The sequence below is a fragment of the Cervus elaphus genome, chromosome 11 (assembly GCF_910594005.1).
Source record: "Cervus elaphus chromosome 11, mCerEla1.1, whole genome shotgun sequence".
Taxonomy (NCBI): Eukaryota; Metazoa; Chordata; class Mammalia; order Artiodactyla; family Cervidae; genus Cervus; species Cervus elaphus.
This window is the reverse complement of record NC_057825.1, coordinates 55135903-55276070: the sequence shown is the minus strand read 5'-3', so window position 1 is coordinate 55276070 and position 140168 is coordinate 55135903. Positions and strand designations below refer to the sequence as shown.

Sequence of the window (140168 nt, the reverse complement as noted above, 5' to 3'; positions counted from 1 at the left end):
GCCCCTGGAATGCTTTCTCTGATGCTCTGGATTTCTATTCTGTTTAAGGAACAACTCAAAAACAACAAACAAATAAACAAAACCCAGAAAAAAAAAAACAAAACAAGAGAAAAAAAAAATTAAGAGGCAGTTCAATTTTCATCTTCTCTAGGAATCTTCCCTGTCTCTCTAGATAGAGTTCATTGCAACCTTATTTCTCATCCCACAGAGCTTTACAAATGTTCACATCAAAATTTTTACGTTGTAGCATGTCCAACTCTTTGAGACCCCATGGATTATACAATCGATGGGTTTCTCCAGGCCAGAATACTGAAGTGGGTAGCCTTTCCCTTCTCCAGGGGATCTTCCCAACCCAGGGATCAAACCCAGGTCTCCCACATTGTAGATGGATTCTTTACCAACTGAGCCACAAGGGAAGCCTAAGAATACTGGAGTGAGTAGCCTATCCCTTCTCCAGGAGATCTTCCCAACCCAGTAATCAAACCGGGATCTCCTGCATTGTAGACGGATTCTTTACCAAATGAGCTATCAGGGAAACCCTATATAATATTCAGTTCAGTTCAGTTCAGTCGCTCAGTCGTGTCCAACTCTTTGCAACCCCGTGAATTGCAGCACGCCAGGCCTCCCTGTCCATCACCAACTCCCGGAGTTTATTCAAACTCATGTCCATCGAGTCGGTGATGCCATCCAGCCATCTCATCCTCTGTCGTTCCCTTCTCCTCCTGCTCCCAATCCCTCCCAGCATCAGGGTCTTTTCCAATGAGTCAACTCTTCGCATGAGGTGGCCAAAGTAGGCCTTCCTAAAATCTTGTGAGTTCCTTAAGAGCAGGGACTGTATCATCTTCATCTTTGTAGTTCTTGGGCCCAGAAGCACCTGACACATAGTGAGTATTTGCAGCAGAAATTGCTAGGTGCCTACCTCATTATTCCTTCAACATCTCAATTGGGGTAGCAGCGTACCCAGCTAAAACACTTTCCTATGTTCCTTTGTAGCTGGGTGTGTTCATGTCATTACATTCAGCACATTAATTTTGTAAAAATAATTTTATTTATTTACTTTTGATTGTGCTGGGTCTTCATTGCTGTGCATGGGCTTTCTCTAGTTGTGGCGAGTGGGGGCTACTCTTCATTGTGGTGCTTGGGGTTCTCACTGCAGTGGCTTCTCTTGTTGTGGAGCACAAGTTCAAGGCATGCGGTCTTCAGTGGTTGTGGCCCAAGCGCTTAGTTGCTCTGAGGCATGTGGAATCTTCCCAGATTAGGAATCAAACCTGTGTTGTCCCCTGCATGAGCAATAGGATTCCTATCTACTGCACCACCAGGGAAGTTCCAGCACATTAAAATTTAAGTGGAAGTATTCCTTATGGCATCCTGGAAGTTTCCTTAAACACAGAAGGGAAATACCCTTCTCACCCTTTGTTATTACTTCTACCTGGAATATCGTATCTGTAGCTTCAACAGACATAATGAACAACAGGGATCTTGGGTCTCTGATGACCAGAAAGTTGCCCTATTAGCCCTGATTTCCCGACTTCAGACTTCTTATACCCTCAAAAGAAACATATTGTTTGTTATTAGCTTTTTTTTTCTTCCAAAAGTAGCCAAATATAATGAAGAATGATTCAATTAGTCAGTGAGTACTTTTTGAATACGGAGCATCTGCAAAATTATGTGATTTCTGTTTTGTCCCACCTATCAACAAACTTGGAACAAAAGTTAGCACTTCCTTATATCAACTAATCATCACAGGTTCCTTAAAACAGTCATTTCTTTGACTTTTTTACTTGAGTTCTGGTCTGTAGTTTTTAATTGAATTTTTTGTCTATAGTTTTTAATTGTGTTTAGTTAATTGCACAATTAATACGTTATTAATTCTGTAAAGTTGATTCCAATTTGTCTAAGATGTAGGTGAGATAAAACTTATAAATAAATCAACTCGCAATTTGAAGAGTGGGCAATCCAAAGAGAAAGTCCAAGATGGGGGAACAGTAGAATCGCACCTAAACCCAAGAAACTCAGACTTCCACCCCCTCCCCCAGGGATTGCCTGAGCGGGTTCCCTCCATTCAGGGTTTCCCAACATCTTTCACTGTGACGCAACACAGACTAGGACACCCCACCCCCCTCCCTGCGCAAAGGAAGTTAGGTTTTGGTTCATGGGTGTGGCAAGGCTAAGTAGGAAAGAGAGGAGGTGAAGAAAGTGACTTTTGAAAAACGTATAGAATCAGGACTTCCCTGGTGGTACAGTGGATAGGAATCCTCCTGCCAAGGCAGGAGACACAGGTTCTATCCCTGGTGCAGAAGACTGCATGCTGAGGCACAACTAAGCCTGTGTGCCACAGTTACTGCAGTCTGGAATCCAGGAGCTGCAACTACTGAAGCTCATGTGCCTAGAGCCGGTGCTGCAGTGAGAAGCCTGTGCACCACAGCTAGAGAGTAGCCCCCGCTTGCTACAATTAGAGAAAGCCCTCGCAGCAACGAAGACCCAGTGCAACCAAAAAATAAATAAATAATTTTTAAAACAGTAAAAATAAAAAAATTTTTTTAAAGTGTGTAGAATCAAAGAAGTGGGACTTGTTACAGGGTTGGGGAGCTTGAGGACCAATGATGGGAAGTAGCTCACCAGAGATCATGTGGCTATTAGCTATGATTTTTTCAGTTTCAAGCAACAGAAGACAACTCGGACGATCTTAAGCGAGTATAGAGAATTCATTAGAAATCAAGTGATGTTGCACTTGGAACCCATGAAAGAGTTCTAGGCTCCATATATTGACCCCTCACTATGGAGGGTGAAAACTGACTGCCACTCCTTTCTCCCTAACCTCAGTCGAGGCATGGAAATAGTTTCCTTTTATGGTACAATTCTATCATCCCCAGAGTTACTAAATATCTTCTTTTTTGTTTGCTTGGTTTTCAATGTTTTTGTTGTTGGTTGTTTAGTTGCTAAGTTGTGTCTGACTCTTCGTGGGACTCTACGGACTGTGGCCCACCAGGCTCCACTGTCCATGGGATTTCTCAGGCAAGAATACTGGAGTGGATTGCCATTTCTTTCTCCAGGGGATCAAACCTGACCCAGGGATCAAACTGAGTTTTCAGTGTAGTTATTGCTAATTCATTCCCAAACTCCCGACTCCTATCAGAGTGGTATTGAATCTCCCAGTGTGTTCAAACACATGGTGTTCTATCAGTTTCATCTCCTGGAAGAAATCTCTCCCAGTGCCTTTGATCTGATCTTGTCTGGTGGGCTACTCTTTAGGTCTGCTGTATAGGGTGGCCTTGGGGCCAGGATCTTGGACTGAACGCATGCCCTCTGCAGTGGAAGTTCAGAGTCTTAACCACTGAACCACCAGGGGATTACCTAGTTGTTTTAAATTTATGTAGAGAAATACATTTGATTCTTTCAAACCTGGTCCAGAAACCCTGGGGAAAGGGCTTCTCTGGTGGTCCAGTGTTTAAGACTGTGCACTTCCACTGCTGTGGGCGTCGGTTCTGTCCCTGATCATGGAGCTAAGCCAGCATGCCCTGTAGTGTGGTCAAAAAAAAAAAAACAAAACCTAGGGAAGTGAGCATTAGTCAGGTGTTCCCCCACCTCAGGCTTCCCAGGTGGTGCTGGTGGTAATGAACCCACCTGCCAATGCAGGAGAAGCAAGAGACATGGGTTCGATTACGGGGTTGGGAAGATCCCCTGGAGAAGTAAATGGCAACCCACTCCAGTATTCTTGCCTGGAAAATTCCATGGACAGAGGAGTCTGGCAGGCTACAGTCCTTGGGAGTTACAAAGAGTCAGACACGACTAAAAGATTGAGCACACACCTCTTAGACCGATTGATTTTGCCCAGGAGAGTAAAGCACCACAAGTGGCTTGGGAGTAGACTCTTTTCCCAGTCAGGACCAATAGTGTGGCAGGAGGTGGAGTCGTATTTTACTAACATGGCAACTCCTATAGTCCCAGAGATGGGCAGGAGCAGTTCCTAGGAAAGGGGCTCTAAAGGGATAGTTCCTTAGGATCCATTATAGATAGACAATGGACTTCCTAGGTGACACTGGTGGTAAAGAACCCTCCTGTCAATGCAGGAGACAGAAGTGGGTTCTATCCCTGGGTTGGGAAGACCTCCTGGAGGAGGGCAGGGCAACCCACTCTAGTATTCTTGCCTGGGGAATCCCATGGACCGAGGAGCCTAGTGGGCTACAGTCCACGGGGTTGCAAAGAGTCAGATACGACTGAAGTGACTGAGCACACACACAGAGATAGAGAATAGAAGGTTGGAATCTGGGAGTTTTTTATTTTTCCCATCTTGTTGGTCAGTCATAATGAAGGCAGAAACCAAGGGATAGGACAGGAAGGAAAAGGCCCTTCACCATTCCTGGGGTAGGAGCTGAGTGCCCATAGGAAACCTGTGATTCTCTGCTGCTACTGGGTTAGAGGAGGGAGAAGACAGTTTATGCACACAAGCTGGAGCAGGCAGAAAGACACTGTGGGGTCTCCAAAGAGAGACTCGAGTAAGAAGGCTGAGATACATTCTTTGTCTCCCGGCCCCGATGCCCAAGCCTGATTCTCTCTTATACACTAGCTGTGCAACACCAGTTCCTGCAAAGTGCTCATGCAGAATTTCTGGGAGTCTTTTGAGGTGGCTCAAAGAATACATGGGGGCCTCTCTGGTATTAGGACTGTCCTGAGGCCCCCACCAGGCATCTTCTGGGATCAGCAGCTTCTGGAAAATGCTGGCACTTTGTTAAGCTAACAAAGCAAAATGCTCTATTGTAGAAAGAGGAAAGGCTTGGTTCATCCCTATTATATTACATTCGTTGGAGGGGCCCTAAAGCTACTTCTGGCCACACCAAAATTTGAAAAATAAAGATGTTTTTCTACTTGTGTATTTCTAGTCTGAAATGCACTGTGCCCATCTCCTCCCATGACCAGAGTTTTTTTTTCCTCTACTGGGCCAAGATGGTCATGAATTAGTAACTCATTGATATTTTGGGATGAGAGTTTTCCCAGAAGTCTGTTCAGTCACTCAGGCAAAAAAGCTGCCAGAGACACTCATGCATATCTGAGTCCCAGTTTTTGCTCCAAATTACGTTATCCCAGTCTCAATATGTTCAATGTGTTTTCTAGTGTGTGTTGACTAACATCAGCGAAAACTAACTAAGGGGGAATTCAGTTCTGCATCTCTGACTCCCCTGGGATTGCAAATGAATGAGGACAATCATATGTGTTTAAGGACAATCCTTTATAACTAGCATTATTACTGCTTTTAGTTGCAATAACAGAATACCCAACTAATGGAGCTTAACCCAGGGGTGAGCAAACTATGCCCTGCAGGCAAAGTCTGGATTTACCTGTTTTTGTAGAGTGCAAGAGCTAAAAATAGCTTTTAAATGTTTAAATTATTGAACAAAAGTTAAAAGAAGATTAAGACTTTGTCACATGTTAAGATTGTATGAGAGCTCAGCTCAGTGCTCTGTGATGACTTTCAAGGATGGAATGGGCTGAGGGGTGGAAGGGAGGCTCTAAAGGGACGGAATATTGGTATACCTATAGCTGATTCACTTTCTTGTACAGCAGAAACTGTCATAACATTTTAAAGCAATTATACTCCAATAAAGAAAGATTATATGAAATCCAAATTTCAGTGTCCATAATAAAGTCTTATTGAAACATAGTCATGTTTATTCCTTTCCATGTTGTCTATGGCTGTGTTCATGCATGTGTTCAATAGTCAAGTTGAATTGGTGTGAGAGACACTGTGTGGTCTGCTTAAATATTTATTACCTGGCCCTGAAAGAGTATGCTAATCCCTCACTTGACCGCCCCCCCCCCCCAAAATGCGCTATTTACTTAAGAATCTGAACACAGCCATTTCCAAGATTTAGTTCTGCAGTTCCACAAAGTCCAGGTGCTGAACTGGTATCTCTAAAATTGACACAGTCTTTCCCTCATAGTCACAAGTATCTCTAAGTATCTCTTAGTATCTAAGTAGCTCTAAGTATCACGTACAATATCACATCCAAAGGCAGGAAACAAGGAAACAATAGGGAGGCAGTGAAGGGCCTCATTAGCAAGCTTCGTTAAATTTATCAGAGAGTTTTCCCCAAATTCCACTGAAAATTCCACTCAATCTCACTGGCCAGCATTAAGTCACTAAGTCACATGACCCTCGCTGCAGTGGAAACGGCTAAAGCCACTGTATACCTTTGAATGACTGCCGCATACATGAGCTATAGGCTATGGCAAGGTGATGGATTAGTAGCAGCAGTGTGACAGCCAGTTGTGCCTATCTCTTTCCTACTCTGCATTTTGAAGTTTGTTGAAACTGATCACAGGGGCAATATTTACACCACAAAAATCAACAAACACTATAGATTAAGCAGTTTTATTTGCAGATCACTGACTAGGGATGTTTTTTTGTTTTGCATATGTTTTTCTAAGTTTTCCACAATGAACATGAAGTTTATAATTGAGAAAAACAGTGTGCTTTTTAAACAAAAGAGTCTGTGCCTTTGCCATATTTTAAAAATTAACTGAAAATGGATAAAAGACCCAAATTTAAAAGCTAACTTTAAAAGAAAACATAGTTTAAAAGCTTCATGATGTAGGATTTGACAATGATTCCTTAGATATAACACGAAATGCACAGACAACAAAAGTAAGATATATAGAGACTACACCAAAATTAAAAACATCTGTGCATCAAAGGACACAATCAACAGAGTGAAAAGGCAACCTATGGAATGGGAGAAGCTATTTACGAATCAGATACCTGATAAGCTGTTAATATCCAGTATATAAAGAACTAAAATTTGACAACAAAAAACAGAACAAACAATTCCATTTAAAAATGGACTGGGGTATATCTATGACTGATTCATGTTGATATATGGCAGAAACAAACACAATATTTTAAAGCAATTACCCTCCAATTAAAAATAAATAAATTTTAAAAAATGAACCCTGGACTTAAGTAAACACTTCTTCAAAGAGCATATACAAATGGCCAGTAAGCACATGAAAAGATGCTCATGGAATTCCCTGGTTGTCCAGTGGTTAGGACTCCACACTTCCACTGCTGAGGGCACAGGTTCAATATCTGGTTGGGGAACTAAGATGCCACAAGCCATGCGAAGCAGAAAATAAATAAATAAATAAATAAAAGATGGTCAATATCACTAGGAATATGATTGGGGAAATGCAAATCAAAACCACAATGATATACCACATCATACCCATTAGGATAGCAACTATAAATAAGATAAAGTGTTAATGAAGATGTGGAGAAACTGGAATCCTCATACACTGTTGGTGGGAATATAAAATAGTACATCCACTATGGAAAATAGTATGTGCTTCCTCAAACTATTAAAAATAGAATTAGCGTGTGATACAGCAATTCCAATATGCCAAAGAATTGAAAGCAAAGTCTTGAGGAGATGTTTGAGTATCCATGTACACAGCAGAATTGTTCACAATAGTCAAAAGGTGGAAGCCATTCAAGTGTGCATTGGTGGATGAATGAATAAACAAAATACAGTGAATATATGCTTGCAATGGACTATTACTCAGCCTTCGAATGAAAGGATAGAGGCTACAATATGGATGAATCCTGAAGACATTATGTTAAGTGAAATAAACCAGTCACAAAAAGGCGATGTATGATGTCATTTATATGAGGTTCCTGGAGTGGTCAACTTCACAGGGACAGACTAGAAGGGTGGTTGCCAGGGGCTGGGGGAGGGGCCAGGGAGCTATTGTTTAATGGGTATGGAATTTTAGTCTTGCAAGATGAAGAGTATCCTGGAAATTGGTTGCACAACAATATGAATGCACTTTACAGAACTGTACACTTTAAAAATGGTTAAGAGGGTAAATTTTATATTACGTGTATTATTTTATCACAACGAAAAATATTTTGGGAGGGAAATTCCCTGGTCGTCCACCGGTTAGGACTTGGTGCTTTCCCTGTAGGGAAAATGAAAGTGTTAGTTGATCATTCGTGTCCCCCACGGACTGTCGGCAGCCAGGCTCCTCTGTCCATGGACTTCTCCAAGCAAGAATACTGGAGTGAAAAAAAAAATTATAAATGTTTATAATTTTTATTTAAATTAAAAAACAAATTTTTAAATAAAAATTATAAAAATTTTAATTTAAATTAAAAAAAAAAAAAAAAGGAATACTGGAGTGGGTAGCCATTCCCTTCTCCAGGGTATTTTCCTGACCCAGGAATCGAACCCAGATATCCCACATTGCAGGCAGATTCTTTACTGTCTGAGCCACCAAGGGGCCTAGGTTCAATCCCTGGCCATGGAACTAAGGTCCCATAAGCTGCATAGCATGGCCTGTATATAAATGTACATATACTTATATATGTATATATGTATGTAATTTTTTCCTCTGGGTGCATGATCTGGAGGCACTCAAACCATGGGTCTGAATTTGACATATGATATATCAAAGCATTTGATATGTCTAGCATTTGACATATCATCATAGGCTATCCTACCCAACTACTCCCCCAGTAATAGAATCGTTTACCTTTACACCAAGAAGGTTAAGAAAGTACTAGAATCTGCACATGGCGTGTGCTCAGGCCGACTTCGAGAAGTTTGTGCTGTGAGATCTAAAGTTCTTATGAGATTGTCTGAAATGAAGAAAGTGTGGCCGCAGGGCTTCCAATGGTTCCACGACTGCTAAATGTATCTGTGACAGGATCAAGTATGCTTTCCTTATTTATTTATTTTTAAAAAATGTTCCCATCCTCCAAAGTGCGTTTCCCTAGTAAACACAGCAAACAGATGAGAGTCTTATTTTTTATTTTTTGGTCACACCACTAAAATTGCATGTGGGATCTTAGTTCCCTGACCAGGGATTGAACTTGTGTCCCCTGAAGTGGAAGCATGGGGTCCTAACCACTGGACCTCCAGGGAACTTCCTCCTGAGAATTATTTTTGCTTCACGTTTCCTAAAGTCTAGTCCTTAGTCTTCTGCTCTTTTCTCTCTGCACAGATTCAGCCGTTACATCCATGTAGGTGCCTTTGAAACCCCAATCCCCCCTAACCTTTCCGGTGACTGTAGACCCACACATCCATCTGCCTGAGATAAAGTTCCACTTTGCTGTCGGGCCAATGCTGGCCCCAGAGTTCAGTACTCCAAACTGACCTTGTCGTTCTTCCAGGCTTGAAACCTAGAACTGTTTTCCACTCCTGCCTCTCCCTTGGCACAGTTAGTCACCATGGCGGAGTCACCCCCTACTGCTAATGGCTTTCACACTCATCATTGTAAAGCTGTGGGTGTGCAACCTTTCACACAGACTGGGCAGAATGGGTCCCCACCTGGGATAGGCTGGAGTCACTATAGATGTCTGTTACAGACATCAGAAGTGGTGTGTGACAGAGGCAAGGGCAGGGGAGATGAGGACCGGGGCAGTGGGAGGAGAAGGAGGAATGTGGTCAAGGTCAATGCCAGATCCCTAGGGTAAGAGGGGTCGACAATCAGGGCAAGCATAAAAACTGAGGTCAAGACAGACTTCCCTGGTGGTTCGGTGGGTAAGAATCCACCATCCAATGCAAGGGACATGGGTTCCAACTCTGGTCGGGGAACTAAGATGCCACATGCCTCAGGGCAGCTAAGCCCAGATGCTGCAACTACTGAGCCCGCAAGCTCTAGAGCCAGGGCTCCATGACAAAAGAAGCCTGCATACCGCAAGTAGGAAAAGCCTGCACACCAAAACAAAGACCCAGTGCAGCCAAAAAAAAAAAAAGTCATGAGCCAAAAGCAGACCCAGGAGCTGAGTTGGTGGGGCTTGTAGGACTGAACATAGGAGCTTTCACTGGCTTCTAGGGACAGAGTTTGCTTTGGGGGCCGAGGGTGGGTTCCCCTGGGGGAGGTCCAGGTCTGCAGTTTCTCAGCTTTGTTGTGTGCACCTGTCAATTCCCTCCTTTCCATCCTCCTGCCCCAAACCCAGCTCAGAGCAATCCGTTTGTTGTTGTTTGTTGTTCAGTTGCTAAGTTGAGTCCAAGTCTTTGAGACCCCCATGGATTATAGCACACCAGGCTTCCCTGTCCTTCAGTATCTCCTGGAGTTTGCCCAAGGTTATGTCCATTGAGTCAGTGATGCTATCCAACCATCTCATCTTCTGCTGCCCTCTTCTTTTGCTCTCAATCTTTCCCCGCATCAGGATCTTTTCCAATGAGTCAGCTGTTCGCAGCAGGTGGAGCTTCAGCTTCAGCACCACTTGCCTGAAATTTGGGAACAGTTTCTCTGCTTGGCATCAGATCATTATGCTTTGTAGCCTCTGGAGAAAGAGCACAACATCTACCACATACCTGCCAAGGCCTTCGTGTATTTTATCATATTCATCCTGGCAGCCATACATGATGGCAATGCCTGACATTTGTTCAATGCCTCTGGTTTTTGTTTTATTTTCACAAATACTAACATTTGATGCCGTGGTAACCTAGTGACGTTGTCAGAGCTCTATTTGGTGGATGAGAAAACTGGGACCAGAGGGATTAAACTGATGACCCAAAGGCACCCAGGTCCTTGTGACTCCAAGTCTAGCCCATCTGTATCATCTGCGGGCTTGTTAGAAACACAAAATCTTGGACCCACCTTGTTGTTGTTGTTCAGTCGCCCAGTCGTGTCCGACTCTTTGCAACTCCATGGACTGCACACCAGGCCTCCCTATCCTTTACCATCTCCCAGAGTTTGCCCAAGTTCATGTCCATTGTATCAATAATGCCGTCCAGACATCTCATCCTCTGATACTGTCTTCTCCTTCTGCCCTCAATCTTTCCCAGCATCAAGGACTTTTTCAATGAGCCTGCTGTTCAAATCAGGTGACCAAAATACTGGAGTTTCAGCTTCAGCATCAGTCCTTCCAGTGAATATTCAGGGTTAATTTCCTTTAAGATTGACTGGTTTGATCTCCTTGCTGTCCAGGGGACTCTTGGGAATCTTTCCAGCAGCACAGTTCGAAGGCATCAACTCTTTGACACTCTGCCTTCTTTACAGTCCAGCTCTCACAACTGTCTGTGACCACTACGAAGACCATAGCCTCGACTATATGGACCTTTGTTGACAGGGCCCACCTAGGCCACCCAATAGGAATCTGCATTTTAAGAAAATCTCTCCTCCCCAACCCAGGGATTCTCTAGTCTGGGTGGTTGTTGGAGGAATTTGTACTGGAAATAGCCTTGCATGGCTAAGTCGGCCCCAGTTAGCAGTGTTTGACACAAACAGGACAAAGTTACATGCAACTCTCTGGGTCAAGCTCTGCCATTGGCTGGGAATTAAACTGAACAGGTCGGGGATTGGATGCTGAAAGAAGAGGGGAAAGAGGAAGTCAAGCTGAGGGGCATTTGTGGAGGTTCTGCTGGGTACCCATGACTGTGGCTCCAGACACACGTAGCAAGGAGGCCCTGGAGCTGAGTGTGACTGGGGAGCAAGACGTGGGAACCCATCAGAGAATATTTCAGCCCAACACCTGGGTTCAGTGGTGTGACTGGACAGTTAGTGCTGGAGAAAGTGCCAGTCCACTGGGAGTGGATCATCCTGAGCAGAGGCAGAAGGAAGATGGAGGGTAGGCAACTAGGCCTGGGGTAGGGAAGGCCCTTCAGACCAGGCAGGGGAGTGCAGGACCAGTCTGCCAGGCAGCGTCTGGAGGGTCTTGGCCGGAGAATGTCCTGCTCATTTCTCTATCCTTTGTCGCTCTCACCAGTCTCCCCTTCTCAAGGAAACTTCTATGTTTACTTCTCTCTTAGGACTTTGCAGCTGGATGAGATGGTGGGATGGCATCACTGATTCAATGGACATGAGTTTGAGCAAACTCCAGGAGATGGTGAAGGACAGGGAAGCCTAGCATGCTGCAGTCCACGGGATCAAAGAGTCAGACATGACTGAGCGACTGAACAAGAACTGCTCCTTGCCAGTTCTCAGCATCTAGATTTGCATCCATCAGACCTCCCTCCTCTGTCTGAGTCTTGATAAAACCACTGCCCTTTTTAATTTTACTTTTTAAATTTGATTTGTTTATTTTGGTTGTGCTGGGTCTTTTTTGTTGCATGTGGGCTTTCTCTGTGGTGTGCCAGCTTCTCATTGCAGTGGCTTCTCTTGTTGCGGAACACAGGCTCTAGGCGCTCAGGCTTCAGTAGTTGCAGCACAGGGGCTCATCAGTTGTGGCTCGAGGGCCCCATAGGATGCAGGCTTTGGTCAGTGCAGCACCGGACTCAACAGCTGTGGCTCCCAGGCTCTAGAACACAGGCTCTATTGTTGTGGCAGATGGGCTTAGTTATTCCGCAGCATAGGGAATCTTCCATGGATTGAATTTATGTCTCCTGCATCAGCAGATGGATTCTTATCCAGTGCTACCAAGGAAGTCCAAAACCACCACCTTTTACCCAGTCACTCAGCCACTCACCTAGGGAGTGATCCCTGACTCCTCCCTTTCTTATGACCTCTACATTTAGCTCAATTACCTCTGCTCTGAATTATCTCTAAGAACACTCTATCTGAAAATGGTTTCCTTACCTTCAGTATCCTTGCCTCCTACACAGGAGTCTTAGAGGTTTCCTTTGATGACTCCAGATACCACAACCTAGCTGTGGCTAGTAGCCCTCCACACATTCCTCCACCTGACTCTACGTCTCACTTGTCCCAGTGTCCCTGTTGAGTTGGCCACCCCTTCCCCTCTCTCCCCTCCCTCAGATCCTTCTTGTCCATTTCTGCTGGCGTGCCTCTACCCAGGGAGACTTCCTGTCTTTGTGTCTTCTATCCAAAGCCTGCCTCTCTTTTTCAGTTTAGTTCAGTTCAGTCACTCAGTCGTGTCCAACTCTTTGCGACCCCATGGACTGCAGCATGCCAGGCCTCCCTGTCCATCACCAACTTCCGGAGTTTACTCAAACTCATGTCCATTGAGTTGGTGATGCCATCCAACCATCTCACCCTCTGTCATCCTCTTCTCCTACCACCTTCAATCTTTCCCAGCATCAGGGTCTTTTCAAATGAGTCAGTTCTTGGCATCAGGTGGCCAAAGTATTGGAGTTTCAGCTTCAGCATCAGTCCTTCCAATGAATATTCAGGACTGATCTCCTTTAGGATGGACTGGTTGGATCTCCTTGCTATCCAAGGGACTCTCAAGAGTCTTCTCCAGCACCACGGTTCCAAAGCATCAATTCTTCAGTGCTCAGCTTTCTTTATGGTCCAACTCTCACATCCATACATGACAACAGGAAAAACCATAGCTTTGACTAGATAGACCCTTGTTGGGAAAGCAATGTCTCTGCTTTTTAATATGCTGTCTAGGTTGGTCATAACTTTTCTTCCAAGGAGCAAGTGTCTTTTAATTTCATGGCTGCAGTCACCATCTGCAGTGATTTTGGAGCCCAAGAAAATAGTCTATCACTGTTTCCATTGCTTCCCATCTATTTGCCATGAAGTGATAGGACCAAATGCTATGATCTTAGCTTTCTGAATGTTGAGTTTTAAGTCAACTTTTTCACTCTCCTCTTTCACTTTGATCAAGAGTCTCTTTAGTTCTTCGCTTTCTGCCATAAGGATGGTATCATCTGCATATCTGAGGTTATTGATATTTCTCCTGGCAATCTTGATTCCAGCTTGTGCTTCATCCAGTCCAGCATTTCTCATAACGTACTCTGCATATATGTTAAATAAGCAGGGAAACAATATATAAGCTTGACGTACTCCTTTCCCTATTTGGAAATAGTCAGTTGTTCCATGTCCAGTTCTAACTGTTTCTTCCTGACCTGCATACAGATTTCTCAGGAGACAGGTCAGGTGGTCTGGTATCCCCATCTCTTGAAAAATCTTCCACAATTTGTTGTGATCCACAGAGTCAAAGGCTTTGGAATAGTCAATAAAGCAGAAGTAGATGTTTTTCTGGAACTCTCTTGCTTTTTTGATTGATCCTATGGATGTTGGCAATTTGATCTCTGGTTCCTCTGCCTTTTCTAAATCCAGTTTGAACATCTGGAAGTTCACGGTTCATGTACTATTGAAGCCTGGCTTGGAGAATTTTGAGCATTACTTTGCTAGCTTGTGAAATGAGTGCAATTGTGTTGTAGTTTGAGCATTCTTTGGCATTGCCTTTCTTTGGGATTGGAATGAAAACTGACCTCTCTTTTTAGGCCCATTATATGCCTTCACTTTTTTTTTTTCTTTCACTTCTTTTATGTTGAATGTGGACTCGGGGATTTGTGACTAGTGGCCCCAGTGTTAATGATGATCACTGTTATGCAAAAACATCATAGAAAAGACTGGAATAAAATAGCAACATAGCAACCATGGTGGTCTCTGGATTCTGGACAACTGGTACATTTGTTTTTTTTCCTTTTTTCCTTTAAAAAAAGAGTTTCCTATTTTCTAGGCTGGTCATGTATTATGTATTATGATTATACAAAGAGTATAAACTTTATTATGTTTTCTACAGAATAGACTGAAGTCAGGGAGAGGCGGAAGGGCAGGAGATTGTTCTGGGAGGCGGTGGTTGGACAATCTGGATGATTGCCCTTGGGAGGATGGAGAGGTAGAAGGACAGTGTTAGACGCTGTGGTTAATTTAGAGGAGTCCTAACCTTGCTCCCACCCTTCCACTCTGTGACCCAGGGCAAATGAGTTAACCTTCTGAATCTCTACATTCACTAGTTGTGTGGTCTTGGGCAGCAAATTTACCTTCTCTAAGCCTGATTTATTCAACAGCTTTAATAACTGTGGAACTCTGTTCCAGGCACAGTTCTAGATGCTGGAGTCTGGCAGGACACAGTTCAAATTCTCCTCTTTCATGGAGTTTTATATTCTAGAGGAGATACCTAGGTAATAAACAACTAGAAATAAGTAATATTTTTATATGTGTACACACACACATGGGTTTCCTCATTGGCTCAGTTTTAAAGAATCCGCCTGCAATGCAGGAGATGCAGGTTAGATCCCTGGGTCAGAAGATCCCCTGGAGGAGGGCATGGCACCCCACTCCAGTATTCTTGCCTGGAGATTCCTATGGATAGAGGAGCCTGGTGGGCTACAGTCCATGGAGTTGCAAGAGTCAGACATGACTTATCGACTAAACCACCAGCCACCAAAGTGTAGAGGGTGGGAGACTTGGCTATCTTTTTTTGTGTGTTTTATTTTTGTTTTTTGACTGAATGGCATGCAAAATGTGGGATGAGGGATCTTAGTTCCCTGACCAGGGATTGAACCCATGCCACCTACTAAAGTGTAAGCATGGAATCTTAACCACTGGACCATCAGGGAAGTCCCAAGAGCTGGCTATCTTAAATCAAATGGTCTGGGGAGGTCTCACTGAAGAGGTGCCATCTGAGCAGAGACCAGAAGGAAATGAGAGAGCCAGCTTGAGTTAATGCTCAGGGAGAGAATTCCAGACGTGCAAAGGCATCAAGGCAGGAGTGGGCTGGGGTGTCTGAGGAGCAGGGAGGGGGCAGGGCAAGGAGGTGAAACCGGGGCAGTGAGCCATATGACATGGAGCCTGGTAGGTCATGGTTAAGAGATCAGTAATAGACTTCCCTGGCGGTCCAGTGGTTAAAAATCTGCTCGCCAAAGCGGGGGACTCAGGTTTGATCCCTGGTCCTGGAAGATCCTGCATGCTGCAGGGCAACTAAGCTCAACTACCATAGCTACTGAGCCTGCACTCTAGAGCCCATGCTCCACAACAAGAGAAGCCACCACAATAAACCCACCCACCATAACTAGAGAGTAGCCCCGGCTCACTGCAAATAGAGAAGGCCCTTGAGCAGCAACAAAGACCCAGAGCAGCCAGAAATAAATAAATATGTAAAAGTTCATTAAAATATATTTTAAGAAGACATCAGTGGGTAGGGATGTGGCAGCAGGGGTAGTGGTGGATATATTTCAAACACAGAGCCAAGAGGATTTACTGATATATCAGCTGTGGAGTGTGAGTAAAAGAAACACATCAAGGAAGAGTCTTTACAAAAAAAAAAAAATTATTTATTTGAGTGCACTGGTTCTTAGTTGCGGCATGTAAGATCTAGTTCCATGACCAGGGATCGAACCTAGGCCCCCCTATATTGGAAGGGCAGAGTCTTAGCCACTGGACCACCAGGAAAGTCTCGAGGAAGAATCTTAAGCTGGTTGTGGCCTGACCACTGGAAGAATGAAGGTGCCATGTAGCCATTTACTGATCTGGAGAAGGCTGTGGAACGAGCAGGTTTGGGGGGCGGGGGGTGTGAAATGAAGTTTTGGTTTCAGGGAGTATGTTGGCCTTGTCTATCATGGCCATGTCTATGACATCTTGGTCAAGGCCTAGAGTAGGCAGTCGGGTATTCAAACCTGGAGTTCAAGGGACAGCCAAGACTAAAGATATAAATTTAGGAGCTGTCAGCATAGAGAGATGAACCTTAAATCTGTGAACCTGAATGAGGTCATCTGGGTGTGAATAAGGACAGAAAAGGGTAGAAGGACTGAATCCGGGGCCCTCCAGTGTTTAGATGTCAGGAAGGTGAACAGGAACCAGAAAAATATACAGAGAAGGAACGGCCAGTGATGCAAATGGGAAATCACGAAAGAGTAAAGACCCAGAGGCCAAATGAGGGTGTGCTCACTGGCCGTGAACCCTTGTGTTGCTGTTACTCATACGTTTTGTTTTGTTTTTGGTCACACCATATGACTTCCGGGACCTCAGTTCCCTGACCAGGGATTAGACCCGGGTCACGGCAATGAAAGCCCAGAATCCTAACCACTAGGCCAGCAGGGAACTCCTGCTATTGCTCATATCATTGACAAAGGCCCACTATCAATATATATATATTTTTTGGCCCACTATCAATACATACATGGGTCAAGTCATGGCGCAACTAAGCCCCAGCACCGCAACTACTGAGCCTGTGCTCTAGAGCCCTGAGCTACTGAAGCCTGTGTGCCCTACAGCCCATTCAGTTCAGTCGCTCAGTCATGTCTGACTCTTTGCGACCCCATGGACTGCAGCATGCCAGGCTTTCCTGTCCATCACCAACTCCCAGACTTTACTCAAACTCATGTCCATTGAGTTGGTGATGCCATCCAACCATCTCATCCTCTGTCATCCCCTTCTCCTGCCTTCAATGTTTCCCAGCATCAGGGTCTTTTCAAATGAGTCAGTTCTTGGCATCAGATGGCCAAAGTATTGGAGTTTCAGCTTCAGCATCAGTCCTTCCAATAAATATTCAAGACTGATTTCCTTTAGGATGGACTGGTTGGATCTCCTTGCTATCCAAGGGACTCTCAAGAGTCTTCTCCAGCACCACAGTTCCAAAGCATCAATTCTTTGGCGCTCAGGTTTCTTTACAGTCCAACTCTCACATCCATACATGACAACAGGAGAAACCATAGCTTTGACTAGATGGACCTTTGTTGGCAAAGTAATATCTCTGCTTTTTAATATGCTGTCTAGGTTGGTCATAACTTTTATTCCAAGTGCTCCATGACAAAAGAAGCCATCGCAGTAAGCCCCCAAACTGCAACTAGAGAGTAGCCCCTGTGCAGCACCAAGGACCCAGCACAGACAAAATAAATACATAAATACACATGGGTGATTCTACTAGCATCTTGTCCACAGTGTCTAAGAGGAGTGGTGTCATGATGGCTACATGAAAGAAAGGCCACCATTTTTAATGATCAATTTTTGAACAAACCAGTTCCATTTAATTTAATGTTAAACTCAACCATTTATTTTAATTAGCCATGCTCTAATCCCAGTCAGGTTCCCCTGACCTCCCACAGCCACAGTGATGGAAATCTAGAGGGAAGAAGCACTGGAGGGTGGAGGGGAGCAGGTTTGGTGGGGGAGACCATGGTTGGAATTCCAGGAAGGCAGCTGGGGCCTGAGATCCCATGATAGAGCTTTGGTCTCCTCGGAGCCTGGTGAGACTCAGACGAGATATGAGCCCAGACAGAGTGCCCTGGCCCCTCAGGATAGTGGTGCCTTGAGCTAGAACGAGGAAGCAGGAAGGGAAGCCAGGTCTCAGAGCAGAGAAGTCCTTTGATTTTTAGTGTTAGTCACGTCACTCAGTCACATCTGACTCTTTGCAACCCCATGGACTGTAGCCCACCAGGCTCTTCTGTCCATGGAATTCTCCAGGCAAGAATACTGGAGTGGATTGCCATTACCTTCTCCAGGGGGTCCTCCCGACCCAGGGATCGAACCTAAGTCTCCTGAATTGCAGGCAGATTCTTTACCATCTGAGCCACCAAGAGTCCCTTTCTGTGACCCCTGACCTGGCAGACCTTGGAGTCACCATTTCTTCACCTATCTCCCCAAGCAGGATTCCCTCTCTGATTCCCATTCTAACCTGCCCCACCTCCATCTGTTTTTCTCCCTCTGGCAACAAGGCCTTCCAGTGCTCTCAAATCAGCAGGCCCTCTGGTCCCTGGGCCTCTCTGCCACCACCCCATCCCCAGAGTCCCTCACCCCACAGACATCCTCACACCCACCCTAGAGCTGAGCCTGAGTTCATACAATAGCCACAGCAGATACTGTCTGTTCTCTAAAATAAATAATGTCTCCCCTTATTCCTGCTGTGTCCAACTCATACCTTCTAAAGCCACTGGCCCTTCTTATTATCCTGCTTTCTAAGCACAGGATCCCTCTGGGCACTCTGTGACCTTTATTTCTTTATGTAAAAAAAATTTTTTTTTTTTTTGCTATGCCATGAGGCATGTGGGATCTTAGTTCCCCAACCAGGGATAAAACCCTCACCCCTTGCATTGGAAGCGTGGAGTATAAACCACTGGGCCACCAGGGGAGTCCCTTTGTGACTTGTCGAGAGAGAGAGAGAGACCTGCTTTACCTAAGTGAACTTTTACGTAAAAGGTTGGAAGATGGACCTGGGCTAATCCCAGAGAAAGCCTGAGGATCACAGGGGTGGGGTGGGGAGGAAAGGGGAGAGATGATGACGGAGGAAGTCACCTGTCTCCAGCCAGAGAACAGTGCACCCCGTTTCATGGAAGAACAGTATCTTTTTGTCTCGCAGTTGTAATTTGCAGCACTCTCTACAGTTCACGGTACACAGCATTCCTTCTCGGGATGATTCCATCCCTGGGGAGCCAATCCACGGCCTTGCTTTCTGAGCAGTGGCATTAACCTAGACAACTGGGTAAGAAGAAAACTCGTGAGGCACGGGGCCTGTGGGTCAGGGCGTGTGGTGGGTAGGGATGTGGGTGTGTCCAGGTGCAGCCTGCAGGGCCTTGGAGTGACCCTGCAAGAACAGCACGCCTGCTGCCTCTCTCACTTGCTTCAGGCAATGTCATCAGCTGCTGCAGAGGGGCCTCACAGGGTCCAGCTCAGAGTTCAACTTAGAAGGGGCAGAAGAAGAGTCCTTGCCCCTGCCCTGGAGACGTCCATAGTCTAGTTGTGCCAATGAGATAGGAACTCAAGGTTGTTTGGAAGACAAAGGGAAGATATTAAGGAGGTGGGGTGATGACAGAGGAACACTGGGGTGCCCCAGCTTTACAGGACTATCTTGAGTCTTAGCCTCCAGGCTCCTCAGCTTTCCTCTCTAAGAAATGAGGTCAAGGCTGTCTGCCCTTCCTCACCTCAGCCTTGAGCGTCCACATAGCACATGTGGAGGTTGGGGAAGGGGAGACACAGTTGGAACCTGGGTTCTTATGGGAGTTTCTCTCTGGTCACCTGCTGCCTGTTCTCAGGACTGTTCAAAGCTGGGGAGTTGACAGTTCTCTGTATTGATCTATATGGGAATAAAATCTAAAAAAATGTTTAAAAAATGGATATAATATATGTGGGCTTCCCTGGTAGTTCTAATGGTAAAGAACCCATCTGCCAATGCAGGAGACAGGGTTTGATCCCTGGGTTGGGAAAATCCCCTGGAATAGGCAATGGCAAGCCACTCCAGTATTCTTGCCTGGAAAATCCCATGGATAGACAAGGAGCCTGGAAGGCTATAGTCCATGGGGTCACAGAGAGTCGGACAAGACTGAAGCAACTTAGCATGTATGCACATATGTATATGTATCACATTCATTTTGCTTTACACCTGAAACTAAAAAATTATGTCAACTACACTCCATAAAAATTAATAATAATTTTTTTAAAAAGCAGGGCAGTTGATCCTTCCTCCTCCCAAGCAGAAAAGTTCATCAGGATGTGACCTTGTTAGGTGAGCCCCAATAATCAAAACTCCAATGGGTGATGTAGCCTATCTCTGGAAAGATACACAAGGAACTGGTAGCACTGCCTTCCTCTGGGGAGAACAAGGCAGCAGAATGAAAGAGGTGGGGGAGGGAGGCTTGTTTTTCTCTGGATTATATCCTTTTATGCTGTTTTCATGTAATACCATGTGATTGTAATATCTAATAAAAAATAAATATACTTCAAACTTGAAAGCGATTTTAGTGGTTCCAGGAACTGGTTCAAGGTTGGGCAGAGCCAGGAACTGGCTTTCCTGGGGTTTTCTCCTTTAGATCCCCCTTCTCTGACCACAAGGGGTAGGTGAAGGAATAGGAGGGTAGATGAAGGGTTTGGAGGGTCCTGCAGGCCAGGCCTCAGGTGGCCCCTGGAGCTGGGTGTCTCATCACTGAGGGCTGCCAATGAGAAGGGCACACCTGCCTCCCTTTTCCCCTCCGGGTCCATCACAGACCTTCCCGCCAGGCCCGAGGGCCAGGACAGGGGCGGGGGCGGGGGGCAGTTGGCACAGGCTGTGCCTTCCCACACAGGGCACTGTGTGCTCACCACCCACCAGCCCGAGCAGCCTGAGTGCACCGGCCTCAGAAGTTACGTCAGTGACGAGAGCCACTGGGAAGGTGGGGAGGGCTACCCAGGGAGGTCAGCCAAGGTAGAATGGGGCAGATGATGCAGACAGCTTCATTCAACCCTGGCATCAATGGGGAAGCTGGAGGTGGCCGCTGCCACTGCTCCTGGGCCAAACCTGGAGGGCTCATTCCATCAGCCCCAGCCCAGCAGGTGCCAGCCCCTGGTCAGCATGGCCAGTGAGCCTCGGTCTGAATGAGCAGCTGAGGTACAGGAGCTGCAACCTCTGTGCTCCCTTCCCCCAGATCTTAGGGCTCCCCAGGAGGTCTCTAGGTCTTCCCACTGTGCCTCTACCCCAGATCCCCCAAGTCCTGTTCTCCCTGCTTCTTCCACCTGCTCCTCCTTCTCCTGAAACAAGTCCCTCCCTTTGTCTAAAGTGGGCCTCCAGGGACTTCCCTGATGGTCCAGTAGCTAAGACTCAGCGTTCCCAATGCAGGGGGAGCCAAGGTTCAATCTCTGGTCAGGGAACTAAGATCCCGGATCTCACAACTAAGAGTTTGCATGTTGCAACTAGTGCAGACCTGGTGCAGTCAAATAAATAAATTTTTTAATAAGAGTTCACATGCTGCAACTAAAGATTCTGCTGGCCACAACTAAGACCCGGCATAGCCAAGTAAATAAATAAAATACTAAAAAAATAAACTGGGTCTCCAGTAAGCCTGCTTCCTGTTCGGGTGTATACCTGGGAGGCAGGATAAAGGCAGCAGGAGGATATGGCGACACCCTGTGGGAGGGAATCCTGGTTCTGCCACATAACTTTCTAGGCCTCAGGTTTTTCATCAAGGGCCTCCCTACGTCACAGCATTGTCACCAGGATCCCTTGAGGAACTAATTCATCCTGAAAGCACTTTGTAAAATAAGGCATACGTGTAATCTGTGTTATGTTATTGCATATTAGGTTACTGTTACTGGCTCATAGGGATGCCTGTCGTAAATGGATGCTTGTCCTAAACCGATGCTTAATGAATCTTCATCTTGAGCTGATGATGCCTTGAGGGTGCCTAACAGGGCGGGTGGGCCCCCTCCCCCGCCCCAGCATTCTTCCCATGGGCCTAGGCTCTGAAATTGAGAGGTGAGGGCAAGTAGAGGAAAATCCACCCTTCTAAAGGAATAGGAAGAGCTGGAGACTTCTTCCTAAAGAAGTGGACTGCTGGCAGGGACAGAACCTGAGGGCCCAGGGGTGCCCAGGCCCTGCCTTCCCACTGGGCAGGTCCAGGTCCCAGCCTCGTTCACAGGCCACCCATGGAGAGGAGCAAGATTGAGTCAGAAATGCTACCCTAGCCCCAGGTAGGGTCTGCTCCCAGATCCTCAGGGGGCCCTACTCTGCTTGTGGAGAAAAGGAGCTGGAGACCTAGGAAGGCAGAGCACAGGGAAGTGGATGGGTGTGTTTTCCAGGGCGGGTGGGGCACAGGAAGCTGTGTGTGCCAGGGACAGGCTGAGTTCACCCACCCCTCCCCTTGCGTCAGCAGCCGAGCTGGCTGCCAGGCCCTGGGAATTAGGCAGGAGGCTCCCAGGAGATTCCTGGCCTTGCCTCCCGCTCTCGGGGAGAGGGTGGCAAGGAGGAGCTGGCAGCCTGGGTCTCCTCCACTTCCCGGTCACCCAGCTGCCCCAGCTCCTAGCTTCCCAGGCCGTGAATGGCCCATGTGATCAAGAACAGTACATGCAACTCTGGTGGCAGATGCTCACCCTGCCTGCCCAAGGTCTCCTTACTGGAAGACTTCCTAGAGTTGGTGGCATCTCCCAAATAGATTTGGGGACTTTGGAGCTGGTTTCTCTCTGACCGCCAACATCCATGCTTTAAAAATGACCGTTTACCTACAGCACAGTTGCTACAAAGTGGGCAGGATGTATATTTCAACATGGCCTTCCACCTTGCCCTTGTTCTATTAATGATTCATCTCAAGTTAATTATGACAGGAGATTCACAGAGGGACTCCTGACTGGTGTTTTTCCCAGGACCCAGCTCCACTGTTTGGGATTTAGTGCATTGGTGAGAGCTGCATGAGGGCTTCCCAGGTGGCACTCATAGCAAAGAACCCGCCTGCCAATGCAGCAGATGTAAGAGATGCAGTTTCGATCCCTGTGTCGGGAAGATCCCCGGAAGGAAAGCATGCCAACCCACTCCAGTGTTCTTGCCTAGAGAATCCCGTGGACAGAGGAGCTTGGCAGGCTACAGTCCACGGGGTCGCAAAGAGTCGGACACGACTGAAGTGACTTCGCACTCATGCATGTGAAAGCTGCTGCCACTTCTTCTTGTCCCTGGATCCTTTTGGGGTGCAAAAGTGTACTGCCTGGGCAGCAAGAGTCTGGATTTTTTTTTTTTTTTTCTGTTTTTGGTTGTGCCATGATGCTTGTGGGATCTAAGTTCCCTCACCAGGGATAACTCTGTGCCCTCAACAGTGGAAGTGCAGATTCCTGACCACTGAATTGCCAGGGAAGTCGCAGGAGTCGGTTCTATGTGTAAGCACCACAACAGTCCCCCTTCACCTCCCCAATTCCAAGAGTTTCTCAACAAGAGTAGGTGGAGTTTAGGGGTCCTCTAGAGGGCACTGATCAGTCCTCCTCACTCTCTGGCTATCTTACCAGCCTCCTGTGACCAGCCCGTCTGGGGCCCACTTCTGGGTTGTCCAGAGAGCTAAGCTGAGGGCTATGGACAAAAGAAAGGTGACCCAAGCAGGCACCAGAGCAGAGACACAGGCGGGAGCAAGAACATAAGAGCTCGTGGGGGGCCTGGATCAGCCCTAACTTAGTGCTCCTTGTCTCTTCTGGACCTGGTTTCCAAGTCTCTCTTTCTCAATTCCTTTCTCTCTCCAGGCCTTATCTCCCGCTGACGTGGTGCTAGAGTGAAAAACAAACATGCCTCCTCCTGCCCCCTGCCATCCATCCTCCTCACCTCCCATCCCCCCAATCACAGACCTCTCTGCCCTCCTGGGGTCTTAATCTCCTCATCTACACAATGAGGACACAGGACAAGGTGGGCTACAGCTCCCAGTTCAGGTGTCTAGGACGTCATCCTCCAGCCAGAACTTGTTTCTTATGATGTTCTTCCCTTCTCAGCCCACTTCTCAGGCCTTGTTCTTGGTTTTTCTGCTCCTCGTCTTCTGTCCTTCTAATTTGATTCCCTCATTATCTCGGGGTGGACATGAGGCTCTTCAAAACTCACATTTGCCTGTAACAAACTCTGTCTCCTGGGTTATCATGTCATCCACAGACTGCACTGAAGATGGGGCGCTTCTCCCCTAGGAGCACAAGGAAAGCTCAGCAGGAGGTCAAACCCGGTGGGGCTGAGCAGGGTGGGCTGGTGAGGAGATAGAGGGGGCGGGGGAGGCAGGCCAGGCGGTGACAGAGACACAATCCCAGGCAGTGTGTACTTGGCCCCAGGCCTGGGGAAGCTGGGACTATCTAAGTTGGAAAAGCCCTTGGAAGTTATCTAGGCCAACCTCCCTGCTCCTCCCACCCCATTTTAAAGATAATAATATATAATGCGTTAATCACTCAGTCATGTCCGACTCTTTGTATCCCCATGGATTGTAGCCCACCAGACTCCTCTGTCCATGGAATTTTCCAGGCAAGAATATTGGAGTGGGTTGTCATTTCCTACTCTAAAAATCAAGTGACTGGAAAGAAAGTATAATTTAATACCAAACAAAGAAAGAGAAGCTTGATTTTTCTTAAAAGGTGGTCCATTAAATTGTTCTGCTTCATTGAATATGTGGATACAACGAACTGTGGAAAATTCTTAAAGAGACGGAGATACCAGACCACCTTACCTGCCTCCTGAGAAATCTGTATGCAGGTCAAAAAACAACAGTTAGAACCAGACATGGAACAACAGACTGGTTCCAAATTGGGAAAGGAGTAGACAAGGCTGTATATTGTCACCCTGCTTATTCAACTTATATGCAGAGTACATCATGCAAAATGCCGGGCTGGATGAAGCACAAGCTGGAATCAAGATTGCCGGGAGAAATATCAACAACCTCAGATATGCAGATGATACCACCCTTATGGCAGAAAGTGAAGAGGAACTAAGGAGCCTCTTTATGAAAGTGAAAGAGGAGAGTGAAAAAACTGGCTTAAAACTCAACATTCAAAAAACTAAGATCGTGGCCCCTGGTCCCATCACTTCATGGCAAATAGATGGGGAAACAATGGAAACAGTGACAAACTTTATTTTCTTGGACTCCAAAATATCTGCAGATGGTGACTGCAGCCATGAAATTAAAAGACGTTTGCTCCTTAGAAGGAAAGCAATGATCAACCTAGATAGCATATTAAAAAGCAGAGACATCACTTTGCCAACAAAGGTCCATCTAGTCAAGGCTATGGTTTTTCCAGTAGTCAAATACAGATGTGAGAGTTGGACCATAAAGAAGGCTGAGTGCCAAAGAATTGATGCTTTGGAACTGTAGTGCTGGAGAAGACTCTTGAGAGTCACCTGGACAGCAAAGAGATCAAATCAGTCAATCCTAAAGGAAATCAACCCTGAATATTGATGCTGAAGCTGAAGCTCCAATACTTTGGCCACCTGACTTGATGAGCCAACTCATTGGAAAAGACCCTGATGCTGGGAAAGATTAAAGGCAAAGCAGAAGTGGGCAGCAGAGGATGAAATGGTTAGACAGCATCACCAACTCAATCAATGGCCATGAATTTGAGCAATCTCTGGGAGATAGTGGAGGACAGAGGAGGCTGGCAGATTGCAGTCCTTGGGGTCACAAAGAGTCGGACATGACTTAGCCACTCAACAAAGACAACAACAATTAAATGGAATCATTTTGCTTCAGGAAGAACTCACTTCTCAGGTGGTGTTTTTCTCCTTTTTTGTCACCCACTTGTGACATCCTCATCATGGTCCGTGGGTGTCTGAAAACCAGACTTTCCTGAAATCCTTCTGTTCCCAACGCCCCTCTCTCTACTCCATTAGATTTGCACAGTAGAGAAAGGAAACATCTGAGAAAACTTAAAAACACTTCCAAAATGATTTCAGCAGGAATTCCCTGGGTGTCCAATGGTTAGGACTCCGTGCTTTCACTGCGGCGGGTCTGGGTTCAATCCCTGGTCAGGGAACTAAGACCCTGCCAGCTGTGAAGCCAAAACAAAATAAATAAGAAATAGATAAATAAGGAGGTTTTTTTTTTTTTTTTTTTTTTTAATGAGCTCAATATCTGCATGAAAGTGTTAGTTGCTCAGTTGTGTCTGACTCTTTGTGACCCCATGGACTATGGCCTCTGTCCATGGAATTCTCCAGACAAGAATACTGGAGTGGGTAGCCAGTATTACCAAGAGGAGGGGGATAGGAAACCTAGGTGGGCAGAGAGAACATTATAATACCAATGATGCCTAAAGGTCACATGTGTATGTATGTGTGTGTTGAGGAAACAAGTCAGGGAGCCCCTGAAAATGGAGCATGCAGTTAGGAATGCAACCAGGCTTGACCTATATTCACAGTTGAAAGTGAAGTAAAAGTGTTAGTTGCTCAGTTTCCAACTTTTTGTGATCTCATGGACATTAGCCCGCCAGACTCCTCTGCCCATGGAATTCTCCAGGCACGAATACTGGAGTAAGTTGCTATTCCCTTCTCCAGAAGATCTTCCAAACCCAGGGATTGAACCCAGGTCTCCTGCATTTCAGGCAGATTCTTTACCATCTGAGCCACCGGGGAAGCCCATATTCACTGTTGGGACTGTTATTAGGTACCAATCATTTGACTCTAGTACACGTCAGGGTGTGTTAGGCTAAGTATACGTTAGATAGATAGATAGATAAAATTTCTTACTCTCACAACTCTAAAAAGTAGGTATTAATTGCCCCATTTTAGAAGTAAAGAGACCAAGGTTAAGGTCACACAGACATAAAGCAACTGAACCTGATTCAAAGTCAGGTCCTTTAGCCCCCAGATCCCATGTTTTTTCCCAGGGATCAGACTGCCTCTTTATTTATTTATTTATGACCGTGCTGCATGTCTTGAGGGATCTTAGTTCCCCAGGGACTGAACCCAGGCCCTCAGCAGTGAAAGCAGCAAGTCCTAACCACTGGACCACCAGGGAATTCCCAGAGTGCCTCTTTAGAAACCAAAGTGAAAAAGCATGCTGGCGGGTTGCACAGAACACATTCTGAGCCCCACAGTGTGGTCTTGTGTGGGAGCAGCCACACTTTCAGGCCCTCCCCAGCTGCAAGCCTGCATGCCATAACCCTGTGCCCTATTGGCCCTTCCAGGCCACTAAAGACAGCAAAGCACTCTGGGTAATCCACAAACTTCTTCACCAAATGGCATTTCTCCAAGACTTGATCCCCCAGTTGGTGACCATGCTTAGAATTTTCTAGAGTCTAGTTCACTGGATGAGGGGAAGTGGAATGGGGGTGTTTGGAGGGTGACTGCCATGGTGAAAAACAAGGGGTGTCACCTCTCATCCGGATCACAGAAATATGTGCAGCCACAAACTGTTCTCTCTGCATCTGTGCTGCCCTCAAACCCACTCAGCACTTCACAGCTGAAGCGATCCTCCCAAAATACCATCCCTCCAGCACCCTCATCCCCCAGCTCAGAGCCTCAGTGGCTCCCCTTTGCTCACACTCATTACGGAGGACCCAGCTGCGACCACTTTCTCCAGATTTCTCTCTCACCACTGCCCCTCACACTTGGGAAGTTAAGAGACATAGAACAATTGCATAGCCATGAACTATATGTGGCTATCTGAATTTAAATTAATTAAACATTAATTACATTATAGGGAATTCCTTGGCAGTCCAGTGATTAGGACTCTGTGCTGTCACTGCCATGGCCTAGGTTCAATCCCTGGTTGGGGAACTAAGATCCCACAAGCCACATGGCACAGCCAACACCCCCCCCCCCCCGGCCAAAAAAAAAAAAAATTGAGAAAAAGTTAATTACACTATTGTTAAAAATTCAGCTCCTCGGTCACTGGCACATTTCAAGTGCTATGGTGGCTAATGGCTTCTGTAGTGGACAATGCAACTATAGAATATTCATATCATCACAGAATGTTCTATTGGAAAACACTAGGTTAGATTTTCCTCTTACAAAGGAAGCCCTGACAAGGAACATTATGAGCTTCAGAGAGATCCAGAGTAGACTTGACCTATTCAGTGACTCTCTCAAGAAATATTTGGCACCTGCTGTATCCCAGGTCCTGGATACACAATAGTGGGCAGTTGTGGCAGTTGGTCCTTTCCTGGGAGCGAAAAGGCACTTGCTTGTGATGTATTAGGTGCCCAAGCCCGGGCTGGGGCAGCCAGGAAGGCTTCCTGGAGAAGGGGACATTTAAGCACAATCTGCAGTCTGAGGAGGCACCAGTGAGGCTGAGCTGCTCTCCAGATAGTGTTCTTTTAGGCCCTCTGGATCTTTTGTCACAGATTGTCCCCACTGCCTGGACTGCTCCCTCCTCTTTTTCCCCAGGGAGGGAAGGAGTGAAATTAGTTCCCTCAGCTGGGACCAAGTAGAGTCTCTTTGAGCCACTAACTGCTAAGCTCTTTTCTGTGGCCTCTACTCTCCTCCTACAGGCCAAGTGGCTTCAGAGCTAGGTAAATTCAGGACTTGGTGAAAAACAACAACAACAACAACAACAACAAACCAGGCACTAGGGTGGAGGACTCCTCCTGAGAAGTCAAACCTGCATATCTGGTGAGGGATGCACGAGTCTGTATGTGTTGCCGAACTCAGGTTCAGCTGCTCACCACTCAGAAGCCAATAATTTGAGAGGCAAGTGTCAGTGAAAGGAAAGGTGCTTTAATCAGAGAAGCCGGCAATCTGGAGAGAAGGTGGACTTGTGTACTGACACCAGCTGTGAAGATTCTGCTCAGCCATACCAGTTTTGTTTTTGTTTTGTTTTTTTTCCATACCAGTTTTTAAAAGGAAAAATTGGTGGGAAGAATCTCAGTGAATCATCTAGACATGAGGTTGGGTTCTCCATCATTCTCCATTGTGTACAGACTGGCTGACTTTGTCTTCAGATGCTATCTTGCCTGCATGATATGATCTGCCTGCAGGATTACTAAGTGGGTTATCAGGGGTAGACAGCGACTCATTTTGTTTTTTAATTTATTTGGCTGCAATGGGTCTTAGTTGCAGCATGCAAGATGTAGTTCCCTGACCAGGAATGGAACCCTCACCCCTTGCATTGCCAGCGAGGAATCTTAACCATGGACCACCATGGAGGTCCCCACAGAACTACTCATTTTTTAACTGCTTAATTTTTCATTCTTACTTATTTTCATTTATGAAAAGAATCAACAGTTTAGACAAGGCTTGGGCTTCCCAGGTAGTGTGGTAGTGGTAAAGAACCCACCTGCCAATGCAGTAGACTTAAGAGACACAGATTCGGTGCATGGAGGAAGAAATGAAAACTCACTCCAACATTCTTGCCTGGGAAATCCCATGGACAGAGAAGCCTGGCAGGACACGACTGAAGTGACTTGGCAAGTATGGAGTGCATTCAGGAGAGCTAAGTCAGGAGTAAGTTTCTTTTTTTTTTTTTTTCTGTATCCCGCCCCTCCCTCCCCCAGCTGAGCCCACCAGGAGTAAGTTTCAATTGCTTAGTGATCTCATTCTTATAATTGGGTTCTGTTAGAGAGGAACAGAAGTGGGCCAACAGGAAAGGGGTGAAAGAGCTTTCAATTCCCCACTGCCAAACATCATTTCATATCTTAGGGACTAGAGGGCAAAGATCCATCTTCTGTAACTTCTTTATGCTGATAATGGGCACAGTATTTATTCTCAGAGTGGAAAATGTTAACATGGGTCTGTAGCCTGTCTTTGTTGGCAATTTTAGTTGCCTGCTGACATATATGGGCAGAGTAAACTACAGTCAGTTTGATGCCCACAAAGATATAGGTTATTTTGAGAGATGTATGTTAATCCCATTCTCGTGAGGCCAGTTCTTAAACCTGTGCTAGCCATGGATTCAGTACTGCTCAAGACGGAGCAGCTTATGTCATGGCTACAGTCTGTTCATTATGCAGTTAGGGTTTTTTCCCTCTGTTGGCAGTTATAATATCTGTAAAACAACTCAGGAACGTGCATCAGACACTGAGTCTGTGACTCTATTGTCCTCATCAGTAACTGCTTGGTTTGGTCCAGGGAGAGGGGTGAGGGAAGGGTGGGGCCACTGCAGGGTTCTAATAGATTCCATTAGTATCCTGAGGCCCACCCTAAGGTGGGTCCCCACCCTGTCCAGCCCTGAGTTCCTGCCTGAGTCAGCCTGGGTAAAGTGTAGGGAGCGGCCACTCCCATCCACAGTCTGGAGGGAGCCAGGGCTAGCTAACGGAGCAGAGGGAGGCTCACTTGGAGATCCTATTGTAACAGGAGGGAGAGGGGCAGGGCACAGTTTTTGAAAGAGTGACAGCCCAAGAACACAACGTAAACCAATTAGAATCAAATGGGACCAAGATGGCAGACAAGACTAGACCTTAACCCTCAATCAGCAAGTGAAATGACACACCCAGAGGTGCCATGACAGTTTCAACGCACTGTCAGGACTAAGGAGTGGGCGGTGGCCCAAATCGTGGAAATCTCTGCCCCTTCCCAAATATAGTTGGAATAATCCTCCCACTCATTAACATATGAAATGAAGACCGCTTATAAAAACTAACCACGCCCCATTTGGCTGCTGCACCCCCCCCCCCCTTTGCCATGGCCTACACTCTGTGGAGTGTGCCTCTCTCTGTAACTGAATAAATTCATTTCTCACCTATCACTTTGTCTCTCGCTGAATTCCTTCTGCCATGCGACATGAAGAACCGGAGCTTCATTAGGTCCTAAAACCAGGTACTGTGGGTTTTGGCTGGGTTAGAGTCCCAGCCATATGGGTTCAAGTCCCAAGCAGCGTTTTGTCTGGGTTCAAGTCCCAAGCAAGGTTTTGACTGGGTTTGAGTCCCAGCCACGTGAGTTCAAGTCCCAATCTGTGGCAAAAGGTTTCACTATTATTCCCCTGCTCTACTAGAGCCCAGCTGCTAGTCCCCTCCCCACATGGATGCGCAGCAGCACCCACCCCTACCTCAGCCTGCGCCCTCTGCCCATCCTGCTCCTCCTCCTGGTGCCCTGGGCGGAAATTACATCCGTGCCTAGTGAACACTGAAAGTGGCAGTTCACTGACCCGAATTCACACGCGTGTTTTTGAGGGGAAAGAAGGGTCAGAGTGCAGCCCATTAAGCCCTGCACGGTCCTCATCTTCCACATGGTCCACCTCACTCAAACCTCCCAACCATGGGGTAACTGGTAGGGAGGATTATCTTCACTTCCGTTACAGGAATTAAGGGTGGGAGGGGAAATTTGCCAGAGCCAGCTGTGGTGAAGGCAACAACGCTTTCCTGGACGCCTAGCCTGGGCCCCCGGAGCGGCCACCCAGCCTCGCGTGTTTGCATTTCACCCGCGTGCCCTCCTTCACCAGCTCCCCCTGGCTCCCGCCCCGGAGCCCCAGCCTTGGGGGGGGCGGGGACGGGCGGGAGAGCTGGGATCAGGGGGTCCCCGCCCCGCCCGGGTGCGCAGGGTCAGTGGGCGCAGAGCTCGGGCTATGGCTAGGAGCAGGGGTCCGAGCCCTCCGTGCCAACCCGAGCGCCGCTGGAGACCGCTGAGCCGCCTTTTGTTTCGCGGCTTCTGCGGAGTCACGGTCACATGCACTTCCGGCACGGGGTGTTCCGGGCGCAGCGCCAGGCCCCGGGGACTTGCCCGCCCCTCGGCCCAGCCCGCGCGAGGCTGCCCTTCTTCGCTCTCCGGCCCGCCCGCGGGCCGCCGGCTTATCTCAGAGCCTGCATCCCTGGAGCCTCCCTCCCGGGGGCGTGCCTGTGGGCAGCTCAGCTCCGATGGCCTCTTGTCTTCTCCGAACAACACGTGGATCCTTCCATGGCGGCCTGGCGCGGTCCATACCCAGATGTTTCCTGGGGTCCGCCCGTCTGCCCCACCCCAGACAACACCGAGCGCGCAAAATCCGGCGCATCCCTCCCCGATGGAACGCTAGGCGGTAAATGAGTGGTGGACAAGTACTGAGCTCTGTTCTCGTCATTTAATGGGGGTGGCCGAGCAGCACCGAGCCTTTCTCTTGCCACAACCCTGACTCCCGCAAACGAAAAGAAACAAAACTCAGCCCACCCAGGGCGGCCGCCACAGACCATCTAAGGGCCAAAACCCCAGCCAGGGGGCAGAAAAGGGGCTGGCCCTTCTGGCCTGGCCACTACTGCTCTAGCACTCCCAGGCCCAGGCTGTGCCCTGGGACACTTGAGAACCGTGGCGCCTCACGGAAGAGGCCGTCTCTGCTTCGCTCAACAGAATTCAAGAATTCATTCAACAAATATTTATTGAAAGCAAAACTATGTGCAGTGCCATCAAGTCTCTCCCAGAGGCCAACTCCCTGTTAAACCTCTTATAAAATGCCGGTGGATTCTCCTTGTGTTCAAGCAGGACTGCCCAGACTCTCCCGTGAGGTTCAGCTTCCCCCAGAAGGGCTTCATTCAGAGCAGCTTGGGAGGCCATGCCTGGGGGCTGCAAACCGGGGCCCTGCCTGTCCCCTGCTTCCCAATGGAGGGGGGAGCAGAGTAGCAGTTCCAGGCTTTGGGTGAGGATGGAGTGGGGACTTGGGGACACTTTCTGTCTCTGGGCCATCCTTCCCAGGGGCCTGGAGGGACTGGGACAAAGGATAGGGAGTCTGGAGGGGGGGGTATGGAAAACTGGAAGAGGCGAGGGAGACAGCCCAAGGGGCAAACTATGGGGCCAGAGGTGAGGCCGCACATGTGCTGTGGCGTCCGGGCTTGGTGGGGAAGAGCAGGCAGGTGAGCTGCCGGCTGCCGCTCTGTCTGTCCAGGAGCGGTAAGGGATGCTGCGTGTAGTGCTGGACCATGGCGGCCACGGAGGAGAAGAGCTGGACAGGGAGAGGAGGGCATCAGTGAGGCTCCTGAGCCCTGTGCCAGGAGAAACTTCCTGAGGGAGCTGGGGGGCTCTGGCAAGGGCGCTTTTGGACATTTTTCTACATATTTTCCTTCCTGTTTGCCCCATGAAGCTCCACTGCATCCTGCTGCCCCATTCCAGGCCTTCCCTGTGATGGCACCAGTGAGCATTTCCCCAAACAACTCTGGGGCCTCTGCCCGGGACCTCAGGCATGGGGACCTGAGGAGTGACTGTCTCTGGTTTGCAGCCTAGCAAATGCTGGGTGCAAAGTTGAGTTCTTGGTACAGACAAGAATCTGGACTACCTGGTCCCTGCCCTCTTCCCAGCTGGGTTCATACAGGTACAAATTCCCTGACCTGAGAGCCATGGGCAGGCTGGGCCTTGCAGGAGGGGGCATCTCCTCCAGAGTAGAGTGGGCCTCTTCTCAAAGTGCAGGCTTTTGGGAAAGAGTTCAGACTTATGGCCAAGGATATTGATCACCCTTGGAGAGGATGAGATGGTTGGATGGCATCACCGACTCAATGGACATGAGTTTGAGCAAGCTCAGGGAGTTGGTGATAGACAGGAAAGCCGGGCGTGCTGCAGCCCATAGGGTTGCAAAGAGTCAGACACAACTGAGCGACTGAACTGAACTGATTGATCACCCACTCCAGAAAAAGACAAAATGTGAGGTTTTCCCCAGGGAAATGCTCCTGGCTGGGCCCAGGGGATGCTCTGCTGAGCTTCACCACTTCAGCACCCACCTCTTCATGGTTCCTGCCCTCCCGGCCCAGGGCATAGTGGCGCCCGTCAGCCAGCCGCCTGATGGGAATGTTGAAGACTCGGCCATGGAGAAGTACTGCCAGGGTGAAGGGCTGGGTGCCACGAGGGCCTGAGCTGGGGCGCACGGTGTAGGCTCCATCCTGGGGAGGAGCGCCCACCCATCAGCCTCACCTTTCCAGCTGCAGCCCCGACTCCAATCCCTGCCCAGCTGCTCCCACCTGCCAGCCACAGCCCCTGAGCAGGAGTTTCTGAGAAGGCCCCGGGGGTCTGCAGTGGGTGGCCCACCTTCTGGCATCGGAGCAGGGCGCTCTCAGCAGCATGGCGGTCACAGTTCCCTGAGTACCAAGGCTGACCCAGCAGATTGCCTTCCTGTACACACACCCAGCAGATCAGTGATATGCCAGGGCACCAGATTGGGGATGCGGAGCAGAGAACACCCTGGCGGCGTGCAATTATTTGTGTTCCTGTCGGTCTTCCCCAGGCTGAGTCCACGAAAACTCAACAAAATATGTCCTGTCTAGAGCCGCACACACACATCCAGCCCAAGAGGGCTGCTGGGTGTGGACCTGCTCCTGAGGGCCTCCCCTCTGCCCCCCAGCTCACTCGCAGCCCCTCCTCACCTGGGCAGCTGAGGTGTTCTGGGCAGCGGCTATAGAAGAAAGAGAGGTTCTCCTTTCTGCCGGAAGAAGCAGATTATAGCCCTGGGGCTGGCCAGGGATTAGACCAGGGAGGCTTTGGGCCCAGCTGCGAGGGTGGGGGAGGTTCCAGGAGGTGCGCAAAGGCTTGAAGGCCAAAGTGGGACAGCCAATGCTTCACCCCTTCCCTCCTAGGGCTCCCAGTAGGACCCACCGGCTGGGCCACGCGTGACCTCCAAGTGAGGAGTGATGTTAAGATACGGGCTGGGAGCTTCCTGATTTGGTACAGACCCTGGAAAATGCCCAGGGGGGTCCTCTCAGACCTGCTCTCAGCTGGAGTCAGAGCTGCAGGGACCCCCTCAACCAAGCAGGGTGCAGGGGGGCTGGGAGGCAGTCTGTGGCCTGCAGGGCTGTGGCTAGGGAGGGCCCCACCTGAGTGCCTGGGTCCATGCTGGCAATGCCCATACTCACCTTCAGAGGTGGCCTTTGATGCTCCCTAGAACACAGAACGTTGAGTCAGGACAGCTCCTTTGGGCAGGAAGTTCCACTCTGAGCCTCCCTCTCCCCCTCACTCCCAGCTGACCTCTGCCCCCCGCCCCAACTCCACCCCAACCCCAGCCTCTTACATTCTGAGCTTCTTGGGGGGTTATGGTGGGCCTGTGGGGAGCAAATGGGAAACAAGGGCTCAGGGCCTTTACCTCCTTCAAAAGAAAATGTTCAGTGACCCCAGAGATCTCAGGGTCAAGGCTGGGGAAGCCTGGGTTGGCCATTCCACCCCCACCCCCCACACACACAAACTTGGGGCACTCACCTGGACCCCACGGATATCCTTGGTAGGGGGACTGGGGCTGTCAGGACTGGGGAGCTCAGAGTCTGAGTAAAGGCCGGGGCTAAAACAGCAGGGCTGAGCATCAAGCAGGGAACTCCGGGAGGCTGGGCGGGGCTGGGGGGCAGCTGCAGAGTCTTCTCTGCTTCTCTGCAGCCTGAGCTTTGGGGAGTCTGTCCAACCAGGCAGCGCGCTGTCCTGGCCACACAATTGGGAAGCCCCCACAGCCCCTGCTCTAAGGGGGTCCCCTCCTTGGCAGACACGGTGTAGGTCATTCTAGACCAGAGGCATCTGAGTGTGTGTGTGTTTGAAGGCAGATAACGTGTGGCTGGGGTTACTGAGAGAGGATGGGGCAGACAATGGAGCTGGAAGACTGTGCTGTGCTGCTGGCGGGCAGCCGAGGGCCTCAGGGCAGGGCGGGCCAGGGTGGAGGGAGGGCTTCACCTGGACTGCGCTCACACTCCACATAGATGTCCTCATCGGGCTCCTTCGCAGGGCCTGGCACCTAAGATAGGGAGGGAGTATGGTACCCAGGGTTTGAGCAGTGAGTGGGAAGGAGGACGAAGCCATCACTTGGGGGAGCTATTGGTGCCTCAACCCCTCCATCCCCCATCCTAAGTGGAACCGGAATGACTAAAAGTGCTCCTTTGCCCGGAAGAGGGCACCCATGAGCACCTCCTTCCCATCCTGGGCTCAGAGAGCCTGAGAGTCCAGGATGAGCTCTGGGCAGACACCTCCCCAGGACACTGGCTGATGCCCTGCCAGAGCCTCTGGCCCAAGGGGAAGGGTCCTGCTCCAGGCCTTTTCCCCTGGTTTTAGGGATGTTTCCTGGCCCTCCCACCCCACTCCACGACCACCAACAACTTCCTAGCCACAAGTCCTAGAGTGAGGGGCCACTCACCGCTCGGGCCGGTTCACTCAGCTCTGGTAGGAAAAGGAGAGACCCACCAGTCAGGAGCAGCAAGGAGAAAAGAATTCAGTGAAACTTAGGCTGGAAGAGCAGAGCTTCCTTGGAGCTTCTCTGAGGGGATCCTCAGAGGCAGCTTTGAAGTCCCAGGAGAAAGCCCTCCTCACCCCTAATCGCCTTACTTCATACCCCAGGGTGCACCTCACCTGACCCAGAGACCTCAGAAGGTGCCCAAGGGGCCGAGGGAGTCAGGGACTCTGAGTGAGGGCCTCAGCCTCCTCCCAAACTGCCTGCCCTAGGGGGATCAGCAGGTAAAAGTGACGCGAACAACTGGGGGGATGCAGCGACTGGGCAAAGCGTGAGACCAGCGTGAGGCCAGCTCCACTCTTCCCCGTAACCTCAGGGAAGCCAGGATTCCCCTTCTCAGGGCAGGGAATGGGTGGGCCTTGGAACAAGACTGGCCATCTCTATTACCTCGCCTTCCAAAGGGCCAGCTCTGCTTCAGGGCCTCCAGTGGGCTCAGCGCTGCCTTGGGCTGTGGGCATAATGCGGTGGCGTAAGGGAGAACAGGGGTCAGGGAGCAGCAGCATCAGGAGGGCAAGACTAGCAGGGTGGGATGCAGAAGGACTGTGTATATCTGTGCAGCTTAAAAAAAAAATACCCGACTCTTCTGACCCCGTGGACTGGCCCACCAGGCTTCTCTGTCCATAGAATTCTCCAGGCAAAAATACTGGAGTGGGTTGCCATGCCCTCCTTCAGGGGATCTTCCCAACCCAGGAACTGAAGCCAGGCCTCCTGCATTGACAGGCAGATTCTTTACCTATGGAGCTACCAGGAAAGCTCCTGCCCCAAAAAACTACAACACAAGTGTTAATGTGCAAAGGAGGCGGCTCTCCTCTTTGCCTCTGTTCTGTGGCTTTCTTTGTTGTGAACCTCTTTTTATTCCCATACAATATAGGATGAAAGTGGCAGCTCTCAAAGCCCACACCCGGGATCATGGAGGGATGACAGCTGGCAGTGATTGGCAGCTGAGCGAAGGCTTTCTTCACTCCACAGGCGGGGGTGGGGGTGGGGGGGTCCTGAGGAGCCCTCAGCTTCTAGAGGTAGCAGAGCTTCAGCGCACTCACCCACCACTACTCCCCACTCCCGGCCCAGGCGAGAAGGCTGTCTTAGGTGATGCTGATGGGGAGGGTGCAAGGACCAGACCAGGCAGGTGGGAGGAGCCACTCTCAACAGGGCTCTGGCTTCCAATGCAGCTAATTTTTCAGGGGCCTCTTGAATGCAGATGTAGGGGAATCTTGCATATGGGATGCCTCTTAGATTTACTCACTGGAAAATGGTATGCTGGGGTGGGGCGGGCAGGGAGGCTTTGTACCATCTCCGGCTGGGGCTGTGGTGGTGGCAGTGGTGATGTGGGAGGGCCCAGGGGAGCCGAGTGATCTGGAAAACACTCCAACATTGTGACTCCGTGGGCTCCTCCCACGTAGGTTCCTGTTTTCCTCTGGCCCCCTCACCCAGTCTCTATTCCCTCCTCCCTTCCTCCCTCCCTTCCCTTGCTCTCTGGCTTCCCGACTGCCCCGTCGCCATGGCAACTGGAGGTGGCCAGCTTCCCTGCCCCCACCCGACCGAGCTGGGAGCTGTGGGGGTGGGATGCCAGCAGCGACTGGGACTCTCCTGGCATCCCTACCCTCGCTCCAAGTTGTACTGGGATCTCGGAGGGGGGTCGTCAGGCCCCAGGGACCCTGGCAGGCCTCCTGCTTTCCCGCTGTTGCCGTGGTTACACTGCCCCTCCAGGCTTGTCACCCCTTCCCACTCATCCTTCCTCTCCCCTCCTCCCTCCCTTCCTCCATCCCTCTCTGCCCAGCCAAGAGGCCTCAGTGACTGCCAGCTGAGACCTCCCCTCACTGCCCCAGGCCAAACAGAAGGGGACGAAGCAAAACCTGGGCCTTCTCCCCTTGTGGGGACCCTCCCGTTCTGCCTGATCCCCACCTCTCTGCCTCAACTTCCCAGCCCTCACCCAAGTACAAAGAGTCCTCCTCAATGCCAGAAAGTTGGGCAGGGGCGAGGTGGCGGAGCAGAGCCTCACAGGGGGGCAGCTCATATTTATCCTCCTCCTCTTCCTCCTCCTCTGGGGCTTCCGGGAGGGGATGCTGAGGACAGGAAGGATAGAAGGGATACAGGAGCAGTGGCAGCAGCCGCTGCCTCCTCCCACCCACCAGCTCCGGCTCAGCAGCTGGACTTACCCTGTGTCTCCAGGTCCTTGGGACAGACAGAGGAGATGGGCAGGGTTCATCTTTTCTCCAAGCTTGGGAGTCTGAACAGGAGACTGGTGAGACTGGCCTCATCTCCTCCCCACCCAGCCCCTCTCTAGTATAAAGACTTGCTCTCTCTCCCAGATATAATAAACTGTCTGCAGTTTTCCAGAGGCCTCAAAGGAACCATTCATGATGGGCTTTTCCAACACTGCAGTAAGACCAGTGAGGCATTTTGGAGATAAGGGGCTCTAACGGCCTGTTCCACTGATGCCTGTCCTCCACCCCATGTGTGCGTGCGTGCCAAGTCACTTCAGTTGTCTGACTCCTTGTGACCCCCAAGGATTGTAGCCCACCAGGCTCTTCTGTCCATGGCAAGAATACTGGAGTGGGCTGCCATGCCCTCCTCTCCAGGAGATCTTCCCGATCCAGGAATGAAACCCATGACTCCAGCACTGGCAGGCAGGTTCTTTACCACTAGTGCCACCTGGGAAGCCTGCCAGTCCTCCACCCCATGCAGCTCTAATTGTGAACCAGACAGATGAAAGAGCTAGGCCCAGTAACTTAGAAGTGCTGAACTATAATGGGCAGGAGGTATCCAGAACCCCCAGGACAGACTCTGAAGGGACCCCTGCACATCCCAGGCTACAGTCCATGGGGTCACAAGAGCCAGACACAACTGAGTGCACACACATGCACACACTACACATCTGGGGGGGTGATCACTTACTTGCACATCTTGGAGGCGGAAGCGGTGGCCCCGACCTGCAATTGGACTCTAGTCAGCTCTGCCCAAGGGGCCCTGAGTTTGTGTCAGCCAGACCTCACACACCCCAGGAACATTCACAGACATGGCAGCGTGAATGGCGCCCCCTGGAGTTGTGCAACAGCAGCCTGGGACGAGTGAAGTGGGAGGAAGAGTCTGGGGGCAGAGCTCATACCCCTGGGTGCACAGCTTGAGGAATTGCTGCTCCTGGGAAGCTGGCAGCAGGGGAGCCCTTGTGTTCCCTGGGCAGTGGAGGCACATGAATGATCTCGCTGGGCATGGAAGGACCAGGCAGAATCTGCACCACTCTAAGGATGGCTGTGCCCAGGAAAGGTGCAGCGAGGTGGAAACAAGAGGAGGGTGGAGAAAAGAGAGGAGCCCGAGGACTCACCTGGCCTTTCTTCTGCTGAGCTTCTCCTGAAAAGGGTCAGGGAGGGGAGTAAAGGGGTGATCAGTACATCTAGGATGACTCTCAGTGTCCAGAGTCCTGGGCCCCCAGGGTGGGCAGGTCTGTATATCAGGGGCTAGCCCAGAAACCAAGTCTCACCATGGCTAGGGTGAAGGAGCTCTGCCTCCCCAGAGCCCAGGTTCTACCACAAATGGCCTGGGGACAGGGGCCCTATTGTTCCTATCATTTGCATCTCCCATGCACCAGGAAGGAGGACCTGCTGTGGCCTCCAACCCCAGGCTAACTTCACCCATGCCACGCCCAGCCCTAGCTTCCCCCGCCTCCCTTTCATCGCCTCTCACAGCTGAATCTCTAGCCCCTCTGCCCCGCCCTCCCCTCAACAGGAGGAAGAACTCCCTCTTGAAAGCCCTGGCCCGCAACACTGGACCAAGGGCCCCCCCAGTTTCCAGATCAATGTTCCCCTCCTCCTAGAGTTTCAAACTCCACTCAGGATCAGCCAGCCCACACCCTTTCCCAGTTCACAGAAGACAAGGGCATATAAAAACAAGAGATGGGCTTTCCCTGGTGACTCAGTGGTAAAGAATCTACCTGCCAGTGCAGGAGACAATGGTTCAATCCCTGATCCGGGAAGATCCCACATGCAGCAGAACAACTAAGCCACATCTGTTGAGCCTGTGGGAAGCCTATGAAGCTCATGCGCCCTCAAGCCCGTGCTCTGCAACAAGAGAAGCCACTGCAGTGAGAAGCACAGCAACCAGAAAGTAGCCCCAGCTCTCCTCAACTAAAGAAAACCTGCACAGCAACGAAGACCCAGCACAGCCAAAAATATATAAATAAATAAAAATTTAAAAAACGAAAACAGGAAACGATCCCTGCAGACACTCTTCTTAAATCCTTTGTGCCTGCTGTCTGGTGACTGGTGATCGATGATCAAGGAGATGAAAGTTACTGAAGCGCGCAGAAATATGTAGTTGTATTTCTTTCTTTTGATTTATTTATTAATTTATTTTTGGCTTCACTGGGTCTTCTGTGCTGTGCGTGCTTTTCTCTAGTTTCGGGGATCGGGGGCTACTCTTGTTGCAGAGCTCGGGCTCTAGAGCGTGGGCTCAGTAGTTGTGGCCGACTGGCTGAGTTGCTCCATGGCATGTGGGATCTTCCCGAAACAGGGATTGAAACTGTGTCCCCTACATTGGCAGGCAAATTCTCAACCACTGATGGCCAGGGAAGTCTCCGATTCCTTTCTTGATGGATGTAGTTATTCATTCAATAGGTAGTTATTGAACGTCCACTATATACCAGGCACCATTCCAGGTGCTGAAGGTGCTGCAGGCAAGCTGAACAGGTAGGCATTACACACACATTTCCTCACTGGATTCTCACAATAGCCTCGTGATGTGGTTCCTAATTGTATCCCTGCTTTGCCAATGAAGAAAATGAGTATATTAGTCAGCTCAGGCTGCCATCAGAGAGTACCCCAGGCTGGGTGATTTAAACAACAGAAGTTTATTCCCTCACTGTTTCGGAGGCTAGAAGACCAAGGTCAAGGTGGCGTCAGGGTTGATTTCTGGCTAGAGCTCTCTTGCTGGCTTGCAGACAGTCAGCTTCTTGCTGTGTCCTCACATGGCCTTTCTTCTGGGCATTCAGGGAGAGAGAGAATTCTGGAGAGAGAGGTTTCTTTTTTTTAATGTGGAACATTTTAAAAATCGTTATTGATATGTTACAGTATTGTTTCTGTTTTATCATTGTTCAGTCACTAAGTCATGTCCGACTCTTTGCAACCTTGTAGACGGTAGCACACCAGGCTCCTCTGTTCTCCACTATGTCCCAGAGTTTGCTCAGATTCATGTCCATTGCATCAGTGATGCTATGTAACCATCTCATCCTTACTACCCCCTTCTTTTATCTTCAATCTTTCCCAGAATCAGGGTCTTTTCCAATGAGTCGGCTCTTTGCATCCAGTGGCCAAAGTATTGGAGCTTCAGTCTCAGTCTCAGTCCTTCCAATGAATATTCAGGACTGATTTCCTTTAGGATTGACTGGTTTTGATTTCCCTGCAGTCCAAGGAACTCACAAGAGTTTTCTCCAGCACCACAGTTAGAAAGCATCAATTCTTAGGCCCTCAGCCTTCTTTATGGACCAACTCTCACATCTGTACATGACTACAGGAAAAATCATAGCTTTGACTATATGGTTTCTGTTTTAAGTTTTGTTTTTTGGTGGCAAGGCATGTGGGATCTTAGCTCCCCAACCAGGGATCAAACCTGCACCCCCTGCATTGGAAGGCAAAGTCCTAACCACTGGACCACCAGGGGAGTCCCTACAGAGAAATCTGTGATTTCTTCTAGTAAGGACACCAGCCCTATTGAACCAGGGCCCCATTCTTATGATCTCATTTACCCTTTTTTAAAAAAATTTTCTCATTTGCCCTTAATTACCTCCCTAAGGGCCCAGTCTCCAAATACAATCACATGTGGGGTTAAGCCTTTGACACATGAATTTGGAGGGAGACACAATTCAGTCCAGAGCACTGAGACTCAGAAATGAAGTGACCTTCCCAAGGTCATACAGTTGGTAAGTGTTGGAGGTGGGATTCAATGGAAGCCTTGCATACGCCAGAGCCTATGCACTAGCCACTGAGGATCCTGTACCTCCTTGATCCTCCTTTCCTGTAATAGAATTAGAAACGTCAGTAGTCACATGTTTCCTTTAGACACCCATAACATCCTAGTGCTCTGTTGTTTAGTTGTTAAGTTAGGTCTGACTCTTTTGTAGCCCGCCAGGCTCCTCTGTCCATGGGACTTCCCAGGCAAGAATACTGGAGTAGGTTGCCATTCCCTTCTCCAAGGGATCTTCTTGACCCAGGGATCGAACCCACGTCTCCTACACTGGCAGGGGGATACTTTGCCTCTGAGCCACCTGGGAAGCCCTGGTGCTCTGTTACCTGAGTGAACTTTGGAACTCTAACTTCCAAGACGTTTTGAGGCAAAAAAGAAAAGGCCAGGCCAGGCCTTGTGTTGGGCTCTGTTTAGACAGGAAATGAGGGGACACAGGTGAGGAACTTTCTAGGGCACTGTAACTTTCCTGTGCTTTTTATTTTGGTGACGTCCTAGCTGTTGGCTCAAAGGAACAATGAAGGCCATGTACTTGCATCTGTGGAGGCTGGGCACACTGGGGAGAGGGCCCAGGGTTGGAGCTGGCCACAGACAATAGACAGGAAGACTAGATAATTCTTGGGACCTGCAAGCAAAAGGACACTTAAAAAGCTATGAACTCAGCAATAGGAAAGGGTGAAATAGGGAAGGTCCCAGGTGGTCCAGGGGCTAAGATTCCGTGCTCCCAATGCAGAGGACCCAGGTTCGATCCCTAGTCAGGGAACTAATATCCCACATGCTGCAATTAAGACCCCCCACAGCTAAATAAAGAAAGAAAAGGGTGAAATAATGCCATTTATAGCAACAGGGATGGACCCAGAGATTATTATACTAAATGAAGTAAGTCAGATAGTAAAAGATACATATCGTGTGATATCGCTTATATATGGAAACTAAAATATAGTACAAATTGAGAATTCCCTTGTGCCCTGGAGGTTAGGATTCCTGGCTTTCACTGCTGTGGCCTGGGTTCAATCCCTGGTTAGGGAACAGATCCTGTAAGCCGTGGTGTGGCCAAAAAACAAAAACAAAAAAAATTAATAAATAAAGATATAAAAAATAGTACAAATAAACTTATTTACCAAACAGAAACAGATGCACCAACATAGAAAACAGACTTATGGTTATCAAAGGGGAAGGAGTATGCATGCTTAGTCGCTTCTGACTCTGCGACCCCATGGACTGTAGCCCACCAGGCTCCTCTGTCTATGGGATTTCCCAGCAAGAATACTGGAGTGGGTTGCCATTTCCTTCTTCAGGGGAACTTCCTGACCTAGGAATTTAATCTGCATCTCCTGCTTGACAGGCAGATTCTTCACTGCTGAGCCACCTGGGAAACCCTAAAGAAGGAGGGAGGGATAAATCGGGAGTAGGGAAGTAACAGATATACACTACTATATATAAAATAGATAAACAACAAGGATTTACTGCATAGCATAGGGAGTTATATTCAATATCTTGTAACAAACTGTCATGGAAAAGGATCCAAAAAATAGAATATGTATATATATATACAGACATATTTACATGTATATATGTATACATATATGTATTTTTATATATGTATGTATATGTGTATATGTGTATGTACATATATGTATATATACATATATATGTATAGCAGAGTGATTTAGTTATATAAATATATACATGTATATGTGTATATGTATATATATATACAGTATATATATACTATATATATATATGAAACTAACGACATTGTAAATCAACTACACTTCAATAAAAAAGAAGTTGTGGAAAGTCATTGGGGTGGTTTGAGAGGTGCCCATTTGATGTTGTAGGAAAAACTAAAAAGAAAATCAAGAAAGAATCCAGGCTTGCAGTCTGGGATAGGGGTTTCCTCCCGACCTCCCCTCCCCAGCTGACCTTTGTTCTACATTTGGACCATCAGGCAGGGGGCAACGTCCCCCCCCACCCCAAAGGGACCTCCTGTCAGATTCAATAGGATTCTCTAGACACTATCCTGATGCAAACCCAAAACTGAGTGGTCTTCCCAAGTCCAGACAGCCCTGGCCTCAGCCACCTCCTCTCCTGTTCAGGGTTTTGCATAGGCAAATGTCAGGGCCTGGGTGAGGGAAGGAGGATGGAATCCATGCCTTCTGGGTGGGGGCACTGGCTTGGCAGATCAGGGAGCAGGGGATGGACAGAGGGTGTCTCATGGCCTTGTGTCACTGCAGCCAGGCCTGTAGCACCAGCTTCCTGCTGATGGCACAGGCAGATTTGGACAGCCTCTTTCTCCATCTTTGGCACAGCACTATCTTGTGCACATAGCTATAGCTATTCCTTTGGGATGAATTCCTAGAAATGGAATTGCTGGAAACTCACATTTTAAAGGTTCCAGTGCCCCACTGTCTGGCAGCATCTGAGTGTCAATTTTATGGTCCTCCCACAGCTCCCAGTGATTCTCTGCATATTCCAGATCTCAGCTGCTGATCTCCAATAATAAGAGGCCAACATCCTCAGGCACAACATAAGCTAAACCCACCCTAAGAAAACAAACAGCTCTGGAGAGCACTGTTCCCCCCATTTGTATGATCACAAGAATCACTGGAAGGCTTATTAAAGTCTTAGGTTCCCAGACCTTCCCTGAGATCTTAAGAATCAGATGTTCCAGGAGGGAAGTGGGAATCTATATTATTTTAAATAAACATCCTAGATGATGCTTACAATCGTTCAAGTTTGAGAAACACTGCTGCAAAGAAACGCTTCTCATTCTGAGAAGATGCAACTCCTAGGACATCTGTAGAATCACAGACAGCCTTTAGCTCATTGGGAACACGGGGGTCACCAGCAAAGAAGAAACATGACACAGAGCCCGCCCTCCAGAGGTCCCTCCCAGTGATAGGACAGACCCCAGGAGACGTTCCATCTCACTAGGCTACAGTTGTCCTCTGTGTCAATGGGGATGAGAACAGGGCATTCCTTGTGGTGTAGGCACTTCTGCTGAATAAGATGAAGCACATGAAACACATATTGGGCTTCCCTGGTGGCTCAGTGGTAAAGAACCTGCCAGCAATGTAAGAGAAACGGGTTCAATCCCTGGTCGGGAAGATCCCCTAGAGAAGGGACTGGCAACCCACCCCAGTATTCTTGCTTGGCAGGCTTCTTGCAAGTCCATGGGGTCATAAAGAGTTGGACAAGACAGAGTGACTAACTGAGGGAGTTACATGAAACACACAGCACACGTGCAGTAAGTATCACCTCTTCCTAAGGAGGTCGTGCTGCGGTCCATGGTGGTGTTGCCCGCAGACAGGGAGGGTGGCCAAGGTTGGCTGGGGTCCCCAGTGTGTGTGAAGCATTGTGAGCAGGAGGGGGTGGTTTCTGAGGACCTGATGGAGGACAGGTCAGTGGGCTGTGATCAGAAGTTTCAGAGGTGGGAGGGTGTAGGCTACGGAGCAGGAGATGCTGAGAACTGTGGACCCCTAAAGGCTGAAGGTCTGCCATTCCCACTGGCTGTGGAGCACTTCCTGCTTTTGGGGGCTGCCTCCATGTTGTAAATTCTTGCCTCCAATCCCAGAAGCCAGATGAGGCTTTCCCTGGCCTCCTTAGCTGCTGGGGTGCCGGCATTCTGCCAGCCAGGTGCCCCCACACTGGGCTTTGTAACCAAAGCTGGCACCCCAGGGCCATCTACCCTAGGGAGGGGGTGATCGCTATATCCTGTTTCCAGAGGCCAGAGAGGCTGAGACCCCAGTGGAACCAGGACCGGGATCAGCTTGGTCATGGCCTTTGGGACATTGTTCCTGGCTCGTTCTCTGGTCCTCCTGGTAATGTAACCAGCTACAGAATATTTTTAATAAATTATTTTCCAGTCTAAATTAGCTAGGGCTGGTTTCTCTTCTTTTCAGTGAAGAACTCTGATTTACAGACGGAACATCAGTGGGATCACCACAGGAATACCAAGAAGTCCCAAACTGGGAGGGCTGCATCCAGGTATCTCATGAGAATAGGAGGCAAGGTAGAAAATAGTGTCATAGGTTTATATTTCTATCATAACTCTATATTTCTATGTATTTTTCTTGGGCCTTTTATATGACAAGCATTAAGCAACTTTCTAATTTTTAAAACTAATGGACTTTCCTGGTGGCTCAGAAGTAGAGTCCACCAGTCAATGCAGGGGATACAGGTTTGATCCCTGGTCCAAGAAGATTCCACATGCCTCAGAGCAACTAAGCCCATGTGCCACAACTACTGAGCCTGTGCTCTGGAGCCCAGGAACCGCAACTACTAAAGCCTGTGTGCTTTAGAGCCCATGCTCCTCAACAAGAGAAGCCACTGCAAGGAGAAGCCCTTAGAGAGTAGCCTCTGCTTGCCACAATTAGAGAAAGCCAGCGTGCAGCAACACAAACCCAGCCAAAAATAATTAAAAAAAAAAAAATCAGTCAATACAGGTCAAAAAATAAAAAGAATGAAGCGAAGGAGGGAGGGATGACCTGGATTTCAGCTATGAGGAAGCACCGGGAGAAGGACAGCCTAGGGGAAGGGAAGGCCCTGGGAATTGGGGGCGAGGCCAAGAGGAGGTTCTGAGGGGCACTGCAGGACAGCCAAGGTCCCTTAAGCCAGGGAAGTAGGGGGACAGGTAGGAGAAATCAAAAGCATAGTGATAAGACAAGGTTTCTTCTCCCGGGAGAACAGGAATCCATCAGGGCAAGTGGAAGAGGGTGGGTTAGAAAGAGGGAAAGAACTTTCTGACCATGAGTTAGGACCACGTGGGTGGCAGCAGATGGGGAGGGCGAAGTGGGGAGGGAAGCAGGACCTCTGAGGGGTAAGGGAGAATGAGTCTTAAGGATTCCTAAGGATATTTTTACCTGAGCGGGTGGTCTAGTTAGAAGCCCAAGAAGCAAGTAGGAAGAGGTGTTAGGCCAAGTAAACTGTCTGCAGTTGGTTTAAAGTTGGTCGGGGGCAATCTTGAAGGAAGGTGGTTGGCAGGAGGGAGAGAAGGAGTCTTCCTGGACTGATGAGAGGAGGGCAATGTGGAGGCTGGCTTAGCACAAGCTGGCAGAAGCCCTCCCCTACCCCCTCACCCCACTCCTGGCTGCCACCCTCTCAGGCTTGCTGACTCAGCTTACTCTGGTGGCAGCTGTGACATGTGATGGAGGCTGACTGAGGACACACAGACCAGCCTCCTAAGAGCAGTCTCTGGCCCCTATCCCTCCCTGACACACCTTCATTTATTGCTGCAGCTTCAGAGCTTTGTGACGAGCCCTCCCTCCATCTCCCTGAAGGTAGATACAAAACTCCAGTGTTCAGTTGGTATTTTTCTAGAGAGCAGAGCACTAGCTTTCTACAGATTCAGCAGTAGTTAGGATTGCGGCTGAAAGCTGAGGTTGGCTTTCTCTGGCGTCCAGGGTAAAGCCAGGTCTCTGTACCACCCACCCTGCACTTCCCTGTTCTGGATCACTAACTCACAACAGATTCCGTCATGACCCAGCTCTGCCTAGAACCCTTGCGCGACCCTCCCCCACCCTCTGACCCCTTGAATGGAGACAAAGGCTTTCTGTTACCTTGTAAGATCAGTCCTACCTACCTCTCCAGCCCCAGCCTTTCCATTTTTCCCCATGGATGCACTTTCGCTCACCTTCTGTCTGTGGTTCCACCATGACTGGGCCCCAGGTGGCCCCAGCTGCACCCTGTTGACTAAAGGAAATTTCATTTGGAAGAAATTTAGATCTTTACTGTCCTTAGGGAATGTGGCAAAGAGGGAGGGCAATCTAGGGACCTCCCTGACTGTCCAGTGATTAAGACTCTGAGCTTCCACTGCAGCGGGCATGGGTTCCATCCCTGGTCAGGGAACTAAGATCCCATGTGCTGCACAGTGCAGGATGGGGTATGGGGAGAAGAGAGGACATTCTTAAATGCAGTTTAAAAAAGAAAGAAAGGAAGAGGGACCTCCCTGGTGGTCCAGTGGCTAAGACTCTGCATTCCCAATGCAGGGGGCCCAAGTCTGACCCCTGGTCAGGGAACTAGATCCCACATGCCACATCTAAGATGCAGCACAGCCAAATAAATAAATAAATATTTAAAGAAAGAAAAAAGGACTTTCTTATATGTATGTTCTACTTCAAGAAATGTTACCATCCCTCCCCCCAATCCACTCTTATCGTCTCTGCAACTGGCAACCTTCACAGATGTTGTAATCACCCTGTCCCTCCCCGCAGACTTCAGCCTTCTCCCTCCTCAACTCCTTAACATGCAGATCGCCAGAGCTCCTTTAGCTGTCCTTAAACTTGATGCATTAACCCACTGCCCAGATTCTGCCTGTGGGAGAACCCAGCAGGGGTCCCAGTAGCAGGAAGCCTGGATGAGGTGTGGGCAAGGAGGCTTCCCTGGTGGGTCAGATGGTAAAGAATCCACCTGCAATGCAGGAAACCTGGGTTCCATCCCTGGGTCAGGAAGATCCTCTGGAGAAGGGAATGTCTACCCACTCCAGTACTCTTGCCTAGAGAATTCCATGGACAGAGGAGCCTGGCGGGCTACAATCCATGGGGTCGCAAAGAGTCGGACACGAGTGAGCGCCTAAGATGCACTTTCACACACAGGGTGGCTGCCAACACGTATAATGGTACCTGGCTTGGTTCATCCCTTTCTAGTCTCAAACAGGCTCCTTACCTGGGGGCTGTGCACTTGCCTTTTTTCTGCAGGAACGACTCCCGCCCCTTGCCTCCCTCTTCCTTCAGGCCACAGATTCTGTGACTCTCAGCAAGGGTCCCAGACCAGGGTAATGCGTCCCACACACACATTCTTGGGGCTTCCACTGTAGTTAAATCTGTGGGTACATTTCAGGGCTAGACTGTGAACTCCCACTCAACTATAAGAGCTCTACACGAGTAGCAACTGTGTCTGTCCGGTTCATTACCGAATCCCAAGTGCCTGGCCCACAGCTTGGCACATACCAGGCTCTCAAAAACATTTGCTGTAGCTGCACATTCAAATGTTACTCACTCTTCACTGCCTGCTCAAAGCCCCGCCCCTCCCTGCAAACAGCCTCCATCTCTTCCCTGCAAGGCCCATGGCTTGCTCCTTTCCTGTCACGGGACACCAACCACAGGCCTAGGCTCAGCACAGTTTCCCTGTTTACGTGGGTGCAGAGTCACTCAGTCGTGTCCGAGTCTCTGTGACTCTACAGACTACAGCCTGCCAGGCTCCTCTGTCCGTGGGATTCTCCAGGCAAGAATACTGGAGTGGGTTGCCATTTCCTTCTCCATTCTCTGTGTATCTGCTTCTTTAAATGCAAATGGTTACCAACAGCTCTTCTCTGGGTACCTTTGACCCTGCCATCACCCTACTGGGTCCTTACCTACTGGGTCTATTTACCTTAATAAGTGGAGGCTGGGCATCTACTTCCCCCACTTTCCCTACACTCCACCCCTCTCATTCCCCAGCCCCACCTGCACCCCCTCCTTGGCCAGATATAGAAAGGCCCTACTTAGGCTCCTATCTGGAGAGCCAGGCATCTCCTGTTGGCATTGCTTCCTTGTTCTTTCCGCCCATGACTGATGAGCCGGAAGGAGTATGGAAAACCGACCTGGCCTTCAATCTCCCCCTCAGGAGAAACCTGGAGCTGCCACTCACGGATGTGTCTCTGGCCACACATCCTTCCTTGATGGGTGTGGCGAGCCCTGAGATCACACTCCCCACCTTTACCAACGGAAAAGCTGAGACGAGAGCGGAGATGAAAGCTGGGCCTTGGGCCAGAGCCATCTGATTGTGTACACAAGGCCAAAGCCCTCAACGCCCTCCACCCTGTCCCTGCCTGCCCCAGGCACCTGAGCAGCTGTCCCACGGCAAAGCACGACCCCTGGTGGTGACAAGAGGCGTGGCGGCCTGTCCCTCACCCCCTAGATGCTAACGGAGGAAAGGGCGTGGCCAGAAGGAGGCAGACGTGGTCTCCAACCAATTGTTGGTGCAAGGACTTTGCTTTGGAAGATCAACAGAAATTTTTGAAATGCACGATTAAATATATACATATATATATATACACATACAAACAGTATTCAAAACCTTAAAGATAAATTCAACTATAATTTCACTATAAGTGGAAGATATTACTAAAATAATGAATTTGTTTATTTTTTTTAAATATTCACTTATTTATTTGGCTGCATCAAGTCTTAGTTATGGCATGTGGGCTCTAGTTCCCCACCAGGGATCGAACCTGGGCCCCCTGCATTGAGAGTGCGGAGTCTCAGCCACTGGACCCCCCAGGGAAGTCCCTATTTATGGTTTTTAAATGCTAGTTCAAACATACTTTTATTCATGTGCCAAGGATATCTCTGCCAAAATGGGGATCTTGCTCTTGCACCCAGCTGTGTAACCAGGATAGGTGAAAGTACTTTCCTGTACAGAATATGTATGTTTCTGAGTTGCTCCCAAGACCCTAAGGAGGGAAAATCCCAACTTTTTTCTTTTAATTTTTATTTATTTATTTTTGGCTGCACTAGGTTTTTGTTGCTGCGTGTGGGCTTTCTCTGGTTGCTGAGAGCAGGGGCTATTCTCTATTTGCTGTGTTCAGGCTTCCCACTGCAGTGGCTTCTCGTTGCAAAGCATGAGCTCTATGGTGAGTGGGTTTCTGTAGCTGTGGCTCACAGGCTCAGCTGCCCCACAGCACGTGGAATCTTCCTGGACCAGGGATTGAACCCATATCCCCTGGACAACAGCGACTGAACACGTCTCAACCACTGGACCACCAGGGAAGCCCCAAAAGGACCCAGCTTTTGGTGCACCTTATCCTTAGATATATTTTCCGTAATGACTTAATAATATCGCCCTGTGATTTTGACTGTACCCTGCCGGCTGGGTCTTTAGGAGGCAGAGTTAGGCATTAAATGGCTTTAGTATATCCTTGGCAGTCACACAGGCTCTTATTGATTCAAGAGTCTGGTGCTAAGTCTTGGAATGCAGGAGAGAATGGGCTCTTATAGAGTGCCAAGGACTGTCTCCAAGTTTCTATGGCACCTGTCTTTCATCTCTAGGGGCAGAGGGGCTACTCAACAAAAGATTGGTTGTCTTGTTATTGAGCCCAGGTTTGGCTGCTCTCTGATCAGAAGCCAATTATTAGAGAGGCAAGCTTCCCAGGTGGCGCTAGTGGTAAAGAACGCACCTTCCAAAGCAAGAGACAAGTCAGGAAGATCCCCTGGAGGAGGAAATGTCAAGCCACTCCAGTATTCTTGCCTGGAGAATCCCATGGACAGAGGAGCCTGGTGCAGGCTACAGTCCATGGAGTCGCAAAGAGTCGACTGAAGCGACTTAGCATGAACAAGCAGCACAGAGAGTCAGGAGAAAGGAAAAGTGACTGATCTGGGGAGAAGGTGGACTCGTCCAGAGACCAACTCCAAAGATTCTGCTTAGCCATGACAGTTGTTTTTTTTTAATTTTAAATTTATTTTTAACTGAAGGATTAATCCGCTTTCCAGAATTGTATTGGTTTCTGCCAAACACCCACATGACAGTTTTTAAAAGGAAAAATGTGGGGAAGAATCTCAGTGAATCGTCTAGGCAGGCCGTTGGGTTCTCTATCATTCTCCATTGTGTACAGACTAGTTGACTCTGTCTTCAGATGTCATCTTGCCTGCAGGATCTGCCTGCAGGATTGCTAAGGGGGCTTTTGGGGGTAAAGAGCTTAGTCATTTTTAAACTGCTTAATTCTTTAATCTTCTTTTATCTAGGAAAAGACTCAACAGGTTAGAGCATAAGTCAGGAGTTAGTTTCAATTGCTCAGACAGCTCATTCCTGTAACTAGGTTCTTAAAAGGTTAGAGGGTGGGCTTTCTGGTGGCTCAGACAGTAAAGAATCAATGCAGAAGACCTGAGTTCAATCCCTGGGTCGGGGATTGAACAGGCTTCAATAGTGGCTATCCACTCCAGTATTCTTGCCTGGAGAATTTCATGGACAAAGGAGCCTGGCAGGCTACAATCCATGGGGTCACAAACAGTCAGACACTACTGAGCGACTAACACTCTCACAAGGTTAGAGGGTAACAGAAATGAGCAAACAGAAAAGGGGCTAGAGACTTCCCTGATGGTTCAGTGATTAAGAATCTGCCTGCCAATGCAGGGGACATGAGTTCAATCCCTGGACTGGGAAGAATCCACATGCCTCAGAGCAATGGAACCCATGAGCTACAACTACTAAGTCTGTGTTCTAGAGTCCTCCAGCTACAACTAGTGAGCCCAAGTGCTGCAACTACTGAAGCCCATGTGCCTAGAGCCTTTACTCCTCAACAAGAGAAGCCATCGCAATAGGAAACCATCACACTGCAAGGAAGAGTAGCCCCTCACTTGCCAAAACTAGAAAAAGCCTGTGCAAAGCAATAAAGACCCAGTGCAGCCATAAATAAATAAATGAAAAAAAAAAAAAAAAGAAAAGGGGCAGAAATGCTACTTTGTCTTAACAGAAATACTTGAAAACCAAATATTTAAGAACTTCCCAGGCAGCAGTGGCATGCTTAGAGACCACCCCACATTTAATATGACCCCTACTCCAGTTACCAAAAGGAACCTGGGAGTTTTGCTTTCAATATCCTCTCTGGAGTTGTTTCTAACTGTTCCAAGATTAAATAGAATATTTATAGAAAGCAGCTAGTCTTCACCTAACTACAGAAGAATAAAATCTCATTGTGACATTACAGGATCATGGTTATACCTTCTTGTCTGTGTGTATTTTAGTCGCTCAGTCTTTTCTGATTGTGACAGGATCACGGTTATACCTTCGTGTGTGTGTGTGTGTGTGTGTTAGTCATTCAGTCTTGTTCGACTGATTGTGACCCCATGGGCTGTGTAGCCCACCAGGCTCCTCTGTCCATGGGATTTCCCAGGCAAGAATACTGGAGAGGGTTGCCATTTCCTCCTCCAGGGATCTTCCAGACTCAGGGATGGAACCCAAGACTCTTGTGTCTCCAGCATGCCAGGCGGATTCTTTCCCCTTGTGTCACCTGGGAAGCCCTAATACCTGCATAAACTAGGTGTTTTCCACCTTGATGATCAGGGAACAGCAGTATATAGCCAGATCAGAAAGTGTAAAAGCTGCAAATGGGGTTGAAGACAGAAAGTCCAATGTGTTGCTGGCCACTGCGGTGTCAGTGCTCTCGATACAGGTGTAACCTGAACCCTCACTTGGGAGCCAGAAATCAGCCGAGAAGAGGCTTCGGGAGAGAGACTGCCCTGGCCCCGGAAGGTGGATGAAGTGGGGCCTCATCCCACAGACAGGCTGGACCCTTGAGTTCCTGACTGGCACCGAAGGGCCTGGGTAAGTCCTTGCTATAGTGTCTCAGCGGATCTTTATGTAAGGAGGGGAGTGCTGGCGCTAGACGCTAAGGTGTGAGCTGAGCACTTTGAGAGCGAGCATACCGAAGGAAAGTGCCCTGGTTATTACTTCCTGGCAGCCCCTCGGCCTTATCTGGCTCTGCCATATACAGCTGATGCCGGGGTGCAGGGAGCTGAGAGCGGTTAGACACCGTCGACCGAATATCCGGACCTACATCCCAGAACTCGGAGAACCCTGGCCTTCCCTGGGCTGCTCCATGAGATGTGCAGGCCACACAGAGACCCCCAACAGGTTTACTCCTGCCTCAGGGTCCGGGCTACTCCTCCCTCCGGGAAAAGGAAGTTCGCTCCAGGCGGTGGAGAGAGGGTTAAGGAGGCAGACTCTGCGACCCAAGGCTACTGGCCCAAGCGCCCACCCGCCATCCGCTTCCCCGGCAGCCCGGTCGGGAGGGCGGGTCTCAGGATCTCGGAGAACAGCTCGGGTCGGCGACCCCACGGTGAAGCGGCGTGTGCAGAGACCGGGAGCCGAGCCCCGGGGAGAGAAGGGACCTCTTCCACACGAGGCACGGGGTGCCCCCACCTGGAGCCGGGGGATCCCACCGCGCCTGACACTCGCCTGACACGCGCTTCCGGTCGGGAGCACCTCCTTCCTGAGGCCCCGCCCCCACGTCCACTGCCTGCTGGGATTTGTAGTTCGTAGAGGCGGGACCAGCAGGCCATGCGCGCCTATGTGGGTCTGTGTGTTTGTGTGTGTGTGTCAATGAGCGTGTCTCGAGGTCCGCTGTGGCGTCCCCATCCTTTTAATCTCGCCCCCGAGGGCTCACTGCACTTAGGCAGAGCGCAAAGACCGCAGGCCGGTGCTCCCGAGGTCTTGCCCCACCCCACCCCCACTCCTGCTGGGATTTGTAGTTTGGGCTGGGGTCTGGCCTCGGTGGGGCCGGGAATCGGAGTCCCACCTGGGCCCGGCCTGGTGCCGTCCTTATTCCTGTTTTTTTCAGCGGACCCTGGATCTGGATAGTAGGCCTGGCGCGGGTCGCAATCTCGGCCAAGCTCCCCCTGGTCCTTCCTACCGGCCTCCACCTCCCACCCCCTGTTCACCAGCTCGACCTTTGTGCCGGCGCCTATGGGACCAGCCGCCAGATTCGCAAACCAGAGCACGAAGAGGGGCGCGGTCTAGGAGGGGTGGAAAGCCCGGAGAGAAAGCCAGAATGAGGACTTGGCCTGGGAGCCCTAGCCCAGCTCTGCTGAAGCAGGCGATGATCCAGGGCCCTTTCAGACTTAGAGAGTTTGTGATCAACGGTGTCCCAAAATGATGACCAGACCCGCCCAGGACTGGCTGGGCACATTAGAGCTGATTACCCTACAGGGTTGACAGATCAAAATTTTTATTTGACAAATTTGGCAACCCTACAGGAGCCCAGAAAATGGCAACCCAACTCCAGTATTCTTGCCTGGGAAATCCCATGGCCAGAGGAGCCTGGCAGACTATGGGGTCGCAAAAGAGTTGGACAGGACTTAGCAACTAAACAACAACAGGATACCAGGGAGGGAGGAGGGCTCTTTTGACCATGAAAACTAAGAAATGGGTCAACCCTGGCCCACAGGTTTGCTTTGAGGATCAATTTGGGGGATGTGGGTTGTGTGTGGAGTGGGTGTTTGTAAACTGTAAAGCATGGGGCCTGGGTGAGGTGTTCTCTGCACTCTGAAGTACTGGAGGAAAGGTGCTGGGGCTTCAGAAGCTCGCTTTAAAGGGGAAGGTACACTTAGTGTGGACTCTCTGGTGGCTCAGCAGTAAATAATCTGCCTGCAATGGAGGAGAGCTGGGTTTGATCCCTGGGTCGGGAAGATCCCCTGGAGAAGGGAATGGCAACCCACTCCAGTATTCTTGCCTGGAGAATTCCACAGAGAGAGGAGCCTGGCAGGCTACAGTCCATGGGGTCACAAACAGTCAGACACGACTGAGCAACTAACACTTTCACTTCTCACACTTAAGTGTAGTTAAGTAAGATGTCACCGTTAGGAAAAGCTGGGAGGTAGTTACCTGGAACCTCTCTATACAGTTTTTTTAAGTGGGGTGTAAATGGGTGGAGGCTGGTCTTACCAGTCTAAGGTTACAAAGCCCTTTCGCTTCTCATTTGGTGACAACTTTATTGGGTGTACAATTCAGTGTTTTTTTTTAGTATATTCTCAGACTTATGCAGTTATCACCACAATGTAACTTTATAACATTTTCATCTCCTGCAAAAGAAATCAGCAGTTGCCCCCTAAAGTTCTCATCCCCTGGGATGCTAAGCAACCACTAATCTACTTCCTGTTTCTATAGCTTTGCCGATTTTGGACATTTCATGTAAATGAAATCATATAATATGTGATCTTTCATGACTGGCTTCTTTCACTTAGCATGATGCTTTAAAAATTCAGGTTGTAACATGTATCAATACTCTGTACTATTTTTGTAACTTCCTGTGAGTCTAGAATTATTTTGAAATAAAAATTCTTTTTTTTTTTTTTAAAGCATGTTATCTAGAAGATGAGCAGAGGTAGCCTTTTATGTGTGAAGGACTCAGAGCTGACACTAGCATTCAATGCTGAGAGCAAGAGAGGCCTTGGGAGAGGAGTAGAGAGAGCAGGGCCGGGCAGGGAGGAGAAGGGCAGGTCTCAGTTCCGATGCACCTCAGGAGATCAGGGAGGCTGGGGGTCCTACCACCTGGCTCTGTATTTACTAAGGGTGTCTTAGAGCAAGTTATTTCAACACCACTTTGCTTCCATTTCCTCATCTGTAAAATGAGGATAATAAAAGGATCTAGTTTAGGACTTCCTTTGGTCCAGTGGTTAAAAATCTCCCTGCCAGTGCAGAGGACAAGGATCTGGGAAGATTCCACATGCCTCGAGGTAACTAAGCCCACAAGCAAGCCACAACTACTGAAGCCCGAATACCTAGAGCCTGTGCTCCTCAACAAGAGAAGCCACTGCAAAGAGAAGCCCACACACCGCAACTAGAGAGTAGCCCACACTTGCCACAACTAGAGAAATCCTGCTTGAAGCAATGACAACTCAGTGCAGCCAAAAAGAAAATAATTTTTAAAAAATAATCTAAAAAAAAGAGGATCTATTTTAGAGGGCAAATGGAAGGATTAAATGAGATACCCATATGAAGGACAGCACCTGGCACTGAGTGCCAACACTCAAAAGAGTGTCAGCTATTATTAGGACCTTAGAGTGGTGCTGAGGATCCAGTGGTGCTCAGATCCAGATCCAGTCTTACCTGGGCAAACCTGTCCTGTCTTGGGCACAGTGCTCCACCTGAGCTTCTCTTGGCCTACTCATTTGTGCTGTGTTGGACAGTCCCATTTTCCCAACCGGTCACCAAGGAAATTTGGGACCTCACCATCCAGGAAGCCTCTGAGTACCCTTCAGTGCTTGAAAACAAACTTTTAAAGAAATATATCTATTTATTTGGCTGTGTCAGTTCTCAGTTTTGGCACATGGGATCTTTATTGCATCATGTGGCATCTTTCATTTGAGGTGCAGGCTTCTCTCTATTTGTGGCCTGCAGGCTCAGTAGCTGCGGCACGCAGGCTTAGGTTCCCACAACACGTGGAATCTCAGTTCCCTGAAAGTGAAATAAGTGAAGTGTTAGTGGCTCAGTCGTGTCCAACTCCTTTCGATCCCATGAACTGTAGCCCGCCAGGCTCCTCCGTCCATGGAATTCTCCAGGCAAGAATACTAGAGTGGGTAGCTATGCCCTTTTCCAGGGGATCTTCCCAATCCAGGGATCGAACCCAGGTCTCCTGCATTGCAGGCAGATTCTTTACTGTTGAACCACCAGGGAACTAGCCCATGTCCCCTGTATTGGAAGTCAGATTCTTAACCAGTGGACCACCAGGGAAGTCCCAGAAACAAACTTTTAAATTTTGAGATTTATCCAGAAAATGGGCTTCCCTGGTGACTCAGATGGTAAAGAATCTGCCTGCAATGCAGGACCCAGGTTCACACCCTGAATCAGGAAGATCCTCTGGAGAAGGGAATGGCAACCCACTCCAGTATTCTTGCCTGGAGAATCCCAAGGACAGAGGAACCTGGTGGGTTATGGTCCATAGGGTCGCAAAGAGTTGGACATTGTAGAAGTGACTTAGCATGCACATTCAGAAAAGATAACCATCCAGACTCCTGGATGTTCCTCAGAGCAGCTGAAATGATCTAGAGAACTTCATTGTTGATCAGATTTAAAGGCTAGTAGCATCCTGAGTCAGTGTTTCTTCAATGAACATTTTGGGAGAATGTGATATGGAATGTTTAGGTATTGTGACAGAACCCTACCATTCCCCCAGGCTGAGGAAATGCAACAATTCAGCCTGATCTGCTCTTCTGGACTGGAGTCAGAAGAGCCAGAAGAGGGTGGACACCAGGTGGGAGGATAGTGTCTAAGCATTCCTCAGGAGTGGAGTGGAGTCCCTTGGTGTTGCCCAGATGGAAGCAGGTAGAACCAGGCTTTGAATTGTTTCCCTTATACCCCACCTGGCAGGTGGTGCTAGTGGTAAAGAACCCACCTGCCATTGCTGGAGATGTAAGAGACACAGGTTTGATCCCTGGGTCAGGAAGATCCCTTAGAGAAGGGCATGGCAGCACACTCCAATATTCTTGCCTGGAGAATCCCATGGACATAGGAGCCTGGCGGGCTACAGTCCGTGGGGTTGCATAGAATCAGACGTGATTAAAGCAACTTAGCATGCGCATATCAGACCCCATGCATCTGGTCCCATCACTTCATGGCAAATAGATGGGGAAACAATGGCAACAGTGACGGACTTTATTTTCCTGGGCTCCAAAACCACTGCAGATGGTGACTGCAGCCATGAAAATTAAAAGATGCTTGCTCCTTGGAAAAAAAGTTGTGACCAACCTAGACAGCATATTAAAAAGCAGAGACATTACTCTGCCAACAAAGGTTCATCTAGTCAAAGCTATGCTTTTTCCAGTAGTCATGTATGGATGTGAGAGTTGAACTATAAAAAAAGCTGAGCACTGAAGAATTGATGCTTTTGAACTGTGGTGTTGGAAAAGACTCTTGGGAGTCCCTTGGATGGCAAGGAGATCAAGCCAGTCTGTCCTAAAGGAGATCAATCCTGAGTATTCATTGAAGGACTGATGCTGAAGCTGAAACTCCAATACTTTGACCACCTGATGCGAAGAACTCACTCATTTGAAAAGACCCTGATGCTGGGAAAGATTGAAGGCGGGAGGAGAAGGGGATGACAGAGTATGAGATGGTTGGATAACATCACCGACTCAATGGACATGAGTTTGAGTAGGCTCTGGGAGTTGTTGATGGACAGGAAAGCCTAGCATGCTGCAGTTCATGGGGTTGTAAAGAGCTGGACACGACTGAGCAACTGAACTGAACTGAACCAGACCCCATCAGTGGGCCTTGGAGAAAGTCCTACTGGTTGCAGTTTTCCAAGCTGCTTGATAAAGTCCTCTTACTTCTGGGTCAAGGGGCCATGCCCTAATCCTGGTGCCTCTTGTCAGCTGACATCTTGCGGGGGTTGGCCTGCTGTGCATGGCTCTCTTCATTCAAAAGCCAGCGTGGGAGTGTGGACTGTTGGTGGTTCACTTAAAGAAGACCTGGCCTCCAAGTATGGACACTGGCTGGGCTGTTTCCCTCTGAATAAAAAGAAGGGTGGGGTGTTGTATCTCCTGCACCAGTTTGAAGCCACACTAGCCTGTATTAGAATCCTGGTTCTGCTACTGAACTTGAAGTGTGACCCTGGACCTGTGACCCACCCTCTCTGAGCCTCCCAGAGGATTATCTATTAGGCAGCATAATGACAAATAGTTGTGAGGACTGAACGAGGTCACGTTTAAAGCACTAAATACAGGGACCTCCCTGGCAGTGCCGTGGTTAAAACACTGAGCTTCTGCTGCAAGGGGCATGGGTTCGGTCCCTGGTGGGGAAGTAAGATCCCAAATGCAGTGCGGGGCGTTGGGGGGTGGGGGGTAGGGGGTCGGGGGTGGGGGGTGGTGGAATAAATAAATAAAAGATTTTAAAGCACGGAGTAAAAGCAGGCACTAAAGGAGAAGTAGCTATTCCAGCTTAATCTAGCTCAAGGATCTAACAATTGAATGGGATGTGAACACAGTCTTGCTCTGGCCAAGTTTACCACATAGTAAGGTTGTTAGTTTCCCTAATACCAGCCCAAATTCTCAGCCCCTCTCGGTGCCGAGCCTCCACCGGAGGGACGATTGCGAGGGGCCCGGCCCTCCCCTCTGACTCAGCCGGGTAGGCGGGGAGGCTTCCAGCCGTTCACGTCGGGGACGGGGGCGGGGGCTGGGCTGGGGCCCGGGAGGAGAGGAGGGGAGGGCAGCAGGGACAGTGCCCGGAGCGAGCCAGCGAGGCGCAGACAGGCAAGTAGCGCTTGGGGTCTGACCAGCAGGCGCCTGAGTTTCCCCTGTAGGCTTCTGAGGGACTCAGCTGGTCACGGGGCACCCTGCTCCCCCCTCTTTTCTTAGGGCTGCATCCGCGTGTCTAATCACCTCTCCTCCTTTCCCCTAAGGCTGGGGAGGTGGCCCGTGCGAAAGAAATGTTTATTTTACTCCATTTGGGACCAACTGAGCATCTCTCACGGGGAGACTCGAGAGGGAGGAGAAATATAAGTCTGTTAAAAAGAAGTTTTAGTGTTTGGTTACCAGATAATGTCAATAATAGCGTGTGTACTGTTAAGAGTTCCAAGAGCCTTGAGACTCCTAAATTCTTTTAAAAGACCTGCTCTTTTGTTTCCTTGTTAGTTTGCAAGCCCTCCTCCGCCCTCCTCGGTGATGGGGCCACCTTTTTTTTCAGCCGGGTGAGGCTCCAGTGTAGAAAGAGAGCAGTGAGTTGGATTCATCCTTGTGCCCTTGGTCACTGCAGAGTTTAGAGCCCCAGAGCCACTCAGGTTCTGTACTGGTGCACACTGGAGTGGACTGGCCCTGCTGGGGCGGGGTTCCGGAAGGGCGACAATGGAAAGTCAAACCCCAGGAGTGATCTGGGGTTTAACTTCCCATCTCTCTGCTAAATTGTGAACTGGGGGAGGAGGCAGGAGGATTGCTTCCAGAGATGCTGGGCACATGAACTGGGGTCCCAGGATAAATTCTCTGTTGGCCAGAGAAAGCCATCTAGGTTTATTGAGCACCTATTATTTGTTTAGTTGTTGCATAGTCTATCGGTCCTGTCCTAATCTTTTGCGAATCCATGGACTGCAGCCCGCCAGGCTTCTCTGCCCATGGGATCTCCCAGGCAAGGATACTGGAGTGGGTTGCCATTCCCTTCTTCAGGGGATCTTCCCAACCCAGGGATCCAACCTGCTTCTTCTGCAAGTCTCCTGCATTGCAGTCGGATTCTTTTACCACTGAGCCACCATCTATTATTTGCTCGTTAATTACACCATCTCATTTAATCTGCTTGTTTATCTTGATGCCCATTTTACAGATAAGGCACAGGGAGGCTACAGAAAGTTAAGTCACTTGCAAGAGGAAGCAAGTTGTGGTTCAGTTGCTCAGTTGTATCTTACTCTGCGATTCCATGGACTGCAGCCTGCCAGGAAGACGAAGCAGAATCAATAGTAATCAAACTGTTCAGTCTTTCCATTACACCAGACCCTCTTTTTAAGGACCTGGAGACACTCAGGTATCAGCTAGAGTTTGTGTTCTTTGAAGAGAACATTTAACTTCTCATCTTGTTCCGGTCCAGAAATTCTAACACGTGAATTGATTCTGCTCCACTGCCACTCCCCGGATGGGGCCCTGAAGGCCGAATCTTATCTTAAACTAGGCTGTTGATTAGCCCTGGGCCAGGCCTGGCCTGTATCTAGGGCAGATGGGCCAGAGTCCTGGGTTGAAAGGCCCTTAATTTCCTTCTGGAGTGTGTACAGATTCTAGCTGCATCCTCCCATACAGATTTAGGAGGGCATGGAAGCTTCTTTCCTTGCTCTGCCTGCCTCCCCCTGTGTGATCGTGGGCCAGTCACTTGTGCTCTCAGGGCCCCCCAGCCTCCTCTGGGAAGCAAACAAGCAAGTTGGACCGACTAGCTCCAGGGCCTTATGATGTGCTGAAGGCGAGATGGCCTCTGGGTAGAGCCAGAACCATGATTATTTTTATTGCTGTCCCTCAGAGCGCCTGAGGCTGAGAATGTGTGATAGTCAACATCTGGTGAATGAGAAGCTGAGCAAGGGTAGACTTGAGAGGCACCCAGCATGCGTGAGTGCCTGCTAAGTCATGTCCGTCTCTGTGCCACCCTGGGGACTGGAGCCCACCAGGCTCCTCTGTCCATGGGATTCTCCAGGCAAGAATACTGAAGTGGGCTGCTATGCCCTCCTCTGGGGGATATTCCCGACCCTGTATCTCTTATGTCTCCTGCATTGGCAAGTGGGTTCTTCACCTCTAGCGCCACCTGGGAAAGGCTTAGTGACTACAGGGCATTACAGACTAACTTGCACCCTTAGAATTACTATTGACTCATTAGGAATTTGACCAAGGATGTAAGCACTCAGTTAAGAGAGATTCAGATTCAGTGCTTGTTCCCAATGTCTGCGTGCATGCTAAGTCGCTTCAGTCGGGCCCCATTCTCTGGGACCCCATGGACTGTAGTCTGCCAGGCTCCTCTGTCCATGAGATTCTCCAGGTAAGAATACTAGAGTGGGTTGCCGTGCCCTCCTCCAGGGTATCTTCCCTACCCAGGGATTGAACCCGCATCTCTTTTGTCTCCTGCATTGACAGATGGGTTCGTTATCACTAGGACCACTTAGGAAACCAGCATGCAGGACAGTGCAAAGTCTGTGTCGCCCACCTCTGCCATTCCCTGGGAACTGAGCTTCAACAACTACAACAACAAAAGTCAAATGTAGTCATTCAGGCAAGGAGAAGGACAAGCCAGGAAGGAGGAAAAAGTGGTGCCGAGGCAGTGACCCCACCCAGGAAATGTGACTAATTCAGCTGAAGCCAGGGCCAGGCAGTCATGCCTGCCCCGGGCTGGTAAGCCGGGGAATGTGGCCAGTCTCGGCTTTCCTGTGGTTTTCCTTGCAGGCCCCAGACTCAGAGCTGCTAGCTCTGGCCTGCCACCGCTGGCGGAGGCCACTATGATGGGGAGGCTCGGAGCTGGGGTGGGTTTCCAGCCTCCGGGCAGTGGCGGGGCAGTTCTCTGAAGAGCCAGCCTGGTTGCAGTGTTGCTCTCCTCTGTTGGGCCCTGCCTGGCAGCCCAGCACAATCCACCCCTTCCTGTGGAGGCCGGACCTCAGCACTAGCTGGGGCAGGAGCCCAGGGGTGGGGCTGATAGGTGGGGCCACCTGGAGGAAGAGTTGAGGGAAGTGAGAGACTGAGGTGGGGCTGGAGGAGCCTGAAAAGCAGAAGTGGGAGGAAGCAGAGCTGCGTGGAACAGGTGAAAGTGAAGGAAGGCTGAGGGAGGTCTGGTGTGGGGTGGGCTGGCTGGGACCCTTTTAGGTGGGCAGATGAGGGCAGACACAGAGACTCACGTCTCTGGAAGGCGCTTTGTCCAGGACTGGTGTGCCCCCTCCCCCAGCACACATACCGACACTGCTGTCCTGTCCAGTCCCTGGAGCCTTGTGGCTTCCCTGTGTGGGGATGAGGGACTCCTGGACCAGGGCTTGTCCTGGCTTGTGGAGAGGTGGTGTGTGACCTACCAACAGAGGCCACCACACCCGAGTGACCTGACCAGACTCCTGAAGGCTGTCTGCCAGCCCAGAGGTGCATTCAGCTTTGATGATACTTGTCCCTAAGACAGGATGGTGGTGTGACAGCAGATGGGTGGGCTGGAATGGGGGAGGGGGCAGGCCTAGCATTTGAATTCAGACCAAACTATGCCTCAGGGTTCATTATTTTTGCAAATTTAAGAAGAACCCTGATGGGGATCTGGCCAGCTGCCTAGGGTAGGGTAGGGGGAGGTGAAGGTGGAGCCCGGAAAGGGTGGGTGTGTGTACATGTGCATGCTCAGTCATGTCTGACTCTTTGCGACCCCATGGACTGTAGCTGGCCAGGCTCCTCTGTCCATGGGGATTTTCCAAGCAAGAACACTGAAGTGGGTTATCATTTCCTACTCCAGATGATCCTCCAAACCCAGGGATTGAACCCGCGTCTCTTTCATCTCCTGCATTGGCAGGCGGGTGCTTTACCAGCTGTGCCACCAGTTTGCACCTGGGAAAGGGTGGGAGTCCTGCTTGGTGTCTGGGGAGGGAGCACTGACTGAGGATCCCCAGGTGAGGCTTCTAGAGCCTGCAGCTCCTGTGAAAGCCCAGGTTCCTGGCTGGGAATAGTGGTGTCATCTCTAGTATTGACACTCACCTCTGACTCTTTCTTGGGGAGAGGGGTAGGAGCTGTTGGCATTTCACACCTAAGGGCAAATGATGAAGGGACCTGTTGGGAATCAGTGGAATCAGAATCTGAGAAGGGTGCAGACAGCATGGAGCACCTGTCATCCTTACAGCTGATAGGCATTGCTGGAAAGGTCTGCATAACCAACTCCCCCACTCCCAATGTGTCCTCAAAGGCCAAGTCAGGACCTTGGGACAGCCAGCAGGGCACCCATCCTCCCCTCCATCCCTGGCCCCTGATTTCTGCCTCCAGGGCTGCTCCTCCCTGTTGAAATCCTGGGTTATCTCTTAGGCTCCAGCTGGTCTAATCATGGGAGCTCAACAAGTCCAGTTGATCTTGAGTGCCTGCAGGCTACTGGGCACAGCCCGAGGTTCCAGGCCAAATATGGTTCCTTCCTGAAAGGCCCTTATAGTCGAGTCGGGGAGATGGCCAGGCCTATAACTCAGCACGCTGTGGTGGAGTGGGAAAAAGTAAAAGGTTTTAACATAAGAAGTGTAGAAGCGGCTCCCCTGTGAGGTGGTGAGTTCCCCACCAGGAGAAGCATTCAAGAAGAAAATGGTGAGGGATGTAGGGATTTCTGTGCTGTGTTCATGTCTGGGTATGTGTTGGGAGGCAGATCTGGAGAGTGTGTGTGTGTGTATGTTAGTCTTTCAGTCATGTCCAACTCTTTGTGACCCTATGGATTGTAGTGCACCGGGCTTCTCTGTCCATGGAATTCTCCAGGTGAGAATACTAGAGTGGGTAGCCATTTCCTTCTCCAGGGGATCTACTGGATCCAGGGATCGAACCTGGGTCTCCTGCATTGCAGGCAGATTCTTTACTGTCTGAGGCACAAGGAAACCCGAGTATTAAATAAACCTTCTTCTAATGCTGACATCTGATTCTTTGACATTCCGCACCTAGGGGAAGTTTGCTGTGGTCCCCTGGAAGTGATGGCTTCCTGCTTCACAGCTTCACATCATCTAGAGACCATGAGACTTGTGGGTTGTTCTTCATTCCTGGGCCCCTTCCCAATGCCAAGCTCCCAGCAGAGACCTAGAATGGAACTGAATAGACCTTGTCGTGGGCTGCTTGAGGAATGCAGAAGTGCTGGGCGTGTCCCCTGCTCTACCTGAGACACGGAGCTATCAGGTCACACTCTAAGACGCCTGTGAGCAGAAGTGAAGGTTATGCTCCCAGGTGAGGGTGCTGAGAGAACTCCCAGAGAAGGACAAAGCCGCCAAATGACAGCTGAGGCTTGAAATGGGTCTGGAGGAGTGGCGGGGCTTTGATGGTCCTAAGGGTTGAGGTTTGCACTAAGGAAGCTGAGAGGCTGTGGGCTCGGGCAGAGGGGTTGTGGGGAGAGGACGAGTGACAGGCCAATGTCAGTGGGCGCTTGGTGGAGGCCGGGGAGCAGCGTTAGAGCCACCTGGAACTTCTCTAGCACTGATACTCAGGCTCCACCCTGGAGAGTCTGGTTTTAACTGGCCTGGACATGGGGATTTTTTTTAAAAAACCCAGATGACTCTAATATGCAGGCAGATAGACATGCTGTTCTGGAAACAGTTAACTGGCAGAATCAGAACCACCTGGGACATAGTTCAAATGCTGATGCCCCACTCCAGACCCATGGAATCAAGTCTCCAGGCCTGGGCTTTGAAGTTTTTGTAAGATCCCAACTTAGTTCTTCTGCAATGCAGAAGATAGTTCTTCTGCAGTGCAGGAGCTGCAAGAGACATGGGTTCAATCCCTGGGTGGGGAAGATCCCCTGGAGGAGGGCATGGCAACCCACTCTGGTATTCTTGCCTGGAGAATCCCATGGACAGAGAAGCCTGGTGTGCTACCATCCATGGGGTCGCAAAGAGTCAGATGTGACTGAAGTGACTTAGCACACGCACTCACAACGTAATTCTAATGGGTGGCCAGACTGGAAAGCCAGAGAGATGAGGGACAGGCAGCCAGCCGCTCTCAATAAAACGCTGCGGTGGCTCTCGGAGGCCGGCACCCCACGTATGGTCTGCCTGCTGTTGAGTTATGGCCTGAGCTCTTAGGTCAGGAACAACAACAAAAAATAGCTGACAATGAGCACGCCATTTCTGTCCCTGAGCTCCACCCCTCCGGCTTGTGCTTGGGGGTGGCCACCTCACCGCGTGGGGCCTGAGTCACAGGCTGAGCTGTCTGTTGCAGGGGATGTGGGCACAGCATATGACCCTCTGTGGGATTGAGAATCATTGTTTCCTTCCCCAAACCTCCCACTCACTGCCTGCCCCCCTCCCTTGGGGAAGTGTGATTCCAAAAAAATGCCTTCAGCTGTGTTTTGAGTAGGGCTTCCCCGGTGGCTCAGTGGTAAAGTGTCTGCCAGTACAGGAGCCCCAGGAGACATGGCTTGCATTCCTGGATGGGGAAGGTCCCTTGGAGTAGGAAATGGCAACCCACTCCAGTATTCTTGCCTGGAGAAACCCCATGGACTGAGAAGCCTGGTGGGCTAGAGTCCATGGGGCTGCAGAGTCAGACACGACTCAGCACACACGTACTATGTTGTAAATTAGGAAAGAAAAGCAAAGTCATTATTCACATGGTATTTTACACCCATGGCCACTGCTCCTGTTTCTTTTTTGTTTCCTACTCAGACTCCACACCCTCTGCTCTCCCTAAAAGCACTCTTTGCACTTCCTGCTTCCCCAGCTCCCCAAGAGTCTCCTAATGGTGACTTTCAACCCTGAAATTCTCCAGGTCCTTCTCTTGCACCACTGGGGCTCCCACTGTGTGACAGTTCTTGACTGTGTGAGCTCTGCATTTTCAGTCAAAGAAATCCTCTAGAATTGGGCACATAGGAAAGAGAGTGAGTGAAGCTATAGCTACTGCAGTTGCTAATTTTTAGAAAGATAACATTTAAAAAAAATTTTATTTATGTATTTATTGGCTACACTGGGTCCTTGTTGCTGCGTGCAGGCTTTCTCTAATTTCGGAGAGTTGGAGCTACTCTAGTTGTGGTGTGCGGGCTTCTCTTGTTATGGAGCACAGATTCTGGGGCGCTCAGTAGTTGTCGCTCCCAGGCTTTAGGGCTTAGTCTCAGTAGTTGGGTCCCACAGGGCTCAGTAGTTGCCCTGTGGCATGTGAAAGCTCTCTAGACCAGGGATCGAACGTGTGTCCCCTGCATTGGCCAGCGGACTCTCAACCACTGGACCACTGGGGAAATCCAGAAGACAATATTTTTTTAAATGCTTGCCTTGAGCATTTTTTTTTTCCCTAAATAGCTTTTGTCCAAAAAAGGTTGCTCTTACTGTCCTACAGAATAAAGATGATATTCATCATCCTGGTATTTGAGGGATGCTGGGCACATAGAAGTGATAGCTAATGCCTGGGAATGGAGGAAATTCCCTAGGTAGGGAGTTTAGAATTCGAGAAGGCGCTAAGTCTAATGTTAGCTGTAGGTTTTTCTGTTTGTTTTTTTTTTCTGGAATTTTTTTGTTCGGTTTTGGTAGATGCCTTTTATTAGGCTAAGGACATTCCCTTCTGGAACTTCCCTGGCGGTCTAATTGTTAAGACTGTGCTCCCATTGCAGGGATAAGACTGGTTAAGACTGGTCTTCCCTTGTGGCTCAGCTGGAAAAGAATTCGCCTGCAATGCCGGAGATCTGGGTTCAATCCCTGAGTTGGGAAGATCCCCTGGAGAAGGGAAAGGCTACCCACTCCAGTAGTCTGGCTTGGAGAATTCCATGGACTATGTAGTCCATAGGGTCACAAGAGTCGGACATGACTGAGCGACTTTCACTTTCTTTCCCATTGCAGGGGCCATGCATTTGATCCCTGGTTGGGGAGCTAAGATCCCACATGCCCCACAGCGTGGCCCCCCAAAAAAGAGGAAATTCCCTTCTATTCCTAGTTTGCTGAAAGCTTTTTTTAAATAAAAAATGGATTAGAATTTTTCTAAATGGTTTGTCTTTATCTACAGAGATGATTTTATGTTTGTTTATATGTCTTGTCAATAGGGTGGATTACACTGATTTTTCAGATGTTAAAACCAACTTTGCATTTCTGGAGTAAACCCTGTTTAGTCATAATGTTTCATCTTTCTATATATTTCTGAATTCCATGTGCTAAAATTTTGTCAGGTTTTTTTCTTGTGTTCATGAGGGATCTTGGTCTAATCTCCTTTTCTATATTTTTATCTGATTTTGTTACATGAGGAAAATGGTGGCAGCATGGGATGGATTGTGAAGGATTGGCATTATGCCTTCCTTAAGTTTTTGGTAGAATTTATCTGTACTTGAAATTTGGGGGTAGGTAGATTTTAAGTACCATTTCAGTTTCTTTTGAGATTCCCTAATAGCTCAGTTGGTAAAGAATCCGCCTGCAATGCAGGAGACCTCAGTTCGATTCCTGGGTGGGGAAGATCCACTGGAGAAGGATAGGCTACCCCCTCCAGTATTCCTGGGCTTCCCTTGTGGCTCAGCTGGTAAAGAATCTGCCTGCAATGTGGGAGACCTGGGTTCGATCCCTGGGTTGGGAAAATTCCCTGGAGAAGGGAAAGGCTACCCACTCCAGTATTCTGGCCTGGAGAATTCCATGGACTGTATAGTGCATGGGGTCTCAAAGAGTCAGACACGACTGAGTGACTTGCACTTTCAGTTTCAGTTTCTTTAGTAGATATTGGAAGCCTTCAAATAATCTATTTCTTCTGTTTTAAAAAATTATTTATCATTTGGCTGTGCTGAGTCTTAGTTGTGGCATGTGGAATCTTTTGTTTTGCATGTGGGATCTAGTTCCCTGACCAGGGATAGAACCCCGGGCCCCCTGTGTTGGGAGCACAGAGCCTCAGCCACTGGACCACCAGGGAAGTCCCTCTAGTTCTTGTTGAGTGAACTTGCATAATTTGTGTCCTTCAAAGACTTTGCGCATTTCATATAAGTTGTTGACTATATTGGCATAAAGTTTTTGTGATATTTTGTTTATCCTTTTAATATTTGTAGAATCTGTAATGGTGGTCATCTCTCTTGTTTCTGTATTGGAAATTTGTATCTTTTCTTTTACTTAATCAATTTGTCAAAAGGGTCGTCAATTTTTTTCGAGGTTTCCAAAACCCAGCTTCATCGATTTTCTCTATTTTTTTGGTTTCCTATCCATTGATTTTAAGCTATTGATTTTAGACTTTTCAAATATAAGCCGTTATTGCTTAAAGAGGCATATCCCAGCCTCATGCAATGCCCAGAACTAGGACTCCTGTCTAGAAGCAGCAGAGGTCACAGCAAGGGGAAGACCCTGGCCCAGGGAGCCCAAGACCTGGCTTTCACTAGCCACTCACTAGTCACTGTGTCACTTGGGATTTAGACTCTCTGAGCCTCAGTTTCTTTGCCTGAACAATGGAGCCAGGCAAAGAAATCTGCTCTTGGAGATGAATTAGTTGATGAATAGTGAAGCACTTGGCCTCCCGGAAGGACCTCCCCAGACCAACGTGAAGGAGGGTACTCATGACATTTATAATCATAATGGCTTTGATTCTGTCTTTGCAGATCCAGAAACAGCATGTACTCACCCATCCCCCAGAGGTAGGCTGTGCACCCCTTCCCCTTTCACCCCTCTCCTCTTCACTTCCAAGGGCGGCCCCTCCTCTCCCCCACACCGCAGTCCCCAGGCCTGCCCCAGGTCTCTCTGCTTGTGTCCACTGCGTGCGGGCCTCGGCCTTCACCAACCCACTCTCCTCCCGCAGCAGCTCTCCGTTCCCACCGACCGTGAAGCTCCCTGGCCTGCACATATGGAGGGTGGAGAAGCTGAAGCCAGTGCCAGTGGCCCCTGAGAACTACGGCATGTTCTTCTCGGGAGACTCCTATCTGGTGCTGCACAATGGCCCTGAAGAGCTCTCCCACCTGCACCTGTGGATCGGTAAGGGAGGGAGCTGGGAGGCCTGGTGGTGGGGGGTGCTGGCCCGGGCAGGGGTCGGGTCTGGTCTAGATCTCACCAGCAACTTCCCCCACCCCAGGCCAGCAGTCTTCCCGGGACGAGCAGGGGGCCTGTGCCATGCTGGCCGTGCACCTCAACACCCTGCTTGGAGAGCGGCCCGTGCAGCACCGAGAGTCACAGGGCAATGAGTCCGACCTCTTCATGAGCTACTTCCCCCATGGCCTCAAGTACCAGGTCAGAACCCACTGCCCACACCCTCTCCTGTGGGTTCTCCCTGAGCTCCCCTTCCCGCTGGTCGTGACCCAGCAAAAGGCCCAAGGCCACTCAGAGCCGGGGCCTCCCCCGACCCGTTTCCTGCTTGCCTGCTTTCCTTCCTGCCCAGTGGGAGGGGGCAGGGGATGCTGGTGGGAGGGGACGGCGGGGGCCCACTCAGGCTGGCCATCCGGGCTGCAGGAAGGCGGCGTGGAGTCGGCGTTTCACAAGACCTCCCCAGGGACCGCCCCGGCCGCCATCAAGAAACTCTACCAGGTGAAGGGCAAGAAGAACATTCGTGCCACCGAGCGGGTGCTGAGCTGGGACAGTTTCAACACAGGGGACTGCTTCATCCTGGACCTGGGCCAGGTAGGTGGGCAAGGCTGACTGAGCACCGGCTCATGCTAGCACTGTGTGTGTCTCTCTTTTTTATGACTGTGCTGGATCTTAGTTGTCGCATCAGGGATCTAGTTCCCTGACCAGGGATTGAACCTGGGGCCCCCTGTGTTGGGAGCCCAGAGTCTTAACTGTTGGACTGCCCAGGAAGTCACTGAGTTGTTTTTTTTTTTCCAGTCACACTGTGCACACAGCTTGTAGGATCTTAGTTCCCCAACCAGGGATTGAAATGGGGGCCACAGCAGTGAAAGTGCCAAGTCCTAAGCACTGGACCTCCGGGAACTCCTTGGCGCTATTTTAAAGGGCAGGGACTGGGAAGCCATAGCAGAGGGAAAGGGGCTGAGAAGCTGTAAGCCCATTCCAAGTGGGGTCACTGCGACTGTTAGAAGACATCCCTGTATTTGCTTGGACAGAAACCTCCCTCTGCTGTCTAGTCTTGGCCTCTAACCCTGAGTCTACTCTCTAGTGCTCCTGGAACCTTGAAGCTCTGAGTTAGCTGCTTCCCATCCCATGCGTTAATCAGTTCATTCAACTCTTCACTTGGTGAATCTATGGCACCTGCTCTGAGCCAGCATGTGTGCGTGCTAAGTCACTTCAGTTGTGTCCAACTCTTTGTGACTCCATGAACCCTGCCAGGCTCCTCTGTTCATGGGATTCTCCAGGCAAGAATACTGGAGTGGGTTGCCATGCCCTTCTCCAGGGGATCTTCCTGACCCAAGGGTTGAACCTGCATCTCATATGTCTCCTGCATCAGCAGGCAGGTTCTTTACCACTAGCGCCACTTGGGGACCACAAGTTGTTGGCCCAGGGCAGGCAGCCAAGGCGGGGCCCGTCACTGGCTGTATTATAACCCATGACAGGATGTGATGAGGGTCCTCTTAGGAGCAGTGGGATGGGCTGGGGGAGCTTATGGCAGTGAGGGGCCTTCTAGGCCAAGCCACTGCCCCAGGAAAGTGCCGTTTGACTAGACTAGGGGAAATGCCATTCCAGGGGAAGGTGATGGGTGAGCTGAGGCGCTGAGCAGAAGGGCACAGACATGCCTGTCGACAGCCAGGAAGGATGCAGCCTGACTTGGACCCAGGGTGGGGACAGGACCAGTGGGAGCGGAAAGTGCTAAGGAACTGGAGAAGACTGAGTCTTTGAGGGTCTGGACTGCACCTGTTGTGCTAAAGATTTGGAACAGGAAGAGGAACCGGGATGCTGTTTAGAAGGAGGACTGGAAGCAGTGAGATGGAGGCAGGGGACCTGCTCAGTAGAGCTGATGAGGGCCATGCCTGGCGAGTGCACAGAGGCATCTGAGATTCTGGGCCCAGGGCTGCTATTCACCTGTTCACCCATTCACCCTTTCATTCGCTCACTCACCAATTCATTCATGCATAAATATTTATTATGGGCCTAAAGACGTGTCTGTTTCTGTTTGGCACTGAGCATATAGCAGTGGGTCTCAAGTCATGCCAAACAAAACAAAACCCCTCATGCCCTAATGAGGCTTACTTTCTAGTCAGGGAAGATAGATTATTAATAAGATAAAGATGTTTCAATATATGACACAAGTGATGTGGAAAAAAATAAAGTCTGTGGAAGATGGGAGTGTGGGGCAGAGAAATGCTGTCTCAGAGACTATCATTCCTGTCCCCAGAGGCCTTGCTTCCCTTGCCTTCTTGCTTGTCTTTGTTCGTCTTGCCTCAGTTGTGCAGAGGACAGGATGCAAGTGGCTCTAACCTGAGCCTCCCCACTTCCTTCTAGAACATCTTTGCCTGGTGTGGTGCGAAGTCCAACATTCTGGAGCGGAACAAGGCACGGGACCTGGCTCTAGCCATCCGGGACAGCGAGCGGCAGGGCAAGGCCCACGTGGAGATCATCACCGATGGGGAGGAGCCTGCTGACATGATCCAGGTTGAGAGATGTGGGGGTAGCAGGAGGGTGGCCTCTGCCTGAGGCCACCGAGAGGGGCAGTGATAACAGCAGGAGGGCTGTAGGGGCATCTGGGGCCCTGCTTAGGGCTTGGCTGGCTCATCAGGTGCCTTGGTGGGACTCAGAGTCAAGTACCCCTTGGGACAAAGGGACTGGTATCCAGGGACTGAGCCCTCCCCAGCTCTGCCCGGCCCCTTGTGCAGACATGGGTGTGGGGGTGGGAGTGAGGGGGTGGTCCTGGGCATGATAGGTGCCCAGGAATCCCTGGAAACGTGGCCTGCCGTCGTCCCTGCAGGTCTTGGGTCCGAAGCCGTCTCTGAAGGAGGGTAACCCTGAGGAAGACCTCACAGCTGACCGGACAAACGCCCAGGCTGCGGCTCTGTATAAGGTGGGTGCCCCGGGCCTGCCCTGGGACCAGGCAAGGGTGTGATCTTGATGCTAGTGGGGCTGAGAGAAGAGGAGAAAGCAGTGGGCAGGTGGGGCCAGGCCCCAGGGTGGTTTATCAGGGCATGGAGTGAGGGGAGGATGGGAAGTGGGTGCTCGGCCCTCCTGGGGAGGTGAATGTCACTTCCCTTCCAGCACATTCTTAGATATGGAGGTTTTGCTAAACTTTACTGTTTTTTTTTTTTTAATATCTATTTATTTATTTATTAATTATTTGGCTGTGTTGGGTCTTAGTTGTGGCGCACAGGCTTCCCTAGCTGCAGCCCACAGTCTTCTTTCTAGTTGTTGCATTTGAGCTTAGTTGTCCTATGGCATGTGGGATCTTAGTTCCCCAACCAGGGGTCGAATCTGCATCCCCTGCATTGCGTACTGAAAAGAAGTGTTAGTTGCTCAGTCATGTCCAACTCTCTGCAACCCCATGGACTGTAGCCCCCTAGGCTCCTCTGTCCATGGAATTCTCCAGGCAAGAACACTGGAGTGGGTAGCCGTTCCCATCTCCAGGGGATCTTCCCGACCCAGGGATTGAACCCTGGTCTTCTCCATTGCAGGCAGATTCTTTACCATCTGAGCCACGAGGGAAGTCCCTGAACTGTACCTTTTTTTGCATTCTTTGCATTTACTTGTTAATTTGGAGTCTACTTAATTGCCACGGATTCAGGGGCTCTGGGAGGCGGTGATTGAGGCTGAAGTGGGGTGGGGGTTGTCTGGGATTTGCCTATCAGCTGTCAGTTCCTCCCCTTTGTCCGGCCTGCTGTTCAGCCTGGGGTGGTGGGTGGCACATCTACTGGAGGGGGGCTGCTCCTTGGTGGAGGTCAGAGCTCTGAACTGCAGGGAGCGGGGTGACAGCACTGCCCACTCTCCCCAGGTCTCTGACGCCACTGGGCAGATGAACCTGACCAAGCTGGCCGATTCCAGCCCCTTCGCCCTCGAGCTGCTGATACCCGACGACTGCTTTGTGCTGGACAACGGACTCTGCGGCAAGATCTACATCTGGAAGGGTGCGTGTGGCTGCTCCACACCAGCCTGAGGCCCCTGTGGCCTCTCTAACCAGGAAGGCTTCCCACAGGAGGGCTCAGCCAGCCCATAGGCACCTGGCTCGGTGAGCCTCCGTGGCTGACGGTTGATTCCTGGCAAGGGTTGTGCACCTTCAGCCCACCTCTGAATCACCTGAGGGCCCTGTTAAGACCCAGAGCGAACCGCACCCCTGAGACTCATTCCCGAGGTCTGGGCTTCCCAGATGGTGCTAGTGATAAGAACTCACCTGGCAATGCAGGAGACATAAGAGACACAGCTTCAGTCCCTGGGCAGGGAAGATCCCCTGGAGGAGGGCAGGGTAACCCACTCCAGTACTCTTGTCTGGAGAATTCTATGGACAGAGGAGCCTGGTGGTCTACAGTCCATGGGATCGCGGAGAGTTGGACATGACTGAAGTGACTTAGCACGCATGAGACTTTGCAGGCTCTGGGAACCATCTATCGGGTTCCCAGGTCTTGCTGCTGACTTTGTGTTGAGGACCACTTGCCACAGAGCTCTCCAAGGCCTTCAGTGCCACTGGCACCCCGGCTTCTGCCTGTCTGCCTTGACTGTGACCAATTCTAGATATGAAATCTCACCTTATGCACTGGGTAGCAAACTGGTAGGGCTTGTTTTTCTAAGAGGTTGTATTGGCTGGAAATGAAACAGCCTTGGGCAGAAGCCTGTTTGCTAGATCAGACTCTGAAAATATTGTAACAAAGCTCTGAGTCTGTGAGTAATTCTCTGTGCTTGTCTTTTCTTGTTTTTTTTTTCCCCCACTATGCTGGGTCTTTGTTGCTGCATGCAGGCTTCCTCTAGTTGCGGTAGCAGGGGCCTGCTCTTCGTTGTGATGCTTGGGTTTCTCACTGTGGTGGCTTCTCTTGTGGAGCACAGGCTTTAGGTGGATAGGCTTCAGTAGTTGGAGCTCGCGGTTGTGGCGCATGGGCTTATTTGCTCGGAGGCATATGGAATCTTCCCAGAGCAGGGATCAAACCTGTGTCCCCTGCATTGGCAGGTGGATTCTTATCCACTGTAACACCAGGGAAGTTCTGTGTCTTTTCTTGTTCTTGAATGTGTCTTGACTGCCCAGATTATAAACCTCTTGAAAGGAATCACATTCTCTCTAGTGCCTTGACGAGATAGCATTTGCTCAGTAAATATTTGTGACATGAACCAAGGCCAGGAGAAATTTCCAGCCAGGATGATGGAGAAGTGTTAGGTGTTGTAACTTGGCAGCTACTAGGCATCACACTCTTGCCTCAGGGAAGGACCAGGAGTGGCAAGGCGCAGGGCAGGTTTCTAAGAGGTGAGAAGGATGGTGGTGGGGGCAGGCGGAAGGATTGTGCTGCTGGGGCTGTCTTTGCATGCCAGGCTTCCCTGTCTTTCATCATCTCCAAGAGTTTGCTCAAACTCATGTCCATTGAGTCAGTGATGCCATCCAACCATCTCATCCTCTTCCTGCCCTTATTCTTTTCCAGCATCAGCGTCTTTTCCAATGAATTATCTCTTTGCATCAGATGGCGAAAGTATTGGAGCTTCAGCTTCAGCATCAGTCCTTCCAAAGAATATTCAGGGTTGATTTCCTTTAGGATTAACCGGTTTGCTCTGATTTGGAAGTGTCTTTAGCCCCAAGCAAGAATGGAGAAACCAGTGGGAGAAACAGGAAACTTGGGAGCTGGGAAGAGAAGCATCAGGCAATCACAGAGGAAGGATACAGCACATTAATCTCAGATACACTGTGGCTAACTAGAGTTTTAATAGACTGGCTGAAGAGCCAACCACAGTTGACAACATTGTTTCCTTGGAAAAATGCCTCCAGGTGGAGCAGGGTTTGGTTAAAGGCCAGAAGGGAGGGCACTGCTGTTCCTTTTTACTGACTCTTAGTTGGTATAACCATTAGGCTGATGTTGGCATCTACCTTTGTAGGAATAAGATTGCAGTAAATCATGCCCTTTTTTTCTGTCCAATTTAATTTTGCAAGAAAGGCTTGATAACAGTACAGTTGACAGACTCAAAAGGCGAGGGGCCTTGGAGAGGGAGAGAGGGGCCTGAGTGTCTCATTTGAGGGCGACATTAGTTCTCCCTGAATATCTGTAGGGTCCTGGCCCGAGCGAAGACTCTGATGATTGGAGCGGGCAGAGGGCAGTTTTCAGCTGGAGCTGTGAGTTGGGAGAGGCTGACTTCTCACTGAGCCCCCTTAGGGTGTTCTTAGCACCTCCTGGTCCATTTATTTTAAAAGTGCCAGCTATTCTGTGAGCGTGTGTGCTCCGTTGCTCAGTTATGCCTGACTCTTTGTGACCCCATGGACTGTGTAGCCCACCGGGCTCCTCTGTCCGTGGAATTTGAACCTCCTTAAATCTCCTCGAGACAAATGGGATGTGGGCTCGAGAGGGTCCCTGCTCTTTTAAAATTTCTCCTCCTTATGATCCAGGGCGCAAAGCTAATGAGAAGGAGCGGCAGGCGGCCCTCCAAGTGGCCGAGGACTTTATCGCCCGCATGCGGTACGCCCCAAACACTCAGGTGAGGAGCCCTCCCTGGGCCAGCACACCCTCTTCCTAAGACTCTTCCCTGGCCCCCTGCCCCTTGGACTGGACAAGAAGAGTGAGAAAGCCCAGGGCACAGTCATGAGTAATCAGACCTCCCCTCCCAGAACCACCCAGTGGGAAGGCCCTTCCCAGTCCTTTAGAGTTTTACAGTACATGTTATTTTCTTTCTTTTTTTTTTTTTAACTTGTTAATACACTTAAAAAAATTTGTTTAATTTGTTTTCAATTGGAGGGTGATTGTTTTACAGTGTTGTGTTGGTTTCTGCCATTTGACAATGTGAATCAGCCCTAAGAATACATTTGTCCCCACTCTCTTGAATCTCCCTCCCACCCCCACCTCCTCCACACTCCATCCTCCCCCTCTAGGTTGTCACAGAGCCCCAGGCTGAGCTCCCTGGGTTACACAGTAACTTCCCACTAGCTATTTTTACACGTGGTAGTATATGTATGTCAATGCTGCCCTCTCAACTTGTCCCAGCCTCTCCTATCCCTGCTTTGTCCACAAGTCTGTTCTCTCTGTCTGCATCTCTGTTCCTGCTCTATAAATAGATTCATCAATATCATTTTTCTAGATTCCATATATATGCATTATTATACTACATTTGTTTTTCTCTGACTCACTTCACCCTGTATAACAGGCTCGAGGTTCATCCACCTCACTAGCACTGATTCAAATGCGTTCCCCTTCATGACTGAGTAATATTCCACAATACATGTTCTTTTCTAAGAGGATGATGGGCAGTGCTCCCCTGGGAGTCCTGCTAGCCGAGTGTGCCTCTGGATGACTCATGTGGCTCTTCTGGGCCATGGTTTCTAGCTAGTTCTGCCCCTTCTCACTGTTTTCTCAGCCCATGTCCCTGTAATCTTTCTTGTCTCTTGGCTTATCTGGAAGAGCATCACTGGCTGGAAGACCTGGTGCCCAGCACCCTCCTCCCTGGCTCTGGAAGAGGCAGAGGTGGCAGCCTTGTGAGCCAGACTCTCCCCTGCCATCCCTACAGGTGGAGATTCTGCCCCAGGGCCGCGAGAGTGCCATCTTCAAGCAATTCTTCAAGGACTGGAAATGAGGGCGGGCGTCTCCCTGCCCCTACCTCCTACCCACCTGCTCCTCCTCTGGCCTCCTGGTCAGTGCTGAGGTGCCCCTGCCCGTGGTCAATAAAGGAGACCAGTGCTTTTCTTGCTCTTTGCCTGCATTGCCTGCCCTGGGCTAATACTCCCTGCCCCACTAGTCACCCAGCTCCTCCCCCTGCTGGGCAGAGTAGATGTGTTCTATGTGTGCTAAGTCACTTCAGTCGTGTGTGACTCTGTGACCCCTACGGATTGTAGCTAGCGAGGCTTCTCTGTCCATGGGATTCTCCAGGCAAGAATACTGAAGTGGGTTGCCACTTCCTCCTCCAGATCTTCCCAACCTAGGAATTGAACCTGCATCTCCTGTTGTCTCCTGCATTAGCAGGCAGGTTCTTTACCACTAGCGCCACCTGGTGACAATTCCACAGCCTGTGAGAGGCCAGAGATGGCTTTGCAGAGGGGCCAGTTCCTGAAGGGGCCAGGCGCTCCCAGTGGGCCTGGTTGGCACTACTGCAAACCCAGTAGGGAGGTGGCATGGGGCCAGGACTGGGATCACTTTCAGCCTGAGGTTCAGTTCAGTCTCACATTCCCGACTGGGGGCAGGTTGTGCAGCGGGCATGTGCCTCCATCCAAGCTGGAATTTCCTCAGGTGCTCCAGTGAACCGTTGCCAGGCAGCTTCCAAATGATGTATGTTCACCGAGCAAGAGCATAACTCTTCACATCCATGCAGGAGGTCAGCTCGTCATGTCCTCAGTACACGGCATGGGCTCAGGGCCAAGGGGGGTCATGGGAAAAGCACCAGACTAATGTCAGGAGGGTTGTGGGTTCGGGTTCTCACCTGCCTCTCTTTGAGCCTGGGCAAGTTGCTTTTCCTCATCCAGGTCCTAGTTTTTTTTTTTTTTTGGCTATGCTGCACAGCATGTGGGATCTTAGTTCTCTGACCAGGGATCGAACCCACACCCACCCCTTGCAATGGAAGTCTGCAGTCTTAACCACTAGACTACCAGGGAAGTTTCCCTAGTTCATCCTCTTGTGTACTGGGGTGGTGACTGGAATAGCAGAGAAACTAGGGAGCTAAATAGAGGGAGAATGGAGTAACCCCAAAAGTCCCGCCCTGGGGTGTGACCTGGGGGCAGGAGCGAGGTGGGAGCTGGGTAAGCCTGGACTGGACAAACCAGAGTCCTAGAGGCTTGGCAGGGCTGCGGCCATCCTGACCCACGGTCACTCCAGGCCCTCAGAGCTGTATGGCTTTAAAGCCCTGACACACTGGATCTTCCATCTGAAAAACAGTGGTAGTAGTATAGTGTTAGTCACTCAAAGTGTCCGACTCTTTGGGACCCCCATGGACTGCAGTCCACCAGGTTCCTCTGCCCATAGAATTCTCCAAGCTAGAATACTGGAGTGGGTTGCCATTTCCTTCTCCAGGGAATCTACTTGACCCAGAGATCCAACCCGGGACTCCTATATTGCAGGCAGGTTCTTTACCATCTGAGCCACCAGGGAAGTCTATTCCAAACAGAAATTCTGATCAATTTCATCTCAGTGGTTTTGTGCTGAGAAGCACAGAAAAATCAGCTCTTTGCATATCCCCCTTGTTCTCCAACTTTCTCTCCACACAGAGACACCCCGGCCATCCCTGGATAGCCTATGCAAAGAGCATGCGCCAGGGGTGAATTTTCAAAGGGGAAAGAGGGATGTTTCCCCTGGAAACTGAAATTTTTAGCATTGTAAAGCATTTTGGGTCTCTCATGAAAAGCCTTGGAAGGTTTTTCCCAAGAAAAATGCACAGATTTAAGATTTTTGTTATCTATTTTCAGAGGGTTTAGGCATCCCTCCACAACCATAGAATTCTGCCCATCCGCAGAATCGCAGCTTAATCCCTGGACAGTTATTGCTAATGTCTCCAGGTCCTAAACTGTATGGAGAGCATCCCACTGGCAGTAACACAGAATAGGCTTCTGCAGGGGCCACTGGCCTCCCCTCCAGCCAGAGGCTCTCTTGGGCTGGTCCCTGCCGTGCCAGGGGCTGAGCACTAATGGTCAAGGTCTGTTGAGGTGGCCTCCAGGTCTCAGAGCAAGGGAATGGAATCTGCAGGAATCACTAAACTTGACACTCCAAAGTTGGGTTGGTGTGGGGGGAGGGTTACACTCTAAGCCCACCAGGCCCAGTAATCTCTCTGCTGCCATCTCTGCTGGTCAGGACGAAGCAGGAGGGCACAGGATTAGTTCAGGTCAGGCAAAGACAAACAGCAAACAGCAGATCCGTTACCAGCCCTACCCTTGAGGCATCCTGCTGACGGGTTCCTTCCATGCTTGGGTGGCCGTCTGTCATCTTCACCTTTGTGATGGGTCCCCCTGTACCCATCAGACTTGGAGATGCCCGCGGGGGCTGGACAGCTATCTTCCATGACTCTACTTGAGGGAGGTCAGAGGATAGGAGAGAAGCCAGGTGGGGCTCTCGCCTGGCCCCTGTTCCCTAGCTCCAAAGCCCTGGAGGCCCCTTTGCGAGTGAAAAGTGACCAATAGCTTCCCCAGAAGCAAATGTGGGAAAAACCCTGTGTGGATGCCTCATAACAGCCACACTTAAGAACAGCCAGGGCCACCTCGGCCAGTGGCTACAGTGTGCAGGGTCTCTGGGTCTGTAAGTGCAGCCGGATGAGGCTGGATGGCCTGTGAGCTAGGCAGGAGTGTGGCCAGGGCACAGTAGCCTTCTCTCCCGGGGCCTGTGACCAGTGCCAACAACAACCAGGCTGTCAGCTGGCGAGTGCCTTGCTGTCACGGGGGACCCTGGGATAACGGCCACAGGATGGTGCAAAATGTGTCTGGAAGGAAAACACTTGAGATCCTAAACCTAGAATTATTATTTTATTCAAAAACTGCTGGTGTGTGAATTTCCTCCTTCCTTCAACCACGCCAGAAAACCAGCCCTGATGGGACATGAGGGGAGCCCAGCTGCGGCCTGGTTCCCTATCACGAACAGTGGGAGGAGGGATGGGGAGAGATGAGGGTGGGGTGAGCGCCAGACCAGAAAAAGCATGCACTCTTAGCTCACACCGCCCCCTGTTGGCGGCTGCTGCGACTACCCTCTCCCTTCACATTCTAACTACTCAGCCCCCGTCTGGTCCCTGTCCTGTGGACTCCAGGGCCTGAAAGACCCACTGGCGCTTCTACTTGGGAGCATCTTTGATGGAGGACTGTGTGGAACATGCATATGGGGTCTCCCTCCTGATGATCCATTCGCTGTCACTGATATTACCTGGAATCCGACTATGGAAGCTGTCGCCCAACTAGTAATAAAGCAAAGCTCTCCTCGCCCTGAAAACAGGGCTCCAGAGAGTGAGTCTAATCTAATGGCTCCTGATGTCTCAAGCAGGTGAGGGCCCCTGGCTCCACCCACCAGGCCCAGGGGCGTCCTACATTCCTTGGGCTAGGACCGGAAGGGGCGAGGCCCAGCTAGGGTCCGCCCTCTGAAAGCCCCTCCAAGGCTTCCTGGCCGGTGGCCACCGGGGTTGGTCAGATCAGCCACGTGCCTTCGGACGAGTGTGATGACAGGTCACACACGCCCGTGAAAGTGAGATCCTTGGAGTGAGGGGCCTGTGGCCCAGAGCACTTCTGCGTCCCCAACAGGGAGGCCTGTCCCTTTGACACTCCAGCCAAGTAGATCTCCAGGGTTTTGAGCAGCCGTTTGGGGCTCTTCTTGGCCGACGCCTCCAAATCTGGAACAGAGAGGATTGGGAAACAGAAGGCTGGGGGAGGGAGCTCTGGGATGCACCACCCAGAGGCTCTGGAGAGAAGGGGAAAGGAGTCTTCTAAGATGGAGAGCTCACCAGAGAGGAGAACCAAGACACCAGACTCGTGCACAGGGGCCACACACTCTACCCTGTCCGGGACAATCTCAATTTTGAATAGTCAGTCTAACAGCCAAAAGTTGGGCCCAGCTTTTGATTCAGAAAATATGGTCACCAGAGTTGTCTGGCCAGAAAGGGAGGAGAGCGGCAGGCTCCCAAGGTGGGGTGATGGAAACTTGGGATGATGGAGACGTGGGGAAGCTGAAACTTGAGAGGGTGTGAATGGGGGGTGGGGGGAAGGGAAGCCGGCCAAAACCAGCTGAGCAACCACCCTGGGGTCCCTGAACCCAGGGACGCTAGGAGTGCAGGAGCTAGGCACCCCCAGAAGAGCGAGCGCACCCTTGAGGACAAAGCCCGAGTCTGAGATGGTCTTGTGCTGTGTCCTCCAGACGTGCGCCAGGCGGAGGAAGGTGGCGGCATAGAAGCTGTTCACCACGGGGATCACTTTCTGCTGCCGGTTACACTCCCTGCAGGACGAGGATGGGCACCCACTCAGCAGTGGACAGACACCTGGGCGCGCCTACACCCTGTCCCCCAGGGGACCCTTCCCAGGGCAGCCTTCACATCTGAGGTCAGGGTGAGGAGGAGGGAGGGGTTGGGAGGCTGGTGCAGGGGTAGTCTGTCCAGGTCTCCTGGAGCCAGAAGGTTTGGAAGAGAGCTGGGGGGATAAGATGGTGGGGGGATGAGGTGGTGGGGTGAGGGAACCAGGCTCTGACAGCCAGGGCAGTGAGCAGCGTGAGGACTCACCTGGAGAGACACTCCTCCCTTAAGGCCTGGATGGCGATACGCGTGATATTCACAGACATCAAACAGAAGGGGAATTGCTAGAATGGATGGGGTACCAGGTCAGTGGCATTCCAGGCTCTCACCTTCTGTGCTTCCCGTTGCCTATAATCTAGACTGGCCCTCGGGAGATGACAACAATCACAGCCAGAGGCAAGCAGCCGGCATTATTGATGCTTACACTTAATTTTCACCATAATATTCCCATTTTACAGATAAGGAAACTGAGGCCTAATGACCTTAAGTAACTTTCGTAAGGCACAGAACCAGGATTCCTACTGAGGTCAATGCACTCCAAAGCTGGTGCACAAACCTCTGTGCTAGTTCTCAGCCTCTTCAGCATCCCACCCCCCAGCTCTCCTTGGCCTTCATCAGACCCATCCTGTGTGCTGCCTGTGGACCACATCACCCCCTGGGGTTGGATGGACACAGGATGGGTGAGGTGCAGTTATCTAACCAATTCAGTAGGTTCTTAAAATCTCTTCTCCCTTCTGTAGGCTTCCGGTTATTTCACTGCTCATAAGCTCTTTACCCAAAAGCTGACAGAGAAAGTACAAGTAGGCAGAGAGTCAGCCTTGACTTGGGGTGCACCCCAACTCTTGGTAACACAGAGGCCTGAGAACGGGCTATGCAGGTCACACTCCTGAGAGGGGCAGCCGGGGTCCACCAGGGTGCTTCACCAAAAAGGGCCTCGGAATTCCCTGTGGGGTTCACATGAATGCTGTAGTTTTACAGTGGCCACTTCCTATTCTTTTATAAAAGATTAAAAAAAAAATAAATTTATTTATTTTATTTTTGGCTTTGCTTTATTTTTGGGTCTTCATTGCTGTGTGGGCTTTTCTCTAGTTAGAGCATGTGGGGGCTACTCTCTAGTTGCAGTGCATGGGCTTCTCATTACAGTGGCTTCTCTTATTGAAGAGCATGAAGCTCTAGGCATGCGGGCTTCAGTAGTTGCAGCACACGGGCTCAGCTGTTACAGCTCCCGGGCTCTAGAGCACAGGCTTAGCTGCTGCACAGCATACGGGATCTTCCTGGACCAGGGATCGAACCTGCATCTCTTGCACTGGCCGGCAGATTCTTTACCACTGAGACACCAGGGAAGCCCCTTTCCTATTCTTTAACAACAAAAACCCAACCAAATGAAAAGGGGCTTTTCCCAGAGGATTTGCAAATATTATATGTTAGTTTCCGCCACAGTACCCACACAAGGATGTTGGCTGAGAGCAACACGTAGACCAGTGTGTCCCTTAGTTTAGAACAAGAACCAAAATCTACATATTCCATCTGCTACCCCCCAAAAGAAAATCTGTTACATTATGATGTAGAACTGTGCTGTCCAATACAACAGCAAATAACCACATGAAGCTCCTGAAATGTTAATTAATTTAAAATTAAGTAAAATTAAAAATTCAACTCCTTAGTCAAAGTAGCCATATTTCAAGTGCTCAACAGCCACACGTGTTTAGGAGCTGCTACACTGGACAGTGCAGACAGAATATTTCCTTCACTGCAGAAAGTTCTGGTGGACACATTGAACTGGAGAGGGTCATCTGGTTCCACAAGGATCTTTCTCAGGGGCTTCCATGACACCTGGATTCCAGATCTTGGCCCGGCCACCTGTGAGCTGTGTGTCCTCAGGAAGGCCACCGAAACTCCATGAGACTTGGCTCTCTCTTCTCTCGAAACCAAAAAGGAAATAAACACTGAGTGCTGGGGCTTCCCCGAAGGCTTAGTGGTACAAGAATCTGCCAGCCAATGCAGGGGTCTTCCTGGGGGAAGACATGGGGACATGGGTTCCATCCCTGATCTGGGAAGATCCCACATGCTCCGTAGCAACTAAGCCTGAGCACCACAAATACTAAGGCTGCATTCTAGAGCCTGGAAGCCACAACTACTGAAGCCTGTGTGCCCGAGCCCACGCTCCACAAGAGTGTGTGTGCTTAGCCACTCACTGGTGTCCTACTCTGCGACTCCATAGACTATAGCCCACCAGGCTCTGCTGTTCATGGATTCTCCACGCAGCAATACTGGAGTGGATTACCATTTCTTTCTCCAGAGGATCTTCCTGACCCAGGGATCGAACCTGGGTCTCCTATATTGCAGGCGGATTCTTCACCATCTGATCCACCAGGGAAGGCCGACAGCAAGAAGCCTGCACACTGCCACTAGAGAGTAGGCCCTACTTGCCCCAACTAGAGAAAAGCGCTCATGGCTATGAAGACCCAGCACAGCCAAAAATAAATAAATTAAAAGAAAAACCAAAATACCTTGAGCGCTGTGCAGAAAATAGTGAACAAAGCAGACCTGTGGCTGCCCTCCTTACAAAGGCATGCTTCGAAGACTGGCATCTGGGAACCTGGATTTTGAGAAGGTTCCCACCACTCCCGCAGGCTGACTCACTGTACCTAATCTGTTTGTGCAATCCATATGGTGTATGCTGAACACCTGCTTTCCAACCGATTCTGAAATTCTGGTACATGTGACACAGATGGTGGGCTTCCCAGGTGGTGCTAGGGGTAAAGAACCCACTGCCAGTACAGGAGACATAAACGATGCAGGTTTGATCCCTGGGTTGGAAAGATCCCCTGGAGGAGAAAATGGCTACCCACTCCAGCATTCTTGCTTAGAGTATCCCATGGACAGAGGAGCCTGGTGGGCTATTGTTCACGGGGTCACAAAGAGTCAGACATGACTCAAGCAACTTAACACACACACACACACACACACACACACACAGATGGCTATCGTTCATGGGGTCACAAAGAGTCTATTGTTCACGGGGTCACAAAGAGTCAGACATGACTCAAGCAACTTAACACACACACACACACACACACACACACACAGATGGCTATCGTTCATGGGGTCACAAAGAGTCAAACATGACTCAAGCAACTTAACACACATACACACACAGGCACACACACACAGATGGCTATCGTTCATGGGGTCACAAAGAGTCGAACATGACTCAAGCAACTTAACACACACACACACACACACACACACACACACACACAGAGATGGTGCGCGTGCGCACACACACACACACACACACACAGATGGTGCCTGCATGACCAGCCCCCAGTAGAAACCTCAGATATTGAATCACTAGTGAGGACCTGAGAGGGTAACAGGCAGGAAGGCCACAGGTCTCCAAATGGAGGAAATAGGCAGCAAGTGTCAGACTTTTTTTTTATCTCTTAAGCAGCAGGAGGAAACAAACTACAAGTGTTAGATTTTTTCCCCTTCTCTATACAAAATTAAAAGGTTTCTATTAAAATTCTGTGTTGCCATGACCACACCTGGTTCCACCTGAACTTAACTTTTCTCAAACCTTGAGCTAACAAATGCATTTTTCTTATGGAAATGTTTTTCTTAAGCTATGTTAATGAACTGTATATTTACCCTAGACTGTCTTTCTTCAGGTCGGTTCCCGCTTAAGACTCAGAACCCATAAGGGTTCAACAAACCAGTATGCCATTGTTCTCCTAATCTATGTTAATTAAACTATATATTTACCTGGAAATCTGCCTTTCTTCAAGATTCATGTCAATTGTTTTATGGCCCGGGATGACTCTCCTTGTGCCAGTGTTATCGCAAAATGCATGTTGTGGGTGAGGGGCCTGGTGCCACTCTAAGTTTTGAGACATCTCCTTTCTCTAATTAACAGCTTGCTGATAGGTACATAACATACTGCTAAAGGCTAGCAGAGGGGCACTCTTTCTGCCCCCTTCTGATGTCTATGTCAGAAACTTTCTCTCTCTTTTATACTTTAATAAAACTTTACTACACAAAAGCTCTGAGCGATCGAGCCTCGTCACTGGCCCCGGATTGAATTCCTCTCCTTTGGAGGCCAAGAATCCCAGCGTCTTTCACGGTTCAGCAACAACCTTTCAGACCCTAGCTGGCAACAATCCATGTGTTGGCCAATGTGATGCTGCTGGAATTCCATGCATCTCATGTGCCTCCATGGGGAGAGGAAGCTCCTGGAAGCCTGTGTCTGGTGTCCGATGGATTTTGTCCACACACCTCTTCCCTCTGCTGATGTTGCTTTTGCTGCAGTTAATCACAGCTGAGAGAAAAACTATAGGCCAAATCCTGAGAGTCCTCTCAGTGAACCGATGAACCTGGCAGTAGTCCTGGGGACCCCGACACAAGGGCCATGCTGGGTGGAGTCAATTTGTTAACCATTACACAAACTCTCTGAGACAGTGTTTATGATCCACAGGCTACATTTTCTACTAGCCCACAACCTGCCTCGCAGAGCTGCTCTGAGGAGTCATTTAGATCACATGGGCAAAATGCTAAGCGCAGTGCTGGCCTGAGGAGGTGCTAACAGATGTTCATAATTATTCATAGCTGAGGTCAGCAGCAGTGCATCTGTACATTCAGGTATTGACTACTTAATTATCACAATACTTGTGTAATATCATGACTTCCCTTGATTTCCTTCAGTCTAAAAATGTAGTAACATAATTAACACAGGATCTGAACTTAGCATTCATTCACTCTTGGGAACATTCTTTTTTTTTCCAAAGTACTTTATTTTATACAATATCTTTTTTTTTTTTCCTGGTTGTGTGGCTTGTGGGACCTTAGTTCCCCGACTAGGGTTTGAACACAGCCCCCACCCCCACCCCCACCCCCAGAGTGAAAGCACTAGTCCTAACCACTGGACCAGCAGGGAATTCCCTGGGGAACATTCTTATAAAAACTTACTTACTAAAAAAGCCATGAAAAACTGGAATTCGGAGCAAAATATCTCCTTTCCTTCAGCAGTTCCCTTGGACCTGAAAGGTGAGGCTTTGAGCTAAAACATTACACTGAGGTGGTGTTTTGGGAACTGACTAAAAGAACAGCAGAGGGAATCAGACCTGGACACGTCTGAGTCTTCATTTGAAATTTCATTTCTCTTCAGGCCTCACCTTTGAACCCTGAAGCAGGAAGACCAAATCCAGATCGGTTGGTTATTTTTGTGGCAGCTGCCAACACAGCCCCACCCCCTGGAGATTCCAGTTCAGTAGTTCCATGGAGGGAGGGGCCTGGGCACCTGCATTCCCCCAGGTGACTGTCAGGTGGGCTGCTGGCCAAGATCCCCACTGTAAGGAGCACACTGCTAGGTGAGCTGTCAGGAGACGGGGGTCCGCACGCCAGCTTCACCACTTCCTAGCTGTCCAACTTTGTGTAGACACATTTCATCCCTCTGATTCTCATGTTCCTTCACTGGGAAATGAAGATTTCCAAGGATCATTTCTGCCAACCTCTTGGCAGGCTCATCATGTTGATAGAATAAAATAACAGGTGGGAATGGCATGGAAGATGATACCAGTTGTTGACTGTGAGTAACTATTGTGGTGAGCTGCTTCTCTGCCTGCCAGCAATCAGCCCGATGTAGCCTGCATCTCGCCATCTGAACTGTAGCACTCCCCTCCTCAGGACAGCATGGATCACATGCTTCCATGGAGTCCAGGGTCCCCCAGCATCTGTAATGTCTGGCCAATTCCTCTTTAGCAGGATGTATCACTGAGGCCTCAGCTCTCTCCCAAGGGAACTATTCTGCGCTTGGTTGCTTCAGTCATGTCCAATCTTTGTGACTCTATGGACTGTAGCCTGTCAGGCTCCTCTGTCCATGGGATTCTCCAGGCAAGAACACTGGAGTGGGTTGCCATTTCCCCCTCCAGGGGAATCTTCCTGACCTAGGGATTGAACCCACATCTCTTAAGTCTGTATTGGGATTTCCCTGGTGGCCCAGTGGTTAAGACTCTGCACTCCCAACACAGGGGACCCAACTTTGATTCTTGGTCAGGGAGCTAGATCCCACATGCCTCAACTAAGAGTTTGCATGCCACAACTAAGACCCCATGCAGCCAATTAAAGAATACATAAAATATTAAAAAAAAAAAAAAGTCTCCTGTATCAGCAGGCAGGTTATTTCCTACTAGCACCACCTTGTGGCTGACTGTATTTGGCCTTAGGGTAAGTTCTAAAATTGAATGTCGAGCCCTTAAACTAATGCACTTTCTTTCCCCCCAAATATTTACCAGCTGTTGTTTCAGCCTCTGAATTAGGCCTCTGGTTTCCTTTACTCTTGGCAGTCAAAGGTGTATCAAAAGTCAGTCCAAAGTTAGGACTGGCTGCTGGCAGGGCTGTGTCCCTGAGCTGCTACTGTGGCTGCCTACGTGCCTCCTGGAAAACTGTATTTTCAAGATTCATAAGGGCCTGAAGTGAAGTTTTAAGACACTGAAGAAAAAAAAAAGAAGGAAAAAAAAAAAGACACTGAAGGACTTAAGAGTTCAAAGAACTATAAAGGTGGAAGGGACCTTAGGATCATTTAGGCCAAATCTCTTATTTCATAAAAGGGCAAACTGATACCCAGAGAGGGTAAGTGCATTCGTGCTAAGTCGTTCAGTCGTGTCTGACTCTGTGTGGCCTTATGGACTGTAGCCTGCTAGGCTCCTCTGTCCATGGGATTCTCCGGGCAAGAATACTGGAGTGGGGTGCCATGCCCTCCTCTAGCAGATCTTCCAGACCAAGCGATTGGACCCGAGTCTCTTACATCTCCTACATTGGCAGGCGGGTTCCTTACCACTAGTGCCACCCAGGAAGCCCATAGCTGACTTGCCTCAAATCACAGCTAAGTATTCATACCACAGGTGGAACTAGGATCTAGATTCCTGACACCTACACCTGCCCCTCTTATTATTTTAAGCTGCTGTTCCTTTTATTGTCTGGCATGCATATTGTGGAGTAAATATAAATTCACTATAAATTACACAAAGGCCAGTGGGCAAAGGGATGACGAACAGGTTAGTCAAAGTGGTCAGGCTGGTCTGTACCCAGATGGCCCCGTACCCAGGGCTCCCCTCTCGTCTTGCTCTTCCCTCAGCCTGGCGTGTTCTTCCCTGGGATATCCAGGGACCTGCCCCCTTCACCTCAGTCAAGCCTGTCCTTGAAAACAAACGAGGGATGCTGAACTGGCAATAACCCTCTACCCTGGCTTCCGTTTCTACAGGAAGGTCTTACAAGAGAGCCTTAATATCCCACCAGAAGGGAGGTATTGAGCTCCGAGATGATTTCTAGGACATACTCATGAACTGTGGGACCCTGGGCAAGCCGTCTTCCCTGTCTGGGTCTCCACTGCCTCTACAACCAGAGGCTAGCCCATGATTGCTAAGCTACCCCTCAACCTTCGGGACACTTTTTCTTTTTTAATTATTTTTTATTTTTGGCTGCACTGGGTCTTCGCTGCTGGGCACGAGCTTTCTCTAGCTGTGGAGAGCAGGGGCTACTCTCTAGCTGTGGTGCTCAGGCCTCTCACTGTGGTGGCTTCTCTTGCTGTGGAGCACGGGCTCGAGAGCTCGGGCTTTAGCAGTTGCAGTGCTTAGTTGCTCCGTGGCTTATGGGAATCTTTCCAGACCAGGAATTAAACCCATGTCTCCTGCATTGGCAGCCAGATTCTTAACCACCGGACCACCAGGGAAGTTCTGGGACTCTTATGATGAAGCAGCGTTGCTGCAGGAGATTGCACTGTTTCATAAGCTAACTGATCTGGTTCTTAAACTTGACCCAGACATTACCTCCCTGCATCGTGAAGACCACTGAACACACCCACATTCTCAACTTGTGGGTCCTGATCTATCTCAGAACCAGATCCTCATGAAGTGCCCTCTTGCCTCCTCCAGTGTCTCCTGGAAGAGACAGGCAAATGTGAAGTCATCAGATGTAATGAGTGTTTTTTCCTCAAAAGATAATAGAGATATTCAGTGAACATCAGAAATGAGAAAACTGCCCACGTGATAGGAACTGTGTGATTATTTGTTTTTGTAGTCCAGGTGGCGCTAGTGGTAAAGAACCCATCTGCCAATGCAGGAGACATAAGAGACAAGGGTTTGATCCCTGGGTCAGGAAGATCCCCTGCAGGAGGAAATGGCAAACCACTCTAGTATTCTTGCCTAGAGAATCCCATGGACAGAGGAGCCTGGCAGGCTACAGTCCATGAGGCCACAAAGAGTCAGATACAACTGAGTGACTAAACACACACAAGAAGTTTTAGATTCAAAAGAATCTACTTTACTTTACAATGGCTGTATATATATGTGTATGATGTTGTGTGTGTGTCTGTGCACGCTCATGCAAGTACAGATACAATTCTGAAAACACGATTATGTATTACATATGTTTATATTATCCATAAGATGTATGTAAAAATGTATTTTTACTCATGGAAATCAAAAGTTACTATGATAACTAACATGCTCCTTGAGTGACTAATGTGCTTAGCACTTTATACAGTTTTTCTCCAACTCAGCATAAATCTATAGGGTTGGAATTATTCTCTCATGTTACAAAGGAAGAAGCTGAGGTTCTGAGAATTAAGTGATAATGACCAGCAACATGGTTATTGGAGCTGTCTCTTCTTGCAGCACAGGCTGGCCTGCCCAGGCTCTGAGACACAGTGATCTGATGAATATGCTGCAAGTCTTACCTTTAGTTACTCATTCTCAGCTCCTCTCTTATTACACCCTACTTCCTGTTCTCTGTGAAGTGCGCTGGCGGCTGGGCGGGTCCACTTACCCCTGGAGACCATTCCTATTAGAGTCGAGGGAATCAGTGACACATACACATCTCCTAAGCTCTGGCCGCTGAGAGGGCCTAGAAGCAGGGAGATCGTAATGGCAGTGGGAACACCAGCATTCAGATCTTGGTTTTCAGATACCATTCTCCAACTAAAGAACAAAAGCTCGCGGAGAAGTGTTTGGTTTCAGGGCTGGGAATCACACAGGGAAAATAAAACATGAGCTGAGGGTGTCTTCTCAGATCTAGAAAGTAGAAAAGTGCTCAAAAAGGGACAGGGCATGTTCAAAGGGCACAGGTACCAACCTGAAAGAGCTCTTAAAGTGGACATGGCTGGAGCAATTTGAGCAACCAAATGCATAATACATAATGAGAGTAGTGGATTATAACCTATAGATAAAATAAATATCTGATATAAAAAGTACCTGAGGGACTTCCCTGGTGGTCTAGAGGCTAAGACTCTGTGCTCCCAATGCAGGGGGCCAGGGTTCAATCCCTGGTCAGGGAACTTGATCCCACATGCTGCAGCTAAGGCTGGGAACAGCCAAATAAATAAATAAAATAAATAAATATATATAAAAAAAAAAAGTACCTGAATAAATACATAGCACAGATACTTCTTTCTTATAGAAGAATTCCAACTAATAAACGTAAGGGGGATGAGGGAAACAGAAAATCACCATTAGAACCAAGTCTGAGGAAAAACAGGATATTTATATAGTTTCAAGGTATCATCCTCCAAGACAGTGATTAATTATGGTGGCTCAAATGGTAAAGAATCCGCCTGCAATGCAGAAGACCCAGGTTCAATCCCTGGGTTGGGAAGATCCCTTGGAGAAGGGATCTTCTACCCACTCCAGTACTCTTGCCTGGAGAATCCCATGGACAGAGGAGCCTGGTGGGATATGGTCCATAGAGTTGCAAAGAGCTGGACACAACTGAGCGACTAACATGTTCATGTTCAAAGTATATTCCCCCAAGAGTGATTATTTACAAAGGGAAAAATAGTGACTTTACAGAGGAGAGACCTGGCTGGTACCACCTTAACCATGTGCTCCAGGTTAACCTCACCAGTGGCATGGGTGCTCCCGACGTGAGGGCTGTCACTTCCGTAGGGTTCTTGCCCAAAATGCATAACCTCAATCTAAAACTCATACGGCAAATGGAACCCCCGCCCCACACTTGCTCTTTTCCATTTCAGTTGGTTGCCACTCTGGGTTTGCAGCTGCTCAGGCTAAAAAGCACCACTGACTCCTCTCTTTTTCTTACACTTGCATGCAATCCATTCAAAAACTATGCTGGCTGTATTCTCCACAGCCCATACACTCAAGGTTCTATACCCAGGATCTGATCACGTCCTACCTCCTCTGAAAAATACTCTGGACCAAACCACCATCACCTCTAGCTTGATTGTGAAAGTCCTCACGGGAGACCACTCTCAACCCACGGGCTGGTAGGATGCATTCAAGAATGTAAGTTGGACCCTATCACTCCAGGCTGTTCAAAATCCTCATTTGACTCAGAGTAAAAGTGAATGTCCTCATCACAGTCTATCAGGTGCGACACCACCTGGTCCCTGTTACCCCATCACCTCCTTCCCACTGCCCTCCCTGCTCCTTCTGCTCTAGCTGGCCTCCTGCCATCCCTTCCCATGAGACACACTCCTTTCTGGAACCTTGGCTCGTGATGCTTCCTTTGCATGGAATGTTCTTCCTCTAAACACCAGCTTGGCTAACATCCATGCCCCAAACTTCAAGGCATGGTTTAAGTCTCACCCTCTCATGAGAGCTACCCTAATACCCCATGAAAACTGTAATCCCAGGACTTCCCTGGTGGTCCAATGGTTAAGAATCTGCCTCCAGTGCAGGGGATGGAAGTGGGTTTGACCCCTGGTTGGGGAACTAAGGTCCCACATGCCGCAGGGCAACAAAGCCCAAGTGCTGCAACTAGAGAGCCTGTAAGCTGCAACTACTGAGGCTGCGCCACAACTAGAAAAAGTCCCCATGCTGCAATGCGAACTCAATGCAGCCAAAAAACCACTGTAATCCACCCATATTCTCCCAACCTTGCCTATTTAGCACTTAACATACACCCTATTATTTATTTATGTATTAGACTTACTGTCTTGTCCTCCCAGCTAGACAGATCTCATTGATGCATCCCAAGCACCAAGAACAATAACTAGCACAGGGAATGCTGAATAAATATCTGTTCAGTAAATGAATGAATTCCAGGCCCCATGAATCTGGGATAGACGAATGGCAGGGAACAGGTCAAGTTTGTTGTTTAAAATCAAGGGACTACCATCTTCACTACAGGGGAAAACCCTGAAGAGAGGCCTGGACAGAACCTGAGGGCTACAGGAGCCACTTCTGAGCTTTCAGTAAGCCCATGTGTGTCACCCGGCCCTAGGAGGCAAAGCCTCTCCTCTGGGCACGTAAAGGCCGAATGCCCCCTCCCCCAAGGGTCAGGAGAACATGCCGGTGTCGGGAGGGCAGTACGCTGAAACACTGATGCCAGGGCTGTGTCCCGTGCTTGTGTACATTACCTCATTTAACATCCCCAGCTACACAGCTGAAGTTTCCATGATCTCCTCTCTACGGATGAAGAAACCAAGGCTCTGAGCAGTTGAGGCACTAGCTTGAGACATATACTAATGAGTGTGGAGCTCAGGTTCCAGCCAGGTCAGGGAAATGGGGGTGCCCATGCCTGTTTGCCTTAGTTCTCCTGAGGGCCCTCAGCAATTGGAGATCTACCCACGAAGCTGTCCCCACTACTCAGGAGAGCCCTGCGCCCACGTCCTAGCCCTGCAGCCTTCTCTGCTGGCTTCTCACCAAAGCCCCACCTGGATATGATGACGAGACAGGCGGAGAATCTCCCGGGCCATCAGCAAAGTCTTTGAGTCCATCACCAGGTACAGGAGATGCAGGAGGGCAAGGAAGCCTGCTCCTCTGAGGTCTGTGGCTGGATTTGTTCCTAAAACAGAAACCAAGGGAAAACTGAGGGAGTTTAATGAAACCCTTGTACAGCAAGGAGATCAAACAAGACAATCCTAAAGGAAATCAACCCTGAATATTCATTGGAAGGACTGATGCTGAAGCTGAAGTTCCAGTATTTTGGGCACCTGATGCAAAGAGTCACCTCAATGGAAAAGACCCTGATGTTGGTAAAGACTGAAGATAAAAGGAGAACTCTGGGATGACAGAGGATAAGATGGTTGGATGGCATCACTGACTCAGTGGACATGAACTTGGGCAAACCTGGGAGATAGTGAAGGACAGGGAAGTCTGGTGTGCTACAGGCTTTGTGTCCCAAAGACTTGGGACACAATTTAGTGACTGAACAACAATGAAATCCCTGCTCCCTGAGTCAATGACCTTGATCACTGCCCAGGTGGTGAATCTAGACTTCCTCTGACTGACTGCAATGAGGTGGCCCTCAGCTCTGCCAGGGCAGTCAGAGATGCAGGGAAGGGGCTTTTATCCTTCCCTGGTGCTAAGGAGCCCACCAGTCTCTATGGGATGTCAGGGGAGGTGACATGCGAACAGCAATGAGGCACCCCTGCCCCTCCCAGCCAGTGGTATTAGCGGAGGCTCAGTGGGATACGTGGATTTCTATCCCCACCTGGCAATAATGAGGTGACATCACCTTTCCCCCACTGCCCAGTGTCAGAGGAGGCCTGCTACAATAGAAGATTTAAAGAAGATCCACAGTGTCATTATATACTACCCCAAATGTCTAGGACAAAATTAAAAAATCACTTATTACACCAGGAACTAGGAAAATCTCAACTTGAATGACAAAAGACAATTAATAGCAACATTGCTGGGGGAAGGATGAGGGAAGGGATAGAGTTTGGGATGGTCATGTACACACTGCTATATTTAAAATGGATAACCAACCAGGACTTACTGTATATTACAGGGAACTCTGCTCAATGTTATATGGCAGCCTGGATGGGAGAGGAGTTTGGGGGAGAATGAATATGTGTATACGTATGGCTAAGTCCCTTTGCTGTTCTTCTGAAACTATCACAACATTGTTAATTGGTTATGCCCCAATACAAAATAAAAGGCTTGCACAGCAAGGGGGAATCAAGATTACAGTCAGAATGAAGGCTGCCAATCAGGATAGGGAGACTACCCTCGCTATTTGGCTGGGCCCAAGGTAGTCAGTCATGTCCAACTCTTTAGGACTCCATGGACTATACAGTCCACAGAATACTGGCGTGGGTAGCTGTTCCCTTCTCCAGGGGATCTTCCCAAAGCCTGTGATCGATTCCAGGTCTCCTACATTGAGGATGGATTCTTTACCAGCTGAGCCACCAGGGAAGCCCAAGAATACAGGAGTGGGATGCCTATCCCTTCTCCAGTGGATCTTCCCAACCCAGGAGTCGAATGGGGTCTCCTACATTGCAGGCAGATTCTTGACCAGCTGAGCTACCAGGGAGGCTAGTAAAGTAATGCTCAAAATTCTCCGAGCCAGGCTTCAGCAATACGTGAACCATGAACTTCCAGACGTTCAAACTGTTTTAGAAAAGGCAAAGGAACCAGAGATCAAATTGCCAACATCTGCTGGGTCATTGAAAAAGCAAGAGAGTTCCAGAAAAACATCTATTTCTGCTTTATTGACTCTGCCAAAGCCTTTGACTGTGTGGATCACAATAAACTGTGGAAATTCTGAAAGTGATGGGAATACCAGATCACCTGACCTGCCTCTTGAGAAACCTGTATGCAGGTCAGGAAGCAACAGTTAGAACTGGACATGGAACAACAGACTGGTTCCAAATAGGAAAAGGAGTACATCAAGGCTGTATATTGTCACCCTGCTTATTTAACTTATATGCAGAGTACATCATGACAAATACTGGGCTGGAAGAAGCACAAGCTAGAATCAAGACTGCCAGGAGAAATAACAATAACCTCAGGTATGCAGATGACACCATGCTTATGACAGAAAGTGAAGAAGAACTAAAGAGCTTCTTGATGAACATGAAAGAGGAGAGTGAAAAAGTTGGCTTAAAGCTTAACATTCAGAAAACTAAAATCATGGCATCCCATGGTCCCATCACTTCATGGGATATAGATGGGGAAACAGTGGAAACAGTGGCTGACTTTATTTTTCTGGGCTCCAAAATCACTGCAGATGGTGATTGCAACCATGAAATTAAAAGACATTTACTCCTTGGAAGGAAAGTTATGACCAACCTAGACAGCATATTAAAAAGCAGAGACATTACTTTGTCAACAAAGGTCCGTCTAGTCAAGGTTATGGTTTTTCCAGTGGTCATGTATGGATGTGAGAATTGGACTATAAAGAAAGCTGAGCACCGAAGAATTGATGCTTTTGAACTGTGGTGTTGGAGAAGACTCTTGAGAGTCCCTTGGGCTGCAAGGAGATCCAACCAGTCCATCCTAAAGGAGATCAGTTTTGGGTGTTCATTGGAAGGACTGATGTTGAAGCTGAAACTCCAATACTTTGGCCATCTGATGTGAAGGGCTGACTCATTTGAAAAGATCCTGATGCTGGGAAAGATTGAGGGCAGGAGGAGAAGGGGACAACAAAGGATGAGATGGTTGGATGGCATCATCGACTCAATGGACATGAGTTTGGGTAAACTCCGGGAGTTGGTGATGAACAGGGAGGCCTGGCGTGCTGTTGTTCATGGGGTCAGAGAGAGTCAGACACAACGAACGACTGAACTGAACGGAATGTGGTCAGAAGAACCCCTAAACTTGTGACAGGGAGGTATAAACACAGCATCAGAAAGAGGGATGTGAAGACAGATTCAGCTCTGAGAGATGCTGTGTTCCTGGCTTTGAAGGAAGAGGAATGTGGGAGGCCTCTAGAAGGTGGAAAAGGCAAGGAAATAGATTTTCTCCTGGAGAGTCTAAAAAGGAATACAGCCTTGTGGTGACCTTGATCTCGCTGCAGAGACTGCGTCAGACTTCTCAACTACAGAACTAGAAGGTGGTAAATCTGTGGGTCTTTTTTCTTTTGGGGATGTACTGCACAACATGTGGGACCTGAGGTTCCCACCCAGGAACTGAATCTGTGGCCCCTGCGTTGGAAGCACAGAGCCTTAACTGCTGAGCTGCCAGGGAAGTCCCCTGTATTGTTTTAAGCCACTAAATTTGTGGTAATTTTCTGCAACAACAACAGAAACCTACAAATGCCTTTGATAAAGGTCTCAGTAAAGAAATATCAGATGTAAAGAACCAAAAAGAAACTTTAGGACTGAAAAATATAATAACTAAAATTAAAAACTCACTGGGTGGGCTCAACAGCTGAATAGAGACAACAGAGGAAGGAACCAGTGAACTTGAAGATGGAACAATATAAACAGCCCACTCTGAACAACAGAGAGAAAAAACAAAACAGAATGAGCAGAGCCTTGGAGACCTCTGGGCTATACAGACATCCCCTTAAAACGGACAGCGCCTCTGGGACTAAGAGGAACAGTAACAGAAGATCTAGCATATGTGTGGTTAGAATTATACAAGACAGGAGAAAGAGAAGGGCTGAAAAAAGTACTCAAAGTAATAATGGCTGATAATTTATCAAATTTGCCAAAAGACATAAACCTACAGATTCAAGAAATTGAGCAAAACCCTAATAGGATAAACCCAAAGAAATCTTCACTAAGACATATCATAGTCAAACTCCTACAAACAAAAGAAAAAAGTAAGCAAAAAAGACCTTGAAAGTAGAGAGAGAAACCACTCCTCATCTACCAAGAAGCAATAATTCAAGTGCCAGCAGAATTCTCATCAGAAACTATGGAAGCCAAAAGGAAGCAGCCTATTTATTTTCAAGGGATGAAAGAAAAGATCTGTTAACCTGGAATTCTACATTCAGAGAAATTATCCTTCAGGAGTAAAGGGGAAATCGAGACATTTTTAGATGAAGGAAAGCTAAGAGGATTTATGCTGGCTGACCTACTTTAGAAAATGGCTGAAGGAAGTTCCTGAAACAGAAGGGAAGTGAAAAAAGAAGGAATCTTAGAAGATCAGAAAGGAAGAAATAATAAGGGATAGAGTAAACATATGGGTAAATACAACAGAATTTCCTTCTCCTCTTGAGTTATTTAAATTAATGGTTGAAAGAAAAATCGTAACACTGATGTGATTCTCCATGTACAAGTCAATTATATTATAGACGAGGGAGGGTAAAGGGACTTAAACACACCGTCAATACCAACAGAGCACCAATAAATTTTGAGCACAAAAATTTCCTTTTCAAATCAAGATCTTTTCCTGTTTTATACAAATGTAATTTTATATATGGTTTAGAAAAAAACGGACAATTCAAAAACAGGTGAAATAATTTCGTTTCACTCAAAAAGTGAAATAATGTAAAACACAATTTTCATCAACACTAAAAGAAAAGAACAAACTAATAAAAGTAAATGGAAAAAAAAAAAGAAAAGAACAAAAAGAAAACACTAGAGGACTTCCCTGGGGGTCCAGTGGCTAAGACTCCAAGTTCCCAATGGAGGGGGCCTGGCTTGGAACCCTGGTCAGGGAACAAGATTCCACATACCACAGCTAAAAGTTCCTGTGTGCTACAAGGAAAAATGAAGATTCCACGTGCTGCGTGGAACCTGAGCAACCAAATTAATTAATTAATTTTAAAAAACCCAACAACACTGGATTCTAATTCATATAGCTCCCATGCTTTCCATTCCACTTACAGTAAATGTTTTACACTGGCCTGCAAGGCCCCGAGTGAACTATTCTTGTCCACTTCAGCCACTGCTACTTCTCAGAAGGCCTCAGGGCCTTTGCATTTGCTGTCCCCTCTTCCTGGAATGCTTTGCCCCAGATATTCCATTTAATGGTGCTGGCATAACAGGAAGAGGACTATCTGGGTTCTCACGCTAGTCTTGGAATAAGGAGTCAGGGAGAAGATGAACCATTTCTCTCTCTTACCCTGAAAGCCCAGATCTTCCCAGTGGTCTCCATGGAGGGCACAGTCAAACTTGGAGCCAGTCAGCTTCTTATAGATGGTCTGGAGGACTCGGCCATGCATGGGGTCTTGGCTATCCAGGCCACCTGCCCCAAAACACAAACATGCTCTGCTGGATTGGCCCTCAGGGGAGAACGGAGTGCTTCCCAGAGAACGTACAGCCAAGGCAGACCCAGCCTGGACGCCCACACCTGGCCCTCCCCACAACGTGGTTAATGCAAGAGCCTCGGTTTAGTCTCAGCCACAGGATGGACAAACCGTTCTCTCTGTCTGACTGCTCACGCAGCACCTGCCTTATGGCCATGCACTCACACTGAGCAATGGTCAAGACCAAGTCCCTTTCTTCACGGAGGCCCTGGTGGAGCTTCGGAGGCCCGAAGAGGCAGTGCCGGAGGGCAGCGAGCCCGGTCCTTCGGATGGTGGGCTGGATTCTTTTCTGGGGAGAAAGGTACAAGAGTGGGCAGTGCTGAGTTCATTTGCTCTCGTGAACTTACCAGGAGGCTCAGTACAGGACTGGTCTTACAGAAACAAATGGTTCCCAACTAACTGGCTGGCCTCTGAGGCAGGGAAACAGGGCAGAAGCTATGAAGCATCTGCTATTAATAAATCTCCAGGGGACTTCCCTGGCAGTCCAGTGGTTAGAACTTCACCTTCCATTGCAGGGGGTGTGGGTCCTGGTTGGGGTGTTTGATCCCTAAATGGTGAGCTAAGATCCCAGATGCCTCCAAGCTAAAAAACTGAAACATAAAACAGAAGCAATATTGTAACAAATTCAATAAAGATTAAAAAAAATAAAAATAAAAAATAAATCTCCAGGAACAGGTTCTTCCTGCTCTCAGGTTCTTTGTAAGCAGAAAGAGATGTTCCTAAGCCCAGATCTAATCGGCCTCTATTTAGCCTGTATCAGCCTCTATCAGTCTGTATTTAGCCTCTGGGCTTTTCCAGAAATGGCTCTGTCACTGACTTCCAAGGAAGCTAGAGGGCATTGGCTATGGGGACTGGCATCTGATAGACAGACAGACAGACAGACGCCAGGACAAGTCTCCCAGCAGGGCTGCTTCCACCCTTTGTATGTCTGTGTTTTTCTCTCTCTGTAAAAGACATACAGTCTAACGGCCCTCTCAACTTCCAGGATAAGACAGTAGGTGAGAAGGGGAGTCTAGGGCACTTTCTTGGAGCTGGATACCCCTGAGGGGTAGCTGGTGCCTTCTGGCTACATCAGCTCCTGCTGACGCCTCTGTGTTCAGAGCCACTGCTGCAGGGCTTAGGATACTCTGATTTCAGCAGCTTCTGGCTCTCTGGGATCAGTCTGATTCCTATCTTCAGCCTCTCTCCTCGAGCCAGGCTTTAGGTTGAAGATTTGAATTCAGAGTCCTCTAAACTTACCACTAGGCACTCAAGATGTCTGCCAGCTTTTCATTTCCTTAGCACTCTTTTTCCAACCCCACATATTTTTTAAATTCCCAAAGAACTTCTAGTTCCTCTAGGATATGGAAAATTTTCCTGTATTAGCCATGAATCACTCAGCTCTCTGCAGGCCACCCTGCTTCCTCGAGGGACTTCTAGCATCTGATTCCAGGATCCCCCCCCATCCCTAGGACGGGAGAGTGGGGAGCAGCTCCACGGACCCCCATAAGACAGGACCGCTAGAGCTCCGGAGACACAGTTCCTGAGACCGCACGACACGTGGGTCCTTGGCCACTTGTGATCCTGTACCCTCGGATTTCTCAGTTGGGACAGAGCCCTCGACTGGAAGCTTCCCTCTTGCCTGCCCAGTGCCCTGTCCTGAGCTTAGTCGCTCAGTCGTGTCCAACTCTTTGCAACACCATGGACTGTAGTTTGCTAGGCTCTCTGTCCATGTGGATTCTCCAGGCAAGAATGCTAGAGTGGGTTGCCATGCCCTTCTCCAGGGGATCTTCCCATGGCCTATACTGATGGGGTAGAAACCTGGCTTCGGGGAAGAAAGCGCTTTGCTCAGGACCCCATCACCCCACCCCCTGCGGTGTCATACCTTGAAGGAGGAGAGGTCCACTGTCTGGAAATGCTGCAGGGCCTCACTGAAGGAGATGAGCTGCCCAGGCTGGTCCATGCTGGCCCGGCTCCCTGTGGCAAAAGGGAAGACACTCCAGGACTTGTGACAGGAGCCACTCTATCAGCAAACATGTACCAAGGGCCTTCTGGTTGTCACCTCTAAGCCCAGCACCAGTGTCAGACACCTACAGCGACAACTAACCCGGTGTCAGGGGGCTGTGTTGTTCACAGGGCGGACTCCCTTTCAGAGCTGGCTGGGTGGAGGTGGGCCAGGCCGAGCCCTGCAAAGTAGGAGCTGATGTGTAGGAGCCCCCAAGTCCACTCATCCCTGAGTGGGGTGCGTCACTGCCTGGAGAAGGTACCCACACAGAAGCACGCGACAGGTCTGTCTAGGGGCCTTTCCCGGTTTCTACTTCGCCCCTTCTCACGCCCTGGGGTTGAATGATCTCTCCTCCGGCCTTTGTTCCAGGGAATTAACTCATCAACCAGCAATTCAGGTGATGGCTGATAGAGCCCCTGTAACATCTCGGCAGGTGCTCAAGTGGGGCTCAGGTTAGATTTAGGTCTCAGTTCTCCCCTCCCACAGCTCCATCCAAACCTCCCAAAAGGAACGAGACACAGTTCTGACATAGCCCTCACAGCCTTCCAGCATATGGCCTCAACCTCCATCTCCAGAGATTTCCTTGTACAGTGAACAACCTGCTCAACCTGATGCAGGGGTCCTGGCTGCCCACCTCCATCCTCTGCCTGACCTCATCACCCTGCAGAAGCTGACCCTGACCATGGTCCTCCTCGTCCTCTCTCAGACCCTGTGGCATTCATCTCCCTTTCCTCCGGAGGTTGGAGGGCATCACCTTTGAATTGGGAAAAGAGGTTTCATTCTATGTCACATATCAAAAATGAGAACACTCGGGAATTCTGTCTCCTAATCCCAAACAGAGCATCAGCCTCGTGGGTGGAGAGTGCCCTTAGCAGCAGCCGGCTGTGTGGAGAGGGTGCCATTCCTCTACTTACCTGTCTCTGGGTGGATGCTGTCCACAGCTTCCCATTCTTCTTGGGCTTGAAGGACTTCTGTACTCACAACTGCAATAGTGAGAGAAGGACACACCCTGAGATCTAGGTATGTCTGGATCACTGTCATAGTGCCTGGCTTTATCTGCCTGTCTTGCCAGACAGTTGCCAAAGTGAGCTTTCAAAAAGGCCAGACCTGATGCCAGCCCACTGCACGGAACCCTCTATGGATTCTTTGTAATTCTCACAATGAAACCCCAACCCACCTTCAGCTCCAGCCCCTCCTGGCGCAGCTCCATCTCAGCCTGCAGCCAACTCCAGCACCACCCTCCCCTGGCACCTTCTTCAGCCTCAGGAATCTGCTTCTAGGAGCAGCACCATGAGAGTCCCCGACACTCCGTTCTTGTCACAGTGTTCTAACTGTCCTGCCTGCCGCACCGGGAGCTACAGGAGGGTGGGGTTCTTGGGGTTCAATGGGTGCACCATGAATGTTTTTGTTGCTGCTTTTGTTTGTTTTTGGCCACGCCACCTGGCATGCAGGATCTTAGTTCCCCAAGTACCTGGGATCAAACCTGTGCCCCTTGCAGTGGAAGTATGGAGTCCTAACCACTAGACCACCAGGGAAGTCCTCATAATGAATGTTTGATGAGTGAATGAAAAGCACAATGAAAGGAGGGGGGACAGAAGAGAAAAACAGCAGCAGGACAGGCTCTCTATAATCACTGCACAGCCCTTTACTAAAGAGGACACAGGCAAGCAGTGGGGAGGATGGGGAGGCTTCTGTTCAAACCAAACTGGTGAGCCTTCCAACCTGCATAGTGTAAGCAAGTTAGGACAGCTCCCTTCTGCCTTGCAACCAGGGCTGAGGACTTTCTGTGACAGTGAACTGTTCTGGAAGTACACTTGCAAAAGGGCTTCCCTAGTGGATCAGACGGCAAAGAATCTACCTGCAATGCAGCAGACCTGGGTTTGATCCCTGGGTTGGGAAGATCCCCTGAAGAAGGGAATGGCAACCCACTCCAGTATTCTTACCTGGAGAATCCTATGGATAGAGGAATCTGCTGGGCTACAGTGCATGGGGCATAGAGTCAGACATGACTGAGCGACTAATACACACTTGCAAAATTAAAGAAAAACCTACCCCAAACTCAAAACACTAATGGATAATGAGGATGAGGAGGCTGCTGGGGAGCAGGAGGGGACCACAGCAAAAGAACCCTGTAGAGCCAAATGGCTTGTGAACTTTTTAGCTCCCTCACGAGCTGTGCTTCTTCAGGCAAGTTACTCAACCATCTGTAATCATTCTTGAGATTACTATGAGAACAGAGTCTAGGGGAGCATGTGGCCTAAGGTCACTTGCTCAATACATCTCAGCTAGCATGGCTGACCCAGTTGTGGACTCAGGTCTAGCAGGACTGTAGATGTTGGTAGCAGATGAGATGGATCTGGACTCTAGGACATTCAATCTTGCCAGTCCTTGCCCAGGGTAGCAGATGGTACAACAGGGCTTCCAAACTAGGTAACTTCAACAGAACATGGGATATTCGACCTGGGACAATGAGGAAAATAAAGACTTATGTCCAGCACGCTGGACCCTTGGGAGCTACAAGGACAAAGGGGTTGAACAAGAAGAGTGGAATGGCTGCCATGGAAGTTTATCAGGATGATAAGAGCTCCCCCACCCTTCACCCCTTATCTACATCCAGCCTCACTGACTTGTTAACCTTCAGATCATCACAATGCAATTAATCTTTTACCCCATTCATCCTTGCCTATAAACAAGTTGGTCAAAGGTTGTGAACCAGGAGTAGGAACCTCATGGGCAAGGGTGTAGGAGTTTACTGTGATAGCAATGCAATCAAGAGGAAGCACATGGTCTCAAGGGGTAACTTCAATCTGGTGCCCGAACTAGAGACAAACACCCAACCCATGTAAGAGCATATTGCTCCTTTCCCAGTTCCTTTAGGACTCAGGGAGACGACTCCCACCTCTGCACACAATCCTGACATAAATACTGCTTTCCCCACACGAACAGAAAAGCGTGGAGCCAAAACCCAAACCTCCAGGAAGACAAAACCAGTTCACGTTAGTATGGCTCTTTATCATTTTTCCTTTTGTCAATTACCTCCTTTACTTAAGCCCTTTTCTCTTTATTCACATAGTAAACGGCACTGCTGATTTACTCAGTCTATTAATTTAAATTAGCTGAGTGCAGTCTGGAAAAAAAATGTAATTGTTCAAACACGTATGCGTGCGTGCTCAGTCATGTCCAACTCTTTGTGACCTCAAGGACTGTAGCCTGCCAGGGTCCTCTGCCATTGGAACTTTCCAGGAAAGAAAACTGGAGTGGGTTGCCATTTCCTTCTCCAGGGGATCTTTCTGACTCAGGGATTGAACCTCAGTGTCCCGAGTCTCCAGCATTGACAGGCGGATTCTTTACCACTTTACCACCTGGGAAGTCCAGTGTAATTGTTCAATATGATCAAAAATATCTGGGACATAACTGCCAGTTGTACTGAAACAGAAGATATTTTGGCATTTAAGGCAACATCTCTAATCAACGTTAGGTTTGTCCACATGTGGTAAAGACAAAATTCAATTAAAAGAAACTTTACAGGGACTTCCCTGCCCATCATAGTTGATTGAGACTTTGTCTTCCAACACAAAGGGTGTGGGTTGGATCCCTGGTTGGGGAGCCAAGATTCCACATGCCCGAAGGCCAAAAAAATAAAAAACATAAAACAGAAGCAATGTTGTAACAAATTTAATATCCACATGGTAGGGCAGGGGAGGGAGGGTCAAAAGGGAGGGGATATATGTATACTTGTGACTGATTCATGTTGTTTGTGGCAGAAACCAACACAACACTGTAAAGTAATAATTCTCCAATTAAAAATAAAATTTAAAAAATGGTTCTCTTTAAAAAAAAGAAACCTCTGAGACCTTCAAATAATTTTTCTACATTCGAACTTTTTTAATAGACTCCCATATTCTCAGAGATTACACATTCAGTTTGCAAGATTTTAAGATAACAAAACACACCAATGAGTGCTTGCTATGATTCTGTGTGCTAAGCACTTTCCATTATCTCGTTTAATTCTTATAAAATTTATATCGTACAGGTTCTGATATAACCCTGATTTTACAGATAAGTAAAGTGCGGGTTAGAAAGATTGATTCCAAAAAAAAAAAAAAATGAAGATTAATTCCCTTGCTCTGGGTCATGGAGCTGGTGGGTGAAAGAGTCAAGACTTAAGCCAGAGACATCTCACTCCAGAAGTGGTCCTTCTGAATTGGTGGCGTATGCTTTCTCGTGCAGTATATTAGCAGGCAGAGTGAGCTTTAAACAGAGTATGGGAAGCACCATGTCAAGCAGGTAAAACAAGATTAACTTTTCAAAGCCTTTTCATCTACTCTGTATCATTTCAGTATCACAACATCCTTTAGAGCACAGAGGAGATATTGATATCTCTAATGTAGACAAAGAGATAGTATGATTTTCCCAAAAGGCAAATAAGCCACTAGCAGGGCTTTGGGGACCAAGTCAGAACTCAGGTCTCTCAGGACTTCGCTGGCAGTCCAGTAGTTAAGACTTCGCCTTCCAAAGCAGAAGATGTGTGTGGGTTTTAATCCTTGGTCAGGGAGCTAAGATCCCACATGCATTGCAGCTAGAAAACCAAAATGTGTGACAGAAGCAATATTGTAACACATTCAATAAGAGACTTTAAAAATGATCCACGTTAAAAAAAAAAAAAAAACCCTTAAAAAGAAAGAATGAACTCAGGTCTCTTGACTCCTAATCCAGTGTCAGTTCTAATTTCCCTTGAAGAAGGATAAATCTATAAAATTCTATAGGAAAAGCAGTGAGAAATTCAAGGGAAGAAATTCAAGGGAGGAAAGGAAGGACCCATGTGCTCTGCCTTGAGTCCCACCCAGGCTCTGCGGGCCCCGAAGGGGACCTTACCACTGGGCTCCCAGCCGTTCGCCTCTGCTGTCAGGGCCTGGAGGACGCTGTGGTTCTTCAACTCTGAGATCTGTAGGGGCAGGTGACCTTTAGTGTGAGGGCGGAGTCCACATCCTCCTATCCACACACACACATACTGCCCACTGTACCAAATGTTCTTGAAACTGGAGGCCATTAGAATCTGTCTTCCCAGACGCGTTGGTTAAAGCCAATCTTAATGAGTCCATGCTCAGTTGTGTCCGACTCTTTGAGATCCCACAGACTGTAGCCTGCCAGGATCCTCTGTCTGCGGAATTTTCCAGGCAAGAATACTGGAGTGGGTTGCTGTTTCCTCCTTCAAGGGATCTTCCCTACCCAGGGATTTAACCCATGTCTCCTGCATTGACAGGTGGGTTCTTTACCACTGAGCCACCGGGGAAGCCCAATCTTAATGAGAGGCACCTGGAAAATACCAACTATGATGGAGAAGTTGGGCGATGTGGGGGCAATATATGCCCTCCTTGAAGAGTAAATGGATAAAAATCTACTCAACTGAGACAGTGGTGAGCTGTTGATATCCCCACTGCACTTTATATTCTGCTTCGTTACAACAATTTTCTGATTAGGCAGAGATTGTTTTGCATGTCTGTTCCCACTCCTAACCCCAAAGTATGTACTATTGGAGGGCAAGGTCTGTGCCATCCTATGTCCCGGCACCTGGCACCACATAGCGGCATGATACACGAGTGTCTACTGATGAGACACTGGGCTGTGGGCAGTACGTACAGAAATTCCTCTGAAAGCCAGAACAGCACTGCCGTCCTTGTCAGGTGGTGGAGCGCACCCAGCAGATACACTTCCAACCTGCAAGGCAAACGAGTCAGTCTCACAGGCACATATCAGTCCCCCAGAGATGAAAGCTTGAACAGCACACCCTTTCCCTTAACACACACACAATGCATTAACCCTGGAGAAGTCAACTACAGGTAATACTGTAAGGACAACTCCTGTTTAACCTGGTCTGCAAAAAGCTTAATGTTAATATAATCTCATACAGATTTCATGGCCCCATTCAAAGTCTCAGGGCTCTGAGTAAGTAAAGTTGAGTAAAGCGGTTTCTTCGTGTTCTGCTCAGCCAAATCTTTCCCCTGCTGGAGCTTAAAAACCATTCAACAAACCTTTTGCAACTCATATCAAAACACATGGCTGATTCTCCTGCCTTTGGTGTTAAGTTGCTAAGTTGTGTCTGACTCTTTGCAACTCCATGGACTGTAGCCGACTAGGCTCCTCTGTCCATGGGATTTCCCAGGCAAGAATACTGGAGGGGGTTGTCCTCCAGTATGCTATGTCCTTCTCCAGGGGATCTTCCCAACCCAGGGATCAAACCCAGGTCTCCCACATTGTAGGCAAATTCTTTACTACTGAGCCACCTGGGAAGCCCTAATGCTCTTAATGTTAAAAAATAAAATAAAATCCTACAAGTCAGTAAGGGGAAAAAAAAAAAGAAGAAACCAGCAGAAAAATGGGCATGGATATAGATGGTTTGCATAAAACAAAACACAAACAGTTCTTAAACATGTGAAGAAACACTCAACCTTACTCATAACAAGAGAAATGTCAACTAAAACCAACTAAAACTACCCTTGAAATAACATTTTTCACTTCCCTTGTTATTAAAGATCAAAAGGTGTGGTAACACTGTGCTGGTTAGAGGACCAAGAGCTATAAGACACTGGAGAGTGAACTGTTACCACCTCTCCGGGTTGATAATATCTGACACAATCATGTATGCTGTGTCTATTTGGGGCCTGCAACTGCCTTTGAGGAATTTATCTAATATATATACTCATCCATGTGCAAAATGCCATGCTTACAGTTATTCATGGCTTTGTTTGTCTGTTTTTGTTTGTTTGTTTTAGCTGCACTGGGTCTTTGTTGCCATGCCATTTCTAGCTGTGGTTCGAGAGCTTCTCACTGCGGTGGCTTCTCTTGTTGTGGAGCACGAGCTGTAGGGCACATGGGGTCAGCTGCCCCGGTGGCACGTGGGATCTTCCCGGACCAGGGATCGAACACATGTCCCCTGCATTGGCAGGCAGATTCTTAACCACTAGACCACGAAGGAAATCCATGGTAGTACTGTTTATAAAAGCAAAAGGCTAGAAAAACTCTGAATGTCCACTGATTGACTTCTTATTTTACTTTATTTATAACCGACCCCCCAACCCCGCCCCACCGTTTCACCGAGATGTATTGACATACATCAATGTATAAGATGCAAGGTGCACAGCATAATGATTGGACTTATATAGATTATGAAGTGATGACCAGGATAGGTTTAGTGATCATCCATCATCTCTTAATACTACATCAACAAACAAACAAAAAATTTTTTTCCTTGTGATGAGAACTCTTAGGATTTATTCTCTTAACTTTCATTCTAACATACAGTGGTGTTACCTTTATCATGTTGTACATTATATTCCTAGTACTTATTTATCTTCTAACTGGAAGTTTGCATCTTTTCACTATCTAATCCCCCTTCCCCTATCTCTGGTAGCCACAAATCTAATCTCTTTTTCTACGAGTTTGTTTTTGAGTTATAATTCACTTACAACATGATATTAGTTCCTAGTGCACAACACAGTGATTTGATATTTCTATACATTTCAAAATGATCATCATGATAAATCTAGTTGTCACTAGTGAACTAATTTTAAATAAATTAAAGCATATCTGCTTAATGAGATCTTATACAGTCATTAAAAAAAAGAGTAAGAAAGTACTTTATAAATGATTTGGAACAGTCTTCATGATATTAATATATTAAGTGAAAAAGCAAAGGTCAGAGTATACTTTACCATTGGATTTTCTAAAAACAAAACAAAATAAAACAAAACACATAAATATATTTGCTTGTCTTTACAGAGGCTATTTCGAGAATTACAGTCTTCAAGGAAGTACTAACTTTGCCTCAGCAGGAAAACAGGGTGGCTGGGGAACAAGAGTGGAAGATAGTTTTTTCACTATATGTACATCCTCCATACTTTTGGATTTTGAACCATGTGCAGTATTATTTTCTCTAAGGCAGGTAAAAGAAAAATAATGATAATAAAGAGAAAATAACTAATAAAGGTATCATTGCTATGTCAAGGCCCTGGAATCCTAGACTGTCCTGTTACTCTAGTCCTATTTTACATATTTTTGCCAACTAACACTCCTTAGACACAACTTTGATTTTTTAACTTCTTTTTGCCTTCATTTTTGCCAGAAGAATGAACCCATAAACACACCACAGCAGAGCTACTCCTCCACAACTGGCCTCCTGATGTCTAAGCACCATTATTGCCCACTTAGCTAAAGTGAACACACTTGCTGCAATTCTTCTCACCTCTAGCCCTTGGGTCATGTGGTCTTGCCCCCACCTCCACCTTCTCAGTGTTTTCTGGGCCCTTCAAGATCAGTTCCATCTCCTCAGGGTGGCTGAGCTACAATGGTTTCCTGCAGTTACAATGGTTTCCTCACATCTCTAAGTCCCATAGCCCCTCTGTATGTGGCACAAGGTCCTCTGCAAAAGACCTGTCTCCCCAGTCAGACTCTTCTGGTGTACTTGTTTTATATTTCTCAGACCATCTGCACAGCACTAGGCTTAAGCTGGGCTTCTCTGGTGGCTCAGACGGTAAAGAATCCGCCTGCAATGCAGGTGACCCAGATTCAATCCCTCGGTCAGGAAGATCCCCTGGAGAAGGGGATGGCTACCTACTCCAGTATTCTTGCCTGGGAAATTCTATGGACAGAGGAGCCTGGCGGACTACAGTCCATGGGGTCACAGAGAGTCAGACATGCTCGCAGGCTCAAGATACGTTCTCAATAATATCTGGTGATTCACCGTGCTGCACAACTCCCTTGAGGAGACTGTGTGCTCAGGACTCATTGCATCCTTCTCTTCCTCTAGTGCCCAAAGATAAATGCTCTCTGGAAGAACAGTTCACCTGTCTTAGGACAGTGAAGAAAACCTCCCTGGACTCCCAAAGTACAGGCTTTGTCCCCATTCTGGCCACTGAACCCCAAAGGCTCCATTTAAGACCATTTCTGGGCAAGGTAGGGAGAAAGATGGGGAATACAGGGTAAGCTGCCAGGCTCACACAGAAACATAACACATGGAACCAGTGATCCTGATGATAAACAGGTCAAAATGGGCGTTTGAGAGAGAAAGGGCCAGTATACAACCCAAACTGATTGAAACACATACTTCCTGGGAGATTCTAATTGAAACTTTCCTCCCACCCAAGCAAATCTAAACCCAAATCGTATAACCTACTCTGAAAGCAAGCCGTCAGGAAGGCAATTGACCCAGAAGTGACTAGGAACTTCTTCTAAAAGAACAAGAGAACTGTAAAGAGAATTTTTCCTACACATTTCTAAAGGTCCACACCCTCTTGATATATGCTCTCTCTTATTATTATTAATAATACATCCCATACCAACACCTTCTTTCCCAAACGGATATGTTTGCTTACCTGTCCATCTCTTCTTTCTTTCTTATGGAAAGAGTGAGAGTTTTCATTCATGACTCAAACTCATTTGTTCAAGTGACTTTTGTCCTTGGGCTCAGAAAGGAGTTTAACAAGGTCTGAGATTAGAAGCTATGGGGAGAGCCTGGGATTTGACTGTTCTATCGTTGCCCTCCTTCTTGGCAGTTGTTCAGACTAAGAACAAGAAAATAGTCCCTGTGTGCCATCACCAGGGTGGAGGTTTCTGTGAGTCCTGAAAGCAGTCCTTGAGGACTCACTCTGGAGTCTCAGCCCTGAAAAAAAAAAAATAATAATAAAGAAGAAAACTAGTTTCATCATTCAGTTATGCCTCTGACTTGAAAAATCTTCAAGCAGGTACTTCCCTGGTGGTCCAATGGTTGGGACTCTGCTGGTTTGATCCCCGGTTGGGGAACTAAGGTCCCACATGCCACAATCTGTGGCCAAATAAGCAAATAAAAATAAAGTGATTATGGGATTTTAAATCATTAAAAAAAAACTTCAGGCAGCTGTAAACATATTCTGAATAAACAGGCTGCCTTAGTGAATGCCTGCCTCTTACTATCCATGTAACGGGACAGAAAGAAGGGGTCCCTGCAGGAGTCTAACGGCTGGATTCTCAGTGTCCAGGAGGCAGCACCACTGTAAGTGGTGGGGATCTGTTTTTCTATCTGCTTTTTAAATTTATTCTTAATTGGTGGATAACTGCTTTACAGGGATCTGTTTTTGACAATGAAGTTACTGAAATCTGGGGCAGTATCTAAAAGTGAAAGTGTTAGTCGCTCAGTCTTGTCCATCCCTTTGTGACCCCAGGGGCTGTAGTTTGTAGGTTCCTCTGTCCATGGAATTCTCCAGGCAAGAATACTGAAGTGGGTAGCCATTCCCTCCTCCAGGGGATCTTCCAGACCCAGGGATCAAACCCAGGTCTCCTGAATTGCAGGCAGATTCTTTACTGTCAGAGCCACCAGGCAAGTCCACGTGTCTCAAAAGGGTGAGGATAATTTAGGGTGACACATTGGTGGGTGGTCTTAGCTGAAGTGTTCAGGCTTTACTCAGGTCTCAGACCTGGCTGGGCCTAATACTCAATTCAGTTCCTATGATGGTATTAACAGAAACTCAAAATGCAACACAATGCTGCCCCTTCCTCGTGAGCAGCAGTACTGTACATGTGGCAGCTTCCTGGCCAGTGAAGCTAACTTTAAGTATTGCCTCCCATGAGTCCACCTCAGGAAGTGAGTTGGGCAGGCCCACACCTCACCATGGGAGAACTGGACATCATAAGTGCCTGTCACAATAAGAACCTGGGTAAATGGGCAGGTGACAGATAGTCATACCTCACAGACTTGGTTTACCGTTTTTTTGGCTGCACTGTGTGACTTGCAGGATCTTAATTCCCCAGCCAGGGATTGAACCCTGGCTCTCTGCAGTGAAAGCATGGAGTTCTAACCAGTGGACCACCAGGGAATTCCTCAGTTGACTAAGAAAGGCTGACTAAGAAAGAAAGGTGGCATTGCTTTGGGGTCAGCTCTTCAGAGAACACAATCTGGGTTCCCTACAAACTGGAGGCCAGTAACAAGATGGACTCTGTCAGGGAGCTGGACGCAGTGACTGTTCCTAACACCAACAGCCAGAATACCTCATGATTGCTGGACGGGACACCTGGCTTATTGTAACAGGGGGAGGACAGTGTCCCGCAGTTATAGCAGCTCAGGAACCAACTCTCTCCATGTCTTCTGGCGCCTCAGCATCTACCTCCCTTTTCACTCCTTCCCCTTTGACCTTCTCAAGTGTTCTGCATATGACAAAACACGTACACATCGACCAACCTTGGGAAGATGATTGGCAGGTATGGCTACCACAAGCTCAGGGAGGCTCTTCTATCACTGGGCTTGAATTGAATCCAGCAGTGCTGAATCAGGACCAGCTTTACACGCCTGCTAGTGCCTCAATTCTGGCTGGAGTCCTGCCGGGGACTCCAAGAGGGACAGTCACGATCTGTATTAGAGAAAGAAATGAGCAGAAACTGTCAAACGAGCAAGTACTAGAAGTTATCACATCACTCCTAACAATATTAGGGAAGTTCCTTAATGGCTTTCCTATAAAGATGGATCCTTTCAAAATTCAGTATTTATGGTGCACCCACTGTATTTTAATTTTTTTTTTTTTGTATTTTGTTAATTAAAAAAAAAATTGAAGTAGTGGCTACCCTGGTGGTCCAGTGGCTGAGACTCCACTCTCCCAATGCAGCTGGCTTGGGTTCAATCATTAGCCAGAGAACTAGATCTCACATGCCGCAACTAAAGAACCTGCATGTGGCAACTAAGACCTGGCACAGCCAAATAAATAATTTTTAAAAATCGAAATATAGTTGATTTAGAATGTGTTATTTTCCGGTATATAGCAAAGTGATTCAGATATATAACACATATACGGGCTTCCCAGGTGGCACTAATGGTAAAGAATCTGCCTGCCAATGCAGGAGATGCAAGAGGCACCGGTTTGATCCTGTAGGTGGGGAAGAGCCACTGGCGCAGGAAATGGCAACCTGCTCCAGTATTCTTGCCTGGAAAATTCCATGGACAGAAGAACCTGGCGGGCTACAGTCTATGGGGTCGCAAAGAGTCGGACACAACTGAGCCTATCTACCTATCTATCTACAAAACTAAATATATTCTTTTTCCGATTCCTTTCCATTACAGATTATTCAGTTCAGTTCAGTTGCTCAATGGTGTCCGGCTCTTTGCGACCCCATGGACTGCAGCATGCCAGGCTTTCCTGTCCATCATCAAATCTCGGAGCTTACTCAAACTCACGTCCATAGTGTCGGTGATGCCATCTAACCATCTCATCCTCTGTTAGTACAAGATACTAAATATAGCTCCCTGTGCTATACAGTAGATCCTTGTTAATTTTTATGGTGCACCCACTTTAGGAAAGGAGCTATATTAAAGCGAATGATTTTAAGTTTAAGCTTGCTGGGGCTTAAACGCTAAATAGGTATTTAATCTGGAAATTGGGGCCACATCTTAAGTATAAATGCACACAAAGGTAGGATAGTCCTTTCATCGGCCTTGCCCCTGGGCGCTCCCCGACCCCCTCCAGCCCTTACCCGACCCCGGCCGTAGGCGTTGCCATCCCAGGGCGCCCGGGCCAAAAACTATTGACCAGTTTGAGGGTCCCAGAATCCGGTGCTCGTCGGCTGCGATGCGCGGATCTCAAGGGAGATCTCAATCCAGCGAGACACCCAGCCAGACAGGGGCTGCGTGGGGACTCCGACCAGAAACTTTCTCAACTGTTCGGCGGGGAAAACAGGATCCGGCGAGTCCGCGGCAGAGCGCAGACCACAACCCAGGTCTCCTGTCTGCCAGGATCGGGAGTCTCTCTCGGTCCTACAGCTCTCAGCCTTGTCTCGCCCCAGGGCGACCATTTCCGCCCCACATTCCTCCTCCTCTGACCCCCGCCCGGGGATCGCCGGCCGAGTCCCCGAGTTCCCAGTTCTTTGCTATTAGGGTCTCGCAGCCCCTCCGGGCCTCCTCTGCGCAGGAGCACTGCCCTCCGCGCCGCAGACGAAGCGAGTACGGGGAGCCGCGAGGGTCAATCTCCGCGGGCGACTTCGCTTCTCCGCGTGCAGATCAGTGGGCACGGTTGACTCCGCCTCCCTGGTGGGAGGACTAGTTTAACTGGCAGAGCTGAGGCCCCGATCCCAGGCGCCGTCCAAGCGAAAGAATTCCCAGTACCCGGCGCCGGCGCGATGTGGGTGTCGCTGCTGCTACTGGCTGCGCTGCTGCTGGTCATCCTCGGCAAAGTTTACAAGGAGCTGTTCTCAGGCAGCTCCCCGAACCCCTTCTTGGAGGATGTCAAACGGCCACCCGCACCTCTGGTGACCGACAAGGAGGCCAGGAAGAAGGTTCTAAAGCAAGGTGAGCGGGGGAGACACCCCGGGGACCTAGGCTGCGCCCGAGCATCCTCACGGGTTAGCGTTTCCCAGATGCAAAGTGCTGGGAGGGCATCTTTGCGTGTGTAGGCGCCCGCTTTAGAATCCACTCCTGGAGAGAGCCTTGGTCCCCGCAGGCACGGGGAATCTTGGCCTCTGGGTCTCAGATATCGTCCTCGGCGAGCCAGGTTCTTGTCATAGCCACGCTCAGACCCTGCCACTTGGTATAGCGATGGCTAACGGTTTAAACAAGAGATCTTTCCCCTTCTTTGACTTTAAGACCGTAACATTTTTACTTATCTTCCCCAGGGGTTCAAGGAGGTGGGAGAGCTGCATAGAAACCTTTGTAGGAAATTGCATTTGGTTCATCAAGGAATGTGACTGATTGATTATGCTGGTCCCATCTCTTGTGGTTGAAGCGAGGCTCAGTGGGGTGCCTCGGGCTCAGACCTCTTTGTTTACGGAGGATCTGTACTGTCATCTTTTAAAAAGTATTTGTGGGTTTCTTTTAGAGTTTAAAGCAAGAATTCGGCTGCTTAAAAAATAAGTAAAATAAAGACAGTATTGTTGTAAGTGAAAGGCCTGTTATTTCTGAGATCAGAGGTTTAACTGGACTCTGTCACAGTCTCTGCCGAAGAGAGTCAAACAGGACTGAGCAACTGAACAACAAACACTTGTTTACTCTGTGAAAAAAGTGAAAGTAAAAGTGTTAGTCACTGTCCGACCCTATGCGACCCGACCCTATGCGACCCCATGAACCGTAGCCCTCCAGGCTCCTCTGTCCATGGCGTTTTCCAGGCAAGAATACTGGAGGGGGTTGCCATTTCCTTCTCCAGGAGACCTTCTCCACCTAGGGATCAAACCCCAGCCTCCCACATTGCAGGCACTTTCTCTACTGTCTGAGCCACCAGGGAAGCCTGATTTACTGTGTAAACATTAGCAAATCACTCCATTTATCTGGACTGGTCTAAAGATGAGATGATTAGTTTGTTTTTCAAACCAAGTTTTGATCTTTCCTAGTGGGTCATGATATCAATTTAGTGAGTTGCAACTAGCATTTTAAAATTCAGTCAAATGGAGAATATCAGTGTATCCTATATAGTTCTGGTAAGTATTGTGAAACTTCTTTATATTATATAATGACATGTGTTCTGGATTATGAAATGTATTTTTCATTGTAGGTCTTTTAAAAACTGTATGAAAAGTTCAAAGTTTACTCAGTTCTCTGGCAGCTTGAAAAATTCCAAAGCTCAGTTCTGGAGTGATTTTGAAAGAATAGATCTTGTGGAGAAAGTGGCCATACAGCAGCATGGGCTGTCCAGTTTTGTCTTGGTTAGGTGCCTCCTCCTTAATCCCACATCCAGGCTTCCCCAGTGTGAAGGGTGGTGCTGTGATTTCTCAGAAGAGCTCTGTCCTGCCTCTGTATCAAGATCTTTAAGAATCAAGATCTGAGTGGGCTGCACCACTACTGCCTGCTGATCCTGCATTTTCTGAAGATAACCTGCTTGTGAATGGACTGTGGCATGAGCCACCATCCAGCCCCATGACACTCTTCTCCTGTCCCCCACCTCCTTGGTTTCTTTCTTCCCTAGCTCCGTCTCTGACTGCGCTTAGGATTCTCCACTTGGATCACGGTCAACATTTGTGTGTGTGTGTAATAGTTTATGAATTATTCTTTCTTTGCAAGTAGGGAAAATCCTCAGCTATGTAGTGGTTTTGGTCTGAATCAGTTCAGATCAACCTAAATCACTTTGTTCAACCTTCTCTGGTGGGTCCCGAGTATTTCCCAGGTAAAATGTTTGAGATATTTTAGTGAGGAGCCCTGTGCCAAACTGCTCTAGAAATTTTCTGGAGCATCATATAAGCTAGAACATTCTGCCTTGGTTTCCACCTCATTGTCCTTTCATTGCCCTCTCAATCTCCTCTTTTGCTGCAGCTTTCTCGGTCAACCGAGTGCCAGAGAAGCTGGATGTGGTGGTGATTGGCAGTGGCTTTGGGGGCTTGGCGGCAGCTGCGATCCTAGCCAAAACTGGCAAGCGAGTTCTTGTTCTGGAACAACATACCAAGGCAGGAGGCTGTTGTCATACCTTTGGAAAGAATGGCCTTCAATTTGACACGGGTAAGGCTGCCAAGGCGAAGGGGTGGGAGCAGGAGGTTTGGAGCAGCCATAGTGGGACGATCCTGGGCTTTTCAGTGGTTTTGGAGGCCCGGGTTTTCTTCTCCCTGGGCACTGTTGGTCTGACAGCTTTCCTGCCCAAATTCCTTTTGAAAAATTCCAGTCTGATCTCAGATGAAGGGAAAAGGGGTTAGAGACACACCACATGTATCTCCATGGTCTGACAGCTGTACCTGATGACCTGGGTGGGGATCTTGTGGTTTCTGCTGCAACTCCCCTTTACAGAAAGGGTGGGTACCCCCTCTGTGAGCGTGGACGTGGCCCTGTAGGACGCCTCTTTCACCCTGCTTCCTTGTTGGAGCCTTTCCAGGGCTTAATTCCCTTATCGCTATCATGCCTTGTTTTTCTGTCTCTCAACAGGAATCCATTATATCGGGAGTATGCAGGAAGGCAGCTCTGAGCGTTTTATCTTGGACCAGATCACTGAGGGGCAGCTAGACTGGGTTGCCTTGCCCTCTCCCTTTGACATCATGGTACTAGAAGGGCCTGATGGCCGAAAAGAGTTTCCCATGTACGCGGGGATGAAAGCCTACATTCAGGGCCTCAAGGACAAGTTTCCCCAGGAAGAAGCTGCCATTGACAAGTATATGAAGCTAGTTAAGGTAACATGGACATGTGTTATTCCCAACAAGGCTCACCTTCCCCATTAGTGGAGTGACGGGTGAGGGAGGCAGGAAGGAGGAACAGACATGTTGTCTGGAACTCAGCCCCGGCCTGAGTTGACCTCTGTGCTCAGCCAGGCCCTCTCTCTGGAGCCTGGGCTCAGCAGCTGCCACTCACACTCTGGCCTGACCAGGCTGGCTTCCATGTGGTTACATCTCTAACCCCTTTTCACTTCATCTGAGACCAGATTGGAATTTTTCAAAAGGAATTTGGGCAGGAAACTGAAAAGCAAAAAAAGGACTCATCTGAGGGGGAGAATGGGAAAAAAAGAAAAAAAAAACTTAAGAGTACAGAGTTTTATGATCCAAATTTAGCCAAGTTCTGCTTCCCTGATAGCTCAGCAGGCTCAGAATCCAGTCCAGGAGACCGCCTGCAATGCAGGAGACGCAGGTTGGATCCCTGACTCGGGAAGATCCCCTGGAGAAGAAAATAGCAACCCACTCCAGTATTCTTGCCTGGAGAATCCCCATGGACAGAGGAGCCTGACAGGCTATAATTCATAGTGTGGAAAAAGTCGAACATGACTCAGTGGCTAAACCACCACCACCAAGTGCTCTTGGGCCCTGGGACTGTGCAGGCTGCTGGACAGGCAGTTCTGTCACAGCGGGTCTGGAGGTGAGCCCTGTCCCTCCCTGCTTACTCCCCTCCCAGGTGGTATCCCGTGGAGTCATTCATGGTATCCTGCTGAAGGTCCTCCCGCTGCCCGTGGCTCAGCTCCTCACCAAGTGTGGGCTGCTCACCCGCTTCTCTCCGTTCCTCCGTGCGTCCACCCAGAGCCTGGCTGAGGTCCTGCGGCAGCTCCCCGCCTCTCCAGAGCTCCAGGCCGTGCTCAGCTACATCTTCCCCACTTACGGTGGGTCCTGGCCTTGGGCCCTGGGCAGCCCCTGGCTCTTTGTCTTTCTTCCTGAGCCTGGTTTATTCAGTCACTCAGTCATGTCCGACTCTTTGCGACCCCATGGACTGCAGCATGCCAGGCTTCTATGTCCTTCACTACCTCGTGGAGTTTGCTCAGACTCATGTGCATTGAGTCAGTGATGCCATCCAACTATCTCATGCTCTGTCACCCCCTTCTGCTGCCTTTAATCTTTCCGAGCATCAGGGTCTTTTCCAATGAGTTGGCTTTTTGCATCAGGTGGCCCAAGTATTAGAGCTTCAGCTTCAGCATCAGTCCTTCCAATGAATATTCAGGACTGATTTCCTTTAGGATTGACTGGTTTCATCTCCTTGCTGTCCAAGGGACTCTCTAGAGTCTTCTCCAGCATCACAGTTCAAAAGCATCAATTCTTTGACTCTGAGCCTGCCTGGCTGACTGAAGTGGAGCTGCACACCCTCCAGGTCCTCTGGAGCTTAGGGAAGAAATGCCTGTCTTCCTCCCTGCTGGATACCCTGAGAAAAATCCCCCTCACCAACGTCCTGGCTGGTTTTCTTTCCAGTCCACACTCTCCTCCCTGGCAGCATGGCAGTTCGCAGGGAGGCCGTTCCTACTGGCCCAAGACCTGGAATGCTCCCTTGTTTGCCTGTTTGGATAGAAAGAGGCTGCCCTGAGAATCACTCGGATCCTGGGAGGCATAGACTCAGGTTGCATGTTTGTTTTTCTTTTTTTTTTGGTCACGCTATGCAGCTTGCAGGATCTTAGTTCTCCAACCAGGCATTGAACCCAGGCCCCCCGCAACAGGGAAAGCACCTAGACCTAACCACTGGACCACCAGGGAATCCCCAAAGGCTGCATGTTTTCTGACAGGAACCTGTGTTCCTTTTTTAAATTTATTTTTTCATTGGAAGAAAATTACTTTACAATATTGTGTTGGTTTCTGCTGTCCAGCAATGTGGATCAGCCATAATTATACATGTATCTCTTTCCTCTTGAGCCTCCTTCCCCTCCCCCCACCCCATCCCTCCCATGTTCTGCTCTGAATGGTGTCGCTGCCTGCTCTTGCCTCATCACCCCCTCCTTCCTTCTGCAGGTGTGACCCCCAGCCACACCACCTTTTCCATGCATGCTCTGCTGGTTGACCACTACTTAAAAGGGGCCTTTTATCCCCGAGGGGGCTCCAGTGAGATTGCCTTCCACACCATCCCTGTGATTCAGCGGGCTGGGGGCGCTGTCCTCACAAGGGCCCCTGTGCAAAGCATCCTGCTCGACTCAGCTGGGAAAGCCTGTGGTGAGAGCCCTGCGCCGTCTTCACAGTCCTTGGGCGGGTGGGAGAGACGGGGGGTGCAGAGCAAAGAGAGCTCCGAGGGCAGAGACCTCCAGATCGGGGGTTACAGGCTGGAATCTGTCGCAAGCTGGGGCCACCTGGGAATAGCCGTTGACCTGGTCAGGAAGTGAAAAGGACACAGGAAGGATAAAGGGTGGTATGGTCCCCAGAGAACAGCATCTTATCATTTATTCAATAGAGACAAGTAGTTATCCTTTAATCCACGAGTTCCTTGAGTGTAGAGGCGGTGTCTTTTTTATCTTTATGTCTATAGACCTTGGCACATACTGGAGCCCAGTAAATGTTTGTTCAGTGACTGATGGAGTGAGTTGTAACCTGGGTGCTCCATGGGGTGGTGTGGAGGCCATCAGGATGCCCTGTAAATGGCAGAGTGGGGCTCAGACTCTACCCTGGCTCAGGTGTTTGCTGTCACCTGTACAGAGAGTCAAAATTCCACCAAGGATAAACTCTGTGAGGAGAGGGTCTATGCAGGGAAGGGCTCTGGTAAATAGACAGGCCATCTAGGGTAACTTCAGAAGCCTCAGTGAAGGGAGAAGAGAGAGGCCTGAAGGAAACAGGGCTGGTGATGGTGAATTCACCCGAGTAAGCTTTCAAAGAGGAGGTGGTGAGTGGGTGGCCCAAGGCACCCAAAAGTCAAGGGAGAAAAGGCCATCAGTGATCTTTGAGGACCTATCTGTAGAAGAGACTGGAAAGTTCCCAGCAGTGAGGCAGGGGTGGCCATCAGCTGTGCAAGACTTTCTCTCACAGTCACAAACCAGTTTTCCTTCCAGCCGTCAGGCGGTCTGTGAACCAAGGAGGGTTTATCAGTTGAATGAAATTCAGTTCTGGATATATTTATGTTTTTCACATGCTATGTGATAAAAGATGGAGGTAAAAAATAAGTAAATCCTAATCTCTAACTCAGGAAGTTTCCAGTCTCAGAGGGCAGATGACTGAGATATAATCAAGGTGCTGCATGGAGGCACGCACTGAGGCTGGAGTTGGCACAGGATGGTGGGACAGGGAGTCTCCAGAGGGAGGTCGTGATGGGTGAGAGGAAGCTGGTCAGAGGGGAGAGGAGGTCATTCCAGGCAGGGGGAACAGAATGTGCAGAGGCACAGAGATAAGAAAGAGCTGAGTTTCTTTTTTCTCTGTTTTGGCTGCACTGGGTCTCAGTTGCAGCACATGGAATCTTTGGTCTTCTTTGTGTCATGTGAACTCTTAGCTGTGGCATGTAGGATCTAGTTCCCTGATCAGGGATCAAAGCTGGGCCCCCTTCATTGGCAGCTCAGTGTCTTAGCCACGGGACCACCAGAGAAGTCCCATGAGCTGAATATGTTTAGGCATCTGAAAATGTTAGGTTGAATCATAAGAGACTGTCACATTTCTAGGTTAAAAAAATGATTGACTGTCAGCTCTTGGGGGCTTCCCAGATGACACAGTTGGTAAAGAATCCATCTGCAATGCAGGAGCTGCAGGAGATGTATGTTTGATCCCTGGGTCAGAAAGATCCTCAGAGAAGGAAATGGCAACCCACTCCAGTATTTTTGCCTGGGAAATCCCATGGACAGAGGAGCCTGGCAGGCTACAGTCCATGGGGTTGCAAAGAGTCGGACACAATTGAGCATGACTGCACACACATGCTATTTGCATATCAGTTCAGTTCAGTTCAGTCGCTCAGTTGTGTCCAACTCTGCAACCCCATGAATCGCAGCACGCCAGGCCTCCCTGTCCATCACCAACTCCCAGAGTTTACTCAAACTCATGTCCATGGAGTCGGTGATGCCATCCAGCCATCTCGTCCTCTGTCATCCCCTTCTCCTCCTGCCCCCAACCCCTGCCAGCATCAGGGTCTTTTCCAATGAGTCAACTCTTCTCATGAGGTGGCCAAAGTACTGGAGTTTCAGCTTCAGCATCAGTCCTTCCAATGAACACCCAGGACTGATCTTCTTTAGGATGGACTGGTTGGATCTCCTTGCAGTCCAAGGGACTCTCAAGAGTCTTCTCTAACACCACAATTCAAAAGCATCAATTTTTCGGCGCTCAGCTTTCTTCACAGTCCAACTCTCACATCCATATATGACCACTGGAAAAACCATAGCCTTGACTAGACAGACCTTTGTTGGCAAAGTAATGTCTCTGCTTTTTAATATGCTATTTAGGTTGGTCATAACTTTCCTTCCAAGGAATAAGCATCTTTTAATTTCATGGCTGCAGTCACCATCTAGTGATTTTGGAGCCCCCAAAAATAAAGTCTGACACTGCTTCCACTGTTTCCTCATCTATTTCCCATGAAGTGATGGGACCGGATGCCATGATCTTACTTTTCTGAATGTTGAGTTTTAAGCCAACTTTTTCACTCTCCTCTTTCACTTTCATCAAGAGGCTTTTTAGTTCCTCTTCACTTTCTGCCATAAGGGTGGTGTCATCTGCATATCTAAGGTTATTTCTCCCAGCAATCTTGATTCCAGCTTGTGATTCTTCCAGCCCAGCGTTTCTCATGATGTACTCTGCATATAAGTTAAATAAGCAGGGTGACAATATACAGCCTTGATGTACCCCTTTTCCTATTTGGAACCAGTCTGTTGTTCCATGTCCAGGTCTAACTGTTGCATCCTGACCTGCATACAGGTTTCTCAAGAGGTGGGTCAGGTGGTCCTGTATTCCCATCTCTTTCAGAATTTTCCACAGTTTATTGTGATCCACACAGTCAAAGGCTTTGACATAGTCAATAAAGCAGAAATAGATGTTTTCCTGGAACTCTCTTGCTTTTTTGATGATCCAGCGGATGTTGGCAATTTGATCTCTGGTTCCTCTGCCTTTTCTAAATCCAGCTTGAACATCTGGAAGTTCATGGTTCATGTATTGCTGAAGCCTGGCTTGGAGAATTTTGAGTATTACTTTGCTAGTGTGTGAGATGAGGGCAATTGTGCGGTAGTTTGAGCATTCTTTGGTATTGGAATGAAAACTGACCTTTTCCAGTCCTGTGGCCACTGCTGAGTTTTCCAAATTTGCTGGCATATTGAGTGCAGCACTTTCACAGCATCATCTTTCAGGATTTGAAATAGCTCAACTGGAATTCCATCACCTCCACTAGCTTTGTTTGTAGGGATGCTTCCTAAGGCCCACTTGACTTCATATTCCAGGATGTCTGGCTCTAGGTGAGTGATCACACCATCGTGATTATCTGGGTCGTGAAGATCTTTTTTTGTACAGTCCTTCTGTGTATTCTTGCCACCTCTTCTTAATATCTTCTGCTTCTGTTAGGTCCCTACCATTTCTGTCCTTTATTGAGCCCATCTTTGCATGAAGTGTTCCCTTGGTATCTCTAATTTTCTTGAAGAGATCTCTAGTCTTTCCCATTCTGTTGTTTCCCTCTATTTCTTTGCATTGATCACTGAGGAAGGCTTTCTTTATCTCTCCTTGCTATTCTTTGGAAGTCTGCATTCAAATGGGAATATCTTTCCTTTTCTCCTTTGCTTTTCACTTCTCTTCTTTTCACAGCTATTTGTAAGGCCTCCTCAGACAACCATTTTGCCTTTTTGCATTTCTTTTTCTTAGGGATGGTCTTGATCCCTGTCTCCTGTACAATGTCACGAACCTCTGTCCATAGTTCATCAGGCACTCTGTCTATCAGATCTAGTCCCTTAAATCTTTCTCACTTACACTGTATAGTCATAAGGGATTTGATTTAGGTCATACCTGAATGGTCTAGTGGTTTTCCCTACTTTCTTCAATTTAAGTCTGAATTTGGCAATAAGGAGTTCATGATCTGAGCCACAGTCAGCTCCCTGTCTTGTTTTTGCTGACTGTATAGAGCGTCTCCATCTTTGGCTGCAAAGAATATAATCACTCTGATTTCGGTGTTGATCATCTGGTGATGCCCACGTGTAGAGTCTTTTGTGTTGTTGGAAGAGGGTGTTTGCTATGACCAGTGTGTTCTCTCGGCAAAACTCTATTAGCCTTTGCCCTGCTTCATTCCGTACTCCAAGGCCAAATTCGCCTGTTACTCCAGGTGTTTCTTGACTTCCTACTTTTGCATTCCAGTCCCCTATAATGAAAAGGATATCTTTTTTGGGTGTTAGTTATAAAAGGTCTTGTAGGTCTTCATAGAACCATTCAACTTTAGCTTCTTCAGTGTTACTGGTTGGGGCATAGGCTTGGATTACCATGATGTTGAATGGTTTGCCTTGGAAACGAACAGAGATCATTCTGTCATTTTTGAGATTGCATTCAAGTACTGCATTTTGGACTCTTTTGTTGACCATGATGGCTACTCCATTTCTTCTAAGAGATTCCTGCCCACAGTAGTAGATATAATGGTCATCTGAGCTAAATTCACCCATTCCAGTCCATCTTAGTTTGCTGATTCCTAGAATGTCGACATTCACTCTTGCCATCTCCTGTTTGACCACTTCCAATTTGCCTTGATTCATGGACCTAACATTCCAGGTTCCTATGCAATATTGCTCTTTACAGCATCGGACCTTGCTTCTATCACCAGTCACATCCACAACTGGGTGTTGTTTTTGCTTTGGCTCCATCCCTTCAATCTTTCTGGAGTTATTTCTCCACTGATCTCCAGTGGCATATTGGGCACCTACCGACCTGGGGAGTTCCTCTTTCAGTATCCTATCATTTTGCCTTTTCATACTGTTCATGGGGCTCTCAAGGCAAGAATACTGAAGTGGTTTGCCATTCCCTTCTCCAGTGGATGACATTCTGTCAGACCTCTCCACCATGACCGCCTGGGTGGCCCCACATGGCATGGCTTAGTTTCATTGAGTTAGACAAGACTGTGGTCCGTGTGATCAGATTGGTTAGTTTTCTGGGATTATGGTTTCAGTGTGCCTGTCCTTTGATGCCCTCTCTCAACACCTAGCCTCTTACCTGGGTTTGTCTTACCTTGGACGTGGGGTATCTCTTCACGGCTGCTCCAGCAAAGCGCAGCTGCTGCTCCTTACCTTGGATGAGGAGTATCTCCTCACGGCCGCCCTCCTGACCTTGAACGTGGAGTAGCTCCCCTCGGCCCTCCTGCGCCCGTGCAGCCGCCACTCCTTGGACGTGGGGTAGCTCCTCTCAGCCACCGCCCCTGGCCAGTCCTATCTAATAGTTTGGTGAAAATGGTCAGTCAGAGATGAGGCTGGATGCACAGAAGGGAGCACATCACAGAAGGCTGATACGAGAGTCTGGAGTTTAATTAGAGGTTGAGGTGTCACTGGAGGGTTTAAAAGAGAGTGTGTTGGAACCAAAAACTCTGGCAACAGTAAAGAAGGACCTGGTATTCTAATGAAGGCTGTCAGCTCACAGGCTCTGTCAGAGTTAGTGTGGAGGTTGGCTGGTAGCTAAGGAGAAGAGCTCCCATATCAGGTAGAGAGCTAGAAAGCCAGTGTGGGGACTGTGGATCTTTTGGGCCTTGTAGGCAGTGCTTTGGGCTGATCCCTCACTCTGCAGTTTTAGCTGGGGCCCACCTGCCTGGGTCAGTGTGGGAGAGATGGGGGTGGGGTAGGAATGGGGGCCTTTCTTGTCTTCTTGGAGTGCACAGAACCTCAGCCAAACTCTTGTGCCTGCAGGTGTCACTGTGAAGAAGGGTGAGGACCTGGTGAACATCTATTGCCCCATCGTGATCTCCGATGCGGGATTGTTCAACACCTACGAGCGCTTGTTGCCAGAGCAGGCCCGCTGTCTGCCAGGTAAACAAATGAGTTGCGTGGCTCTCCTCCAAGTGCCCTGGACCTGCCCTCTGCTTCCAGCTGACTCAGGCTGGCTGATGCTTCCCCCAGCATCAGGGCTGCCCTTTCACCCTCCTTATAGAAAAGGTGAGCACACCAATTTCTATTAATAACATCCATCCCCAGCAGGCCTCTGTTTAGGGGGTGGGATCAACTTCCTTTGTACTGTATCCTCCCCAAAGACCCTTTAGTTTTTATCTCTTGGCAAATTTATACCCCTTCCCCTGATAACCTCAACCGCGTTTCCCTTTCCTCTTTCAAGTTTCCAGTCCCAGTTGCCCATTTCCGTTTCCCTTGACTTAGATCATCTCCCTGATAGCTAATGATGGTGGACTGAGTCTTAAAGGAATGTTTCCTGGGTTTTTCATTAAGTTTGCCATGGGAATTTTGCTTCTTTCCTTAATTTTGCACTTGTTTGGTGTCAGGAAGTGTGGCCTGACATTGCTGTTAAGGGAAGGGAAGGCTGGAGTGGAGACGAAGTTCTTGATGATATTGCTGTGGGCCTTATTTGGGACCTAATGTTATGTTTTCCTGCCTCTGCAGGAACCAGCTTTGTATTGGTGCTGAGGCTGCAGGGGTACCCTCCTGGCTTCTTCTCCTGAAGCCCTGCTCTCAAAACCTGGGACCCAGATAGAAATAAGCCTCAGTCCAGTCATCTCTGGGTTTCCCAGGTGGCTCAGTGGTAAAGAATCCATTTGCCAGTGAAGAAGATGCAGGAGACTCGGGTTCAATCCCTGGGTGGAGAAGATCTCCTGGAGGAGGAAATGACAAGCCACTCCAGTATTCTTGGTGGGATAATCCCATGGACAGAGGAGCATGGTGGGCTACAGTCCATGGGTTTGCCAAGAGTTGGACATGACTGAGCACGAACACACATGCCAGTCATCTCCACTGACAGGCTGTGTCCAAAAACGAAAGCTTGTGGTTTTGGGTGGGGAGGCATGTTTGTGTGCGAGCTTTACCTTTGTCCTTGCATTTGATCCTCAGCTGCTGGGTAGAGAGCTCATGTTGATGGCAGGGGAAATGGAGGCACACAGGTGAATCACTGCCCAAGGCCCACCCAGCTGGAGGCAGCCAAGTGGAGAGGAAGAGGCTGACGTTTCTGACTCCTAAGCCTGGACTCCTGGTCCCCTCTGGGCTGGAAAACATGGCTTCCAGAGAGAAGGCCTTACTGTAAGGAGGAGGAGAGCGGATCAGCTCACAGGGGACAGAGTGGCTGAGCCAGGGTTAGCTGGGGCGTCACCATTTGGAAATGGAGCTGGCAGCTCGCCATATGATTGAGTGAAGGAGGCCACTGGCCAGGAAGGGGCCAGTGATCTAGGAGGGTGAGAGAGAGGGTTCTGTGTCCAGGCCTCTGGCTGGGGCGGGAGGTGGGGAGTAAGGAGCAGCCCAAGATGCGTTTGGAGTGGAAACCTGAGGAGGAGCCTAGAGCCCAGTACAAGGAGCATCCACTCTGGAGGGTTCTTGGGGAACTTGGGAAGGAGGCCCAGTAGAAAAGTGAGGTCTTGGCTTTCCTGGTCGGGGAGAGGGTCAGCGGCCACTGTGACTGTCTCTGGGGTACAGGACGTGCACTTGGGAAACAGGCCCTCAGCCCTTTGCCTCCTTTCACTGGGCCTCGGCCAATGTCTGTTGCCAGCGAAGGCCTCCCCTCTCTCAGGTTGGGTGAGCTGCGTGGCGTGAGGTAGAGACCGCCCAGTGGCCTTTGGTACTTCCAACCTCCCTCTCTCCCAGGACCTTTGAACCCTGACGCTGTCTCCCGATGGGCCCGGGTGCTCATCAAGTGCACTTCCTCAGGTGACAGAAAATCCACAAGGAAGGGAATGCAAATAAATGACATGGAGTTATTGGAGGGACACCTTAAGAAAAAAAGAAAAAGTGAAAGTATTTTCCTGCCTAGAATGATTCCTAGTCTCCTTTGAATCTAAGAGGCATTAAGAACAAAATTTGTTTTTTGTTTGTGTGTGTGTGCTCAGTTGTATCTTGCTCTTTGCAACCCCGTGGACTATAACCTGCCAGGCTCCTTTGTCCTTGGGATTCTCTTGGCAGGAATCCTGGAATGGGTTGCCATGCTCTCCTCCAGGGAATCTTCCCCACCCAGGGATCAAACCCAAGTCTCCTGTGTCTCCTGCATTGGCAGGCGGATTCTTTACCCCAAGCCACATGTGTAAAGAACATAATTTCTTTTACACTTAATGTTCATACAACCTAAGTGAATAAGGAAAGGACCCTATGAGGGAGTTCTGTATTTTATGAAAATTCCTTTCCATGTTTAGAGATAGAGGGGAAGATTAGTCCTGTATTTGTGGGCTCTCCTTGTTCCAGCTAGTTATTGTTTAGTCACTAAGTTGTGTCTGACTTTTTTGTGACCCCATGGACTGTAGCCTACCAGGCTCCTCTTTCCATGGGCTTTCCCAGACAAGAAAACTGGAGTGGGTTGCCATTTCCTTCTCCAGGGGATCTTCCCAACCCAGGGATCGAACCTGGGTCTCCTGCATTGTAGGCAGATTCTTTACCAACTGAGCCACCAGGGAAGCGCCACCTTAGTCAACCTCTGCGCCCCCCCCCCCCCCCCCCCCGCCCCGCCACCAAAGACAGTACATGGTTTTGACTTGGTTATTCCACTCCAGCCTTCTTTCCCATCCCCAAATTCTATTTTGGTCACATGGTGCTGGGTGCAAAAACAAAAAAGGGAGCTTGCCCCTCCTTCACTGGCAGGTACAGCTTCCACTGCTCCTATGTATCTCAGCCCTGAAGACAGTCTCCTGTGCCAGCACCCTCCCTGCTCCACCTGTCTGAAGGACCAGCCACCCCTCCTGAGTGGGAGTTGGAAGAATCCCAGTTTGAGAACATTTCAGACAGTGGTGGCAGTGATGGTCAACCTAGAGGCCCCAGAGACTCCTGGGATTCCTGATGTTTCCAGCTGTTTGGGGTAGAGATTCTGACAGTTCTGTCTCTGTCTCTGAGATGGAAACAGGATATCTGGTGGCCTTGGGGACAAGGCAGTGCTGGTTGGGGTCGAGGGTATGGCGGTGAGGTGATCAGACCGAGGGAGTCTTTGTGAATAGGAGTGTCTTTCTTAAATTCTGGGGCTGAGCTTGGACATTATTGGGGATGTTTTAAAGAGGACATTTTTTTGAGTGAGGAAGACTCATTGACAAAATAAGTAAAGGAGCTGAGGCTGGTCTGGAGCAGTAGGGTTTGGTCTCATCGTTGTGTGACTGATTTGAGACCCAAGGTTCTTTTTTTTAATTGATTTTGTAATGGAGTATAGTTGCTTTACAGTGTTTTGTTACTTTCTGCTGTAGAACAAAGTGAATCAATTATATGTACACATATATCCCTTCATTTTTAGATTTCCTTCCCCTTTAGGTCACCACAGAGCACGGAGTAGTTTCCTGTGCTATATAGTAGGTTCTCATTAGTTATCTATTTTATGTGTGTATGTGTGTGGGGGGGTAAGTTAGTCGCTCAGTCCTGTCTAACTCTTTGTGACCCCATCGACTGTAACCTGCCAGGTTCCATGGACAGAGGAGCCTGGCAGGCTATAGTCCATGGAGTTGCAAAGAGTCGGACATGACTGAGGGACTAACATTTTCACTTTTCCTCATTAGATGGTTTGTATTCAACTTAATACTGAAGCCAAGGCTTATAACAGACTACTGTTCACAGCCGTGGTCTTTGTCACGTGGAGCCCTGTCCTTTGCTCATAACATTCATTTATTGGCTGTGCTAGTCTTTGTTGCTGCACGTGGGCTTTCTCTAGTTGTGAGCAGGGGCTACTCTTTCTTGTGGTGCACAGACTTCTCAGTGCAGTGGCTTCTCTTGTTTTGGAGCACGGGTTCTAGAGCGCAGGCTCAGAAGTTGTGGCAAACGGGCTCTGAGGTATATGGGATCTTCCCTAACCAGGGGTTGAACCTGCATCCCCTGCATTGGCAGATGGATTCTTTACCACCAGGGAAGTCCCTGCTCTTAACTTAGGCATTAAGGTGACAATGGGACCATCACACAGATGCTGTGAATGGCTCAGGGAGCTGGCATCTCTGCTTCTCAAGGCACTCAGAGCAGATGTCTGGGGCCATGGCCATCACAGGCAGGAGACTGAGGAGCAGGCCGAGTGGTCCAAACAGCTGAGGCTACAGATGAGGCGAGCAGGTGTCTGAAGGCTCCTGGGGCGGCAGCAGATCTTGGTGGTCTCCTTTTCATGGCTCTCCTAACTCTCTGCAGGTGTGAAGCGGCAGCTGGGGATGGTTCGGCCCGGCCTGAGCATGATCTCTGTCTTCATCTGCCTCCGAGGCACCAAGAAGGACCTGGGGCTGCCGACCAGCAACTACTATATTTATTTTGACAAAGACATGGACAAAGCGTAAGGCATGGGTGTACATGTGCAGGAAGGGTAGCAGCCTGGTCCCCCAGAGCCACAGATGCTAGGAGAGAAGCAGCAGGATACAAGATGCGAGGAGATGGGCAAGAATCCACTCCAAAAGGATTTTTTCCCACCTGGGCTATGCCTTGGTTTCATCCCTTGGGGGTCCCTGGGGATGAGCTGTGCTCGGGGTGGGGCTGGTGGCTGTGGGGAACATGGCCGGGACCAACAGCCCCTCTCCTCCCCAGGATGGAGCACTATGTCTCTCTGCCTGGGGACAAGGCCGCCACGCACATGCCTATTCTCTTCATTTGCTTCCCTTCGGCCAAGGACCCAACTTGGGAGGACCGGTACCCAGGTGAGGCTTGATGTGCTGGGAGCTGGGGCTTGGGTGGGTAGGGGCAGTAGCAGTGACCCGGCTCTGCGTCCCCAGACCGGTCAGCAGCGATCGTGCTAGCGCCCGCCTCATACGAGTGGTTCAAGGAGTGGCAGGACGAGCCCCAGGGAAAGCGGAGCAGTGCCTACGAGACCCTCAAGAGCTCCTTTGTTGAAGCCGCTATGTCGGTCTTCCTGAAGCAGTTCCCACATCTGGAGGGGAAGGTAGGAGGGCAGAGTTGGTGGTCGGTGCATCTCTGCCCCTTCTGTGGGGCTGGGAATGAGGCCTGGGGTGACTGAGCTCCAGGGGAGCCCATGCTGGCTGGCAGCTCGTGCAGGGGCAGGGAAGGAAGAGGCGAGGGTCTCACAAGGTCCCCCTCCCACTCTTCGGCCACCTCTTTTGCCTCTTCAGGTGGACAGTGTGACTGGAGGGTCCCCGCTGAGCAATGAGTTCTACCTGGCGGCTCCCCAAGGGGCCTGCTACGGGGCTGACCATGACCTGGGCCGCCTGCATCCTGGTGTGATGGCCTCCATGAGGGCCCAGAGCCCCATCCCGAACCTTTACTTGACAGGTACGCTGAAGGCCCCATCCTGCCAGGAAAGCTGGGCCTCACTGTCACTCAGAGTGCTGTTTCTGTTGCCTCGGTGGCTGGGGCCCCTGGTCCTAGACCGAAGGCATCTCTGTGGCCCTGGCTCAGGGGCCCCTGTCTTCCCACTACCCTGCTTGGAGGTGGGGTGGATGGATGCTCACAGGCCTCCGCTCTTGTCCCCCAGGCCAAGACATTGTCACCTGTGGGTTGGTTGGAGCCCTGCAAGGGGCCTTGCTGTGCAGCAGCGCCATCCTGAAGCGGAACTTGTACTCAGACCTTCAGAAGCTCGGATCGCGGATCCAGGCCCAGAAGAAAAAGAATTAGTTGGCTCAGGGAGGAGTCAGAGTAACTGGCACATCCCCTGCCTCACCTGTGTTTTTCTGCATTAGTTCCTTGATCACGTAAAGCACTCTAATTATTGTTTCTCATTTTTGGATACAGGTCCAACACACAGGTCTAGCATAGATGGTGGTTCTTTAACTGAAGCTCCTTCACACCTTTTATTTTTTTTTATTTTTTATTTTTTTAATTGAGCACAGCTTTCACTTTCCTTCACACCTTTTAGAACATGCTGTTCCTACAAAACGCCCAGTGTGGGCTACTGACATGGGTGGCTTTCATGACCCGTCAAGCTGCGCTCTGCATCCCACACCCACACCTCCTAAGTCTGAGCCATCAAATGGAATATTCTCATCAGGTGGCTAGAACCCTTGAGAGCTTGGGTCAGCTGAAGCAGGGGGGTCCCGTTGGCCTGAGGCTTCTCCTCCGGTTCCCCCTTAGTGCCTCACTGCAGGAGTTCTACGCAACAGAGAGAAGGTGTCTGGTGAGCATGGTTTGGCTTGTAGTTCCACAGGATCAGAGGATGCAGATCCTATTTTTCTGGTTCCAGTGGCTCTTCTGAGTGTGGGGAAACTCCTGTGATATGGCCCATGTGGATGTGGGGGCTGGCAGTGGACAGGACGCGTTAGCTAGCAAGGTATATACGTTATAGGAGAACATCCAATTCGTATGCGGCAGGGGCCTAGGCTTGTTTTCCTTATGATTGGGGTCACGCTGGGTTCTCACCGTGTCAGCACCAGGATTCCCTCCCAGACCTCAGGGCCTGAGCCCCAAGGCGTAGCTTCCTAAACTACACAGCAGTCAGGGCAGAGGCCTAGAAAGACAGCTTCACTGGGGTTGACACAGGCGGAAAGCATTCCAGCCAAGGGTACAGCAAAGGACAAACACTGGGAGGTAATGAGTGTATTATGACGAGCAGCCCAGTTACCTCTGACCTAGAATCAGGGCTGCCTGGTGAGGAGGAATGGGGTTGGAAGTAAGGATCAGGTCATGGAAAGTTACAGAATGTGTGCAACGCTTGGGAATGCGTTTCCAGTGTTTGGAACTTACATGGGGATTGGGTGGGAAGGTGAGTGAAGGTGCTAAAGGTTAAAAAAAAAAGAACTTTTCCTTATTAACGTGCCTTATTTCAGTCAATTTTAATGCAGTACTAATAACCATTAGAGCGGGATTAAGAGGTACAATATAATCATTAATACTAAAATAACTTCATATGGGGACAAATGGTTACTAGACTTATTGTTATCAATTTTGTAATGTATACAAATGTCAAATCACTATGTTGTACACCTGAAATTAATACAATGTATATCAACTATACTTTTTTTAAAAAGAGGAAAAAATTAAATTTATTAATTTTATAGCTTTAATATTTGAAATTTATTTTGGTTTCTGTGCAGAGATACAAAACTACGTGGTGATGGCATTCACAGAAGCTCAGTAAAACATTATATGGAAAAATACTTATGGTTGGACCAAATAAGCTTTAAAGAAATAACTCATCATTAAGTTACAAGCTAGAAAAATAAAACATTGCAAAACAGTGGTATTCTGCTAATTGGGTGAACAAATAAGAAGGGAAACAACCTCAGCAATCAACCATTTATTGAACACTTTAAAGAGTTCTGAATTAAAGGAATACCAAAGAGTGTGAGGAAGCTGGCTTTGTTGGCAGCTTGAAACCTGATAAGGCTCAGACCCAATGCCTTTATGAGGAGTTTCAAAATTGGGGTATTTGGGAAATCCACATGTGACTTCATGGAACTGGGCTGAGATTCAGTCTTGGTTCTGGATATAGTTAAATTTGAGAAATCTCTCCCCAGGTTTCCTTCTTACACAAGTCAAAGCCAGATACAATGGTCCCACCTAGAATGTTTAGGAGATAGCTGGCAGAAGTACAGGGTCTGGTGTACAGTGTACTCTCCTCCCTGCTCAAATGATTCAGAACATGTGCAAGGTTTGCCAGTTTTCATCTCACATGCAGCAGCATTCCATACCAAGTCACCCTCCCAAAACGAGGGGCAGGCTTGTGAATTAAATGATGTGAAATGGGAGGAGGAAATGAGAATCACTATTGGGAATTTGAGAGGTTTAGAGGTCTATCACCAAAAGTTTCACGAAAAGCCATCATGTGGCAAGAAATGTGAGTGTACAGAGCTAGTTGTCAGGTCTTTCTGAGTTAACTTAGCCTTTTTAGGTAGACTCTTCAAATGATTCTAAAGCACAGATTCCTCCAAATAGAAACCACTCTTCAACCAAAAACTGGGCGACAAAGCAAGCACAGAGCTGACTGGATAGGGCACCTTTCCTGCCTGCCCCGCGCCCCACCCTGGCTAGAGAGATCCTTCCCCTACCACCAGCTCACCCTCATCTACACAATCTCTAGGAAAACACGATTCAAAGAGTCTATCTTCAAAACGACAATGACCCAGAAGACAACTTTCCTTTGGTGTGGGAGATTTCTTTCAGTGCAATTTCTAAAGTGAAACTTAAACTCGACTGTATTCTTTCACACAAGAAATCATCCTGCTCAGAGGCTCAAAAAGTGAAGCTACATGGACTCCACAATACGTATGTGTCCACCTGGTGCCAACCTGCTCTCGGTGCCTGAAACCAATCTTACTTTCTGCTCTCCTCCTTTCTAGCAAAATCCATCAATAAGGGCAGCAACCAGCAGCCGGAAAGCGGTGTGTGAGGCATCAGTCAGGTCACAGCCAGATGTCCTAAAGAAAGAGCATGTCTCCATTGTGAGGAGAAATGAACTCAGGTCCCCAGGGACTGCCCCATGTGAGGCAGATTTGCAGATGGTGCCATGGGCGCTGCCGCGAGGAGCTTCATTTTCTTGGGGAGATCAGACAGAGATGTCAGATACTGACTGCTATGCTCTGCTTTAGTTCCAAAATGCGCAAGTGACGTTCTGTTTACTGGAGTAAAACAGGAAGAGCTGATCAGGTGAGGTGGGGGATTAGGAAGGTGCATGGGCAAACTGGAGCTGGGGCCTGAAAAAACAGGTTTTGGGGAGGCAAAGGAAAGAAGAGAAGGGGGTGTGCCCTAACTGAAAAACAGCCACCAGAAGCCAGGGACTGGAGAATGTAGCAAGGATGTCGAGGCCTGATGGTTGCCTGACAAGAGGGGCCTTAGGCCCCGGAAGGATGCAGGGAAAGATGCGTAGGACATCACCAGCCTGCAGAGCTGTAAACACCAGGGTCCATGAGCTTGATTCTCAGAGCCACAAGACAGAAGCTTCAGATCACTCTGGTCTCTACACACACAAGACGAAGTGGACAAGAGATCAATGAAGGTGGCTCCCAGGGGAAAAAAAAAGATCCAGAAGGATAGTGAAATGGGTGGGGGTGTGGGTCAGGGAAGCAAGGAAATTGGAAAGAAAGACTGTAGCCAGAGATATTTTTCTTTTTAATGGATAGGAGTTTTGTGCCAAGAGATAAAAATGTCAGCTTGGACTCAAGATGATTAAAAAGACTGGGCAATTGAGAGGGGCGGCTTAATGTGTAGAAGAAGAGAAATTCTGTTTCAGTGACAACAGGATGACAACCTGAAATGTTCACCACACGGCAGGACAGGGTTCTCTGGGAACTAGGCCGAAGATAGAAACTTGGGAGTCACTCATCAGTCACTCATCCAGAGGCTAAAGAATGAATAAATTTCTGAGGAGACACAGAGATAGACCTATCTTTGCAGGCATTCTCCGCCACCAGCGCAGGGAAGGCAGAGGAGTTGTCAGAAGCCAGGGCACAGAGACCACAGAGGGGAGGCTGAACTTGGATGGTGTAGGTGTTCAGTTCTGTTCAGGACACGACTAAGCTTTGAGAACAAGCCACTGGATTTGGTGATCTGAACCTCTGGGAAAACATTCTTGGCAGAAAGACAGTAAAGGTTATGAGGAGGATGAATGGCAAGGGAATGGAAGCTATAAGCTATACTTCCTGGAGAAGATGAACAGCAGAATGGACCACAAACAGGATGGATGGGAGCAGAGAATCTGGGCACACACATAGAAGGAAAATGGTGCCAGTGGAGACAGGCAGAAGTAGAAAACATCAGAGGGGAGGAAGAAAGGCAGGGAAGAGGGAGACAGAGAAGGAAATAAAGTAACCATGGTCTTAGGGGATGATGCCAAGAGTCTTCATTCCTCACCTTTACAAATGTCACCTGGAGAGGATGAAAATCTCCACTCAGTCATGGGCTGTTTTAAGTGAGGTGGAAGATACCATGGCAAACACTATGGCCCCTTTTTCCACCAGACTTCTTCAACAGCCCAGAACTCACCCTCTTCCTCTCACTTCCTACTTTCTTAGAATTTCCCTGAGATTAGCTATTCTCTTTCAGGTCCTTCTTTGCAGAAACAACTCTCTTTAGGCTCTCTGTAATAGGGTAGCACATTTAAATGAAACTTCAAACAATGGTCTTATCAAGGTTACCCTTGGTTACTCCCCAGGGAATTCTCTAAATTTCTTAAACTTTAATAACCCCTGACATGGGACAGAGGGGGGAATTTTTACTAATTAGCCTTACCATTTTATATCAGATAAGAGGACCCTTAACTAGACTTAGGTAAACAAGGGAGTATAATCTGTTTGTAAATATAATACAAATATTTTAGGCAATAAAGGCAAAATAAGAATTTGTGGGAAGCCTGTTTCTTAAAAGTCCTTTAAAAAAATGCAGACCCAAACCAAACAGTCCTACATGCTTTCAAAGCATGAACTCACTCTACTTCAAAAAGTTCCTGTAAGGATGGTAAGCAGGCATAAACACAGTGTTTCAATATCGTTAACTGTTATTTTTAAAACATCTGTGACAGGGAACAGTGGCTTTAAGCTTTCCTCCCAGAATCCCCAAGTTCAGTTTTCTGCTCAGTACAACTAAATGCAACTGGATTCACTTTGTTTTAAGTGATATGAAACTGTCAGAAGAGCATGAAGAGCTTGCACTAGGCAGGCTGGACTCGAGGGCAAGAAAGCCCGTTTTGGTTTGCTGCTGGAGACTTTGAAGAGAATCGTTTTCACAGGAGCCCTCAGGCCATCAGCAGTTACCATCTTCTCTATCTTTTGTGGGGTACACATCCCCACAAAGGAAAAGGCCTTGGGAGCAATGGGCCTTAACCTGCAGTTTTCTCCTAGGCCCTCGAAGGTAAATAGTGTTGAGTGCAATGGTGTTTTCAAGGGCTAACCACCTTTAAGCCAAGGCCCCAGGCAGGGCACCTACCAAGGGCCAGGATCTCCCTTTGGTCACAGCTGGGTGCCCACATGCTCCTCCACTCACACTCAGAGGGGGACAGCCTGGAAGACACCAGCATAAATAACGGGAACACAGGAGGACAAAGTCACCAAAGTGCAGGTGCAAAAACTAAAGCAATGCCCCTTCCCCACCTCTGCTAGCCCCGACTTGCCACCAAACCCTGGAGGAGGGGGTGTCTCTTAGGTCACAGTGTTTTTCTCTTCATTATTCTTGATTTAGAGACAAATCAGCAGGCAGGACAAGGTTCTCAAGAACAGAAAAAATCAAATCTGAAACGAGAGCAATACAATCCATTGGTAACTTTCATCTGTTTTCAGAGGAATATATCTTACTGCTGGGATGCTGGGGCTGAGGGGAAGAGATCTCCTAGGATTTTCAGTCCAGTGGAAAAATTCAAAATGAAGACAAACTGACCCTCACTGTACAAAGAGCAACAGATAAAAGATTTTAATCCCAATTCTCAGGGTGAGTCAAATGCCTGTTAAATCTTGTTAAGTGCTGGTCAAGTGTGAAAAGTATAGGCAGGGAGTCGAGGGAATTGCTCTGAGGTCTTGATTTTTCCAGAAACTAAGGGGGAAAAGATCACGTGTTTTGGGACTTCCCAATGGGATTGCATTGGTCCAATAGTTAAGACACTGCCTTCCAATGCAAGGGTGCAGGTTCGATCCCTGTTTGGGGAGCTAAGATTCCCACATGCCTCACCTGCCAAAAAAACCAAAAGGAAACCAGAAGCAACACTGCAACAAATTCAATAGACTTTTAGAAAAAAAAAAAAAAAATCACAGCGTTTCTGAATCTGAGCTTCCTCATCTATTGAAGGAAGATGTTGCAGAGGTTCTGAGAATCTTCTAGCACTAACACTGCAGACATGCTTACAGGGATGTTTGTATGCTGTGGTCTGGGAGGGGCAGAAGCAATGGTAAACAGCACCCCCAGAATCAGCTGCTGCCGCTATACCAAACACAAGCCCATGGCTGTGTCCATCTGAGATTGCGTATTCCTCCCTCCTCTTACCTTCTGGTCCAAACGTTGGTAGTCAGTGGCCTTTGGCCGCCGTGTAACTTTGGATCTTTTTCCTTCCAGGACGAAAGCTATAATCTGGGGAAAAGGACAAGAGAGTGATTAACAAGTGACTTTATGGTGACAGATTTCAGTCTCTGAAATTATAGGTAATCACCTGGCGGCCCATTTGTTAATGATCTTGACAGCAAAAGGAGTAGGCCATTTACAGAAAGGCCATATTGACAATTATAAGAACAGGGCCTAGTTACGTCAGAATCCTTTATCCTAAACAGGAAATGACAGGTGCAAGACAGCTGTTCTAGGCTCTAGTCAGCTGGAGTCTGTGTGATTTACTCAAGAGAACGCAGCCTATTTAAAAGCAGAAATATCACTCTGCTGACAAAGATCTGTATAGTCAAAGCTATGGTTTTGCCAGTAGTCATGTATGGATGTGACAGTTGGACCATAAAGAAGGCTGAATGCTGAAGAATCGATGCTTTTAACTGTGGTGCTGGAGAAGACTCTTGAGAGTCCCTTGGACTACAAGACGATTGAGCCAGTCAATCCTAAGGAAAATCAACCCTGAATATTCATAGGAAGGACTGGTGCTGAAGCTGAAGCTCCAATACTTTGGCCGCCTGATGCAAAAAGTCGACTCACTGGAAAAGACCCTGACACTGGGAAAGATTGAGGGCAGGAGGAGAAGGGGGTGACAGTGGATGAGATGGTTGGATGGGATCATCGACTCAATGGACATGAGTTTGAGCAAACTCCAAGAGATTGTGAAGGATAGGGAAGCCTGACATGCTACAGTCTTTGGGGTACAAAGAGTCAGATGGGACTTGGTGACTGAACAACAACACAGTGAAAAGAACTGCCAACTCCTCCCCAACTGAGACTCCTTCAGGCTAAGCAAGTCCCCCTCCTTTTATCTTAATATTAAGCAATAATTACTTCTAATCTGCAAATGTACTCTTTCACCCCACACTTTACTTCATCTGAACCTTACCACTCTCATTTCATACTTAAGGTAACTCTCCATGATAAGCACTTGGATGTAGAATAAGGAATATACCTTAAAAAAAATTTTTTTTTTTCATGGCCATATTTATGTGGCATTGGGGATCTTAAGAACCCCAACCAGAGATCAAACCTGTGATCCCTGCAGTGAAAGCACGGAGTCTTAACCACTTAACTGTCAGGGAATTCCCAGGAATGTACTACTTTTACTAAATGTCTTCTCTCACTTCTCACAGTCCTAGGCCTTTTGACTATCATGAATTGAACCCTTCAATTTTAGTCAGACTATTAGAAACTACTAAATTCTTAGGGCTCATAAGAAATGCAATCATTTGGGGAAGACTCTGAAAATGAATATATATATATAAAAAACTGAATCATTGTCCTGTACACCTAACACAAAATTGTAAATCAACTACACTTCATGTTTTTTTACATTGCAGTTAAAAACAAAAAAAGAAATGCAATCATTTTGTCCTTGGGAGTGATTACTAAACAACACAACAAACCCTGCTGAAGTAAAAGATGAGCATATTCATATGCAATTTCTGACCTTTCTTCTAATCAGAAACTCAGCTGCAGAACATAGAACCCCTGGGTGCTCTACTGCTGGTACTGAAGACTCTGTAACCATTCTTTGTTTCTGCAGGTGGAAGACAAACGCTTGGGAGAGGAAGCCAGAAATAAGACGACAGGAAGCACTGAAAACAGGAAGATCACTGCTTTAACTACATACAAACTGTCAGGTCCTCAGGTCCTCTCTCAGGATGTGAAAGATTCTAAGTTCCAAGATTATGGGAGGAGACCTTCATTTGGGTCAAATCATAATAATGTACTAAGCGTCACATCTGACGCAACAGCAGAGGAAACAGATGTGAAAATAAATGATTTCTAAAACAAAGGGAAAAAAAAAAAAGAACCCCAGAAAACCCAACAGAGAACCCTGGCAGAATCTCAGGGAAAAAAAAAAAACCGAAGTTTGTTTATTAAATTCCCAGGGCAAAAAAAAAAAAAAAAAAATTCCCAGGGCTTACAGGCTGATGAGTGATGGATACTCACACACCAGGCTTTCTGCGGGGAGGAAATCCTACTCCTCCTCCTAAGGCCATTCTTGCCTTACCTTCCGCTTATTGTGGTATGCGATATAGAGGACAGCGACGAGAATGGCTGCTGTCACCAGATAGGCAAAAAAGTGGCTGCTCTCTGCACTGGCATTTCCAAGGTTATCCTTATAAAGGTCATCCTTCTTACTCCAGGTATTCGAAAGTGTCCCTTCACGGTTCTCCCTGGAGGCAGGGCCAACCATTTCTTTCTCTTCTTTGGGTGGTGCATCTTCCTCTGGCTCTGTATCCCCTTCCTCAGTCTCCTTGGGCTCCACATCTTCAGTTAGTTCTAAGGGCTTACCTTCTCCCTCCTGCTGGGGAGAAGAGGGGTCTGCCAACACTTTTCCCCCAGGTTCAGTTCTGGAAGTCTGCAGAGGTTTGCCAGCTACTGTGTTTACATGAAGCTTGGTGGACTCCTTGTTATCAGAAGAGGGGCTGGAGACCAACTTGTTGGATTGGTCTGTGGGGGAATTGCCAGGGTTGGCTTTCCCGGTGTGCTGTTCGGTTTCCGAATCGCCAGGCTCAGTTTTCTCCAGGTGCTGCTTGGCTCCCGAATTGTCAGAGTCGGTTGTCGCGGGGCCCTGCACCGATCCCGAATTGCCAGGGTCGGCTCTCTCAGGGTGGTGTTCGGTTCGCGAATCGCCAGAGTCAGTTTTCTTGGAGCCCTGCCTGGCTACCGAATTGTCGGTGTCGGTTATCTCGAGGCGCAGCTCGTCTGTCGAATTGTCAGGGTTGGTTTTCTCCGGGCCCTGGTCGGTTCCGGCACTGCCAGTGTCGGTTTTCGCGTCGGTCTGATTTAGAAAGGTTTGGTTACTGAGTTCTTGTGGCTGAGCGATCAAGCCGTGATGCCCGGAGCTTCCTGCAGAAGCCTGAACTTCCTTTGGAGCGCCTGCTCCGGCGACTGGAGCAGAACTGAGCAGCAAGTCTGAAACAGAGAAACTATCTGGCTGAAGAGAGGCAGTCGGGGAAAAAGGACTCCTCAGAACGTGGCAACGGGCAAACCGGAGGGGAGGGCTGGCGAGCGGAGCGGTGGCGAGGTTCGGGCAAGGAAGAAGTGAGGTCAGGGGCCGACAGGCCACGGTGAAGATGACGGGCCCGGGGGCGAGAGTGGGATTACTAGGGGCTGGTCTTGGGACTGCGGTGGGGTGGGGGCGGGGGGGAATTCTTACCCGCTGCCACGACGCTCAGTAACACGAACGAAACCGGGAACCGCATCCTTCACTGATTGCGCTTCCGCCCCCTAATGCTCTCGCGAGATCAGCACGCGGGCTTAGTGTTATGCCCCGCCCCTTCCTGTGTGCGTCACCGAAGCCCCACCCAGGCAAGGGGCAGGGATTGGCAAAAAGGCCGGCAAGGTGGTGTTCCGCTGTTTCCCGCGAGGTGTGACTGCTTTTCCTGGTGGCGGGGCTGTATTGTTGCGTGTAGAAGGCGTATTTGTCTTTCCCTGCTCTCCTAGCTCCGCAGCGGCTGCTACAAACTTAGTCCCTCTTTCCTTCTTTGCTCTGGTACTTACGAGACAATACTGGGTCGTTGGGGCCTGGCGCTTGCTCGCGCCCATCCTCTATCTGCCTTTCTATCTTCTCCCTCCCTCATGGCTCTTTCCCTGCAACGCACAGACGTGTGGAAATCTGGAAACAGAAACCCACCCTGTCACCTTTGTAGCTGGAGTCTTAGCAACCCTGCTCC

General features: G+C 48.9%; 5 protein-coding genes, 1 long non-coding RNA gene and 1 other non-coding gene across 16 annotated transcripts; 2 read left to right on the top strand and 5 right to left on the bottom strand.

Moving 5' to 3' along the window:
* Window positions 1-31964: 31964 nt before the first annotated feature.
* SH2D6 (SH2 domain containing 6) lies at window positions 31965-39535 on the bottom strand. Of its 3 annotated transcripts, XM_043918055.1 has the most exons (17): window positions 39379-39535; window positions 39223-39248; window positions 38796-38830; window positions 38057-38127; window positions 37831-37963; window positions 37144-37253; window positions 36288-36348; window positions 35808-35830; window positions 35351-35411; window positions 34892-34970; window positions 34707-34737; window positions 34552-34576; window positions 34295-34372; window positions 34066-34121; window positions 33731-33814; window positions 33427-33585; window positions 31965-32657 (listed from the first exon to the last, which is right to left on the bottom strand). In XM_043918055.1, the coding sequence occupies exons 1-17, from the start codon at window positions 39379-39381 to the stop codon at window positions 32502-32504; spliced, it is 1191 nt and encodes a 396-aa protein (XP_043773990.1). In that variant the 5' UTR covers window positions 39382-39535; the 3' UTR covers window positions 31965-32501. The 3 variants fall into 3 exon arrangements, with proteins under 3 accessions (XP_043773990.1, XP_043773991.1, XP_043773992.1); XM_043918056.1 differs by lacking the exon at window positions 34295-34372; XM_043918057.1 differs by lacking the exon at window positions 34295-34372 and having other exon boundaries at window positions 34066-34094.
* A 13600-nt stretch (window positions 39536-53135) lies between these two features.
* CAPG (capping actin protein, gelsolin like) lies at window positions 53136-77151 on the top strand. 6 transcript variants are annotated; one of them, XM_043917771.1, is made up of 10 exons: window positions 53136-53153; window positions 69021-69056; window positions 69218-69390; window positions 69488-69642; window positions 69862-70029; window positions 71803-71952; window positions 72266-72358; window positions 73280-73412; window positions 75860-75948; window positions 76972-77151. In XM_043917771.1, exons 2-10 carry the CDS (start codon window positions 69034-69036, stop codon window positions 77035-77037), a joined length of 1050 nt encoding a protein of 349 aa, XP_043773706.1. In that variant the 5' UTR covers window positions 53136-53153; window positions 69021-69033; the 3' UTR covers window positions 77038-77151. The 6 variants fall into 6 exon arrangements, with proteins under 6 accessions (XP_043773706.1, XP_043773707.1, XP_043773710.1 ...); XM_043917772.1 differs by lacking the exon at window positions 53136-53153 and adding an exon at window positions 59469-59575; XM_043917775.1 differs by lacking the exon at window positions 53136-53153 and adding an exon at window positions 59477-59575 and having other exon boundaries at window positions 69221-69390.
* A 2730-nt stretch (window positions 77152-79881) lies between these two features.
* ELMOD3 (ELMO domain containing 3) lies at window positions 79882-113287 on the bottom strand. 3 transcript variants are annotated; one of them, XM_043917768.1, is made up of 14 exons: window positions 112838-113283; window positions 111555-111723; window positions 109717-110003; window positions 105986-106063; window positions 105221-105290; window positions 101260-101328; window positions 100226-100317; window positions 98865-98951; window positions 98527-98650; window positions 98178-98300; window positions 93092-93222; window positions 81634-81710; window positions 81226-81353; window positions 79882-80754 (listed from the first exon to the last, which is right to left on the bottom strand). In XM_043917768.1, the coding sequence occupies exons 3-14, from the start codon at window positions 109765-109767 to the stop codon at window positions 80552-80554; spliced, it is 1233 nt and encodes a 410-aa protein (XP_043773703.1). In that variant the 5' UTR covers window positions 109768-110003; window positions 111555-111723; window positions 112838-113283; the 3' UTR covers window positions 79882-80551. The 3 variants fall into 3 exon arrangements, with proteins under 3 accessions (XP_043773703.1, XP_043773705.1, XP_043773704.1); XM_043917770.1 differs by lacking the exon at window positions 81226-81353 and having other exon boundaries at window positions 112838-113287; XM_043917769.1 differs by lacking the exon at window positions 98865-98951 and having other exon boundaries at window positions 112838-113282.
* On the bottom strand, window positions 89720-93083 carry LOC122703487. Its single transcript, XR_006343503.1, has 2 exons — window positions 90839-93083; window positions 89720-90671 (listed from the first exon to the last, which is right to left on the bottom strand). It is a non-coding gene; the product is annotated as an uncharacterized LOC122703487 (long non-coding RNA).
* Window positions 113288-113400: 113 nt separating the features above from the next.
* On the top strand, window positions 113401-130256 carry RETSAT (retinol saturase). The gene is made up of 11 exons (XM_043917767.1): window positions 113401-113648; window positions 115599-115781; window positions 116199-116440; window positions 117153-117354; window positions 118466-118663; window positions 124273-124392; window positions 128656-128794; window positions 129043-129152; window positions 129228-129394; window positions 129582-129741; window positions 129944-130256. The coding sequence occupies exons 1-11, from the start codon at window positions 113480-113482 to the stop codon at window positions 130081-130083; spliced, it is 1830 nt and encodes a 609-aa protein (XP_043773702.1). The 5' UTR covers window positions 113401-113479; the 3' UTR covers window positions 130084-130256.
* TRNAC-ACA lies at window positions 126891-126962 on the bottom strand. The gene has a single exon. It is a non-coding gene; the product is annotated as a tRNA-Cys (tRNA).
* A 1430-nt stretch (window positions 130257-131686) lies between the features above and the next one.
* Window positions 131687-139764, bottom strand: TGOLN2 (trans-golgi network protein 2). The gene is made up of 4 exons (XM_043917777.1): window positions 139652-139764; window positions 138500-139407; window positions 136372-136455; window positions 131687-135626 (listed from the first exon to the last, which is right to left on the bottom strand). The coding sequence occupies exons 1-4, from the start codon at window positions 139695-139697 to the stop codon at window positions 135621-135623; spliced, it is 1044 nt and encodes a 347-aa protein (XP_043773712.1). The 5' UTR covers window positions 139698-139764; the 3' UTR covers window positions 131687-135620.
* Between the last annotated feature and the right edge of the window lie 404 nt (window positions 139765-140168).

Bases quoted from the DNA above. Each gene is read 5' to 3' on its own strand.
- ELMOD3 (XM_043917768.1), bottom strand. From the start codon at position 109,767: ATGAATGAAAACTCTCACTCTTTCCATAAGAAAGAAAGAAGAGATGGA. The intron at 100,318-101,259 runs GTAAGTAGAGGA...CTTTTGCCACAG, and splicing joins CAGCATCCACCCAGAGACAG to GGAGCCGGGCCAGCATGGAC. The intron at 81,711-93,091 runs GTGGGGCTTTGG...CATCCATTCTAG, and splicing joins TGTCTCGTCATCATATCCAG to CAATTCCCCTTCTGTTTGAT.
- TGOLN2 (XM_043917777.1), bottom strand. From the start codon at position 139,697: ATGCGGTTCCCGGTTTCGTTCGTGTTACTGAGCGTCGTGGCAGCGG. The intron at 139,408-139,651 runs GTAAGAATTCCC...TCTCTGTTTCAG, and splicing joins ACTGAGCGTCGTGGCAGCGG to ACTTGCTGCTCAGTTCTGCT. The intron at 136,456-138,499 runs GTAAGGCAAGAA...CCTTTTCCCCAG, and splicing joins CATACCACAATAAGCGGAAG to ATTATAGCTTTCGTCCTGGA.
- SH2D6 (XM_043918055.1), bottom strand. The intron at 35,831-36,287 runs GTAATAGAGATG...TTTTCCTACCAG, and splicing joins CTGGCCCTTTGGAAGGCGAG to AGCTGAGTGAACCGGCCCGA. The intron at 34,122-34,294 runs GTGGGTCCTACT...TTCTTCCGGCAG, and splicing joins GGTCACGCGTGGCCCAGCCG to AAAGGAGAACCTCTCTTTCT.
- CAPG (XM_043917771.1), top strand. From the start codon at position 69,034: ATGTACTCACCCATCCCCCAGAG. The intron at 70,030-71,802 runs GTAGGTGGGCAA...ACTTCCTTCTAG, and splicing joins TCATCCTGGACCTGGGCCAG to AACATCTTTGCCTGGTGTGG. The intron at 72,359-73,279 runs GTGGGTGCCCCG...CACTCTCCCCAG, and splicing joins AGGCTGCGGCTCTGTATAAG to GTCTCTGACGCCACTGGGCA.
- RETSAT (XM_043917767.1), top strand. From the start codon at position 113,480: ATGTGGGTGTCGCTGCTGCTACTGGCTGCGCTGCTGCTGGTCATCCTC. The intron at 115,782-116,198 runs GTAAGGCTGCCA...GTCTCTCAACAG, and splicing joins TGGCCTTCAATTTGACACGG to GAATCCATTATATCGGGAGT. The intron at 129,742-129,943 runs GTACGCTGAAGG...CTTGTCCCCCAG, and splicing joins CCCGAACCTTTACTTGACAG to GCCAAGACATTGTCACCTGT.